At 41.1% G+C, this 144,179-nt stretch overlaps 1 protein-coding gene across 6 annotated transcripts; it reads right to left on the bottom strand.

Annotated features, from left to right (window-relative positions):
• Positions 1 to 8,386: 8,386 nt before the first annotated feature.
• Positions 8,387 to 75,735, bottom strand: AMOT (angiomotin). 6 transcript variants are annotated; one of them, XM_015128050.3, is made up of 14 exons: positions 75,356 to 75,735; positions 67,187 to 67,264; positions 59,900 to 60,048; positions 57,066 to 57,999; positions 50,108 to 50,624; positions 45,654 to 45,798; positions 44,281 to 44,373; positions 38,802 to 38,947; positions 25,623 to 25,772; positions 24,364 to 24,554; positions 16,310 to 16,432; positions 14,420 to 14,652; positions 12,548 to 13,288; positions 8,387 to 12,219 (listed from the first exon to the last, which is right to left on the bottom strand). In XM_015128050.3, exons 4-14 carry the CDS (start codon positions 57,935 to 57,937, stop codon positions 12,122 to 12,124), a joined length of 3,309 nt encoding a protein of 1,102 aa, XP_014983536.2. In that variant the 5' UTR covers positions 57,938 to 57,999; positions 59,900 to 60,048; positions 67,187 to 67,264; positions 75,356 to 75,735; the 3' UTR covers positions 8,387 to 12,121. The 6 variants fall into 6 exon arrangements, with proteins under 6 accessions (XP_014983536.2, XP_028698342.2, XP_014983537.2 ...); XM_028842509.2 differs by having other exon boundaries at positions 75,146 to 75,402; XM_015128051.3 differs by lacking the exons at positions 57,066 to 57,999; positions 59,900 to 60,048.
• Between the last annotated feature and the right edge of the window lie 68,444 nt (positions 75,736 to 144,179).

Raw genomic sequence — 144,179 nt, forward strand, 5'->3', positions numbered from 1 at the left:
AGGCTATTGATTTGGACTGAGCTCCTGCACTAGGCCCCAACAGACCAAACCAAAATGAAATCATCCATGCTAAAGATACACCAACAAGCTGAAACTAAGTTGTTTATCTGATCTTCCAAGAAATCAGGAGAGAAGGAAATAAAATAGCCAAATCCCCAAATAGGCCAGTTTTAGTCGGCGTGATAAGGAAGTCCCCTCTGCTTTAACCTTTCCAAGGAAGGTATGTTTCAAACGACCGAACTGCTTTTTGTTTCTTGTTCCTACTTTCTTCGGCCTTTTTCTGTCTATAAACATTCACTGACAAAGTTGCAGACTGGAGTCCTCTGAACCTCTTTGGGTTCTGTGTACCGCTCAATTTATGAATCATACTTTGCTCAAACAAACACCATTAAATTTATTTTGTCTAAATTTTTTCTTTTTTTCAGGTTCTGAAACATGGAGGACTACCTTAGTCCATTTGTCCATCATTGGAGCCACCTGTAAGTAGTTGGGCCAGGATAATCCAAATGATGCAAAGGTGGATAATTAAAAAGGGACTGGAACAATATTGATAAAACTACACTATTTTTTAAAAGGTGGAAAAGTGCAACAAAAACAAAACACCACAAAACTTTTGCTGCTCAGTAGATTAAAACATTCCTCCATAAAATTTAAAAAATAGTTAAGTAATTAACCATCTAAATGAAGAATACAAAGCAGAGATTAATGAACTGGGGAAGACATGTAGATATAACAGAAGAAGAGCTGGCAGAACTCAGTGGAAGTGGTCAGATTCTGGGTAAGTTGTGAAGGTAGAACTGATGAGATTTGCTGATGGATGGGATGTGTAGTATGAATTACATAGGACAATTTCAATATATATACCTATATACACATACACATATATGTATATATATAAACATAACCAAAGAAATTAACATATATATGTTATATTCCTGCCTGTATATGCTGTATTTCTTTGGTTATGTGTCTTGGTTATATTTCTTTGAAGATTCTTGACTAATACAAATATCATCTCTTTCTACTCTGATTTCCCTGTATTATACTTTCTCTCATGTTGGAGATCCACAAAGGCAAGGTTGAGTTGGAGACAGATTCAGTTTGTATTTAGTGAGATATGTTTATATGGTTTTCAGTCAGTCCTGCGTATAGATAAATCATTGCTTACCTATCCTGGTAAAGGAATGGCTTCCAGAAATATCCCTATGGTTTATTCTGCTAACTTATCCAGCATGGTAATTACAAAGGTGCAAAGCCAGAGGTCTTATCACTATATGAACGTGTCTTACGGTATTTGGCACTGAAAGTGTGTGGTATTGGAAAAGAAACAAGATTTGAAATGTATGGATTCAGATGCTAGTCCATGACTAATTCCTTCAATCACCTGATGTGCAAAATGGTATGCAGAGTATTCCGATCTCATTAATGCCTAAACACAGAGGAAGTTCTCTTCTGTTAGGAATATACTCAATAATACAATGTACGCAACTATGAATTGTATTTTATTTAATCTGTGATGGGAATTGCATAAAGCATAATTTATCAGAATTCTTATGTTTGTAGAGCACAAACATGAATTAGTTCTACAAGCACTGAGAACATCTGTGTGTAAAGTTGTGTGCTTTAGCTTCCCAAATATCAGTAATAATAATAAATTTTTATCAACCATGCTTGTGGAAAGACTGAATTATCTCAGTATTGCAAAACCATTACCATATAAAGAAGGAAATGAAGAATATGAAACCAAATATGCAAGAAAAAAGTACTATGGAGGTGTGTTTGCTAGTTAATTAATTAAAAATTACTGTTTAGGGTTTTATATTGTGATGTTTGTGGTATTTCTCAGCTTTAAAAAATTTGTACTTAGCTGTGATTTCTAGTTTTACATAATTAGTATCTGGTTGTGTATTCATAATTTTTAAAATTATTTTTCTTAAAGAGGACCTCCCAAATTGTGTGAGCTTCAGGACTCACAAAGTGTGGATCTGCCCCTTGGGTGTGAAAGAAAGAAGCGTATTGAAAGATATGCACCACCCCAAGCCCCACCCCAGCCTTTTTCTATTAGATTTTATAACTTTGGTTGTTTCAAAGAATACCTAAGTTATATATCTGTCACACAACCAGTTTTCGACACCTGGCAGTTCACAAAAAAGTAATTTTCTTTTCCCCTTTTCCTATCTCTAGTTATTCCCATGGATATCATGGTGGCTCAGCAACCGCCACACTTTTCTTGACCATCTACTGAGATGACGAATGCCTTGAATATTTCCCTTTTACCCTCCCTTGTTTGTGCCACTTAGTCCTTATAAAACTGGATAAATGCAAATTACCATAGACTCATGGCTAAAAATATATACAAACTCTCCTGGCTTTCCTCTGTTATGATCTCCTCAGATTTGGGGGGTAAATTCATTCTTGTGGACCTGTCTTCTTTGGAAAATGATATACAAAGTAGGAGAATGGAGTAGGTATAGCCAAAATGGGAGACTAAAGTATCAAATACAGATACAACTAGTGAGGAAAAAAAATTGAGGCTTCATGGATAAATTTGCAGGCCTGTAGAATATTTTCAGTATATTCAGATTTTAATTTTTTTTTTTTTATCTGTGCCACATAGCTAATTTGGGATCCGTGTGAAAGAACTTATGACCTCAAAGGCAGTATTTAGTCTCATGGAATCACGGAATGTAAGAGCCAGAAGGGACATTAGAGATCATAATCCAGTGACCTCATATTACAGAACGGTCACTGGAGGTAAATGAGCTGGCCAAGATTACAAATGTGGTTGTGGTTGCCTCAAGAACTATAAGCCATGTAAACCAACAACAAAAGTAGCCAATAACATGACCTGTTTGATCAGAGCAGTAAATCCAACTACTTAGAGTCATATCTGGGGAGCTGAATAGGCAGCCATTTCACCATAGGTACTATGGGTGAATTAAGAAAATAAGGTGACTGTCCACTGAAGTACCGGGGTGTGTGATAGCTAATACCCACATCAGACTTACCCATTTGACAACATGCAGTTGGGGTCTGTTATGTAGCAAGGGAACTGAAGAGATGAAGAGAAGTAGATAAATGCCAGGAAATCCTTGGTCAGTGTTTCTCAGAGTATGTGCTTTCAGAAGTAGTTACAAAGATCTAGCAATTCCACTACCGGGTACATATCCAAAGGAAATGAAATCAGCATGCTGAAGAGATAGCAACATTCTCGTGTTCATTGCAGCACTATTCACAATCGCAAAGATATGGAATCAATCTAAGTGTTCACCAATGGATGAATGGATAAAGAATATGTGGGGTGTGTGTGTGTGTGTGTGTGTGTGTGTGTGTGTATGCAGAATGGAATACTAGTCAGCTGTAAAAAAGAAGGAAATCCTGTCATTTGCAGCAACATAGATGAGCCTTGAGGATATCATGTCAAAGTGAAACAAGCCAGGCACAGAAAGAGAAATACCGCATGATCTCACTCATATGTGAAATCTAAAAGGTTGTCCTCATAGAAGTAGAGAATAGAATGGTGGCTAACAGAGGATGGGGAAGGTAAGGGGAAGAAGAGATAATGAAAGATTGGTCAACAGATATAAAGCTATATAGTTAGATAGAGGGAATAGGGTCTGGTGGTCTATTGCATAGTAGGAAGACTAGAGCTAACAATATATTGCATATCTCAAAATAGCTAGGAAGAGAGGTTTCTGGATCTTCTCATTACAAAGAAATTATAAGATGATGGATATACTAATATTCCTGATTTGATTATTATACAATTTGTACATGCATTGAAACATCACATTGTACTCCATAAATATGTACAATTATTTTATGTCTATCATAAATTTTTTTTAAAATTTCCTGGGAAGCTTGTTAAAATGCAAATTCCTTGGTCTTACTCTAGAAGTACAGGATAAGCATCTCTGGGAGCAAGGCCAGAGAAAAGGTGATTTCAAGACAGATGGTTTGGAGCACACTTCAAAAATAGTTGCTCTAGGTTAGTATCAGAGAAAATAATGATGTCATGTCAGTAGTATCCTTTGAGCATAAAGAAAAAAAGATATTCAATACATTGTGTGACAATGATTCTGATGGAATAATAGTTCAAGATATCTGCATCCTGGTTCCAAATTCACTAATTATAAAACTTTGGGTTAGTTGTTTTACCTCTTGTGGCACCATTTTACTCACACTGCAATTGGAAGCTTTTGATAGATTGTAAGCAGGGAAATGACATGATATTAATTATATTTGTTGCTGACTAGTGACTGGAATAAAAACAATGGGAAAAGATTGAGCATGGCAGGCTGGGTGCAGTGGCTCACACCTGTAATCCCAACACTTTGGGAGGCTGAGGTGAGTGGATCACTTGAGGTCAGGAGTTTGAGACCAGCCTGGCCAACATAGCGAAACCCCATCTCCACTAAAAATACAAAAATTAACTGGGCGTGGTGGCGGTTGCCTGTAACCTGCTACTCGGGAGGCTGAGGCAGGAGAATCACTTGAACCCAGGAGGCCAAGGTTGCAGTGAGCCAAGGTCGCGCCATTGCACTCCAGCCTGGCCAACAAGAGTGAAACTCCGTTTCAAAAAACAAAAACAACAACAAAAAGATTCGGCATGGCATATCAGTGAATAGGCTACTAAAATAGACTAGGTGAAGGATAATGGTGGCTTAGAATAGGCTGTAGGCAGTAGAGTTGGAACGAAGTGAATGAATTTTGAGATTTATTTCGATAGGATCAGTAATAGATTGGATGTTAGCTAACAGAGAGAGAGAGGTGTCAAGGATGACTCGTAAGTTTCTGATTTTGTGATGAATGGTTGAGGTTCTTGGAGGGTATGAATTGATTGCAGGTTCAAGTGATCGAGTTTGAGGCCAAGAATAGATGGGTAAGAGCTAAAAGTTTGGGAGGAAATGGAGGCATTGAGGGATTTGAGGTCTCGTTGTAGTGAAAAAGTAGATAGAGTCAGAGCAGGCAAACTGAGAGGGTGGGAGACTGGTCAGAGAGTAGGGTACTGGCGGACATATCCACAGTGGAGCAGTGCTGATTGATGATCAGCTCTGGGTTGGCCATGGGCACAGTGAGCTGAGGTGGAATGGACGTGGAGGTCAGTGAAGGTAGAGAGGCCAAGGAGCTGATGGGCCAAGATGCTGTCTGGGTTGTTTGGGGTAGAGAGACAACTGTGATCCAGGGCCCAAAACCATCAGTGCACTTGGGATAGTGACCAACTTAGTAGACGAGGGTAAACAAGGAACAACTGGATGACAGGGACATTAAGGGAGCCAGAGCTTTTTATATGAGTGAAGGAGAAATAATAGCTTGGAACCTATGCTGGGGAGCCTTTAAAAAACAATCCTGCCCTTTGATATGTGGGTTGTGAGAGAAGGAACCCCTCTGTTTTTGAGACCGTATGTTTCAATTTAAAGCAGAAGTTGTGGGATCAGATGAAGAAGCTTTGTAAGTGGCAAACATGCTGGCATTTTTTTCTATGTGTTTGATGTGTTATATATTTTGGTTCCAGATGTAACACTTGACTTTTTCATTATTAAAAATTTTATCGTTATGCATATTGAAATATTTATGGACGAAACGCTATGATGTCCGGGATATGCTCCAAAATAACATAGGGTGGGTAGGGGTGATAAATGAAGCAAGATCAGCCATGTATTGATAATTGCTGAAGCCTAGAAATGGGTAAATGGAGGTGCCTTAGCTATTCGGTTTTTGCATATGCTTGAATTTTTCCTTAATAAAAAGTTAAAGAAACCACTTCATCTTTATAGATTCAGCCCTTTGCTTTGACTGGCATCTTTTTTTTTTTTTTTTTTTTTTTTTGAGGCGAGGTTTTTGCTCTTATTCCCCAGGCTGGAGTGCAATGGTGTGCGACCTCGGCTTGTGGAAACCTCTGGCTCCCGGGTTCAGGCGATTCTCCTGCCTGCCTCAGCCTCCTGAGTAGCTGGGACTACAGGCATGCGCTACCATGCCCAGCTAATTTTGTATTTTTAGTAGAGACGGGGTTTCTCTATGTTGGTCAGGCTGGCCTCAAACTCCCTACCTCAGGTGATCTGCCCGCCTGGGCCTCCCAAAGTGCTGGGATTATAGGCGTGAGCTACTATGCCCAGCCTTGACTGGCATTTTCATATTCTTTGTTAGCCTCTCCTATCCCTTTCCACAAGGTTCACAGGGACAGGTGTTTATCCCCATTTTACTGATAAACTTCTCCGACACTGTTAAGGAACTTGCCCACAAGTAAATATCTGTTCAGTGGCAGATGTAGGACTGAAACTTTATGTTCTCTTGACTTCTAGACTAGTACATTCTACCACCTGATTGAGTGAGTTTATGTTTCCATTAGTAGGTTGTTAAAATTCAGAGCAGTTCTCTAGGGACTTTGATCTTGGAAACGGAGTCTTCATTTGATTGCAGGTCTGACAAAGTGAGATTGTCCTTGCACATGCTATTCCTTCACATGGAATATTGATCCCCATCCCCTGGTTCACCTAGTTAACATCTACATACCCTTCAAAGCTCAGTTTAGTTCCTCTCCCTTTCCCTCTCCCTGTGCCATCCCAACAATCATTCCCTCCTTTGCATTAGTTCTGTATTCTTGTTCAAATCTTTGCTATTTCATATATCACAATGAATTATAAATGTGTGTCTGTGTGTGGTTTTCTGTAATAAACTAGAATCATGGACTATTTTTAAATTTTGTATCCTAGGGCCATCTACATAATGGCACCATCTAGTAAGTAGTTATTCAACAACCCACATGTGCCTGAATCCATTGGTAGAGGTTACTAGCAAATAAAAAAACATGGAGACGAAAATACATACCATGGGCTTGGTTAGTTTGTGCATCTAAAGAGTGGGCATTTGTAATGTGTTATAAAATTTTGGTGCTGTGGGGAACATTTTTCTTCTTGGAAACTAAGTCCTGTAACACAGGGCTCTTCACTGAAATACCAGGGCAGTTGCCAGTCAATGTAAAAAGTGATCTAAGACCAAACCATTTACATTTTTTCTCCAATAAAAACTTTCCTGCAGAACAAGATGGAGGTGGGAAGCAGGACATTTTTTTTTTCTGCCACTGTGTAACTCATATAGGGTGTGCAGATCACTTATCTCAATAGGAAATGCACACAGAAAGGGAGAGATGAAGTACCATGCGGATGCCAGATCAGTTATATAACTGGATAATAATATCTAGAAATGCTCCTACAATGCAATCTAACACTTTTTTTTTTTTTTTTTTTTTTTGAGACAGTCTTACTCTGTCTTCTAGGCTGGAGTGCAGTGGCAAGATCTCGGCCCACTACAACCTCTGCTGCCTGGGTTCAAGCGATTCTCCTGCCTCCGTCTCCCAAGTAGCTGGGATTACAGGTGCCCGCCACCACACCTGGCTAATTTTTGTAGTTTTGGTAGAGATGGGGTTTCACCATCTTGGCCAGGCTAGTCTCGAACTCCTGACTTCATGATCCACCCGCCTCAGCCTCCCAAAGTGCTAGGATTACAGGTGTGAGCCACCGCACCTGGCCAATCTAACACATTTTTGAAGGAACATTGGCTTTTTCTTCCAACAAGTGACTGCCCCTTAAGAAATGGGCACAATACATTTCTGAAAAGAATGCTTTCCAAAGCTTTGTAAGAAGGTCTGGTGAACTTAATACCTTATCTTCTTTGTCCTGAAAAGGAGGGAAGGCTTTTATCCATACGGTTTTCAAAGCACTCATCATAAATATGGAGGGAATCAAGTCCAACTTTAAGAAAAATCAAATTTACAGTTGAATGAATTCTAGACCCCCTACCCTATCCCTTTTGCAACACCCATCAAGTCTATTTCACTGTGAAAACGTGTCATTTCAAAGTCCTTGGGGATCCTTGCCTCACCAGTCAGGTTTGGAACTCATTGGTAAACAGGAGGCACAGAAAGGGCAGTGTAAAGGCAGCCTTAACATTTTCAGTGAAGAGCCAACTCGTTTGTGGTTTTGATTTGTTTTTAATAACAAGCTCCCTCAACCAAAACTGATGAATTGGCATCAGAACAAGGGTACAAAAGGAATATCAAGGGGCCTTCCAAAATGCTAACCAAAGGATGAATTCTCTGCTTTGGGTGGCCATCATTTTATCCCTAGAAACCAGGAGATAAAAAGATGCAAAGCTTTTAATATATGCTGCCTGAGTATATAAAGAGACCGATTAGAGCATGTGGCCTGTGGTGTTGTCTTAATACTTTATAATCTATAATCACATTCCATACTTCAAGCAAATGCAAATTCTGCTGCACGCTGCCCTTGAAAGGCAATTTCACTGCATACTGAATTGAAAGTAATCACTGATACAGCACAAATAAAGCCTCTGTCGGGTAAACACCAAAGCATTTTCCACACGGTACTGCATTTTAAAATAGCTAACTTTATTGTCAGTGAAAAGATAGGCACAAAGTGGATTTAAACCTGCTTAACTTTATTGGAACTAGCTCAGTTGATTACAGAATGGGGTCACAATCATTAGGGGACCACATACATTTTAAACCAAAGGCGATTCTTCTCTAGCCATCTGCCAACCCCAGCTATCCATTTTACAAACACATGCCATTAATCACAAGGGAGGCCAGAAGGAGGTTTCATGGCTCCATGTAACCCATCGTTGCTACTGGAACAAAATAAACAAACTCCCGACACTTGTCCTACTGATGATGGATGGCACTTGGAAGATACATTTCCAAGAATCGTGGCAGGCTGAAATTGGTGGCAATTAGCCCACAGCTGATATCTTCCTTAGAAAACATTTTCAGTAAGAATGCACGTTTTAAGTAACATACTCCATATGCGCATAAGCAATTGAGATAATAGGAGATTGTGTGGCTAACAGATATGAGAATATAATTGATCAAAGTTAGTGCATATGTATACACTTTAAGCTGCCGCATTATCAGGGTTTAGGCTTGTCATAAAAAGTAGTTTGCACAATCAATCAGTTTGTTCATCTTCCAATTGTTATACCCACTCAACAGAGTAACAACAAAAAGAGAACATGACGGGTCTCTGGGTATCTTTCCTATGGCAGATGATGGCAGATATTTTAGGTTCCTGCTGTCCTATTACCTTGAAGCTCAAAAGCAGCATTAAAAGGAAATCCTTCATTAAATCAACAATCAAGATACATGATTTTAAAAGAAAGCTCAAGCTACTTTTATTTCAAAAAAGACTGTTAATAGGAGTTTCATATCAAGTAAAGTTTGTTCTAATGAAGTTTTTCTATACATGGAACATTGGGGTACAACTGACTTAGAAGGTCCTCAGAGACCACCAAGCAGTACAAGCTAAGACAACCTGGTCACCCTCCTTTCCTGAGGTGCCAGTAAAATGCACAGATAGGTAGGAGTCCAGAAAGAGCCCCCAAATGTTACATCCACACAACTGTGAAAAGGTGGCTAATTGAGATTTCTCCCATAAAGTTGAATTTTTGGATCAACAACTAGTGGAGATCTTCTGAAAAGGCTCTATCTATCTTCTGCATAATATACTGACATACTCTTCTTTCCTCTCTTAGATGTACAATGTTATTTTAGCGAATTATCCGGATTGGAAACTGAGCAGAGAGGAACTGTCTCTGGTATGAGAGGACAGATAGGTTCCGGAAAGTTCAAAATAGTACTTAACCAAGAACTTCTTCCTTTCCCCCAAACACATGAGTCTAAAGAGATGGCTACCACACAATGTGGAATGTATGACATTTGTCACCTTGCAGAATGTGATTAAAATCATGGTTCCCAGAGCCAGCAAAAAGTCTGCCAATGTGTTATAACCATGAAAGGAGTAGGTGAAAAGTGTTTTTAAATTATTTATTTGGATAGAAAGTAGCTCTCCTGAAGTTTGCTACTTGCTGCTTCTACTATTTGAGGTTATTTTTCTCCTTACGACTAAAGGGTAGTATGAAAGAGTCTTAACACAACTGCATTTTTAATTTCTATCTGAGATTCACTTTATAACTGAGGACTAATGTGTATGTAACATGATTACCTCATTATTGAAAATGTGAAAGGACTAGCTGAAAATCACATCACCCTTCCTTTATGTCTCTCTCTTTCTCTACACACACACACACACACACACACACACACACACACACACACACACAGAATAATTCCTTTGGAAGGTAATTAGGAAAGATATCATTCCTATACTCACAGAGGAACCCCAAAAGATTATCTAAGATACCCAATCTCCTAGTAAGAAGTGGGATTGGTTTCTTAGGGGGGACATTTATGTGACTCGATGTTGTAATGCAGATCAGAAAAGGGAAAACCTTTTAAAAGGCACTGAAGGAGAGGCAAGACAGAAATTCAGTAGTTTGTCAAGACTGGACAAGCTACTCCAGCCAGGGACATTTTACAAGATACATATTCCCTGGACCATGAAGATGTCTTTTCGTAAAATGGAATTAAAAAAAGATAAGAGCTTCCCAAAATAAGCATGGTGATTGGCATAATGGTTAGCTGTGTTGTGTGACTTTTAAAAAGTCACTGAACCTCTCCAGTTCTCAGATTCCTCATCACTAAAATGAGGGGGTAGGGCTCTATTGCTAAAGTTCTCTCCCACCGCTATGGCTCATGATGTAATATAACAGGCCTACTCTTCTATTAATCTGGTTTCTAACTAAGACATCCCAAAACCTCTACCCCCCCTACCCTTACCTAACACCCCCCCACCTTCCCTCACCCTCCCTATACCCCTTAAAACTGATCTTAATGATGCTATCTGCAGATTTGTCACCTTAATGAAGGGCAGACAGGTGACACAGGGCAGGGTCCTGTGGCAACTGGCATCCTTCTGTGTTCTTGGAGGCAGCCCTATGGCAAGGCTTGGAACCATTGCCTCCTTTGATCTCTACCCACATGCACATTTCCCGCTGCTTCCCAAAGGTATTCCAAGATGGAGTCACTGACAGTGAGAAGAGGTAGTTGAGGATACTGCTGCAATCCACCTCTCCCCCGACTGCAGCATAGTACTTTGGGTTTCTCATGTTATTCCCTTGGAGATGATAGTCAAAAATGCCTTTTAAGACATATGCTTAGAATTTGACACACAAAACAAGTTATTTCAAAGTAGTCACCAGAAATTCAAAGCATTCAACCTGTCAACAAAGATCCTTCCTCACTTTGCAAATGATTGGCAATTTGAGACTGGAGCCCCAGCCAGTGAATCTGTGCTGTAGAAGAAATAAACACTAAGCTGATTGGTCTTAATAAATGCAAGCAAGCTATGTTCATGGCTACACACAGACCATGAAAGTCTGCATATAGCACCTCACGCAAGTCTCCATCAAGGCCTCTGATGGTCTAACTCCCTAAGAGAGAGGAAGTTGTGCATCACTCAGTTAATGTACTCTCCCAGCATCTGAAAGCAATATATTAATTATCCAAATGCATAAATTATTCCACAGCATATATATGAATGTATGAACCTCCAGGAGGGAACCAAAAGAATCCGTTTCCAAAGCACCACTGAAATGAAGACAAACACAATTCCCTGGGGCAGGGTAGCTGGGAAATTGGAAGAAAAAATTAGCTCCAGCACCCTTCTGCATCCCAAAACTCCCTACCTTTTTTCCAGCTTACATAGCTCCTGAAACTATTCCCTTTTATAAGCCTGAGGTGAGAGCTTTCTCCGGCTGCTGCACAGGATAGTAACTATACAAGACAGCACACACTCAATTCTCTCCAGCTTCCCACTTCCAAACTACGTGTTACACACTGTCTTCCACACATACTGTGCTCTTCAATTAAAAATGATCTAGAATATGGAAATTTTAAACAAATTTAAGCACATTGAAAACACTGATGTATGCCCACCCGTTAACAGTCCCAGTATTTGTATAAATTCAAACAATAAGCTTTAGAGCACATTCGGATTAATCTGTCTTTAGAGGTACTCCCTAAGCATACCAGAATAGACTGGTGGTTCACATGGTATTACTCAAGTAGTACATTGTTCCAACAAAAAGTCCTGTTAAAAAACATCCCCTCCCCCCAACCCTTGTCCTCACCCCCAAAACAAGAACCAATAAAAGGGGGAAATGATTAAAAGCATTTTTGCTGAGAATCTGCAGCTCTTGATTTGGCCGTTTAGATGAGATATTCCACCATCTCTGCATCAGGCTCTTGTCCCAGGATCTGAATGGGAGTTTTTCTTTCCAGAGTATTGGAGTGGAACACAGGCCCATCTAAATGGAAATAAGGGTTAGAAAACACTTAGGGATGAAGAAAAAACCTGTATTTCTAGAACTAGACACCATCAGAGCCCTCATGAAGCCAATGGCAAAGTGAGACTTGTCACCTCCCTCATTTACTTCTGCTAAGATAATGGCCTCCACTCATGCCTGTTCCCATCTTGGTGGATGAGAAGTCATTTACAGACTCTCTTCTCTCTCCCTTAGAACATGAAAAATTCAGTCCAAAGGATAACTCTGCCCAGACATCAGGCAACAAGAAATAAATCTGTATTTGAGAGCAGAACTAAACCAAAAGTTACCTGCTAAAGGGAATAATTACCTGCTTTGTCTGGATTGCAGGTCAAACTTGGTATAGACAAACGATGTGGTCCAGGACCGGTAGCTGGACTTGCAGGAACCTCAGCCTGAGCCACAGCTGGAGTTGGAGTTGGAGCTGGAGTTGGAGCTGCAGCCGTAGCTGAAGTTGGTGCCTGAGTCTGAGCAGGAGCAGAAGCCTGAGCCGCTGCTGAAGCCGGAACTGGAACCAGAGCCGGAGCTGGAACCGGAGCCGGAGCAGCTGGAGCAACCTGAACAGCAGCAGCAGCAGCAGCAGCAGCAGCAGCAGCAGCAGCAGCAGCAGGAGGAGGAGGAGGAGGAGGAGGAGGAGGAGCAACGGCAGCAGCTGAGGCAACAGAGGCAGCAGCTGGAATCTGACCAGCAGCAGCTGGAGAAACAGCAGCAGCAATAGCAGCAGCGGTGGCTGGAGACGGGGCAGCAGCAACAGCAGCAGCAGCAGCTGGAGCAGCAGCAACAGCAACTGGAGTAGCAGCTACCATGGTGGTGGTGATAGTGGCAGCAGTGGCGGTGATGGCGGCAGCAGTGGCGGCGGCAGCAACTGGAGCAGCAACAGAGATGGGAGCAACAGTTGCAGTTTTGTTCGATTCCGTCCCACGTTCAGTTTGGGTACTGCAGTCTCGGCTGCCTGTCTTGGAGTGAGCCGAGGGCAGGGGAGTCGAGGGGGGCACAGGCGAGGGTGTGGAAGGGACATATTCAGCACGGTAGTCTCCACCCAAGAGAATGCCTACAAATGAAAGGGGAACAGACATTAGAAAAAAATAGGTGATTCAAATCCAGACATCTAATTACCTGTTCTCCCATTCAAATTTCAGAAGAAATTTGAATGTGTCTAAATTATTTATTTTTGCCTCCAGGGAACCCAGAAATCAGTGTGTGAGGCTCCTCCAACCATGGCTAAAAGTTTCTTACAGACTTCGAAGATCCCTCTGGTCCTCATCCATCACCTGGCACAACATATTAAGCCTGTAAGTGACCTGGGTATCTGTTTTGATTTATTTTTCCAATGGTGATTGGGTTCCACCAAGTTGTCAGAATGCTCCTACTCGGCTCCACTTATAAACCATTACCACACATTACCAGGGAGCAAGAAAGGATTTGGAGAATAAGTCTATTGACACAGATTAAGTGTGGTAATAATTGTGTGATCTAAGGTTCTCACCATGACCATAGTCTCCAAAATGCTTATTCTAACCAAAAGATATTATAAGTATCAGAGGACCAAGAAAGGAATTAAAAGCAACAAAAAGGGTTAAAATAAAAATACATATAAGCTTCCTTCCTCAGGCTCTAAAAATGTGCCCGTGGTATCCACAATATGTCTGGGGTTTTGATTAGAGGGGAGGGAATGGACAGGAATGGAATGAAAAAGTACATTCTGTTCTCATCTCAGAACACTGTGGGAACAAAACCTGCTACCCAAACGATTTAGCGTAACTAAAACTCTGGGTTCTCCTATTATACAGGAGGAAGGAGCACAGAAATGCTGGAATTTTGAAATTCTGAATGACAAAAAGGCCACATGGGTTCTGGAGAAAGATAAAGGTGCCACATGGCAAAGGTCAAATGTGAGAATATTTTAGAGGAAATTAGAGTTACCTTCCTTCACACCCAAATGAAACTCAAGATTCTTGTCCTCTAGGCTTTGGCCTCAATCAGTATTCTCACCAGGAGACTTCAAAGTGTGGAGGAGCTCCAGAATGTGGAACTAGGGTCTCAGGAGGAATATGAACCCAAAACCCTGGTACACCTTCCTCTCCAGAACCTGGACCATCATCCCTTTTCCTTAAGCATGGGTGCTTGTCTCATGGCTCTCTTTGAACACATGACTATAATCTTCCTTATTTACTGTCATTACCTAGGCTCCCCTTCCAGCTCTTGTCATCTCGCTTTTCTTCCATGATGGGGGTGCCAGTCAGGGTGGATGAGTGGGAGAGCAAGCCTGATCCAGCATTGGAAATGGACATCAGAGACTTCGCTGGCCGCATGCACGACAGCTGCTCTGTCTTGCTCGGCTCCTTCCGGGAACGCTGTTGGAGTACTTTGATCATGGCATCCTTCTCAATAATCTGGGCATGTAGGGTCTTAATCCTAGGAACCAAAGACAAAGAACATATAAAGACCTTGTTGCGGCCAGGTGCGGTAGCTCATACCTGTAATCCTAGCACTTTGGGAGGCCAAGGCGGGTGGATCACAAAGTCAGGAGTTCAAGACCAGCCTGACCAACATGGTGAAACCCTGTCTGTACTAAAAATACAAAATTTAGCTGGGCATGGTGGCGGGCACCTGTAGTCCCAGCTACTCAGGAGGCTGAGGCAGGAGAATCACTTTAACTTGGGAGGCAGAGGTTGCAGTGAGCCAAGATAGTGCCACTGCACTCCAGCCTGGGTGACAGAGCAAGACTGACTCCATCTCAAAAAAAAAAAAAAAAAAAAGATAAACCTGGAAAGGTATCAAATTCATTTCACAAGTCCTCCAAAATGTAAATCAAATTATGCTGTTCTTCATTATAAACAGAAAACTAGATTTTGCTGAATGAATATAAATAAAGCACTATGCCCTTTAAAAAAAAAAAAAAAAAAAAGATGTTCTTGCTACCTCTACATTTTGGTCTAATTGACTACATGACTACATAGAGTTCCCATCATCTTTTTGACTAAAGGTTGATCTAGTTAGTTCTGAGTTGGAAGACAAGGGATGGTGTGCTACAGTTTTTAAAACATGTTTTTCTTCAAGTATAATAATAAAAAATATATATAATATATATAAAAGATGACTTTTCATTCATAAAGGCAATAGTGTGAGAAAAAAACAACAACATGTTTTTCTGCACACCCAAATGGATACAGCAGAGCATCAGGAGCTGTTGCTTAAACCTTAGTAAGTCACAATAAAGTACCAGTGAAAAAAAAGGGCTGAATATGAGAGAATGAACTGATGTACTGGGTGCTGTAGTGAAGAATCTCAGTCAATGGAAACAATTTACTCAGTAAGATGAGATCTTCTATGAATGAGTGACAACCTTCAGGTAATAAGTCAATGATCATATGTTTATAAAAGGAATCAGGTATCCTACCTCCCACTTTGAGTAGATGTTCTTTTGTTGTTGTTGTTGAGATGGAGTCTCGCTCTGTTGCTCAGGCTAGAGTGCAATGGCACAATCTTGACTCATCGCAACCTCTGCCTTCCAGGCTCAAGCGATTCTCCTGCCTCATCCTCCTGAGTAGCTGGGACTACAGGTGCCCACCACCGCACCTGGTTAATTTTCATATTTTTAGTAGAGATGGGGTTTCACCATATTGGCCAGGCTGGTCTTGAACTCCTGACCTCAGGTGATCTGCCCGCCTTGGCCTTCCAAAGTGCTGGGATTACAGGCGTGAGTCATTGTGCCCGGCCAAGCAGATATTGTTTTACTCTTTTATTAAGCAATCTGCTGTACCACAGGGTTGCAGTGCAGTGCTAGAAAGAATACCCCAGAGTGCAAATGCCAACAATTTAAGCTCAGGCAGAGGGCAGAGGAAAAGCAATTAGGAAGGCCAAAGGGACAGAAACCCTACCTGGAACTCCATGTTTAGTGGAGAGTATCAAGGTAAAAGTCATTGCATCTCACACCTTTAAGTGATAGGCTGGCAGGGGTGATGGTGGAGCGGGGAGACTGCATGATCAGATTTCCTAGTTGTGAATAAAGATCCTATCTGGTCTCTATATCAACGTCTCAGATTCCTCAGCGTCCAGAACAACATTTTACCTGCCCTCCATGTCAAGGCAACGCTTATTGGCCATCAAGATTTCTTCCTCTTCTTTCTGGATGCGAGCTTCTAGAGCTGTGTCATAGCTGGTGTTAGGAGAGTGACTGATGACTGTTGTGTCCCTGGGGAGGAAAATGGAAGTGATGAGATGGGAGCATAGCAAAATCAATGAATGTTATCTTTCTTCTAAGTCAAGAAAGGCTTTTCTGGAAAGTCCTACGCTGAAATCAAGCTCATTTGGAACAGATGGTTTCTGGGGAACTAACCCGTAAGAACCTCCAAAATAGGACAGTTCAGCGTTCAGGATAGAAGACAACGTTGTTAGTATAGAAGTGGCTGCAAAAGTCAGTGAGGGATGAGATAGGCACAGGCTTGCCTTCAGAACTGAACAGGTATCATCCCATGTTCAGTTCTGGCAGAGAGCCCCTTCAAGTTTTTAGATCATGGCCAAGCAATAGGAATATGTAGATATTGGGCCAGGCATGGTGGCTCATGCCTGTAGCCCCAACACTTTGGAAGGCTGAGGCGGGTGGATCACCTGAGGTCAGGAGTTTGAGACCAGCCGGGCCAACATGGAGAAACCCTGTCTCTACTAAAAATACAAAAATTAGCTGGGCATGGTGGTGCACGCCTGTAATCCCCGCTATCTGGGAGGTTGAGGCAGGAGAATCACTTGAACCCAGGAGGCGGAGGTTGTCGTGAGCTGAGATCGAGCCACTACACTCTAGCCTAGGCAACAGAGGGATACTCTGTCTCAAAAAAAAAAAAAAAAAAAAGGAATAAGTATATATTATTTCCATTTTATTCTTATGGAAGTCATAAAGGGAGAAAGGTCAGACTTTCAAGAAAGTCAGAGGGTATACTAAGTAACTTATTGCTACAGATGAACATTGGTAAATACACCTGAGTACTAGAAGCAAACAATAGACATATCGGCTAAGATCAGGTGGGGCATGTGAGCTAATAAATAGAGCCTTTGAGCCAGTCCCACTCGATTCCTAGCTAATCTACATCTGAAACATTCTAGCACCAAATCAATGGGTCTATCCCAACAAAGTGACTGTTCTCTTGCCAGAGTTCTAACTGCATAAAGGACCATGATGTTCCATCTGAAAGTGTCTCAGGCCATTAACTCAAAGACCAATTAATAAGGAAAAAAGGCGTGCATGTGTGTGTGTGTGTGGTGGGGGGCTGGGGGGGCGGTATTAGGATTAGGGAGAATACTGATGCAATTATATTGGTCTTAAAGGAAATCAGACAATAGACCGAGAAAACAATGAACTGGCACTGCTTCATTATACTTCCTAAGAGAATGGGGATCTGCAGGAGAACTCCAGGCATGTTTTCTGTTGGCAGCTAACTATGTTCTCTTAGCTTCAAGATTATGTCCAGTGCCGATGAGGATGAAGTGGCAAGAGAAAGAGGCAGAAAGTTGCTATTAAGGTTGGGGATTTGGGTGAGCCTCTATAAAATTACTGTTCCCCAAAATATACGTGTACCTTATATGCAAGGTTGAAACCATGTATGGAATGATGAAAGAATTGGAGAGCAAGAAGGGGAAAGAATACAATGGCTTTCATCATTTGCTAAACTCAAAGTATTTTACCATCTCAGCATTCTATACTTTCTCTAGTGCAATTCACTGGCTTGTAGTCCTACTGGGTACCCAAGAGGAAGCAGCATTTGCATAGTGCTTGACAGCACAGGCTCTGAATACAGACAACTCAGCAGGTCCCAGCTTCTCCAAGTATTCTCTGCCCCTAACAAGCTTTATGACCTCTGAAAGTCAAGTTACCTGCTCTAAGCAAGCCACTTCATATGCCAAGTGGGAACAATATTTATAACTTCATCTCATAGAGGATAAAATTATGCAGTAAGACAGTGTCGGTCATGGTAAAAACACTCAACAAAGCTATTATTAAGAGAGAACCACATAACTCAGGAGGCTGAGGCAAAAGGATTGCTTAAGCCCAAGAGTTCAAGGCTGCAGTCAGTTACGACTGTGCCACTGCATTCCAGCTTGGGTGACACAGCAAGACCACTGTCTCTAAAAGGAAGAGAGAAGGAGGGAAAGAGAGAGGTGGAGGAGAGCGAGAGTGAGAGCGAGAGCGAGAGACAGAGAGAGAGAGAGAGAGAATGAATCACATAGATGGATAGATGGAAGGAGACTAACATACAGAGATTACAAGAGATTCTGACTTGAAAGAATTCCAGCTCTTGGTAAAATCCTGGAAGCAATTCCTGTACTGCAGAATTCCAATGTGAAGGTTGGGGCTTTAGAGCCAGGACTGTTGAAAAGTGCATGGTGTCTACGGACACTGGGGAATTGAGCATACGGTTTGTCACTGGGGGAACTAGTGCTGGCCTGCTGCCACTTTCATCGCATAAAAGACCATTTTGGGGACTCAGAGCCCTGCCAGCTAATTGATATGGACACTGTGAACTCCTCAGGAATGGAGCCTGAAAATGTGGGGCACTTAGTGAATTCCGACAGGGCTGCCAGGGCAGCCCTCAGCATCAATCTTCCTTCTAGAAGACTAGGGCTACTAGGCTAATGGCTTAGGCAAAAGCAAGCAAGCACAATATTTGAATGAGCAACTTGACCTGCTACCTTCCAACACTCCATGACGTTCTCTAAGAACACCAGGAGAGAGATGCTGGGCTACAATCTGAAAATAAAACCTGCAAACCCCAAGCTGCATATTCTTGATTTTGACATCCTCCACCTGAAATTCTTAAGTAAATAGTTTGTCATCTTCTTTCTACTTCTTTTCTCCAACAAAGTTATCCCATCACATTGCTCAAACTGCTTTCTAGCATGTCACCAATAACCTCCTAATTAAAACACCTAATGGCCTTTCAAACTTCAAGCCTATCTTTTCCTATCAGCATCATCCTTTTGTTTATTTAATGTGTGAACTCTACACGAGTGGAGCACTGTGTTTGAAGTTCCTGGGAGGCTGGAGAGGGGAGAGGCATGGATAAGACTAGTCCGTAACTGTAGGAAACTTACAAGGGAAGACAAAAAAGTAAATAATTAACTAGTACAGAAGTGAGTTTGGACTTTATTCCAAAAGGCAGTGAAAATTATTAGAGCTTTCCAAGGGAATAAAATGATCTAAGCCATGCCTTAGGAAGACGGCCTTATCTCTCTTAGAAATGTGACAGAGAGATAAGAGAAGTGAAACCCTGGAATCAGGCAGACCAGTCAGCAAGGTGATTGTAATAATCCCAGCAACAGATCATGAAACTATGCACCAGCGAAGTGGCAAGAGAAATGGAAACAGGCTGTAGGAAGTAGAACTGATACAATTTAGAGACAATATCAATGTGGGAGTTAGGGAGATGGAAGAATGAATGACAACTTTGTTATTTTGAACTCAAATGCCTAGAAAAAATGAAATACTGTTTGCTGTGAAAGGAAACTGAGGAATGGCTCTTTTGGAAAGCACTGCAATGGGTTTTGATTTTAGGTACACTGGAGTGAAAGTGACTTAAGAATTGCCATATGCCAATATCTAACAAGTTGGTCAAAATTCTAACTTTAATTTTAGAGATATCAGAGTTACTATTACAGTTATTATCATTGCTATTATTACTGAGAAGCTAGAGCAGAAGATATAACTAAGACAGAAGGTAGAATGAGAAGAAAGCAGAGGAAGGAAATTGAGGAATGCCTACAAAGAGGGAATAGGTAGACATGCATTATGTGTGTGAACAGCTTCTACCTTCTGCTTCCCCCTTCTTTACTTCCTTCTTTCCAGAATTTACTTTTGCTCAAAATAAACATGAAACATTACACATTCTCAGAAAGGCAGTAACCTAATTCAGTAAATGCAAGCTGATAAAAATTACATGGTTGATTGGGTGCATTATCTTGTCATCCTTTTGCTGCTCTTCAGGAATAAATTCATTGTTTATGAGCTGAAACTAAAAATCTGCATTGCCAAATCGGTTCTTCTGCAAATGAACAGGGACTCCTACTCAGTAGGAATTTCCCCTCATCTATATTAAACATCTAGAGAGGACTCCCTAGGGACAAAATAATATGGAGCCTTAATTCAGGCCATATTATTGTGATTATTTATAATATTTCCAGGTAACTAAACAATTAGCTTCAATTAGTATCTTACTGAACAGCTAATAATCCCTATTATTACCATCTTTGAGCTACACCATTTCTAAGAAGCAGCAGAGTTATAGCAGCTAAGGTGACAAAAATATAGATTTAAATCCTAGTTCTTCTGTCATTTAGTAGCTGTGTGTGATCTTGGGCAAATTATCTAACTAAAATGAAAGAAATAAATGTCCTGTTATCACTTTCAACAAAACAAATATTTTAAGTAACAAATACTCATTTTAGATATGCCAAAATATCTTAATTTACTATCTATCTATCTATCTATCTATCTATCTATCTATCTATCTATCTATCTATCTTTATCTCTCGGCCCTCTTAACCTTTCATCAAGTAAAATTCACCTAAACATACAACTGACCAATCTCACAGAGTTGCTGTATCTGATGTTTAAGATGGATCTCAGGATAAAGGACAACGCCAGCACTTTCCATATGCATCAAAATGCCTCCTCCTGGACTCTTTAAGGCTAAAAACCAATATCTAAGTGTTGGAAGGGATATAAATAGACCACCTAATATGACTTATCACCTGAGAAAAGACACTTGCCTATTCTTATATTATATTTTATTATTCACAATGGTCAAAAACTGGAAACAATCCAAATATGCATATATCCAAATATGCATACATAAACTGTGATACATCCATACCATGGAACACTATTCAGCATCAACTTGGATGGGTCTCAAAATCATTGTGTTGAGTGCAATATGTCAAAGAAGAAGAGTAAATGCAATATGATTCCTTTTATATGACATTCTAGAAAAGAAAAGTATAATTTTGTGACAAAATAACAGATTAGTCATTGCCTGGGGTCAGGCATGGGAGGAGGCGATCAAATTCAAGGGCACAAGAACACTTTACAACAGGTCCTCTATGTTAATTGTAGTGGTGGTTACACTGTTGTATACAATTACCAACATTCATCAAACCGTACACTTACAACAGGTGATTTTTTAATATGTAACCAATATCACAATTGAAAAAAAAAATTGTTTTCTCCAACTATCGTTGATACCACCAAAGCAAGATGTCCTAATTGTGAAATCTGTCATTTACCAATGAGCCATTAGGTTTGGAATATATTAAGCTTGAGATCCTGGTAGAATACACAGAAACCAAGCAGATCATTAAAATGTGGCACCAGATTTAGGGATATAATTTATACATTTAGAAATTGTTTCCTTCCTGCTTTCACATCTTCCTTTCTCCTTCCTTCCATTTCTCTTCTTTCTTTTCTTCTTTCCTTCCTTCCTTCCTTACTCAAATACACTTGAGCACTTTCCAACTGTAGCCAATATCCTAGACACTTAAAAATTATTTTGAGGCTGGGCGCGGTGGCTCACACCTGTAATCCCAGCACTTTGGGAGGCCGAGACGGGTGGATCACAAGGTCAGTAGATCGAGACCATCCTGGCTAACACAGTGAAACCCTGTCTCTACTAAAAATACAAAAAACTAGCCGGGCGAGGTGGCGGGCGCCTGTAGTCCCAGCTACTTGGGAGGCTGAAGCAGGAGAATGGCGTGAACCCGGGAGACGGAGGTTGCAGTAAACTGAGATAGCGCCACTGCACTCCAGCCTGGGCAACAGAGCGAGACTCCTTCTCAAAAAAAAAGAAAAAAAAATTTTTTTTGAAAGAAAAGAAAATATTAAACTTTTACCATGGAAAGGGGCAAAGGGCAGAACCTTGGTCAATAGGTACATTTAAGACTGAGAGAAAGAAGAGGAAAACAGGTAGACAAAAGGAATAAAAAGAAATGTTGGAAAGAAAGGCAGAAGAGCCCACAGGTTTTGAAATAAAGTTTTCTGAATGTTACCACCCAAATATAAAATCTCATTTGAAAGGAAAGAGGAAAAGAAAACCAATCTCCATGGTAGAACATAAGAGGCACTATCGTTGGAAGAGTAATATAATCCTAGAAATAGGAAGGTCTGAAGGAATCACCTAATCCAATTCGCTTATTTTACAGAAATTTCAATACAGTCTGTCTGCCAGTGTCTCCTGTGGATTAGATTAGTAGCATGCCAGAAAGACACACAGTCCTGATCTGGAATGTTCGCCTGTGGGACTATCAGAAAGTGTTCTTTCTAGGTGGGAACAGGCTGTGCTTTATCCTATTGAGTGATAGGCATGCACATTTTGCCAAAAACAGTGATTACATGAAAAGTTTCTACCTGATGATTAAAGGGAATTCAGTTTAAATTAAATCTATCTTGTGGGAGCCAATAGATTCTGAAAATCCATCTGAAAGGGGTTTCCCCGAATACACAAAGCTTTCAAAGGAGGAAGGAAGGAAGGTAGTTTCTTTATACAAAGCCCCAGTGACAACCCCCTAAGCTCTCCTGCATTTTGACCTGGAGTCTATTCTGAAGCAGGAACCATGAACCCTAGCTTTCTAGTGTTTTCTCACACTGCACACTCTCGTGACCTGAACATTTCTAAGCTTCTCCCTAAAGGTGACAAAATTACCCTGTATCTTTCCACCTCTCAATAATAACAACGTTTTTTTAACGTCAGCGTTTCTTATATAACCTCTGAACAAGTGCTAGACACAGGTGTTTCCTTGGGAGCCAGCAGGTAAAATTACATTTAATTCTGCTTCTAACCTGCCTACAAACTTCGAGACCATCTTCTGGCATAGCTGGGCCTTCTGTGCACTCTATTGCCACACTGCCATGTATTGAGTATACCTTGCTTAGGAAACAAGGCCAGCAAGCTTAAGCCCATGAGGACTTCAAAATCAAGCCACACACAGCTTCCATCCATTTGAGGCATAGATGGTATCTAATGAAGACAAGCAGATCACATTAGAGAGACATGTCTTCCTAAAGAATCGAAGTGGGCTTACAAAGCACCGGTTCAGCTCTTAGCACTGAACCTCCCCACCTCTGATTTGGCATGAGGCGGACTCAAAAATAAATGTATCCACCACCCCCTCCACACACATATACCAACCCAAAGTCTGGCAAGCACTTCCAGACTCTGCTGGCTTACCATGTTTAGGAGAATGTTAAAAACAACACTGTGGTTTTTAATAACTTTCTGGGTAGAGACCTATCTGGGTGCAATATGCTGTAGCCTGCCTTTCATACCCAATTCCAGACCAAGGCTCTGTTATCGCCACAACTCAAGTCATCACCTGACTTGAATTCAGTTTTTATTGTTTCTCTCTCTCTCTTTCTTCTTGTCTTTTTACCCCAACTGATGATTATGAGCAGTAGCAAGATAGACACATGGAGTAACAGCAACTATTTCCTCCAAAGGCCAATAATGAACTTTTATAATTTGAAAAGGGGAACAAATAAGAAGCAAAAAACAAAAATCCTTCGGCCACTTTCTCTCCCTTACCAGATGAAATGTGACTGCTCACACGTGATGAGGTGGTGCACATAGAGAATGCGGCCTTCAAATATTGACCTTCCCAAAGGGCAGGGATGGGTTCAAGTTCAGCACAGCCTTTGACATACCTTGGACAAGCCAGAGCTATCAAATGACAGCAGCAACTCCTCAGTGACATTTAGTTTCTGAGTGGTAGTTTCTCTGGAGGGGCTTTCACTCCAGTCCTGGGGCTAAACAACCTGCATATGTGGCTGAAAGAATCTTGTGGCGCTGGGGAAGGAGGGGTGCAAATTTACAGCTGATCCCATCTGCAATTATTCTGGCTTCTGGGGAAAGCTGAACTATGATTCTAATAAGTTTATAAGACAACTTTTATGTTCAAATCGCTGACTCTCTGTCTCTACAGCCGTTCAGTCCCTGCATAATCATATGAAAGAAAACACACTTAGGCAGAAACGGTGGGGGGGGGGGGGGGAACCCAGAATATTAAAGAAAATAAAACACTGGAAAAATCTATGAATCAGTGACCTTTCTGTTCTTCCCACTCATGCCCTACCAGCTAACTACTTACCTCTGAGCAGCCACGGTTGCAGCAGCATCCAGAGCGAAATGTCTCATCACATTCTCCTCCAAATATTTCTGCTCCCACTTTGTCATATCAGCTTCCAGAGCCAGAATCCTCTCCTCTTTCTCCCGAAGGAGCTCCATCAGCGCAGTGGCATTGTATTCTGAAACACTGGTGGGCTGACAGTTGCCCTGACGCTGTTGGGCCAGATGCAGAGAATCCTCAAGTGAGTGAGAGAAGAACCATGGTGTCTGAGCCCCTATTCTTGGAAAGGATTACTGCCCAGCCTACTTCTGTTTCGACTCTGATTCAGAAAGAAGCAGGGGGAATTCAGATCTCCTCCTAAGGCCACAGGACTTCCTATCATGGGCTTGAATGTGAGATTCCCTTGGCCAGGAAAGGGGCCTGTCATATCAAATTGTCATGCTACTCAGAAAGTGAATTAATGGGCTAAAAACTGCCATCCCTGCCTGCCAGCATAACACACAACAGAAACGAGAATTTTTAAATCTGGCCAGGCACGGCGTCTCGCACCTGTAATCCCAGCACTTTGGGAGTCTGAGGCAGGCGGATCACCTGAGTTCGGGAGTTTAAGACCAGCCTGGTCAACATAGTGAATCCCTGTCTCTACTAAAACTACAAAAAAAAATTAGCCGGGGGTGATGGTGCATGCCTGTAATCCCAGCTACTCGGGAGGCTGATGCAGGAGAATCGCTTGAACCTGGAAGGTGGAGGTTGCAGTGAGCTGGGATCATGCCACCGCACTCCAGCCTGGACAATAGAGTGAGACTCAGTCTCAAGAAAAAAAAAAATCTAGGATTTAGTTCCTATCTTGCCCGTAACTTGTAGTTATCATTAGCGATTTATGCCAACTTTTCCTAGTCTTGATTTTCATTCATCTAAAACTGAAGAGTGGTACGGCCAGATGATTTCTGAAGACCATTTCTAGTTCTACAGTATCAAGGCGTGTATTTGTGTAGCAGCTCTAATTCTTACAGCATCTACTGTTCCTGGAGTTCATGTGAAAATAAAAGGTGCAAGATCATAGGCTTAAAGGATATTTCTGGGATAGGAAGCTAAGGAAACAGACTTTGTATTCACAATTGGGAGGCACTCTGGAGTAAGATTAGGTGGGAGAAAAATGTAAAGATGAGCAAGTGTGTGCTTTCAGTGTTCACGTCAAATGCCAACTGAAAAATAAGCAACCAGGAATAATGTCATTTTCTTGACTTTTTTTCCCCTTTCTTCCTTTAAGTTCTCCATACCTGCTGGATTCTCAGGGATTCCAGTTCCCTCTCCAGTCGTGTCCGGAGACGGTGCTCTAGCTGCTCACGTTTTTCACATGCTGCCTGGAGCTGTACAAGGGCCTGCTGCATCTTCTCCACCTTGTCAACGTACACTTGCTTCTTTTTCAGCTGGAAATCCACGTTGGGTAATTTGCAAGGTGAAAGGAAAAACAGCAAGCAACAGGGTCAATTATGTATCCCCCAAATCCAGCCTTGTGTTTACATCTCTTCTTGTTTTAGAGTCCAGCTGCAAAAAGGAATGGATGGCGAGAAGGTCCTTCACGGTGAGTAGCAGGCTGCCTTGTATTGCTCATACAGAGAATGTGAAGGAATCGAGAGTCCCTTTTAAACCTCTTCCTTCTTCCCCATCTCTATACCTTTCCAAAGTCTACTCCCATCAGTACCATCTATGTTAGAAGGCCAAGTTTTTCAGATTCCCGATTACGCACATCCTTATCTCTGGTCTTTTTCACTCTCATATGGAATATTCTTGGGGAAGGCATATCTTATTTTGGTTACTGCATTAGGCAAATGCTTTAAAAGGGGGGATCTCCAGGAAGAAAGGTTTGCTTTGGTATGGAAAGGAAGCCCACCCCCTTTTATGTAGCTGTCTCTTCTCCAAGTGAGAGAAAAAGAGTGATTAACTGCTGAAGGTACAAGGTCAGAATTGTCTTTTTGAAGTCTTTGGTCCTGGTAATCACCCCATATAATCCATCACTGCTCTCCTGGGAAGTTTCTGCTTCTCAAAAGTAAAGGTGTCATGTGATGGTTCAAAAGCCTTTACCCTCCACCTTGCCTAGCACTGCCTTGCTAGTTCTTTAGGTTATGTGTGATTGCTACTTCATGAGCCTGAATTGGAAACCCTGGGTTATAGTCTCATAACTTTTATTCTGGAACCATAAAAGATCCCGAAAGCCTCAAACTAATGACTCAAAAGTGAAACTAAATGAGTCAAACATTATTATTTCTCTTTGCAAGCCTATAAGCCATATCCAAAAGCAAATGAAGAAGCAAGCAGGGAATAAGAGTGTGAGTTCTTTGTAACCTTGTAGCTTAGAAGCAAAAGTTTGGCTCTATGCAGATAAAATAATGAGAAAGATCTCAGAGTCTTTAAAGAAGATATGTATCTTCTTTAAAGATATATATAATCTATATCTTCTTTAAAGATATAGATATAGATACATCTATATCTTCTTTAAAGATATATATATCTATATCTTTTTAAAAGATATCTTTAAAGAAGATACATACACACACACACACACACACACACACACACACACACACACACACACATACACCTATGGTGCATCTATCTATCTGTCTGTCTATATCTTTAAAGAAGAGATGGGGAAACTACAGGCTTTCCAACTTGTTAACAAATAAGCAGATGACGCTTCTTGTAACACTTGTGGGGCCCCCTCAATGCTAATAAATCAACTCATAGCTGTTTCCAAAGCAGAAACTCTTCCAAGTGGGGCACGTCTGTCATTATCCTTCTGATGGAAGTTGATGTTATAGGGACACTTTCACTCTTCAGATAAAAATATGAAAATATTATTGATAACCTAGTCAAAAAGAAATTCAGGCATCTGATTCTGACTTTTCAACAAATTCCCAAGCTCTTGAGTTACCTAGGTAGATAACTGCAACATAAGAAGTTATCCACCCTACCAGCATTGCCTAACAGCCACTTAGCTGAGGCCCAGCTGGCAGAACCAACCTGACTCCCTCATTGCAGAAACCTTCATGGTAATGAGTCCAAATCACTACTTGGTAGAATTTCCAGTCAGACAGCACTAGCATGTACTGGTGGAAAAACCTTCTTGTCTTATAATGGCCCCCTCCTCAAATTAGAATTGCTGAACTTTCTCTAAGTCGAAGGAATCCTATCTTGTATTTTCCTACCAGACCTGTAGTATGCCTTGCCTAGGTGACTGGAAAACAAAAAACTTTTTCTACTTTTGTTGTACTTCCTTGACATTTCCTTTCATTCCAAGTCTAGTTCAATCTAGCCTTATAAACCAGTGGAGGTGAGTTCGAAGCCTAGATGTTTTTATCCATTAGAACATTTCCTAGGAAATAAAACAAACAAAACACCATCACTCTCTTTATCTCAATAAGTTTAAACCTTTCTTCCCCGGGGTTTGTGGCTGTTTATAACAACATTGACTAGGGCAACCAAAACTTTTGCCTCTGTCTTCCTATTTGCTAAGCTTGGAATAATTGGAGAGAAGGAAACATCCTCTATCCTTCACCTTTTGGGTCTTATAATCCTTATGAGCAATTTAAAGCTGAATGCATTTATTTGTGAATCGCTCTGAAAGCCCTAAGGGAGCAGGGCAATGTTAATACAGAGAAAGTTAACTATAATTACTAAGGCTTACAGCAGTTATACTTAAAGGCAATTAAACTTAGATAGCATGCAGTTCTTGCCTTGGTGGTAAACTACTGCAATGCAAGCTCAGAAAACTGAAAAATAAGCAATCCAGGGCCATGTGGATTTCTTGAGAAAGGAAACCAAAGTATCCTAGCAAAAGCACCCCCGCAATATAAGTCACTGAGCCAACTCTCTGGAAGGGAAATGCAATAAAGGCCCGGGGAATTGTCTGAGTTGGCTGAAGATAGGCATGCAGGTCAGATAAATACCACAAAGCAAGCCAAAAAATATCCCATTTTGATTTGCCACTGGGATGATTTTCCACAAGGTAGCAGGACCATTGTGGCTGGCATAGTTCTCCCACCTCATTTAAAATGAGAAAAAGTGCAACTCACCCATTAACATCATAATCACCTAGTAAATGCCTACTCTCTAGATAAGTTAGGGTAGAAAAAGACAACTCTTGCATGTGACCAGTGCAAGATCCTAGAGATGCAATCAACAAAGCCAACCATCTTCTAAGTTACACTCTCTACATTTTCTAGATCTTATCTACATGTAAAAAGGAACAAAGACCTACATGCTTTATTGACTCCACTACTATCTTGGACGTTATGTGCTTCACTTTTACCTTAGTCATGACAAATCACCATGTATCTTTATATGAATCAAATGAGATGATGCATTAAGTGCTTAGTAGAGTATATGGTACAGAAAGTACTCCAGGTTGTTTGTTCCTTTTTAGAGAAAAATTAATACCAAGTCATACACATTCCAGTCCTCTGAACTTTGAACACTCACTCCAGATATCCTTGACATGGCTATCATTCTCTTAGTAACTCTAATGATCACCTCATTGTCTAATTAGACAACACAAATATAGCGATTTCCCCACAGGAAGACATATAACATTAGGCCTCAAACACTTTATGCTGTAGATATCTTTGGATAGCAAGTTGTTCACTGGAAATACAATTAGAAGCAACCACTGAGTAGCTGCAAAGATACCATATTTCTCTCCAAATGACATGATTTGCAAGGTACCTCTACTTTAGGAGAAAGAAATATTTTACCTAAGATCAAAAGTACTATTTAAATAAAGACCCTTAGGCAAAACTAATTCTCTTTCTCTCTTTTTCATTCTCTCTCTCTTCCCTCTTTCTCGCTGTGTTTGTATGTGTGGGTGTGGGTGTGTGTGTGTATGTGACACACACACAGATATACATATCAGAAATTTCTATCTGACAGCACAATGAAAGGTAAAGGAACAAGCTGACAATCAGGAGACTTGGGTTCTAGTCCTATCTGTGCTATTAATAGCAACTTGCTTCTCTATTCTCAGCTACAGAGATCTCATTTGCTTAAAAAAAAATGAAGGGGGTTTCAGGAGTCAGCAAACCAAAATGGTCAGCAGCCGCCCAAATCCAGCCGTGTCCATTGATTTTGTCCATAGCTGCCTTATAGCTACAATGGCAGTCGAGCAGCTGGAGTTGCAACTGAAACTGCATGGCCCACAGACCCCAAAGTATTTACAATATGGTCCTTTAGAGAAAAGTTGGCAAACCCCTGGAGAGGTCTTCAGATGGTGATGCAGAGTCCTAGTGTTTGGTGGAAGTGCTTTAGGGGCCACTATAGTGGGTGGGTTACATCAGACAGTTCCTCTTTTATGTGCTTTACGTATTAGGGTTCTATTTAAAATTTCACTTGAAAAAACAATTGCCAGAGCTTTGTATGTGTTATATTCATGTTCACTTTTGTTGTCTTGTATCTGTCTTCCCTAGAGAATGGGCCTCCCACCTTATTTTGCTCCATCATCTTTTCATACTTGATGCTTCAGTACAGTTACATAGCTTAAGGTTACTGAATAGCCCATAATATTTCACCCCTCACTGCCTCTGGAGGTGATATTCTCTCTCTTAGGAATGTCCTGCCCCACCAGGATTTAAGAAGTTAAAAAAAAAAAAAAAGAAAAAGCAGGGCTAGATACGTGATCTCAGAAGATCTATAAGAGTCTTTAACTCCCAAAATAGGTTATGAATCAGAATCCCCTTCTCACCTTCAACACTGACCAATATCCGAGAGGGCTCAGCCAAATGGGGTCCTAGAATTCTGTACTGACACATTCTTAGAGGTAAAAACAAAAGTTTTGCTTTAGTTTGTGTGTAAGTACATGCAAGAAACATACCACATAATGTGTGGTTTTGTCATAAGACCCTAGATGATTTATTTTTCTGTTTTCAGTGTTCAAGGAACCGAAGGTTCACTTAAAAAGTTTCCAAAGCCAAGATAGTGGTTCGAGTGTTTGTGCATAATATGAGTTGTGAGGACCACAGATTAGTGACTCTAGTTTCTAATCTAGAGACCAGTACCCATGAGCCCTAAAGATTCTAAGTAAATCTATCATTTAAGCCAAATCCCTCCTGAACATTCAGTGAATGGAAGGAATCCTTTATGTATTAAAGTTTTCTTACAAAATGCCAACTTTCAAGAAGTTGTCAAATCCTTTCCTTGCTTTCTCTAATTCTGTGTTTTCTTAATGTAGACCCCTACACCACTTTTACTCCCTGGCTTGATCTTTAGATCCACTTTCTCCCTAACCCTAACCTGACTCCCACCTCCTACTGTACTCCAAGGTCCAATCTATGGTAGTTTCCTTTTTTGGCTTTATATGAACGGTTTTCAACTGGGGACAATCGCTCCCCCACCCCCTACCATGCCCAACTCTCCAGGGGACATTTTAGCAATGTGTGGAGACATCTTTGGTTGTCACAACTGGAGGTGGGGTGCTACTGGCATTTAGTGACTAGAAGCCAGGAATGCTGCTAAACAGCCCACAATACACAGGACAGCATCCTACCACTACCACTAAAGAGTTGTCCAGCTCCAAATGTCAGTAATGCTGAGGTTCAGAAACCTTGCTCAACACTGCAGCACTACTGGAGATCTCCTTTGTGCCACACTAATATTTTAATGTTATCATGTTATCCTCAGTCACAGACCTCTAGGTGACTGTAAGATTTCTAACTCTGAAACTTAGCATGCCCCACAGTTTTCATCTTTCCTCAAAATGTCATCCTTTTGATACTTCAGTCATCATCATCACTTACCTAATTTTTCCAGTCTCAGAATCTTGGAATTATCATTCTTCCCTCTTTCCTTTGTCTACCATATCCAATCTACCACTATGTCTTAATTCTAACATCTCTCATATTATTTCATTTCTTTATATGTTCATAGCCAACACAGTTTAAGCTATAATAACACCTAACAGATCTTACTTTCATTTGCTCTCCTGATCTATACACACATGCATACGCATACACACAGACACACACATACACCCATGAGTCCATCCTATATAGAGCTGCTGTAACAGACTTCCTGAAATAGTCATTTAAGAAAAAAAGCAACCGGCTGGATGCAGTGGCTCACGCCTGTAATCCCAGCACTTTGGGAGGTTGAGGCAGGTGGATCACTTGAGGTCAGGCATTCGGGAAAAGCCTGCCCAACATGGTGGAACACTGTCTCTACTAAAAATACAAAAATTAGCTGGGTGTGGTGATGAATACCTATAATCCCAGCTACTTGGGTGGTGGAGGCAAGAGAATTGCTTGAACCCAGGAGGCGGAGGTTACAGTGAGCCGAGATTGCACCACTACACTCCAGCCTGGGTGACAGAGACTCTGTCAAAAAAAGAAAGAAAGAATGACAAGAAAGAGAGAGAGAGAAGAAAAGAGAGAGAGAGAAGAAAGAAAAAGAAAGAAAGAGCAACCTACTAACCTACTGCACACCCATTCAATTAGTGTTTATTAGGTACCTATTATATCCAAGGTACTTTTAAACCTACCTCCTCTCTTCTTTAGACCAGAGCTGCTCTCTTTCATCCATACCTCAAACTACTTGATGCTTTTATGTTTACCACTCAGTCTACTGTCACACTCTCCTCTGTTCAGCCTAGATATGGCTCTTTAAAATGCCCTTATCAATCTAGGGTCCTGCTGCCTTAAAATTCTACCACGTCTACTATGCAAATACTCAAATTTCACATTGGTCTGATCACTTCTTATCCCTCCTTACTAAATCACTAAACTCTCCAAGAGTTCTTCCTTGAATAATCTTACCTGATCCTGATTGCTGCTTTTCTCGATAGCTTCTCATCATGTGTACTGTATTAGCAGTCATTTTTTAAAGATTTCATTCATGTGTGGATTTATTCATTCATTCAACAGATATTTACTGAATGCTTATTATGCATCAGGCCCTATTCTGCAAATGAGAGGAGAAGGGATGTAGCGGGAAACAAGACAAAATTTCTGCCTCAATTGGAAGGCAATATCCATAGGCAACTTAAGGGTAGAGCCCTTCTATTTTCCTTGGTATCTCTCTTAAGTTCTAGTTCTAGTTTGTTGGTCACTATATTCTTGGTGAACAGTTTATATTAAATAACTATTACATTCAAGAACAAAAATGAGCATAGTATAGCTTATCTGCAACACTGTAAATATACAAACAACACACACACACCTCATAAATGTATTCGCTTTGGCCCAGTCAAGATAAGAGTTTCATATCATTCCTATTCAGAGGTAAGTTTTTAAAGGAAAATCATAAAAGTGGGAGGAAGAACAGTGGGAAGGCAATCTATTGAAGCATAAGGCAAATACTCTTGAGCTCAATCAATCATATGATTTTCCATTACACTTCTGTAATATTTTGAACCAGTTCCCAAATATTTGGCAGATCTCTTAACCCCCTTCTGACTCAGGAAAATCTGATCCCTGCAAATGAATACCACGTGATGGCATCTCTTCCCTCCTTCCAACAACTGTGGGTGTCTTTCAAACTTAGTTTTTAAAGGATGGCTATACACAAAATTGCTTCTAGAGCCCCATTTGTTTTAGCCATTTGCATGGAAGTGACTTAATCATTTAGCTTCCCATTTATTCACTAGTGGACAAAGAACAGGGGTAAAATGCTTTAGATTTAAGAGATCTGGGATTTTTCCTAAATGTATCATTGACTGTATCACCTAATCTGTCTGTACTTTAATGTCTTAATCTGTCAAATGAGGATAACACTTGCAAGGTTCTTTGGGGATATACTGATATATCTGTAAATATTTTTAATGTTTAAAAAATACAAACAAGAAAATACAGATCAGTAGGCAGAAAGGACAGACTATTAATACTAGCTGGATGACCACCAACATACACAAACACTCCATTGGCTAAAGGACGTTAAGGCTAAAAATATAAAACTAAGTCCAGTGCCTTCATTGTCTAATTTTCCTCTTCCCTTGTATTGTCCACAACTCCAAACACTATTATACAAATGTCACAACTGAAGTGTATTTTTACTGCTATTCTCCTTCATACCACGGGTTATATGTTGCTCCATGAGCCTGATTTTAGTTTGAGCTGATTTAGTCTTACCCAGGAGCCACTGGATCCAAGTAAGGGTTCATGCTGAAGCAATTTGGTAACACTACCCTGGTATTAGCAAGCTGCCTCCATCCATTGCCAGTAGGCTGTGGTCCACTGGTAGATATTAAAAGAATTGAAGAGTAAAAAAACCACCTCTAAAAACTTTCTACCTCAGGAATAGGGCTCATGTTGTAAAGGCGACTAAAGAGAAACCCACAAAGCTTCCAATTTAGGAATTTCAAAAGCCAAAATCATAGGAAAGACTGAAAGAATTGAGCTCAGAGAGATCACTCCATCTCTATTTGGGGGTAGACATAATTTCTTTCTTGTAACACATTGGGTGGAAAAACACCTACTTAAAAGTAAATGCGGCCAGGCACGGTGGCTCACTCCTGTAATTCCAGCACTTTGGGAGGCTGAGGTGGGTGGATCACTTGAAGTCAGGAGTTCGAGACCAGCCGGGCCAACATGGTGAAACTCCGTCTCTACTAAATACAAAAAATTAGCTAGACGTGGTGGCACAGGCCTATAGTCCCAGCTACTTGGGAAGCTGAGGCAGGAGAATCGCTTGAACCCAGGAGGCACAGGTTGCAGTGAACCAAGATCATGCCACTGCTGTCCAGCCTGGGCAACAAAGCGAGACTCCATCTCAAAAATAAATAAATAAATAAATAAATAGATAAATAAATAGATGGAGGAAGGAAGGAAGGAAGGAAGGAAAGAAGGAAATACACTGAGATAAATATGGAGAATGCCATCCTTAGATGAAATGATCTTCAAATAAATCAATAATGCACCAGCAGAATACCTTGGAATATTCCTGGGTGGATATGTATTTTATCTGTATCCTATCAATACTCTAAATGCACACATAATTCACATCCTTGGATCTTCCATCCAAATCTATAATCCATCAAAACACTGGATAAGATTTACCTTCCCCAATGAAATCCTATTGTTGTTGGAAAATTATTTTGGAGTATTAGACATATAAATATCTATGCCTATGACATCTTCCTCTAATATCAGGGAAGGAGGAAATTGGTTATGATGCTTTGTGGATAGGTGTGGCAGCAGAAAATTATGTATCTTTAAAACCAAAAAGACAAATCAAATAAGTAGTAAGAGATCTAGAAAGAAGGGAAAATATTAGCCCTTAAGAACAATGGTGGAAATGGAGTAAAACAGTATGAATTTAGCTTTAGAGAACTGAGTAGAATTGCAATGGGACTCTAGAAAATGCACTGGCTACTCTAATACGAGCTATCAATGTGACATCTAAATCATCACTAGCCACTGCAGTTCAGAAAAGGTTAACATTTGGGCCCCTTCTTGTTGAATCTCCATGGCTTTCATTCTAGCCTAAAGCCAAAGAACAAGGCTCGCTGGCTCTCTCTGCCAGCCCTCTCACATTCCACACTCTCCCTTCCTGTGCACTCAGTTCAGTAAGCAGCCCACCCGCAGCATCTTCCCTCTTTGATCTTGCCAAGGCCTTTTTCCCACCATCCCTGAAACAATTACCCAAGCCGCTTCCACTCCAGATCATCATAAGACAGCAGCCAGCCAGAAGCCTGGGCTGCCTTGAGCCTTGTGAGAGGATATGCCAGGCATCCATCGAAAATCTCCAGTGAGGTCAAACTGGTAGGGGGTGGGGAGGCTGTCTTTGAATGGGAGAATACCGTGGTTGCTGTAGGACACAGAGCTCTTTTGACTTGGAGTTTAATGAGCCTCCACTTCAATAGGACCTACGTGTCCCGAAAGATAAGGGCAAGGACGGAAAGGCACCATTTACCTCGTTCAGCTGCTGCTGCAATAGGGGCACAGGGTACACCCTGGTTCAAGACCTGGATCAGAGTGACTCACCAAGAAAACAGGTCTGATTTATAATTACAGTGCTATCCCCTCCCCAGCAAGATACCTCCTTCCTGGATGCCAGCAGAGCCAGGTCCATGAAAGAATGCACTGAACTTGGGAGCAAATGGAAGCTGTGATTGCAGGAGAAAGTTCTTTGTAAGCCTGAGGCAACATTTCTATGTAGAGTTTAGAGCACAGTGATTGCAGAGAACTTCAGGTAAGAGAGTTAATGAGATTAGCAAGAAGGAATGAATTTCAGGAAAAGAATCTAAATGAGGTCTTTGTAAAGAGAAAGACATAAATAAATGCAAGGGTCCTCTGGCCATTAAAGTAGTCATAACCTTTCCCTGACCACCTTAATGCAATGAGTAGTAGTTACCTGAGTGACCTTGTACTTAGAAAGCTGAGAAAAATAGTATCCTAACAAAAGGTCTAATCTGAGAAAGTTTCCCTAATTTTGATTTGCTAAGTAGGCCAGAGAGGTTTTCCTTGGAAGAACTTCTAAGGCTCGAGAAAAAAGGAAAGTTCATGATGCCATTTGTAAGCTATCACTAAATTATCTGTTTATATGGGACACAGGCAGGTTATCTAACATATCCATCTGCCTTCAAACACAGCCTTACTTGAGCCATTTCCAACAGACAGAAGGATAACTCTTCTATTCATGAATACCTTTCTTGGTTTAGAAATGTTCGATGATTTTGTGAAGCAATCACAATGAAGGCTCCTTCTTAGATCTGTTCCAGAACTACCTGCTTACCCCAAATACCTCCCTGATGATGTTCCAAACTTTGAAATTTCAGCCCTGAAAGAGCAAAACCTAATGAAGACTGAGTCACAGCAGAAAAGCAAAACTTTAATTAGCAATTTCCTATATCTGAGGATAAGCAAAAGGGATGTTTTCCTTTGAACAACATAGAGGAGACACGACAAACAGCACCCAGGAGCAAATCCAGCTCTGAGAGACTGGTAAAACAAAAAGGGAAGTAAGAACCAGTTGATTTTCTCTGAGATGTGGTCTTCCAAGGCTTTATATGTGCTAGAAGTGAGCCGGCTTGAAAGTCGGGAAGACATCACATGGCCTCTGAGATTCCGCTGGGTAGAGGGTGGTAAGCCTGCTCTCCCAGTCCAAGGTTTCACCTTCTTTAGCAAGAGCAACTCAGAATTTCCTAACAATTAGACTCCATGTGAAAGCACAAATTGGATGAGGACTAAAAACTTAACAATAATTGATGACCTCATTTGAAATAAATGCCATCATTCAATCCCAGCTCAATACTTAGAACTTCTTTATATTGTAAAGCTACATACATATTTTGGGGAGGGCCCCTGGAAAACTACTAAAAATCTCTAGGACTAATGCCCAGAAAAGCCTCAGAAGTCTGAAGCCAGAAATATATTTCAGGCAACCTTTTCAGCAAGGGCTGCCCAGTGGGAACTAGAAATGAACATTTTCTCCCAAAACATATATTATTTTCATTATTTTCAAACAACCAGTTACCACTGTGCCCTCAGATGTTGCAAAGAAAAATGGTTGCAGACACTCTGTCCCCATTTATCTCCAACTGGCTGAGCACCCTTCCCGGAGGGGCAGCAGGACTCTCTGTACACCCCAATCTCAAAGCAGTCTGGACAAGTTTCTCATAGTCTTTTGAAAAAAGAAAGGCCCAACGAGTGAAGCAATTTTTTAAAAACTTAAAAGATGCAGAGGTTACTAAATCTGAACAAGCACCCACATTTTCTTTTTGGGAGGTGAACCAAAGGATGATTCAGACAGGGAGAAAGGCAGCAGGGTTTAGGGAATGAAGAGTCATGAGATACCAGTTTTATTTCTGGCTCTACCCAACACTGGCCATGTGACCACCAGCAAGCTACTTCTTTCTCAGCAGGTCTCTTAGCTTGCCCTTCTCTAAAAGAATTCAGTCTTACCCTATCCTGTAATTTTCTCTGGAATGTCCTCACAAAAATGTGAGGGAAGGGAATATATGGGGTGTAGCAAAAGGATGCGATAAGCTAGACATCAGGTAAATACAAGTCTTCTCATTTTCTGTTAAGCAACTTAGCATAGTTCTGACATAGACAACTGATGAAGCAAGACATTAACCTGATTTTATACTACCTGAAGTTGGTATTTTACCAAGTCAGGCTAAGGGATATCATGAATTAGATGGCACTACCCACTGGTAAAGTGTGTATTTATAGCCCAACTCCAACAAGCATTTTAATATCCAAAAAAGAAAGCAGAGGAAATTGATAAGTTGGGAAATCTCCAGGAACTAGACCTATTCTTATTGAGGGAAAGGAAGCAAGCAATGAATGAAGGCAGTATAGATACCTCATATACAATAGTCAGAATGCTTTTTTAATGCTATTAAATTTCTTTTGTTTCAAATCTATTTCTCAACTTTGTATGATGAAGGCTACTTTTTCCCTTTAAACAATTCAAATTTCAGAGCAGAATTCTGTGAGATATGAAATTTTCTTTACCAAGTTACACTTTAGCATCAATTTTTGCTGGAACACACCCATCCCCTGAAGGGCAAAACATCTAAGAGTTAGTAGTCCAGTGCAATAACAACTGACATCCAAGATAAATTAATGACAAGCCAGCAGCAAATTTCCCTCTATTTCACATGAGTACAGTTTGGTGTTGCAATCAAATAGCATCTATGTCAAGTCTAATCAGATACATATTAATCATATGCTTAAGAGTTTTGGGGCCCTTGCATTTGTCAAGGGAAGGCTTCATCTCTGCACACAAATAAATGACAAGCATTCCTCCACGTAACTATTTTCTAGAGCTAGCCACTGAGAACCACAGCACAGCTCTTGGACAGTGCATTTTTTCTGACATAAACTGTAAACTGTCCCTGGGTCCCATCCTGTCTCAGACCTCCCAAGATTGCTTCTATTCAAAAACCAATCTGCCAAGTAAGTCCAAGTAAGTAAAGATATGGCCAGCAAGAATCATTTCTGACCTGAGAGGGGACTGACTTCCCACTAAGCCCGGGTAGACAAGGGCTGTTCAGATTTCAAAATCCTTAGAGTACTTTAAGCTACCTCGAATTATTTTCTAGTTTTATAAAGTTTTAAAATACCTGTACGTGCAGAAATTTTAAAATATACATCTATACATATACATATCTATACATCTATATCTATATATATATTTATATATCTGTCATAGTCTTAAGATAGGGCTAAGTATATAGTAAAAGCTTGGAATATGGGGGCAGTGAGCTTATACAAATGAACAAATGGAAATTGTTTCTTGACCCTGGTGATTTCCTATTTTGGAGCAAAAGAAAAGAATTTACCAAGAAGAGAAAAGAAAGCAAAGCAAAGTCCACTCACATCAGCACAGTGGAAACTAGGAGCAGCAGATGGCACCTCCCTATTGGGGATTATGCAGCTGCCAATTCACCACAATGTGGACCCCAGTGTCCCTGATTTCCCAGCCCTCCTACCCCCAGGCTCATATGCTACCTGAGGAAACCATACCTCTTCTTCCAGCTTTACCACCTTGGCCTGGGCGTTACTCAGGGCCTGATCTCGGATTTCGATGTGTCGTCTTTGGTCCTCATTGGTAGAACGGGCAGTGGCCAGCTCCGCTTCCAGCTTCTCCTTCTCACGCTGGCTTTCTTTATCTGTCAGGACATTAAACGTCAACACTGCCAGCCTGGAGCTGGCTCAAAGCCTTACCTGAGCAAAACTGACACATCATACCCTTTACTAGATAGCCTACTGTCCTAGTGCACAGCTGAAGAACCAGTATACCCAAGATCTGGACTCTATCACTGGCTCTACCACTAACTTGCTGTAGAAATTCAGAAAAGTCACTTAACACCTTAATGGTTGTTGAGCAGAAGCAATGAGAAAATAGGTGCAATGTGTCCCAAAAAGTATTAGGCATTACACAAAGAATACACACACACACATACACACACACACACACACACACCCCTCAGAAGAAAAGGTAGACTCGTCCCCTCAATTTTATTTCTTCCAAATTGTCTTACACTGGCAAAAGAGCAATTGAGCTCAAAACATTTTCCCCATTGTTTCCTCATGACAGTACATTAAATAGAACTAAAAATGATATTTCATAAACTGGATAACAGTTCAAGCCCACCCTTCATGCACTAACATTACTTTGTAACTGAGATAAAGTCTACTTGACAACATGTCCTCTCCACGGAAAACGTAACCCAACATCACCCCCTAACCCAACTCACTTTATCTCAGCATCTGCTTCTCTTGGGAATCCAATGTCTTTTTCTTTTAATTTTTTTTATTATACTTTAAGTTCTAGGGTACATGTGCACAACATGCAGGTTTGTTACATATGTATACATGGGCCATGTTTGTGTGTTGCACCCATTAACTCGTCATTTACATTAGGTATATCACCTAATGCTATCCCTCCCTCCTCCCCCCACCCCACGACAGGCCCCAGTGTGTGATGTTCCCCTTCCTGTGTCCAAGGGTTCTCATTGTTCAATTCCCACCTATGACTGAGAACATGCGGTGTTTGGATTTTGTCCTTGTGATAGTTTGCTGAGAATGATGGTTTTCAGCTTCATCCATGTCCCTACAAAGGACATGAACTCATCCTTTTTTATGGCTGCATAGTATTCCATGGTGTATATGTGCCACATTTTCTTAATCCAGTCTATCATTGATGGACATTTGGGTTGGTTCCAAGTCTTTGCTATTGTGAATAGTGCTGCAATAAACACATGTGTGCATGTGTCTTTATAGCAGCATGATTTATAATCCTTTGGGTATATACACAGTCAAAGATAATACAGTAAAACTGAAAGCCATGTTATGCTTTTATCCTACTCCTTCTCTGGTAGGATAGGCTAGGTGTGGAGGGAACACTGTAAAGAACAGGGCAAAGTTAGATGGAAAACATCAGGATCAGAGGAAGAAAGGCAGCCATTTCACCTGAAAAAAACATCCTCTATTTGCGAATCTCCTTTTCTCCCTTTAAGTCTATTAGCATTTGAAAGTTCAGTTTTTTAAAATAAAGTAATCCAATATGGCTGGGCAGGGTGGCTCATGCCTGTAATCCCAGCACCTTGGGAGGCTGCAGTGGGCGGATCATGAGGTCAAGAGATAAAGACCACCCTGGCCAACATGGTGAAACCCTGTCTCTACTAAAAATACAAAAATTAGCTGGGCATGGTGGCGCACGACTGTAATCCCAGCTACTAGGGAGGCTGAGGCAGGAGGCTGAGGCTGAACCCGGGGGCTGAACCCGGGAGGTGGAGGTTGCTGTGAGCCGAGATCACGCCACTGCACTTCAGCCTGGTGACAGAGCAAGACTCCGTCTCAAAAAAAAAAAAAAAAAAAGTAATCCAATATGCTTGGGTGCTTACACACACACATATATATGTATATATACATATATAAAAAAAGTGTGTATATATACATATATAAAAAATGTGTGTGTGTATATATATACTTGCATATATACAAAAACATGTGTGTGTACATATACTTGCATGTGTGTGCCCATGTGTATACAAATATACTCTCTGACCTTAGAATGGAAGAGCTTAGTGGGCACATAATGGTCTTTCGGGCTTGGGTTTTAAAGAGAGCCCAGATGAGCAGCATCTATATGAGGGTTTAATAAATATCTGTGGATGGATATAAGAAAAATAGAGGAAGAAAGCACCAGTATGAGACAGTAGCCAAAACTATAATTTTTAGGAGAATGAAAGAACATGATCACAAGCTAGCATTTGTATAATTAATAGAGATTTATAAGTAATCTCTAAACAGATTTTACACTTTGTTCCATATACTATTCTTATCTCAATCTGCCCTCTTCTAGTGGCTGGCTGTACCTTGTTCCAGTACCCACAGCTAATGAGAATATGAGAATATTATACCTGAAGTGATATCACTGAATTCCAACAAAGTAATTCTCACTCTTCCCAAATGATCACTTAAAGATTTCATTGCTTATTCCTAGTTGTAGATGTCTGTTAGTGAAATGGACCCCTTGTGATTCCAGCAGGGGGAGGGAAAAATGAACCATCATGAAACACGCCAGGGCATTCTGTTCTTAACAAGGCCTGCCCTCAAGAGAAACTATTTAACCAGAACCTAATCTATGAGTTTTTGGGATTTTGTTTGCTTGTTTGTTTGTTTCCAGAGCCTAACTGACCCAGGGGAAAGGAAACATCCAACTCCAGTATCCTCTGGCCTTCTACACGAGAGAAAGAAATATCCAGCTGAAGCCCTTTCTAGTGATCCTGCACCACCTAAAGGGGTGAAAAAAAACCGAGATGCACTTGTGAAGTTCAGTCCAGAGGTACAGGCTCAGTAAAAGACATTTCCCTTTCCCCCAGATTTTACCATCACATCCCGAAAGGCCTATTTACCGCAGTGCCTTTTACCCCGTACATCAGGTCTGCCATTTCACACACGCAAAAAAAAAAAAAAAAAAAAAAACAAAACCTGCAAGCCATACTAAAAGGTGAAATATACAGTTTGAAAAGACAGGGCAAGCATCAGAACCAGACCCCGAGATCAGGCAGGGATACTGGAATTAACAGACTGTGAATTTAAAACAAATATGATTCATATGCTAAGGGCTCTAATGAAAAAAGTAGACAGCATGCAAAATCAGATCAATAATATAAGCAGAAAGATAGACATGTTAAGAAAGAATCAACAATGCTAGATGGTAAAACAGAGGTAATTTTACTATCTTGTTTAACCTCACAATATTTGTAAGGATCAAATGAGATAGAATATTTATTTAAGTGAAAGAAATGTTAGAAAGCACAACCAAACGCCAAAAGAACTTACTACACAAAGCAGATGATGATCATCATCACCACGATTAATAATGAGAATCTGTAGATTCAAAACCTTTCATTGTGATACAACAGATTGTGTATACTAATTTTTAGTATGAGAAGGTTGAGAGTCACCTGACCTATAAAATTAGCAATTCCATGTTTCTGAATCAATTCATTATAACTACAGGGGACCATGACACAAGTAGTTATGTCCCATGTCTTTCCTCTCCTCTTAACTAAGACAGACCTCACACCAGAAACTCAAACAAAGTAGTTTTGATTTTTTGGAGGTTAAGTGCTCTTCATCTTGAGACTCAAACCTTAAGTTATAGGAGAAACTTCAATAGGGCAGCCTCACCTTCCTTCGCATTCTGACTTTGCATTTGGAAAGAAAGGAATATTTGTTGAATACGTATTGCATACCAGGTATTGTACTAGCTTAATCCTCAGAACAACCATACAAGGAAGGTACTATTCTCTTCTCCCATTTGCATATGAGAAAACAGAGACCCAGACAGCTTGACCAACTTGCACAAGGTCCCACAGTGGGTAAACAAGTAGTGGAGCCCCTATTCACACCCAGATTGGTTCTACTGTACTAGGCTGCCTTCTTCTAGGGTTGAGTTGGTTTGGTTTCTCTAGGATTCCTGCAGTACCTTCTCCAGAGAGGCTTTTCAAGAGGGCTTTCCTTTCTCCTGCCACAGTTCCAACCATGCAGGGCCCTGTCAATGTCCCAAGCCAAAAGAAATTAGGAGGGACAAGAGTCATGCCCTCTTCCCTGGCTAGTTGGTGAACTTCACTTTTCCCTCCTAGAGCCATTTGACAGTCTTTTGCTCTGCTGGTAATACCGTCTGATTTACTAAGTTAGCACATTGTATAAACCTGTAGAAGAGCTCCTAGGACACCTGAAATACCATCTCCATACAGAGAGGAGTATGATCTAGCTGATCCAGAACAAAGAATCTATACGTTTTGTTTGTTTTGATCTGAAAGTCTGCCACCCTCTTTCTGCCAGTGAACTAGCTCTGAGAGCAACTGTGATACCACAAAAGCAATTTCACAAAAATTTATACTAGGCACTGATGACACCAGAAAAACTACATTCCTTACTCTAAGATATGTTGACAAAGGAACAGGAGGTACACGGAAAAGAAAAAGAAAAAACCTGTTCTGAAGCCAGAGCACAACAGAATAACTCAGGAAGGGAGGGCGGTATTGTAAGTGAAGATCAAACGAACTTGTAAAAGCTCGCTAGAAGCTGCATGGAATGAGTTGAAAGGGTCATTTGGAGACCCAGCAAAGATGGAAGAGACTGACAAATCCCTACTGAGCACAACTACAGCCAGAGCTACACTGAGGGAGGCTGGGGGGAGAGGAAACCAGCTACAGGCATCTGCAGAAACCAGAGCAGTTCATCTGTTTCTCCCCGAGTAATTCTCCCTGTGGACTCAATCCACTACGAAGTTTTTATTGCTGGTTTTATTAAGGCAATTGGAAATAATTAGACATTGTCTAGCTGGGTGGGGTCCATTAGAGACCGATAAAGAAGAAGATTAATTCATTGTCATGGTCCTAGGAGTATTTCCAGACAAAGGAAACACTATTATGAGGAAGACACAGCTCTGCCCTCCCCCACATCCTCCAACTGTGCAGCCAGAGTCACTAGTTCAGGCCATAGGATTAGCTCCCCTTGCAATCTGCCACTGTGTAACAATAAATACTAGATGCCTAACAAAGGGAGCCCCAGATACAGGTGAAGTATTCCAAACACTATCATCAATCCTGCACATTAATCCTATCTCTACCAGAGCCAGCACACGGGATCTTCTAAGAAAATCCCTTCAACATGAAGGGACCTCATGTTCAGTAAGGCTCTTTATTTAGGTAGCAATGACACTAGCAGGGATTTCAACAGGCTTCTCTAGTTTAATGCTGAAGGAGCAATGTGATGTGACAAGATGTTGTGGCAAGCAGCCTTCTTGGCTTAGGAGGAAAAGAACAGAATCTTCCAACTTCATGCCTGAATAGGAAAAACAATCCTTAGGTGATATTGACTCTGCCCTGGCTGTTCTAAAAGGCTAAAGAGAACAGTGTAATCTTTTCACGCACCTTGCTCCCATCCACACATTAATACCTGTTTCCGCAGCTTGCAGACTTACTTTTTGCAAAGAGCTGCGAGATGGTTTTTCTGGTGTCCTCTGACCCTTCATATTCCTTCTCCGCAAGCTGCTTGTTGGCAGTCTCTAGACGCTCTGTGGAATTTGGAGACAATCAACAGGGTCTCAAATATAAACTATCATGCACATACTATTGGCCCTCTAAATACTGACCTTTGGTAAAACAAGCCTGTTTCTTCTTGTTAAACAGGAATGGGTGACTAACATGAGTTTGCAAATGTGAATCCCAAAATAATACTAGACCATGGCCGGGGAGGAGGAGGTAAGTATTTAATGCTTTCACTCCTCACTGCCAAAACCTAAGTTAACTGCAGAATTCTAAATTTCAATGAAATTATCCTTCCCCAAATATATAAAGATATCTTTCATTAACCAGAGAAAAAGAGCATCACAGTTACTATAAAGTCTTCAAACTCATGTAATGTCAAAGCTAGAAAGGGACAACTAGCAGCACGTAGTTGGGCTGCCTGACTTTAGAGATAAAATAACCAAAATTCAAAGATAGATAGTAATATCCCTGACCGGGCACGGTGACTCATGCCTGTAATCCCAGCACTTTGGGAGGCCGAGGCGGGTGGATCACCTGAGGTCAGGAGTTTAAGACCATCATGGCCAACATGGCAAAACCCCTTCTCTACAAATACAAAAATCAGCCAGGCATGGTGGCACACACTTGTAATCCCAGCCAGCTACTGGGGAGGCTGAGGCAGGATAATTACTTGAACCTGGGAGGTAGAGGTTGCAGTGAGCCAAGATTGTGCCAGTGCTCTCCAGCCTGGGTGACAGAGCAAGATTCGAACTCAAAAAAAAAAAAAAAAAAAAAAAGAGAGAGAGAGAGAAAAAGCAATAAAGAAAGTACCATCCCCAAGTCAGTAGTTTTGAACGTGCTGAAGGCACTTTAAAGTAGAAATATTTCCCAAAGTCTTCAATATTATCAGGTGAAAGTCAAAAATAAAAGGAGTCAGTGAGTCCTGGAAATAAGAGAGGACATTATACTTCAAGCTTGCACGGTCCAAGGGCATGCCTCTGCAAAACCTGTTAAAAAGAAGAGGCAGCACCTATTGTGGGGGTGGGCCAGGTGGGTCCAGGGGTCCCAGCAGGGATCCTGCCTGATAAACACATCAGCTCATCGCTCAGAAGACCAGTGAGGTGCATCCACACTTTGATCAATCAAGCTTGGGACTGAGCACTATTGCAGTCATAAAAAATTAGCCTGGCACATGCCCAGCCATTTACTGCCCATACCGGTGGGTTGGACAGCCCCAAAGAGCCTAGTTGAATCTTGCTCAGCCCTTCCCTTCACCACCCTGCAGTTGCTTCAGAAGTACAAAGACAAGTCCTTTTGGTTCCCTCACCTCTCAGATCCCTGTTGAAATCATGCATCCTCCGAATCTCGCCCTCTAGCTTGTTTCTCATGGCTTTCTCTAGGGCCTCTCTTTTGGAGGATGACTTCACGAGGTTCTCATATGCCTCTGAGACGCGCTGGATTTCTGTCTCCACCTTAACAACAACAGAAAAGAAGATGGTGGTGATGGTAGGAGGTTGATGGGGAAAATGGTCTGAAAACAAACATGCAAATCCTCGGTGACAGCTTCTTCCAGGGCTCACAGATGGCCAGGAGGCAAGCATAACACAGTCAGACGAGAAAAGTTTCAAGGAAGGATCTCCACCTTCAACCATAAGCTTAGTAATTCACTCATGGTGCCATGGTCTTTCCTCGGGTTAAAAAAATAGACACTTTCTACCTTCAGAGGAGATGGTAAGACAGAATAAATTTTATAAATGGTTATAAAGAATTTTAATTTCTGAAGAAAACTCTTAATTTTGAAAATATTAGTAATAATATATATAGTATATAGATACTTTATTCCAAAGCATTCAAAGGGCTTTCACACGTTGGTTCCAGTCTGTACTGATTATCTGACTAATAAGCAGGATACCTCTTCTCATTTTAGCAGAGAGAAAAGTTAAATTGCCTCTGAAGAGCAACTGTCAGCAGCAGAGACCAACCCTAAAAACCCCAAGCTTCATGAAGCAGTTCAGTTCAATTTAACAAACATTTACCAAGGACCAAATATTTATACCAACTCTTTAAAGTACTATTGGGGGTGTGTAAATATGAATGAGAACATTTCCACTGCCCTCAAGGAGGTTTCAATCCAATCGAATGAAAGAATACAGGGCAAGATACATCTTTAAGAAAAGTAGAAGTAGTGCCATAAAGTACAGACAAGGAAGAAGTTATTCCTGTTTGGGGGAAGTGGGGAGGAGAACAGTATCTGGGAAGAGATGGCATTTAGAGTCAGATCCTGAAAGCTGGGTCAGATTTCAATGAGCAGAGGTGAGGGGAAGGGTATTCTATTCTGAGTAAGCAAATGCATTCCCAGAATGACCAGTCGTCTAATTTGGCTGGACACTGTGGGGTACACAGAGGGAACCTGGCGAGATATGGCTGCTAAGATAGACTGGAGTCAGATCATAAAATGCTTTTAATGCCAGGCATTTGGGCTTTATCCCATAGTCAGTGGGAAACCAGTATAGATTTTTGAACAGAAATTCACAATCAGAGTTGTGTTTTATGACACCCCTGCAAATCTCATAAAATGGGGGAAATTGGCCGGGCGCGGTGGCTCAAGCCTGTAATCCCAGCACTTTGGGAGGCCGAGACGGGCGGATCACGAGGTCAGGAGATCGAGACCATCCTGGCTAACACGGTGAAACCCCGTCTCTACTAAAAAAAAAAATACAAAAAACTAGCCGGGCGAGGTGGCGGGCGCCTGTAGTCCCAGCTACTCGGGAGGCTGAGGCAGGAGAATGGTCTAAACCCGGGAGGCGGAGCTTGCAGTGAGCTGAGATCCGGCCACTGCACCCCAGCCTGGGCGACAGAGCAAGACTCTGTCTCAAAAAAATAAAAATAAAAAAATAAAAAAATAAAATGGGGAAAATAAACTCAAAGAGAAAGAGTCTTGCTCTGAATCAGCCACAATCAGGCAGAAAATGAGAAATTAGACTCCACAGTCTTTCTGTAACTAGTATAGCTCCATTGCACATATAATAACCACACAGATATTTGCATATAATTTGTATAAGACAAATAAACCTATGGCCTATTAAGCAATTTTCAGATTAAATTGGACTCTGCAACCATTCTGCATTCCTTCTGTGTTTTCCACTATCCTGTTTAACAAAGCTCAGGGTACTTTCTGGGGAGAAATATCAGGCCCCTAGTGGGACACTAGAGGAAAGGTAAGGTTGCCAAACCAGTCAGATTCAACACGCCTCCGTGTCCAAAATTCTGCCAGAGACAGGACTGCCTGCAAACAAATAAGGCTTACACCACGGAAAAGAGCAGACTCAAAAGTGTTTTTCTCTTCACAGATGGCACCAAGATAGCAGCACAGAAGGTGAAAACTGGTGAATGGCATTTAGAGACAAGATCTGCAAGGCCTGCGCCTGATGAAGCTTTTGCATGAAACTCAAGCGCTGGGGACAGAAAATAAACATTTCTATCTGAAAGAGCAGGCTTGGTGTTGGTCTGCTCTGGGCAGCGCTTATAGTTCAAGGCTGTCCAGTTGTGCACAGAATGCAACACCTGGAAGGCAGTGTCTTTCCTCAAGGTGTGCAGACTGCTATTTCAAGATCTTATACTAATCCTTCCCCTACCCACTGTATAGATACTCTATCCTTCAAAAGGGCAAGTCCCACAGCTCTCAGTAGGGCCTTCCAGGAAAAGCCATCACAGAAGGATAGATCCACTGGTTTGGGCTGGGTGATGGTGGGGGCAGAGAGGAGGGTGGCAGCGGGTTTTCCAGACTTACTCTGTCTACTTATTCCCCTCATGAGCCTCGGGCCTTTTCATTTCCTCCAGCACTACCTGGGATCTACCTTAATTTTCCCCACTTTTCTTTTCCTCTCCTGCTCCACCTTCCCCTCTACTCTACCTGACACTGGGTCAGCCTCTACTTTCCCAACACTCAAGCTGTTCCAGTTACACTCATTTGAGGCATCTTTTCCCATCTTGGGGAACAAACAACAGCAATCCTATTCTGTTCCTCTTCCCTGTCACTGGCTGAACCCACACACACACACACACACACACACACACACACACACACATATACAATCACCCTGGATCCTTTGGCAAAAAGGGTCTGTAGAAGAGCTGGGTTCATCCTTCAGTGATTGCATCAAAGATGGGCTGGGATCACTCTGAAGAGAGAGTTTGGAGAGGGGGTGTCAACTGCTAACCTCATCAGCCAGGTTGGGTTTCCAGTGTATGGATATAATTAATTTATTCCACCAAAGTGATGGGGGCAGGGATATAGTTAAAATGAGGGGGTGAAAATACAAAATCAGGGAATAGCCGGGAAGAAACAATTCTCAGAGCACTCCAACAACCCTCATCCAGATTTAGGAAAACTAAGGGACAGGGAAGCCATTTTCCTATATAAAAATCCTGTTTGCCAGGCGTAGTGGCTCACGCCCGTAATCCCAGCACTTTGGGAGACCGAGGCGGGCGGATCACCTGAGGTTGGGAGTTCAAGACTAGCCTGGCCAACATGGAGAAACCCCGTCTCTACTAAAAATACGAAATTAGCCAGGTGTGGTGGCACATGCCTGTAATCCCAGCTACTCAGGGGGCTGAGGCAGGAGAATTGCTTGAACCCAGGAGGCGGAAGTTGCAGTGAGCCAAGGTTGCGCCATTGTATTCTAGGCTAGATGACAAGAACGGGGCTCTGTCTCCAAAAAAAAAGAAAAAATCCTCTGCTGATAATAAGCCCCCATCTCCTTTAGGCCCCCAGATTTGATGTCTGTTTACAAATACTCAGCTTCATTCAGGCCTCTGAAATTTCTACTCCTGGTGTTTCCTAAGGACAGAGTTTCTGGACAATACAAGGCATCCCCCTGTCCCTTCCCCACCTTCACCCTCACCTCTCTGAACAATTCACATTGTAGGGAGACCAAACCACATGAGCTCCACGATGACAAAAGCTGCAAAGAAGCTGCCAAAGGCATAACGCTATTCACCAGCAGCCCCTGGAAGCCAAGAGCTAAGGTTCCTCGCTTGGAGTACTCCAGAGCTAAAGTCCCAGCTGCAGGAGCGGGGCGGGCAGAGAAGAATGTGAACTGGAGATACAATCCTTTTTCTATTTCCTCAGCCTAGGGCTGTCACCTGTCACCCAGCTGTGGTGTTAAGCCCCTCCTGCCCCCAACACACACCAGAGAAAGAGAGCAGATGTTGAATTTGAGCTGCAGAGAGGGACCAAATCAAAGGGTGGGGAGGAGGGATTGTTGAAAGAGAGTTACTATGAGAACTCCCACTAGGAAAAGTATTCTGAGCCTTTTCCAGAACAAGGCAGGACCGCTCTAACTTTAGCTGGTGAGATTTTTCTAAGAACTACATTTATTTTTACATTTAAGATTCAAATTCATATTTGGGAAAATGTGACCAAGACAATGAGCCTTAAGGTGCTGTCAGATCCTTTACCTATACAGGCATCACCAGTATTCTTATCAAAAAGTATCACTGCCTTTTGGAATTCTAAAAGAATCAATCACGTTTTCTTTAGGACTATGGCATCTGGAAATTATTTTTCTCCTTGTGTAAATGTAAGACATTACTTCTCCTAGGTAGACAGGTAGAAGGCTTTTTCCGAAGTTTGACCCATATCTAACCTCCAGATATAAAAGTCCTGAAGATCTGCCACAAGTAATGCTGGGATTCACAAGTGGACACTTTAATGTGGATATTAAACAAGTCCCACAAATAAGACTTAGAGGCCCTAATATCCCAAAACGGAAGCCTCACCTTCTGCAGTCTTGCCACCTTCTCATAACATCCTTCCAACTCCTGCCGCAAGTTCCGATTCTCATCTGAGAGGATCTCAACCATCTGCTGGGCTCTGGAAACAATGGCAAAAGGGTCTGCTGGCACTGGCTGATAAGAAGCAGAGGATGGCTGAGCCCGAGGCATAGCTGAATAGGCCTCTCCTGGCTGCTGCTGTGGCTGCTGCTGCTGCTGTTGGTGGTGATGATGATGATGGTGCTGCTGCTGCTGTTGCTGCTGCTGCTGACTCAGGCCAGGTTGGGAGAGACGATAGTGATCCCCCTGGTGAGCCTGATTAGGAAGGAAATGCTGCTGCGGCCTAGGCAGGTGAGCTGAATGGTCTCCCTGGTTTGGGACCAAGGGGTGTCGGGCAGGAGACAATCTAGTGGATGCTGGAGATTGTAGCAAGGGCAAGGACCCCCCAGAGGTCAGAGAAGAAGTAGGGCTGTGAGGCTGAGAGCTCCTGGTTGACAATGGCAATGAGATGTCCTGCGCTTGCCTGTAAAACATGAAGGGCAGGTGCGGGTTAATTTCTCTCCCAAGGCACTGGGGGAGAAGGGCTCACAAAAGTGAGATGAGGAGGCTTCTGATGCCCCCAGGACACCTGCAAAACGAAGAGCAGGCAGGGTCTGACTATGGGGAAGTCTAACCCTGCCTGCTCTATCTCTGCAAAGACTACAGCCCTTTTCCAGCCTGACCTTCTGTGACTCTGCCTGACAAACAGAGGTGTGATCCCATGAGGGTCAGAGCCAGACAACCTCCATGGTCACTTTGTGAAAATCATAGTGATACACACTTGTATACCCATTTGCTCAAGTCTAAACATTTCAAACCATTCTTCTACAAGGTAATTTTCATCTCATTATTTTAAGTTAAACCTTTTCTGACATTATACATGTGGTACAGCACACATAAAGATCCTAGTTAAGAAACTATGTTCCATTTGCCAGGAAGGAAACAACGAACAGCCATAGAAACCACCCCTCATCTTGCTATCTGCACCTCCCTTTAGTAATTCATACATTCACCAAAAAAAAAAAAAAAAAAAAAAAAAGGCAAAACAAAACAAAAAAAAATATTCAAGGATTGGTAGATACTTATATTACAGACACTAAATAATTATTGTTGCTTCCAGTTGTTAATGATTTAATGATTCCCATTAGCAGTAACCATAAAAAGACTTGAAGAGGGTTACAAGCAATGCTAACATACTATTTTTGGTGTAATGAATCACAAAATGTAAGAACTGGAAAGGCCTTATAAGAAAATTATTTAGTTCAACCCCATCACTGGACAGATGGGGAATGAGGTCCAGAAAGGGGAAATGATCTGCCAAATATTAGAGTGGTAGTGCCAGGGTAGAATCCTTCTTTCCCAATTCCCATTTTCTGGCTTTTTCTACTACCATAATATATTGATTTCTGTGTACTGATATTCAGATTTCCAGCCTATTGGTCATAGAAAGTTCCAGAAAGAGACCTTTGGCACATTATTTAATGTGGCTCTCCCATTTTTGTACCCAATTACCAGGTACAAAATGCTAACATCTAGGTATAAACAATTCCTACCTAATGACTATTAGCCATTAAGGGAAACAATTAAGAGTATGTGGATGGATCACTTCCACTGTCACCACTACCAGGAATAATATCTGTCAGTGTGCACTGAAGACAAAAAGCTTGTTCATCCCCTAGCTCATGCCCAATTAACCTCATATGCTCCCATGTCCTGTGGACGCTTGTTCTACCGTTGGTATTTCTCAATCCAGGGAAGACAGATGGCTAAGTGCATGGGATCTGGATCCCAACAGAGGGAGTCTGGAGACCTCTTCTGCTGCTCACGAGCTGTGTAACTTTGCGCAAGTTACTTAATCTGCATGAGCCCGTTTTATTCTTGAGATCACAAATAAATTGCAAAAATACTGAGGTCTTCTCATTTTTGGCGCAATAGGAATTACAAAGAGTCACTTCTCTACCTCCCAGTGAGATAAGCTGATCTTGTTAGCTTGTTACTTAAAGGATATCCATTTAATCTTTGCAATAAATTGCATAAAATTCATGGTGGAACTGGGACAAATAACCAGGAGCAATTAACTTTTAACTGGCATTCCAGATGCTAAAGCACATTCCTCACACACACACACTCCATTTACCATTACTGTTCATTTATCCATGTTTACAAGGGATCTTCACTATAAGGGCTTTGTATAGCTATAAAATCATTCCAAACACTTTCTCATGGATACCCAATAACCTAGATCTTCCCAAGAGTCCTCAAACCTGTTCAAACCCTGGATTCTGTCGCTCAGCCCCATCTATGCCTCTGGTGTACCCACATTCTTCCAATCACATACATCTGTCATTATAAATAATTGCTGAATATTGAACAGGGCATGCGAACTCTTTGGGCAAAGAAGAATTGGCATGGTACTCATGAGTACAATTGGAAAGTTGCTGCCATACATAATATTTTTCCCCAGAGCTCAAAGCACTCATTCAATCAAAAGCCTGGGAGTTATTTATACATTTACGTGGTGAAGAGTTCCTATTTTCCAGTCTATGGATCTTCAGTTTCCTCACAGGTAAAAGACTATGTGCTCTTTTCTCTCTTTGAATGAGAGCTATTATAATTTCTACATGTCTACAGAGTTAAAATATAATGTCCTGAGATTTGTTGGGGCTTGTGTGCCTCTTTTCTGCTTTGTGGGCAGAAAAGAGGGGCTTACGTTTCATGTTCTCCAATGCAGCTCTCAAATTTTAAGGGAAAAAAAAATCACTATATTAACCTTCGTTTTTGTTCCCAGAATTTGCAAGTCCAAGGCCTGGAAGGTATTCTCTTTTAAAGACTGAACGCCCAGTTCTGAATTGGGCTTTCTCTCCACAGCTCCCCTGGGCCTCATCAAGCAACCCAGACCTCTCTCTCAAACAAACTCGGCCACTGGCCTCCCTCCTGCCTGGAGACTGAAAGGCCCCTCCACTCCCTGGACGACAGCACATGGCCTTCCAGGGACCTTGGGAAGGAGGAGACCATGAGGTCTGCAGAAGGAGGTCTCTGGGGTCAGATAAGCTGAGGATGAAGATAAACAGAGACAAGGCAGCTGCCCCTCAGTTCCCCAGACTGGAAAAGGAAGCAGATCTCAGTGCATTGTGATGTTGGGAAAACCAAGGCAGGCCGTCACTGGCTGGTTTGCAAACAAGCAACGGCTTGGGCAGTGGCAAAGGGAGAGAAAGCCCTTCAGTGAAGAACTCAATCTGGGCTTCAGCATCCACTCACCAGGGAAAAGCAGGATGGAATGAACACTGGGGTGAAGCTCCCCCTGAGAAAAAAGGATTAAGGAATGACAGGGGGTAAGGCAGAGTGTGTGTGTGTGTTGGGCGGAGAGGTGGGGGAGGGATGTCAGAGGAAGCCAAAATATACCCCAAATTAAATAATAACAGTAAGATTAATGACAGTAATAATAAAGGTGGCAGCCACATGAGCAGCACACTCTCCAGGTCCTTCAGCACACAGCAGCCTGAATCACTCCCCACTGACACGTTAACCAGGAACAACAAGCCGCCTGCAGACAACAGAATCACATGATTCCATGCAAGCCCTGACCTGCCTCCCGCCACTTCCCTCCCTTCATCCTGCTCCTTCCTAAGGCTACCTGGGCAACTGGGGCTCTGCAGAAAAGGGGACATAGCATACATGCAGGACAAAGGCCAGTGACTAAAATCAGGATCCTCCCCAAAGTTGGGGGAATGGGGTGGGGTAGGGGGTACACTCCTCCCAGAGACAGTAGTAAGGACACAAAGGGAAAGTAAAAGCCACTCCACCCAGCTGACATAGCACCTTCCACCCTGCCACATCGATGACTGGGAGTCGTCACCCTCTGCAGCCACACACACATGCACACATGTGCATGCACACACACTCCACACTCCTGGCACACACATGTGCAATCCTGCACACACACTCTCACCAGAGCAGGTGCCACCCAATAGCCTGGAACTCGACTGATCCTCACCACAGAAACTGCCTTTCCCAGGCTCTGCAATGGTGAATCGGTGAATCTGTGAATCCTGGAGCAGGCTGCAAATTCCTGATGGTTTCTCTTGCACAACCAGCTCTGCTCTGAACTACAGAGTTAGGTCACCCTTAGATTCCACTAAACAAGGATTTCAAGAAACCTCGGATCTGGGCATGATTTCAACAATTGAAAGGAGGTGGCTGCTTTATAAACAGAAATGATTTAATTTTTAAAAGCAGTTGATAAATATATAAACCCAGGATGCAGAAAAGGTTCGGCACTTAGAAAGACAAAGACTCTGAAATTTTAAAATTCTTCAGATGGCTTGGCCTTGTTTCTCATCTGGAGTTCTGGGCATTCAAGGTATTTATTTTTTAAGTGGGGAGAGGAAGACATAAGAAAGATGAAGTAATAAAAGGATTGTTTATAATTTTGTTCATTTTAACAGCAAATCTCCAGCAGTTCACTGCATCTCTAAAAGCAAACAAATGTTTTCTTAACAGCAATTTGTTCAAAAAGCTTGCTTTGCATCCTGATCTGTAATTTGTGGATTAAGGGCTCAGAATGTAGTCTTCTAATTGGCTGCTGCTAGCAGCAGTTACTTGGAAAGGTACTCAAAAACTGTATAGCTAGTTGGTTAAAGGAAATGGAGGAGGGAAAATGTGTCACCACCTTAAAGCAGTACACTTCTGGAAAGCAGTTCAACTACCTCCTTTTGCCAGTAATATGTCAATAGGTGCCACTCCCTCACGCAGGGCCCTGCAACAATTTTACAGCCAGAATTTGCCTGATGCAGACCCAAATTTCATATAGAGCATCCTCCCACTAGGGCCATTTTAGGTTTGCTTATTCATCAAGCATTATCAAGCACTCTGCTGCTCTCCCATAGAGAAAAACTTGTTACAGCAAAACTGTGTATTAAAATGTTGCTCAACAAGGGTAGATCAGCATGGGCTCTGTTGCTTTTGAGGACAGAAAGAAAGAGAAATCCACAGATAACTTAGGTGGGAGGATAAAAAAATATGTATCTTCCTGTAAAATACATGCAGCTAAATTTCTCCGGTGGTTTAATCAGGATGGGAAAAAAGAAAAAAAAGAAAAAAAAAAACCCTCTTTGGGCTCCCTATTATTTATTTAGGGAGATCAAAGGGCTTTTCCATCTAGCTTCAAACACTGTGGGAGTCATTTCAGATCACAAACAATACTGGTGAATGAGTTCTGAAAATAGCTTTCCTAGGAAGGCGGGCTGTGTGCTGAGTGGGGCTGTGGCTTCTGCTCCACACCCCAGCCAACACACTCCCCTCCCACAAGGCAACAGACGTCAGCCCATCAACAGACTCTTCCATACTGACGGGAAAAGTAAAACAGAAACCCCCAGCTTCATTGATATTTTGCTGGCTTGAATGGGTTTCCACTAAGTGAAGCAGTCTTGAACAGATCAACCTTTCCCCGGGTCTTCCGTTTCATTGGTCAGATGGGAATCTGGTTCCTGATCTCTTTTAAACCTGAGTGGCCCTGTCGGTTACCCCATTTCCTGTTCCAAGACACTTATCAGAACATAGGCTCCTGCGCTTTGAAAGCTGCACAGAGGAGGTTGAAGGGTTAGGAAATCAACCTGGGTTAAGAGGGAAAAAAAAATCCTAAACTGGCAATGTTAGGGGTGGAGCCCAAAGCGAACTGCCTCTGGCTAAAAAAAACAGGACCTGGAGGGCAAAACAAAGAAATACCAGGAAATGCTAGGTGCCTTCTCTTACTTTCACCCTACTCCACCCCATGACTGCCTTCTCTCCTGAGTCACTCAATGAACTTCAAGCCAGAAGGTTTTTTCCAAAATAAGCAAGTAGGGTACAGGAGACAAAGAGGTAGACATCAAAGGACATCACAGACCTAGTCTGTGAGCTGCATATAGATGAAGGCCAGCCTAGGACCAAGCACTTCACACCTGATGGCCACCCATCATTACTCACGGTCATGGGGCAGGATGCCACACTTAAATGCCACCATTGGTGCCCACAGTTTAAACCTTTTCTCCTGCCCTATATGTTGAAATACTACTGATCAGAGACATGGCCCAAATACTAACAACAGGAACAATGAACAGAATCATAGAATCATAAGATCTAGTGAATATAGCAGTGGGACAAAGGACCTCTGAATAATTAAGAAGTATATATAGGAACAACTAAGTATATAAGACAGAAATGGTACTATTTTTCCTTCTGTATTTTAGCATCTGACTACAATTTCTATATGATGTGATGGGAATTTAACTCAAAGGTTTAAAAATGTGACAGGCAACTAATAAATTTTCTACCAAAAAAAGATACAACAGTCCAGATTTCATAAACTGCAAGCATAAGGCAAGTAACATTCTGAACCTACATACATACATAGCTCCCCCACCATAACATCTGGGTATTTGTTTAGTGTCCAAAAGAATAATGGTAATTCTATGGAAAAATGCTAACTGACAAGAAATACACAGATTTGTTTGCAAAAATAAATGATGAGAACTTCATGGAGGGGAATATGTGCAAGTGATAGGATGTTCCAGACTAATTAAAGTGCAAGGTAATTTGCTTCTACTTCTCAAGGAGGGTTTATGAGAAACACAGACCCCTTCTTCAACATCCTAGGAGACAGGACAGCGAATAGCCGCTGAAATCAAGACTTTTGCTCCTGTTCATCCACTAGGCCATTGAGGCCACGCTCAACCTACAAAGCTAAGGGATTGTTAATACAGTGCTAATCATGGCTACAGAGGCTACAAATTCAGGTTGGCAGGCAATTCTCTAAGCCAGAAGCCTGTCATGCATTGCAGAGTTTGTTATACCAAACAGCTGCCCATTCCCTCCCTAAGATTCCCAACACACAGCAGAAGCTGGTTGGGGATGAGGTCAGGAAATGACAGAAAGAGAACTCTCTTACCTGGCTGCTCCATACTCAGGGGGATGCTGATACCTCATCAGTTGCCCCTCTGTTCTCCCTGGCTGGTTCAGGCGATGCTCACTATAGAAGTGCCCTGGCTCTTGGGGCTTGCACACTACAGATTGGGGTGGCATGCCCTTGAAGGGATACTCTGGTGGGGGGCCTCGGTGTTCCATGCCCTTCAGGCTATGCTGGTTAGGAAGTGGCCCTTGGGCCTTGTAGAATTCACTGGAACTTGTGGGATTCTTGTACAGGTCATTGGGTTGTGGTGGGGAGAGGGGAGCACTGGTAACAGGTGGATGGGCCTTAACTCCACTGGTGGCCAGTGACATCTGCATTAGTCGTTCACTCAAGGAACGGACATGCCCTTGCTTAAGGTCTCTGAGTCCTTCATCTTGGTGCATCTTTCCAGGATTGAGCCGCTGAACTGATGGGCGTCCCTCGGTCCTCATCTTCTGGTTGGTGACTCCAGTGACATAGAAGGCAGCTCCAACACTGGCATGCTGTTGGCCCCGAAAGTACTGGGACTGAACCTTCGCTTCTTCGTAAGTCGGGAGTTCTTCATTATTCTGCATTCTAGGAGACAGTTGCTTCTCCATGATGATGTTTTCTGACTGGATTTCCTGCCCCTGGGGTTCTTGTCGAGCAGCATGAGCCACAAGCTGTTGGTGGTGGTCTTGGGGACTCAACACATCACTCTGAGGGCCCAGGTTCCCACTGCCAGTGGGGAAAGGAGGGCCATTCCCTGTGGCTTGCTGGTGTATGGCAAGTAGGCTGCGATTCTCACTAGGATTGCCATAGCGAAGCTGCTCTTGTAGCAAACGCTGCAATACTGTGGTCCCTCCACTTGGCTGTTCTTCAGAATTTCTCATCTCTATTGCTGGTGGTGCCTTGTGAAGAGAGAGAGAAATTGGGCACCTGGGCTGCCCTTGACCTGGGAAGGGGAAACAGGAAGCTTAACACCCAGTTGATGGATAAATTAGTCCTCTAAAGGGAATGAAAATGGATATTGGAGGGTGAGGATTCTATTGCAGAAACAAAGTAGAGAATTTAACCTAAAATTAATAGATTTTTGGGGATTCCAGGCCCTAGCACTGATATGATGAGGAAAGTGGAGGCATAAGAGCTCTAGGCTTCCTCTTTCACTTTTAGCATGAGCTAAATATTCAATCTGGACTTAACTCCTAAGAATGCTTGAGAAACCTGGAACAGTCAAGTAGGGTAATTAAAGCGGGTAACTTTTCAAGGTCCATATTCACAGGCTTCATCTCTCTGTATTCTATTTAAGGTAAAAACCCAAATCTTATTACTGTGGAGGTGGGGGCAGGACAGTGGGGAAAATTACCCCATAACAGGATTTGTAAAGCAGCTCAGCATATGAAGCGAGCTACAAAATGCAAAATAAAGACTCAAATAAATAAAAGGTGAAGAGAGCTTGGCTTGCACCAGATAGTAATGATCCCTGCCTCGATGCAAATCTTTTTCTCTGATCTCATAAGGCTCTGAAACATCTTTTTAAAAAATCATTTTTGTAGTGTCCATTTTGGATGCTGCTTGGCTTAATAAGAGAAGGACTTGGAATACTTATTACTGACAAAGTTGCCTTTCAGCCCTCCCGAAATAGTCATCGAGATTTGTTGTTGTTGTTATTGGGTAGGAGAAGCTTAAAGGGGAAGCCTCTTTTATTTGAAGTGTGCCTCTGACAAAATTTAGAAATTGAAAAATATAAAGACCATCCTTCTGGAAAGGGTGTATGATTAGCATATCCCCTCCCTCACCACCAATTCTTCTAAACAGGTAATATGGGTTGACTGAAACTGATAACTTTAGTAACACAATTTAATATTCAAATTCTAATCATACTATTGGTTTACAGGGTATACAACTGATTCCTCTTTTCTTGACGTCTGTTTTCTCAACTGAAAAATGACTGGTAGATGACTTCTCTCTCTCAGCACTGTACAGTATCCACTAATTCATTAGAGATTCAAAAATTCTTTGGACAGAATCTGTCATGTTAAGTATTGGAATTAAATAATAACGTTCAATAATGAAACTCTCACTTTAAGGATCTTTAGTAATTGGTGGAGAATGAAGATAATGTCACACAAAAAGTCACAATAAAGGTCAATTTAACCCGCATCAGGTTTCTAGATGGCAACTCTGGATCCCTGGCTCCCAGGCTCTTATTTCTATGATATTAAGTGGCCTGCAATCTCTCTGGAAACATGAACCCCCTTCCTTTGGTCATGCAGAGACAGAGTGACCCAGAATGTATATATAGTATATGAAGAAAGTTCATCTTCTCTCTTCACTTCTTGTTGGTTACTGCTACCTGGCTTCCAACTGTTGTGCTGGGCAGTCTGACAACACGAAGGGACCCTCGAAAGTCCCCTTCATCATATTCTCTTGGGAAGTGCACACCAGTGGGGTAAGCAACCAGTCCCTTTTCCATTCCTCCCAATGTGCCTCCAGGACTCCTGTACTTGAACTGTCAAATTGGGATATTCTGATAGGTTGACAAGCATAATATATAAATCTTTTTTGGTGCCCAAAACTAGAGAGATGACTACCAAATTACTTTTCCTTGCTCAAAAAATGGAAACAGGAACATGTATGGTGTTAAAGCAAAAATGACTTACATACGCTCCCTGCAAGGCAGGGAAATGCAGACACTGAGCTGCCCTGGACCCTGAAAAGTATACCACCCCCTCCCACGTCACATCCACCCCACCCTGCATGCACACAGTCACACATGCATACACACATGCACACGCGCACGCGCGCGCGCACACACACACACACACACACACACACACAGAAATATTCCATACCTATTTCTGCTTTCTTTTAGGCTTAAAGCCTTGATCAGGATAGGGAATTCTTGCTTATGAGCAGCTCCAGAAACCGCAACGGCAGATTCCCTCTCCCCTAACACTCAGGTTCAGGGTAAGCGCCGCCAAGAGTCCAACCACTGGTCACTCTGAAATGTTCAGGAGGGGAAGGGAGGGAGAAATAAAAACGTCGTTTCTATTTTGCCACCAATGGCCAGCAGTTAACCAAACCAGTTCTTCCAAGAGAATGACTTGTCCTCCTATGGTGCTTGGCTTTTAAATGAGTAGCAGAGTCCATCTCCACTAGGGCAGAAAAGAAACCTCAGTGTCCAGCAGCTGTGTCCGGAAAGCCAGGCCGGTCTCCAGTGATGGAAATGTTCAGGTCTGAGACTAGAAAGGCTTGCTCTGTTCTGACCTCACAGCCCTAGAAAGCTACCACTTCCATTCCAAGTTGGAAGGGTGGATGATGACAAAAGCCAAAACCACTGTCGCCTTTAGGGTGCAACCTTTAAACTGCTATTAGTAGCAGGGGAGGTTAGTGAGGCTCACTGTCCCACATCCCAGAAGGGAGTGCAGTCATCATAAGGTAGGTTTTTGGTCAAAAAAAGAACACTCAGTGAGGCTCCCAATTTGAGTGCCTCAAGCTCAGATAGGTGGGGCGGGAGGTGGGCAACTTCTTTTCAACCAAGTCATTAAGTATTTATTAAGTATTTATCGACTATTCCACACATGTGTCAGCCTCATGCTAGACACAATAAGGGCTACAAAGACACATAAAATATAATCCCTGCCCTCATGGAGCTTACACTCTGATCATCTAATCAACGGTCCATCCATTCTTGGAGTAGGAAAGTAGACTGCCCTTCCCAACACAGAGTGCAACCCTTCTCCAAGCAGAAGATGCCTCCACTTGCTTTCTTGGCACTTCCATTGCCCCGGTGTCTCAGCAAAAAAAAAAAAAAAACTCACAGACTTACATTATATAGACTAGATGCAAATGCATAATAGACCTGGATTTGAGATAGTCCTTACGTCTAATTTCTGCTTGGACTCTCTGCAAAGCCTTGTCAGCCTAATCAAAATGATTCTAAGACTCAGGAGTTTAAGTGAGATGCACATGAACCACATTCCTATCTTCTGTCCTGGCCTATCTATGATTCATTCATATCACTTAAAGGAAAGGCTTAATCCACTCCATGAGAGGAGGAAAGCAATACAAAAGAAGTACACAAACATCTCTGTATTTTGAGAGCATGTTCAAAACATTCAAGTTTTTAAAAAATCCACAAAACCACAAAGTGATTAATTTAACATTATTTCCTTGCAATGTTGCCAAAAATAAAGTGAACAGACATACAGTGAACAAACACAGAAATGTGTCTTTCCATCTTGTTTTGGCACAACATATAATCATGATCAAAAGCAAAATCATCTCAAATCTGCAAGGTAATTATTTTAGGGTGTCTCCCCTAATTTTGAAGCAGAGGAACAACTTCTAATTGGAATCAAAGCTGGACTTTTAACAGAGCTATGGTACATAACCACTGGCTTCTATTGTCCAATTCTGAACAAAACATTCATCCGTTTTTTTTTTTTTCTTTTTCAACTGAAACACCAGAAAACCGCCCAAGGCTTTTAAACTTGAGTCCCTGGAGAGAAACTACCATATGATTATTTTCCAGTACGATTTAGATTCTTCAGGCTGATATTACTGATTTTCTCCTGATACTCAGCTCTTCACTGAGAAAACTTTACTCGTGCAAGGTCTTTCTTCTCTCAATTTTGTCCTCTGTATCCTTTTCTTATTTATTTATTTATTTATTTATTTATTTAATCTATTTTTGAGATGGAGTCTTGCTATGTCACCCAGGCTGGAGTACAATGGCAGGATCTAGGCTCCTTGTAACCTCTGCCTCCCGGGTTCAAGTTATTCTCCTGCCTCAGCCTCCCATGTAGCCAGGATTACAGCTATGTGTCACCATGCCTGGCTGATTTTCATATTTTTAGTAGAGTCGGGGTTTCGCCATGATGGCCAGGCTGGTCTTGAACTCCTGACCTCAGGTGATCTGCCTGCCTCGGTCTCTCAAAGTGTTGGGATTACAGGCATGAGTCATCACACTCGGCCCCTCCATATCCTTTTCAAAACCCAAATCACTTTATGTTAACTGGACACAGATCGTTCCCCTACCCTCACCCCCCTCGTGCCATCTTTGTCTCTGTTTAAAACAGAAAAAGAAATCAGCCTAAGGAAAAAGCTTTGCAGAGTCCTCTCCATTTTACTATTTTCTTCTTGAAGAACTTATGTTCATCTACATGTCAAGAGTCACATAATGAGGAAAACACTACTCCATGTATTTGAGAAAGGAAAGGAAAAGGCTCCTTGTTTCATGCACAAGAACTAAAATAGTATGAACTCTGTAACCTTTAATCTCCCTGTAGCTTTAATCATGCCACTGCCAGGGGTCTGACATCATCTTCAATCAATAAAATAACTTTGTTTCTCCTGGGCACACAGACTGTCTCTGAGAATATTTGATAGGAAAAAAAAGAATAATTGTGGTTCTGTCTTTAAAAATGCAATTTGAATCTACATAATCAACTGTTCTATAACAACAACAGGGAAGCAAGGCCAAGCTAAATTCTTACTCCATTTGCAGTCATTGGCCTCTCTCAATACACCTGTGAGGTTGAGCCAAAACATATTAATGAAGGCCTAGATGTTTCCCAAGACAAGTCCCAGAAAATCCACATTACAAGGTGGTCAGGACAGACCAAATTCCCACCCTTCAAATAAATTTTGCAATATGCCTATAAGATCTTCTTTCTATCTCCTCTTCTATACCCTCCCGCATTCTGCCCCTACCTCTCATTCTACCCAACCAGGATAAAGAATCTAAGTCTAAGAAAGCTGTTTCTCTGCTAAATCTTGGTCAACTTGTTTCATCCAATTTGACTCCCTTATCTGGGCCAGTTCAAAGTTTTCCCTGTACCTATGTGTATGTATTTGTGCAAACACACACACATACACACAACCTCTCACAAAAAGCGAGAGGCCCCAGTAAATTCTTACGTTCTCTCAGGTTGGTCCATATTGTAGCCAAAGTACCCTAGAGAATACCTGTCCCAACACTCTTGCAACCTAAGATACCAATTCACTTCATTTGGGATGTGAAAAACAATGGTCCTTTTGCAGGTTATCTCTAAACTTTCAACAGGTAACGGGTAGGCATCATAAACACCGTGGCACAGAGTCTGGGCCTAGAGTCACACTGCCCAAGTTTAAATCCTGGATGTATGGTTTACTAACAGACCTTGTACATGTCTCCTGATCTCCCAAGTCTCAATTGCATCATCTGCAAAATAGGGATAATGGTGCTCATACTTCACAGGGTTGTTATAAAGATTACGGGAATTAATCCATGTAGAGTGCTAAGCATGGAGACTGGCACATAATAAGGCCTCAATAAAAGTAAGCTATCACTGTCACTGTTATTTCAAAGTAGCCTCTTTTTTTTAGAAATGTACAGCAATTTTATGAAGGTTTTTTTTTTTTTTTAAAGAAACTTAAAAAAAAAAAAAAGAACCTTTATTTGCAACTCAGTCTACTATACTACACAGGGGTCCTTAGATCATTGAAACTCAGAACTGGAAAGGCTCTTGGGAGACCACCCAGTGGTCCCACCCTCTTCTTGCATAGATGAAGACGCCAGGGCCTCAAAGGGTAAGAGAGAGCCAGGACCAAAATGAAAGTTTTTATAATGCCTAGGGCAAGAACCCTTCCACTACAACATATTATCTAGCATTATTTGCCTGTACAAAGAAGATGCTTAATAACTACTTATTACATAGAATTGACCCTGGTTTTAAAAGACTATAAACCTGCGTTAATGCTACCACTGATTTTCCAGTTCCATTGGAAGTAAAATGTTAATGGAAGGAAGGAAAATTCAAGGAGGTAAGGGGGAAGTGTTCAGCTAGAAGTACTACTATAGAAAGGCTTTGCAAATTCACTTTTTAGGCTAAGATGTGAGGTGGATTGAACAGCAACATGAACCTCCACGGATTGATGTCTCCAGGCCCCCTATTTCAGGTCTGTTCAATATCATACCAGCTTGGCATTGGCTCTTAATTCTAGCATTAGTTCAAGAAAAGGCTTAAGAGAAGAGTCAGCCCTGACTCTTCTTTGTTCTTATCTCTACCTCTACGATATAGTTTGGAGGTATGTCCTTGCCCAAATCTCATGTTGAATTGTGAGGTTTGGTGGGAGGTGATTGGATCATGGGGGCAGATCTTCTTGGTGCTGTTCTGACAGTGAGTTCTCATGAGATTTGGTTGTTTAAAACTGTGTGGCATCTTCCCCCGTTGTCTCTCGCTTTTGCCATGTGATGTGCCTGCTCCCCCATCGCCTTCTGGCATGATTGCAAGCTTCCTGAGGCCCCCATCCCAAAGCGAAGTAGATGTTCGCACCATGCTTCCCATAAAGCCTGCCGAACTGTGAGACAATTAAAACTCTTTTCTTTATAAATTACCCTGTCTCAGGTATTTATAGCAATGCAAGGACGACTTAATACACTCTATTGCAAATACCGCAATTATTTTTGCACCACCCTATTAGATTAGGTTGAAAAATTATTTTAAGAACCACAGCAAGGCCTTGGCATTTCCAAATCTTACTGAGGATCAGTGTGAGAGATCCGTTTCTGGGACGGTAACTCAAGGTCTTGGTCGTTTTTGGTCCCAGTTTGACTTTGCCTTGTTCTGAAGCAATTACCTTGAACATGTTTATAGGCAACAAAAGTGATCAACCCTGAAGTGGATGTGAGCAGTGACATACTGTGTAGCAAGGAGAATCCTGTTGCCATCTCCCTCTATCCCCCAGCAAACACATCCATTCCCAAAGAGGAGTAGACTATGTCTTCACATCCCCTTCTTTATTATCTCAGGAAAAGTATAAAGGGTCCCTGTAATTAGATGGAGCCTAAAATGAGAAAAGTTTAAGAATATACCTAGAAGCTGCCTGCTTCACCAATCTCTAACCTCCAATGCCAGACCGCCCATTTTTCATGTCTACTTATATTTTATTTTACAAGTAACATAAGCACAGCATGCACATATTTTTAATAAAGAAAAAATCACTTATAATCCCAGCACCTCAACTTAAGCATTGTTAACATTATATTTCCTTTAGCGTTCCTATGTGTATTTGTGTTTTTACAAAGCAATGAATTATTAATAAGATGTAATTTTGGATCCTGCATTTTACCTCATCATAAATACTTTTTCCATGTTGTGGCATAACTTCATAACATCGTAATGGCTGCATAATAGTGCATTAAACAAGTGTATCAGCATTCACTTACCCATTCTTCAATTATTAAGACATGTAAGTTGCTTCCAATTTTATGCTAGTCTAAATAATGTTACAAAAACACTTTGTGATTGAACCTTTTTCAATACTGTAGGTTGTTTCTTCATGATAGAATCCTAGAAGTGAAACTGATGGGTCAAGAAGCATAAATGTTTTTAGACAACCCACTAAAAAATAAAATTAGCAAAACACCAGAGTCCCATGAAATCCCTCCCTCATTTAATGAAAAATTATCCTGCTCTCATTTTTCCACCAGGGCAGAGCAGGGCTCCTGGGAGGGAAAGAAGCCAAGAGAAGCAGTGTAGTATCCCAGTGGCTTGCGAAATGGCAGAGTGGAACGTGGGCTCCCCTGTGAATCCAGCTTGCATGCACTTGCCCCAAATTGCCACCCAGCCAAGAAGCTAATTAGTAAAAGCATCAGGTGGGTGAGAACAGGTTCATGGCCTGTAATAGCTTATATCATCTTTCATTTTTGCCCTTGGAAAGATCTGACAGTCAGCTTGAAGACATTCAGTTCTTGTGACCCAACCTGCTTACATTCTGAGAATTGAATTTGTCAGTTTTTAAATCCCAATCTTCAATATATCTTAAGGGACATTTTGCTTTATAGAACTAAGCAGGCATGATCAATGAGCCTGTGAGTGTAGCTCTATTTTCAGCCTCAGTTAAGGTGGCACATTTAAGGTCAGCCCTGTTTAGTATTATATGACTAAGTGACACCTGTCTTAAATGGTCAATGTATTATAGACAGAGGTTTATTTTGCAGACCTGACCATAAAAGCCATCCAGTCCTAAAGCAGGGGAGGCAATAGGTCAGAGATGCCCCTGGCTTAGCAAGAGTGGACACAACAGGCATTCTTTCCGTGACTTCTTAGCCAGAACTCTCAAAATAAGGCAGTTCTGCTTTCTACCTTCTCTTTGAAGATTTTTCCCTAATCCCTCTCCATCTATTCCTGACCTCAACTCTGCTCAATATGGAAAATTAATTCTCTATGATGACACTTATCACAGCAAATTTTCCATAAACTTTTATTGAGCACTTAACTGTAGCCAGACATTGTGCTAGGTAAGCCCTAGGGTGGCAATAAATAAATAATAAATAAATAAATAAATAAATAAATAAAACAGAGCCCAGTCCTTGAGGAGCTCCCAGTCAGGCAGAGGAGGCCCAACTCAACAGGAGAACAGAGGTATGAGCCGATAGCTCCAGCAACACATAGCGCTCTGCAAAAAACCCTGGGCTACCTCAAAAAGCTTCCAAGAGGAGGAAAACACCAAAAACCTATGAGCTGAGTAGAAGACATGGAATGTGATAACCAACTTGACATCAAAGATAGGTTGAGATATATCTTTGGGAGTCATTAGCATATGGATGACAGCTAAGGTCGTAAGAGAGGACTAGACCATATTGACTAGGAACAGAACAGAACCCAGGATGAAACTAAACATGGACTTCTGGGAAAAAAAAAAAAAGGTCATTTAAGGGTTAGGTACTTTGCAAATGTGGGAGGGAAAGAAATTCCTTTATTTGTCCCCATGGCCTTTCCTCCCATATATCTCCAATCTAGACCTTGGAATACTCAGCTCCAGGGACAGAAATCCCCAGCTGTAGTGCGGAGAGAAAAAAAAGTTAACTCTCACCTTTTAAGCTTCTGAGTGCCCCGGTAGCAATCACCATTACGGGTTGAGCCAGAAATGGAAATGGAAGTTGCTAGACTGTAAGATCTTAGAGGGCATGGGCTGGGTGTGTGATTTTTCACTGTATCCATCCCAATACCTAAAACATTAACTGGTACATAAAATGTGCTTAATAGTTGCATTCTGAGTAAATAACTTTCCCAAAACTTTGCTAGAGGCCACAGCAGGAGAAGAAAACAAAGAAAGACATGGAATAACAACAATAATAATGTTATTGTTACCTTTAGTTTCTCAGCCTTCCTTCTAAGGAAACAAAAGCTCTTTCACTTCTGCTATTTTATTTGTCCTTCTCGGCAGCTCTGTGGGGAAATAAAGGCAGATGTGATTAATTCCATTTTAGAACTGGAGAGGGAAGCTCAAGTCCAGAACAGATAGCTAATCATAACTAATTGGAACAGAATTTCACTGCTGCCCATTGGTAGGGCCAACATTGGAACCCAGGTCTTGTGACTTCCTTGGTTCTAAGACATAACCCTCCACAGAACTGCCTCTCCAGTTTTTAAGAGGACAGTTCACAAGAGAAATTCATTAGGAAAGCAAACTCCTGAAGCACTCCAACAGTATCTTGAGCAAGTGAGTGAGCTGCATCTAAAAGAAAGTAATCTGTTCCCCCACATCAACACTGGGATGACTAAACCCAATTCCCAATGGGGCTCTACTAACATAATTGAGAGCTCCCTGTTTTGCTGTGCCCCTTTTCAAGGGAGCCCCATCTGCCTTCAGTCTGGTTTTTGTGTCTGAGTGGGGCTCAGGTGCTGACTGCAGGTGTGGCATCCAGCAGGTGCATGGACAGGAGCCAGCATTTCATATCTTCATACCGAAGGGTCTGAGTCACTCTCTGAAGGCAGAAGGCAGCCCCTCCTCCTCCTGCTGTTGCCTTGCAAGCACAGGGAACCTGCCTTGCCTGTGGTGCCATTGCAGAACTGAATCTAAACCCTGCCTTCCCAAGAAGGACTAGAGTGAGATTAAACCACAAATCATATAACCCAGCTAACTTTCTCACTTGCACAAACTACTGCAGGCATACACCTACGCCGTAGGCACAGCGTCAGAGAACGTAGGTACAGAATGACCGTCACCTAAAGTGATGGGGGAAAGGAGGGCCACAACAGGCCCATATTTTGGATTTAGCTACACAGCATGGACTCTACTGCAAACGACCCTAAAATCTCAGAAGCAAATACTCACCCCCTTAAAAAAAAAAAAAAAAAAGGTGGAGTACAGTAAAAAGAACCTGCTAGAAATCTTGCACTCCTGTTCTCACCATAACCTCTCTCCTTCAGGCTTCCAGGGGAGAACCGCTTAGCCTGGTCACAGAAAGCACCAGGTCAGAAAATTCATCATATTTCCCTAACAAAAGCCCAACTGGCAGCCTGAGGCAGATAGAATGTTCCTGGGAGTAAAGGGGGTCATCAAAATTTTCTTAGCTTCAAAAATTGTTTGCTTTTAAAAAAAAATCTGCCTCCCCCACTCTCTCTCTCTCAGGCACACACACATAGACCAAAGAGAAACTAATTGTACAAGAAAAAAAAAATGGAATCTTACCTTAATAAAATGGTTTATTGTCATTTGTTCTATTTCTCTAATTCATACGGGAAATTCAAATAAGCTTTGGTTTACAGTCCATGATCCAGAAAGCAAAACTGGCTACCACACTAAAATGTGATCATTGTATATAAACATAGTAAAACGAAAATCTGAACTGAAAATCTAAATGTAATAAAGAGGAAATTAGGTTTCTTCAAAACAGGCAATCTAAATAATTTTCCCCATCTGTGATTTTTATCTTAGTTTGCTATCACATGGAACAAATGTCACTAATTCAATGCAAATACATGCCCCTTGAAAACAACCAAAATGAATAAGGGATGTACTAATTAGCTTCTAATGGGGAAGGTTTTAATTGAGCTATTCTTTAACAATCTTCATCAAAGTTTCCAGGGCAACTTCATAAAAGGATGTCAAACCTGGCCCATATTTTTATTCCCTTAAAAATAATTTTCAAAACACAGAAACACAGAAAGCTGATTTCTCTTCCATGCTGTTAACACTCAGGCCACTACATTTTCTGATGTCAGCAATCCCCTTCCCACAAATATTCCAAGTATGCACCACCGTCATTCTCCTTTCAATTATGTGGTTTCTCTGCTCCTTTACTGATTGAGTCCAGGCCTCTCGGATAATGAGAAGCATGTGCAGGGAAAATATGCTCTTAAAAAACACATACATCAGTTTTATCTGCATTATAAAGGGGAGAGCAGATCATTTGTCCACATCAAAAAGACTGAAATGTGAAGTTTGCTATGGGGTATATATAAGGGGAAAAAAAGATCTGTATCAATGCCTAAGGTTGGTAGAGGGCCGGCACAGTTATTGTGATCTGATGTGACACCAATAAGAATAAGGGAGACTCTCCACCAAATCCACCCTTTCTAGCTTGGCCACATTTATATTTCATGTTATCTTAATGTTTCTTTTGGGGGTATTTAAGTTCTGACATACACATGGAAATGAGCCACGAATTGTACAGCAAGCATAAATATTCCATCATTAATAAAAACCAGCTGTGTATAAAACGCTACAATGGCTGGGTTTCAGTTACTGGCTATCATCAGTATGTGTCACAAGCAAATATTACTGAAAACTTTCTCCCTTAAAACGCGCATGCGCACACACACAGAAGTGTGCTTTATTCTTTTTCACCTTTTGGAGGAGCTTTGAAGAAGTCACTGATCTCTATAGTCCTTTTCAACTAACGTTTCTTTTTGAAGCTATTTTTCACCACCCTGTAAGATACTAGAGTTCTCTTATTTGTACCTCAACTTACCACACAGTACAAAACTGTTGAATTTTTTTTTGTTCAAAAAGCCGAGAGGGCCAATAATACAAATGTTGGGTTAATGGTAATTACAGTTAGTAAGGCAATGGGGCACCAAAGGGCACTGTATGTTATGAGAGAGCAAAGCTCATTAAAAAGGAACACCTGCTCAAGACCCTATAATAAGCCTGCTTTGCCATCATGCAAACACCTTTCATCCAATGACCTCAAAGCATGTGCCCAATATGAAGCATGCCGAAACACCTCTGTGAGGTATTAATATCCTTGCTTCCCAGAAGGGTAACTGAAGCTTAGAGCAGCTAATTCATTTACCCTTGGTCACATGGTAAGCCAGAGAAGGGCCGGGCAGAGAAAACCAGATCCCGGCTTCAAGTCACACAGGCTAATGATATTTCATAGAGTTAGGGCAAGAGTGAAAGTGCCTTTACAAACGTCAAGGCAAGCCCACAGACTTAAAAGAGTAGATTTTCAACAGCTGCCTTAGGAAACATTGGCAAATACATCCATTTGCATTTTCTCCAGGATCATATATTACCAAAAAAAAAAAAAAAAAAAAAAGTTCCTGTTCCTCATTTGGTACTTTCTAAATACTAAAAACCCGTACCGCACTTTCTACTCCAGTTAGAGAAACTTAATGTAATTTATGATGAGCCACTGGTTTCCAGGAATGAATCCATCTTTTTTTTTTTTTTTTTTTTGCTCTTGTTGCCCAGGGTAGAGTGCAATGGCGTGATCTTGGCTTACTGCAACCTCCGCCTCCCGGGTTCAAGCAATTTGTCCCTCAGTTTCCCGAGTAGCTGGGATTACAGGCATGCGCCACCACACCCAGGTAATTCTGTATTTTTAGCAGAGTCGGGGGTTTCACCATGTTGGACAGGCTGGTCTCAAACTCCTGACCTTAGGTGATCTGCCCGCCACTGCCTCCCAAAGTGCTGGGATTACAGGCGTGAGCCACCACGTCCGGTGAATCCATCAAATCTTAGCGATCACATGTATACCATACCTTTGTTATCAAAGGAAAATCAAAGAACTATGAAACTGAACTTTCACTACATGGTGAAGACCTCAGATGAAGAACCCATTACGCGTGGGCCATTCTGCTGCTGCACGTATTGTCTTTTATTTAACTGTCTAAAATCCTTAGTTTCTTTGCTATCTTTTAGTCTAATTTAAACGTATTATTTTCCATGCTATAAAACAAGTATATCTGTGCTGTCCTGCTTCTCCTTTCTCATTCTGAAGATTTCATAGTCCACCCAAATTTGTACTCACTTGATGGCATATCACTATACAGTGATTTAAAAATCATTGCCAATGATTTAGACAAGGTAAACAGTGGACCCTAGTTTTTGTTGCCGTTGTTGCTGTTGTTAACAAGAATGGGGGAGAGATAACAGGAGGTCAAAGGAATTAAATTAACAGCCTTGCTAGATACATGAACAATTCCCGAATCACAGAGTGTTTAGGGATTACTTATTATATCCATCAGCTTCTCCTGGCATTTGAGAAACAAAATATATGGGAGTCTTCATGTGTCCTCCATCAGATTCTGACTTCTTTCCTCCACATGGGTTTACAAAGCTAAGTCTTAGGTGGGCTCTTATTGAAAAGCAACATTGTATATATCTGTGGCTCCAATTTTCTAAAATTCATGTTAGTACAGGAACCAGGACTTGAAAGGAACTAGAAAAAATGAAAGCAGGTGATCTGTTAGGATGATGGAATTCTTGAAGTTTTGGATAGAGTCTTAGCTTCTTAATGTTGGGTTGTTAAAATATAAAACATGATGCATCTATATTCATATATCCTTACAGGATCTTTTTTTTTTTTTAACATGATGACTAGATGATTGAATTTCTAACAACGGTTGCACTTCATTCTAGTAGCAATCATTCACATTCATACTCGATATTGAGGCTTAGAAAGAAAACCATAAACTTATGAGAACTGGCTCTCAAAATCACCCTGTCCAAATCCACAATTTACAGTGGAAAAAAAAAAAAAACTTAACAGAGGTAGTAAACCGAGTTACGGTTGGGCCTAGAGCCCAGGTCCTTCTCACCAGTAGGCTCACTAGGAAATCTTATTGCAGATTCTTAGGTTAAAAGTGGCATCAGTAGCCATTATTTACTAGAAATAACTTTCTAGATCCCTGGGTTAGTAAAACACAGTAACTGGAAATAAAATATTTTACCTATATGGGGTGGATAGTCTCATCCTTAGAATTGTTCAAAATCTATAAAGTCTGATTTATTTTCAAAAAGTAATACTAGCTTTCTTCTGCAAGCAGTTGTAGGCCGGAGCTAACGTGGCCAGCATTATTACAAGCCAGGATGATTTAGACAATTAACTAACTCCATTCCATATAACAAAAAGATTTCAAAGGCCAAATAATGGCCTCACTTAATTTAAGTGATAATCATTACAAATTCTTATGTATTCCTTTATGCAATAAATATACTTCCGAGAAGGCCCAGTTAGAGTGAATTTTTATATATCAAGTCATAGTTTAAAGGCACTAACTAGGAAAGCTAGTACTTACAAAGAAACCTGTTGTGGATTCTTTTATAAAGCAAATGACTTCTTTTTCTTTTTCTTTTTCTTTTTTTTTTTTTGTTCAGATTGTGTGTGTTGTGTGTGGAAGGGGCGACTTCCCTCCTTTCTCTGGGTTAAAAGGGGTCAGAAGCCCACCATGGAGGAGAGTAATGTAGTATGGCTAGCCTGTTTAATACCCCCTTAGTTCCTGGGACAAAATTCTAACCTTTGACTTGGGGGTGGAACCCTAGATTTTGGACCAAAGTCCACAAAAGGCGGCAAGGAGGGAAAAGTAAGTAAGACTAAAGACAACACATCATAGTAAAACACCAACAAAAATTCCTGGGGACAGGAAATCAATGGATCACAATTCTAAACAAATTGGTTTAGTCCCCAGCTAATTAACTTGTCAAGCAGATCACTAAACCTACTGAATCCATGGGAGAAAGAGATGATGTAATAGGAGATTTGGAAACATTTACCCATTTACCATCCTAAAAGGCTCCACTACGACCACACACACCTCTCCCTACCCCTTTCAGTGTGTTTAAGCTGGGCTTAATGGGTGCAAAGGACAATTTCTACCAGACAGTCCCCAAGAATAGACTGTTCTCATGCATTCCAAATGCTCAGTCTCCATGGAGGAGGCTACCTGGTCGCAAGCATTTCCCAAGAGGGAATATATCCTCTATTTCTCCTCATTGGTAACAACTCCCCCACTCCACCCCCACGCCCCAAACAAAACAAAACAACTTCTAACCATCCTGAGAACTTCAGGCGACTTTTCTGGGGTAAAGGAAAAGAAGCGTTAAGAGGGGAACAGGAAAGTGTGAGAAACCCCTCTTGTCTCCAAATGGAAAAAAAGGCCTTAAAAAGCTGGATCAAAAGAAGAAAGGGGGATGGGGAAGAAGGGCCGCTTAATTACAAAGACACCCTTTTAAAGAAGGCGCAGGCCCTGGGAGAGGGCTCTTGGGAGAGGCACAGAAGCAGATGTACCCACTTAGAATTCTGGCACTCAATGGGACCTCAAGGTCATAGTATCCATCCCCCTGCCTTCTGATTAGGTTATTCTTAAAGCATTCTAGAGTCTGATGCGGTCTTTACAAAACCTCAGAAAGAAAAAGCAACTCTACAAATGTCCTAGTTGGGAATTAGTCTAATAAATCCAAATTCATAAACCAGAAATGAGATTTTAATTTCCAAATCCAAAACTGCATCGACTATGAATTATTAAAATTCCCTTTCTAAAATCTTTTAAATAGGTAAACAGATCTGCAAATTTCATGTAAAAGCGACTCCACATCCAATCGTGGTCAGAGGCTTACTTCACATCTAGACCATGAAGGTAGAAAAAGCACTTTCAATTTTACAAAGTCACAAACTTTTCCAAGGAAAGAAGTAATTTAAAATGAAGTATGATGTAGTGCCAGAAAGTGTCTGTCAATGACGCCGGATAAACCCATACAGAATAGTTGGAACCTGAGTTATCATCTGTAAATAGAGGCAACTACTCTACAACCACCTGGCTGTTAAAATGTCCCAGGCTAGTTATAAAATGTAGTTTGGTCAGGCCAGCTTTTCCCTCCCAGCTGATCTGAAACAGGATAGCCTTTAAAATTGTCACCCTGTAACGTTCCTTCTTTACCTTCCTACTTTCCTTTCCCTCATTAAAATCAACCAAAGTTAGTTTTAAATGTATGTAAATAATGTGTTCCCAAATAAGCAATAGGTTAAGGACATCTCAGTAATAAGTCTTTGAACACCATCACTTACAACCTTGACGCACTTGTCCAATTGAAGATAGGTGGGAGATGGATGAAAATGTATACCACATTCAAAATGGCATTTCAAACTATTCTTAGCTACTAAATGAGGGTGCTGAAAGGTCTAACTGAGAAGGCTTCACAAAGGCTGGCCTGAGAAAGAACTTTTCACAAAGCGTAGCTCAAGGAGACTTAAATACCCTTAGCCCTTCATCATTGAAGATTATGGTGACTAATTATCTTCCTCTCTCAATGGGAGAAGAGGGTTATATTCATAAAAGTTTTAAACTGCCTCCCAACTTCCACTCTTCATGGCGGGGAGGGAGGATAACTGAACTAAACATCCCAGGTTGTTGAAAAATTCGTTCTAAAACATACACTAGAGATTGAAAATGCTGTTTCTCACCAACTTTCTCTTTCCTTGCTCATTTAATTCTATTTAGTCCCTTTATGCAAATTATTATATTATTATTAGTGGCAATTTACCAGGAACTGCTCACAGTCTATTGAAGACTGTTATTTTCCCTCCCACTTTTCTTTCTCTTCATTTTCACATACCCATGAAGCCCATCTTACTGTCGAAGCACCAACGTGCAGTGGCCCAGGCTTGGACCCTCAAGACACCTGCCTGATCCCCCAAAACTATTTACTAACATCTTTGGATCTTCTAAGCAGATAGGGGCAACTCTCTCCTCACCATTACTATCACCACCACAGGCACCACAAACACCACCACACATCTCAAAGAGTAGCCTTGTGTTTTAGATTACACAGACTTTAAAACTTCAAGAATTCACGGTCCTACCCCTCCTGCTCCCGCCTCAGGGAGTGTGAGTCCCCACCCCAAGCCTAAGCACTTAGGAGAAACCTATCTAGTTATCTGAGATAAGCACTGACATGCATGCTGGGCTAAATGTAGATTTCAGCTTCCCTCGGGTCTTTAGCTCCTCCATGTGATTAATTACCTAGAGACCCACAAGAACCCCAGGAGGTAAGGAAGTAAAAGTACCAACTAGTAGTGGTACCCACTAGCATCTCCTCACCTAAGTAGGACGGGAAAGCAGCGCACACTCTAACCGATTTAACTTGCTGCACATCCAAAAAAACTAATGGCGAGCTGCAAAGAAAGTAGAACACACGGACGTTCCCACACGCGCCTAGATCGATTCACTCACGCCGAGGGCACGACCAAGTTCATGCCACCATGGATTCCTGCCCCAGTTCCCCGCGAAAAGTAACCACGCGTCTCCTACCCCTGAAGGCAACGAAGACAAGGTGACGACTCTCTGCTCGCTCAAGTGGCTTCGGTCCCGGGCCAGCGGCCAGGGATGGGCAGGGGGGAAGCCCCAACTCCCGGCTGCTCCCCTCCTCGCTGCTCCGTCCGGGCTCTCCTTGGTGGCAGTGGACAGGCAGGATACCGGGCCAGAGGGTGGAGCAGCGGATGGTCGGAGGCGAGACTGACTGGAGGTGGTGGTAGTTGGGGGGGAGGCGGAGAGAACTAAGAGAAGAGGAGGCGAAAGAGAGAGGAGACGGAGGAGTAATTCAGAGGGTCTACCAGTTTAGGCAGCCAGAAAGCTCCTCGGAAGGAAGGGGCGTGACTGCCAAGGCAGCTCCTGGGCAAAGGATGGGAGGTAGGGGAGGGGGACGCACGGGTGGCTTTTCTTCTTGCGGTGAGCGGCTAGGACCGCCCCGGAGCAGGGCGGGGGGGGGTGGACTAGGGAGGAAGGCGGAGTAGAGGGCGGGGAAAGAAGGGCGGGAGCCTGCCTGGACCCTGGAAGTGAGGAGTGGGGGGAGCGCGGAAGAGAGGCGGGGCCGGGGGGCGGGGAAGTTTCAAACAATTGAACCGCGGGGTCCGGGAGCTCCGGCGAAAGCAGGGGACCCTCGCTCTCGCCTTCCCACTAGAGGGGCACGACTCGGTTGCCGTAGCCGTGAGAGTCTGCGCCGTGACTGGCTGGGAAGAAGGAAAGGGTTTTGCAAAAGACTACAATAATAATCTGCGGCAACTGCGCGGCATAGTCGCGTGGGAGAGGCAGTGCAGCTCCCCGCCCCACTGCTGGAGGAAGAAAAACAAGTAATAGAAATGCTGAAAAGCACCTTCCACCAAAGCCTGCTTAAAATAATGCAGGAAAGTGCAGTGCTCCTTCGTTTTCCTTCCCCTCTTGCTTCCTATTACCAGCAGGCTCCCACCCAGGTCACAGCTCTGCGAGACACCCTCCTTTCTTCCTCCGCTCCCCCACCCCGGGCGCTTGCCCGGCTCCCGTTGGCGGGCCGCAGAAGCTGAGGGGCGAGGGAGGAGGGGTCGTGGGCGGGGCTCTGCAGAGGCTCCGCCCCTGGGCGGGCTGGGAGCGCCGGCCTGGGCGGAGTGGGCCCCTGAAGCGTAAGTCCCGCCCACCATTCTTTTGCAGCTACCCGTTGGCCCGGCCTGGCCTAGTATACGCTTGCGATTGGGCCCTGGAGTCGCCAGTCTGATCCCTTTGTCCCACCCGTCCTCAAAATTAATAAAACTAAACAAGAGGCTATTGTGTAGTTCTGTGTTCTACCCCAGCTACTGCTGGGAAGAGAAAGATGAGACGCTTTATTTCTCAGTCTCATAAAAGAATGCAACAGTGTGTCGGTCGACTCTGGTACGCCTTTATGTTTATGGTAGTGTCCAGCTCTCTGCGAATAGGTAACTTTTCTTCCCCCTTAATTCATTAAATCAGGAGGGGGGAAAGTACATGAAGTGTCGTTGTGGTGTTCTGCTGGCTGCGAAAAAAACTGACATTGGTTAAAAACAAGAGAGGGCTGAGAACAGCATCCTGGGACACGGAAAATCTACCATTTTACATCTGGGAAAACGAAGGCACAAAGAAACAGTGTCCGGGTAGCAAAATAACACGGAATTTGGAACCAAAGGAAGAATTCATTTGGGGCCCTGGCACTTGCTAGCTAATTGTGTGACTTCTGTTAAGTGGCTTAACTTCTCAGCCTTAATTTTTCTACCTGTAAATAAATGCTATGAGACATGCCCTATTAAAGACACTGGTGTGAAAATGTGTGTGAAAACTATAAAGCACTCCACATATGTATGTGTTCCTACTTGTGTATGACACATAATGGAGAGTCTTAGATGTGTTAGGGGACCAATATTCTGCTCATCTGTTTTAAGCATTTACATCCAAGGTCGTGTAGGTTTTGTGGCTTTATTTTAAAAAGTCAACTCTTTTCCTACAATTTTGGGGTGGATATGAAGTTGACTCCCTGCAGTTAGAATAATAAATTACCCCTTTTCTAAGCAGGGTGGGTGAGATTTCTTTTTTAACGTTCAACAGTTTCATGACAACTTAAAGCTATTGTGGTTCTGGTACTGAAAGAGGAAATCATGCTGTGTATCTCCGAAGTGAACTTGAGAAAACAAATATGAAGGAACATTTACCATGGAAACCACCATTCTCTACAGATCCATATTTCCTAGAAAACATTTCAAGTAGGAAACAAGCCTAAATGTAAAGGCCTTGACAGCGCAAGGCTATTATAATGACTCATGCCAATGAAAGAGTGACATCCAATTCAAGCCTGCCTAATGGGAGCCATCTGGGGGGCCATGGATCAAGGCATGCAAGAGGAAGTGTGCTTAAAGGAAACACTATCACACAGTAAATAGGGGCTCAGAATCCAACTCTGACTGCAGGAAAAGTAGTGGACGATTGCATGTCATGGAGTGTGCAGGAGCTGTGGAAAGATTCAGAAGCAGGAGTGTGCACAAAATGATTATCGTTATGGTTCGGTTTATGTATGAAGTGAGGTTATTTGGGTGATTTTTCATGGAGAAAGGGAGTTTTTGAATGTTCAAGATATGGAGACACCTGGTTTGTGAAGCAAGGAAAGATTATTTCAGCCTTGTTATTTGGAGTAGACAGGAGAGCTAGATGGGGGGCCAGGTATATGCTGCAGGACTACTACCCTACCTATCACAGTGGCAACAGGATATTTGTTAAAATCAATGCTGTCCAAGTGAAAAAAGTTAAACATGCACATGGAAAAATTCAGATAAAACAGTACTGGTCTGGGCATGGTGGCTCATGCCTGTAATCCCAGCACTTTGGGAGGCTGAGGCGAGTGGATCACTTGAGGTCAGGCGTTGGAGACCAGCCTGAACAATATGGTGAAACCCCGTCTCTACTAAAAATACAAAAATTAGCCGCAGGTGGTGGCACGCGCCTGTAGTCCCAGCTACTTGGGAGGCTGAGACGGGATAATTACTTCAACCTGGGAGGCGGAAGTTGCCGTGAGCTGAGATCGCGCCACTGCACTGCAGCCTGGGTCAGAGAGCGAGACTCGTCTCAAAAAAACAAAACAAAACAAAACAAAAACACCAAACAAAAAAGTACTGAAAGACTACAATGAAAAAGTTCTTCTCCACCACTCTGCTCCCATAGTCCCATTCTCTTTATGACTGTATGTCATCTTACAAATAGATTATTTGCATATTCAAGCGTGAGTGCATATTCCCTTTTTGTTCCTTACAAGTGGAATCATTAATCATGGCACACCTTGCATTTCTATACTCAATAATGTATTTGAAATATTCTTCCATCTCAGGATAACTATGTTTACCTTATTTATTTTATTATAACTTAGTATTCTATTGCATAGCTGTGCCAAAATTCCTTTACTCATGACTCATCCCCTTATTAAATGGGGATTTGGGAGCCAGACACGGTGGTGGCACATGCCTATAGTTCAAACTACTAGGGAGGTTGAGGGAGGGGAATCCTTTGAGGCCAGGAGTTCAAGGTCAGCCTGGGCAACATAGCAAGACTCTATCTCTAAAAAAAAAATGGAGGCAAATTTGGGCTATTTCCCATATTTTGCTACTATGGAAGATGCTATTTAAAAAAAAATCCTGGTAACAAAGGCCTGGTGGCTACATTTGTAGTATGCCTGACCCTAGTCTTGAAGTTACCTTCAAAACACTTTTCTAACATGCTTTCCTTTCCCCACAGTGACTGGTGCTGTAGAGCAATGGACTGGAGCAATGGAAACCTCTAAAACACTTAATTCCTTTAACATCCACTCCTCAAACCCTGCTTGGTTATTACTCTTCTCCAAATTTTGATGGAGTAGAGTTAGCAGAACTCTGAACTTAATGGTGAGTCACGCTGTGTGCAAGTCACTTCTTAACCTGTGGCAAACAGTTTTTTGGCACTTCTGTTTAACCCAGGTCTTCCAAGCCTTCTATCCTGCCACGCAAGACTTCTTTGTTTTCATCCTGAAAACCTTTCAGTTTGTTTAAACCGAGTTGAGTTTGGATTTAAAGCTATGCATTGCCTGCGCTACTTAAAAGAGAGGGGGAGGGGGAGGCCAACATCAACAAACATTGATTGAGCTGTTATTATAGACAAGACTGAAAAAACAGGCATGAGACTTAGCTCCTGCCTTCAAGGATATAAAAAGACAACTAACAAGCATGTGCTAAGTGCCAAATGAATGGTATTGACAGTAAAAGCTGTGGAAGTTAAGAGCAGAGAGTGAAAACTAGTTCCAGAGAGTTCGTTTTTACAACAAACTGTGCCACACACATTTGACTAATCCCCACAGCATCCCTGTGTCTTCATATCCTGACTATAAAGTATAGAAAGCCCTCTGGGGAAGACCAGGAAAATTAACCACTAGCTGTAAAACACCTGTGTAAAGACACTGGGTTGCCTAGATACTATACATTAAAAACCTCCATATAACGATATGGAAAAAAGGAGGATCATTTTAAGCTCAGAAGTCAAGATTCCTCATCCCAAACTACCTGTCTTGTTTGACTTTTATTTTTTATTTATTTTTTATTTTTTGGGGACAGAGTCTTGCTCTGTTGCCCAGGCTGAAGTGCAGTGGCGTGATCTCCTCTCACTGCAAGCTCCGCCTCCCGGGTTCACACTATTCTCCTGCCTCAGCCTCCTGAGTAGCTGGGACTACAGGCGCCCACCGCCACGCCCGGCTAATTTTTTGTATTTTGTTTAGTAGAGAAGGAGTTTCACCGTGTTAGCCAGGATGGTCTCAATCTCCTGACCTCATGATCTGCCCACCTCGGCCTCCCAAAGTGCTGGGATTACAGGCGTGAGCCACCGCACCCGGCCGACCTTTATTTTTTTTCTTAAAATATGCCTTTATTGCACAATAAAAATCAACATCTGTGCTGTACAAAATAAAGTCCATTGAAAAAAATCAAATGTCTACCTTGAAAACATTACACAAAATGAAATAAGCCAGATACAAAAGGACAAATATTGTATGATTCCACTTACATGAGGGATCTGGAATGGGTAAATTCATAGAGATAGAAAGTAGAGTAGTGGTGATCAGGGACTGGAGAAAGAGGGAGTGGGAAGTTAGTGTTTAATAGTACAATTTCTGTTTGAGATGATGAAAAGGTTTGGAACTAGATAATTGTGATAGTTGTGTAATATTTTGAATGTACTTAAAGCCACTGAATTGTACACTTAAAAATTGTTAAAATGGTAAATTTTGTTATGTATCTCTTACCATACACACACACGCACACATACACATGCACACACACACACAAGGTAATAACCCTTAGGCTTAGTGTCAGGAGACAACGCCAATGATAGGGGTTGCAAGAAGGCAGAACCCATGTGAAAGGGGCAGCCTGATTGCCACTACAGGGAAGGGCAGTCCAATGTGACCAGCTTCTGAGTTTTCAAGAGAAACCAGAAGTCAAATGTTTTTAATATACAATCTCCAGTTTTTCATGTTGCCAACTAATAAATGTCTTAATTAAAAAGTCTTCCCTTTGTGTGCAATATTTTTGTCCAATGTACAGGAAAAATGGGAAGGAATGTATACCTTATGGTCTATTTCCCAATCCCTGGCTAGATTCTTCTTGAAGGAAAGATGATGAAACCATAGTGCTTTGCACTGAATGGCATTCTCTCCCACTTACCAAGTGAACTAGGAGTATGGAATGTGCACATCTTCCTCTAGTTGCCTAGTGAACAACTAAATGATTTAAATGCATTTATGAACAAAAGCAGAGGCAAGCACGTATACTAGAAAAAATAAATCTTAACGATTTATGTCTCTACGCATAACTGTCCCTCTTAATCCCTCCAAAGACAAACGTTGAGAAGCAGCCTTCTCCAGAACACCTCCAAAAGTCAGCCTCCTATTTATTCATAAGGACACTAGCCCTGTACATGCAAAAACCAGCTTATCAGAAAATAGCAGGTTTATCTGAACAGGAATGGAACAAAGGGACACATATGCAATACAAGACTTCAGTTAAATGATCTTCCTTCTGGATTCCCTCCCTCCCCCCTTCCACCCTTCGCAACCACACACACACACACACACACACGCATGCACGCACACACACACACACACACACACGCGCATGCACACACAGTCCAGACACAGGAAGTTTGAAGCCCGATCCATGTGTGGAAAACAGCAATGTGGGAATTCAGGAAACAACACTAGAACTGTGCTCCAAGGCCAAGACCTGCTCCAGCGTTTGGGGGCCAAGTTACTCCTGGGGTATTTGTGGGCCCCAGCATTTTGGAAGTAAATCGGCTGTAGAAAAATAAAGCTGCCTACAAGTCTATTCCCCAAACACCTCCTAAGGTCTTGTTTGAGTAACCTGGGCTCGCCTCTTTATGATTTATGCAGGGATTCACTTCAGCTTAACTAAGTACCATATCTCCTTCAGCAGCTTGAGTTTCTGGAAAGGCCCAGACTGTCCATACTTCTCAGTAGGGTTTATTTGCAAATTCCTGGGTTAGCCGGAGCAAGAGGGAAGTAGGGAGGCTGAGGAACGTACATCAGTCTGTACCCTGGAAGGTGGTGGGCTGAGAGGGAAAATATAATGTAGTCAATGGTAAAAAAAAAAAAAATCTCTGAAAGCAAGTCAGAGGAAAATCAAATTCCTGAACCAGTAAAGCACGTTAAATGTACAGAGTTAGCAGGATTTAGAGGAAGTTCATCCTCTGACATTACCCTTTGCAAATAAACTCTTGATTGATTCAGAGCTCTCTCTGTTTCTGTAGTTGCCAGAGTGTCTGAGAGTTGTTATCCCAGTTGGGGGAGAAGAAGGCTGTGACTGCAGTAGAGATTTATCTTCTCTGGCTTGCTGCCCCACTTTAGGAACTCCAGGGAGAAGGCAGGTCAATGCCATTCCAGTGTGATTTAAGGCAGACCCACCTTGTAGGCCCCACTCAACCTTCTCTTCAGATCTGCCACTGTCCTGTGAAATTCACACAGGAAAGACCCTTGTTAAAGTGCAAATATTAACCTGGGAAGGATTAAATAGTAAGCCATCCTTGGTGTGCTCTGCGGAAGGGGTATAGACTTTTGGGGTTACCCAAGCCAAGATTCAAGTCACAGCTCCACTGCTTACCAATGAGGCAGATTCCTTAACCACCCTGGACTGCAATTCCCTCATCTGTAAAATAAGGATAATAATGTTTCCACCATAAGGATTTCTTTGACGATTAAATGAAATAACACATTTAGAGGTCCTATCATGATGCCTGGCATATAGTAGTCCCTTAACACAGTTTATTTCTTCATGCCTCTCCATTCATTCTTCTTAGGGCATTCCAGGGTGTAGGACGATGGGTTTGCTTGGTAGCTTATAGAAATTAAAAGCACTTAGCTATAAGGCCCTCACAATCACTCTTCTCTACTAAATCTGCTCCACAGGGCAGTGTTAGGCTAAGCTATGGGCTTCGGCACCAAAAGGACTTAATTTCATAGTCTTCGTTCTACTGCTCACTAGCGATGTGACTTCAGGCAAATTTTGAGTGTCAGTTTCCTCATTTGTAAAATGACAGCATCTATCTCAGAGGATGGTTGTAAAGGTAAAATGACAGTTGCATACAAATATTAGCTGATATTATTACTTATAATATTTTGTACAATGGACTGACTAGAGTTTACTTTTTCTACCAGCAGTTTCTAATTTAAACCAGTGAATTTTTTTTTTGAACAGAGTTTCGCTCTTGTTGCCCAAGCTGGAATGCAATCATGCAATCTTGGCTCACTGCAACCTCCGCTTCCCGGGTTTAAGTGATTCTCCTACCTCAGCCTCCCGAGTACCTGGGGTTACAGGCGCGTGCCACCACGCCTGGCTAATTTTTTGTATTTTTAGTAGAAACGGGGTTTCACCATGTTAGCCGGGCTGGTCTCGAACTCCTGACCTCAGGTGATCTGCCCCCTCGGCCTCCCAAAGTGCTGGGATTGCAGGCGTGGGCCACTGCACCAGGCCAGTGAATGGTTTTTAGTAAGAGTGTTGAAAACCCTTAAGCAAACGACAGTTATATGTCCCTGGCTTCCTGATCTTGGCTAGGGAACTTGGGATGGTATGGGGCAGTCGTAGGCATCTCAGTTCTAGGTGTTGGACCTCCTGCCTCCAAGATTCTCACAGGGGTTTGGCAGGATGTGAGTGGAAAGACAGACTCCTAGGAGGTGCTGCTGCAGGAGATTGCAAGATAATAGAACATGTGCTCTGTGAGCACGGGCCAGGGACACTCAGGCCTACCGCTGTTTTAATTCCACACTTTTCCCCTGCCTTAGAACCCTTGTGCACACCACTCCTTCTGCATACCCCATCTTCAGCCCCACTCTCTTCCCACTCCTCACCTCACTAATTCAATTCATTTCTCAGGCTTCAACTTAAATGTCATCTTTTCAGGGAAATATTCCCTGAGTGGTAACTTACTCTCCCTTCTCTTGTTTATCTTTAAACATTTATGTGAATTGTGCATTCTACATGATAAACTATATTGGAAGTGGTTTAAATATAAAATAATATTTAAAATATTGAATATGTAAATTATTTAACTTTGTTTCCCAGTCTAGAAAATATCAGGTCCAGGAGGAGGCTTCATGCGTACCCTGCAGCTCTGTACACCCCCTGGCACCTCTTTCCTACCCCCTAAGGAATTCGTAATTTTTAAAACTATTCCTACACTAGGTGAGGGCATTGAACTGGATCATCTCCAGGGTTCCTTGCAACTGTTAACTGCTAACCGTTGTCAGAATGCTGACAAGTTTTCTGAATGCTGGAGTGGGAAGCTGTAGCTGAAGTGGCATCCTCCTGCCCGCCCCGTGCCCCCCCCCGCAGTTATTTGATCTTGGTGTAAAATGGGGAGTTTTGAAATATATCTAGGAAATGTGGGTGTGAATGCTTTAAGCAAAAGGTGGAGTGTTTATTTGCTACTAGCAAATGAGAAAGACGAGTGCAGGCATGAGTGCTAGGGAGTAAAGTGTGACTGGCTGACTCAATGCCTGTGATGGCAAGAAGATGGTTCCAGATGACTTAACAGATGTTGTCACTTCCTGTTCCCCCATCAAAGCTGTGAAGTAGTACTAGATTTACCAAAAGTGAGCCAAGTATAGTGGAAGAAACAAAGATTTTGGATCAAATAGAACTGGACTAAATTCCCCAGATACAGCTGGTTGTGGGACCCTGTATAAATCACTTCTCAAGTCTCAATTTTCTAATTGATTGGTTGAACAAATGTGTATTGTGCATCCACTATGTGTTAAACACTTTCTAAGCACTTGGGGACACATTGGTGAATAAAATAGGCAAAATTCCTGCCTTTGTGGAGTGGGACTTATATTTTGGAGGGATATGGGAATAGTGGGGAGATATTTAAGATCTGTGATAATTCATGATATCCTTACAGTCCTGGAATTGGGTAGGTACTCAATAAATACTGGCTGTTACTATTACTATATTTTAATAAAGCAATTACCATCTGTTAAAACTCAGGTGAAACTGGATAATTTCTATGCAAGGGACAATAATAGGTGGCTTGAAAAAAGTACTTGAGATTCTTGCAATATAGTAATAGCAGGTGGCTTGCACGGGTTTTTCCATTCTAAGTACCAGTACTTTTTTCTACTACGGTTTCCTCAGTAGTAATCCCTCCTGAGGTAAAATGTAGCCCAGGGTGGCCCTGAACAGTAGTAGGCTTAATGTTTATTTGGATAAACTTTCCTGCTTCATTATCTCCAGGAGATCAAAGAGCATGCATCTGGGTTAATGACATTCCCCTACAACCACTCCCATCATACTCTTATGTGGATGACATTAACCAGTTGAACTTTCAACATAAATTCTATGTCCCACTCCTCTAGTTCCATAGCCCCCTTTCTAGAAGCATAGTGTGTCAGAATGGGGGAAGGAGAAGATGCTGCTCATATTTTTTCATGGTTCATAGCATCTAGTTTGATTTTTTTCAATTGCAGTTTTTACCTTATTGCAGAACAACAGAACTATGACTATGTTTCACACTTTATGTGGTTAATTTCACCAAGTGCCATGTTTCATATACTATCACATTTCCAGCATTTTAATTACTATTTCCCTTCTCCCCCAGGGATGGAGCAGGCATTAACTCAAGGTGTTCAAGGAGAGATAGTATGCCTTGGGCTAGCTGTGCATGTCCCCCTAGCTTCCTTCCTTTCCCTACGTTTCAGTTCTCATCCTAGTTCCTATCTCTATCAGATTACTTATCACATTGTTTTGTAACAATTTATTCTCTGTATTGCCAACTAAGCCGTAGGTGCCTCCTATCTCACAGACACTATCTCAATTCACTGCTGTATCCCCAACACCTAGCACAAACTATCTGGCATGTAGTGGGTACCCCATAGTTGTTTGTTGGATGAAGGAAACATGTATTTTATGATGCAGGTTTTTGTGTAAATGAATTGTTTATCATCCTTTTAGATACCCCATCCTACTTTCTGTTTAAGTCCAAAATCAAAGCTATTTTTTTTTTGTATTTTTTTTTTTTTAGTAGAGATGGGGTTTCACCATGTTGGTCAGGCTGGTCTCGAACTCCTGACCTCATGATCCGCCTCCCAAAGTGCTGGGATTACAGGCATGAGCCACCACGCCCGGCCAAAGCTATTTTTTTCTAACATTTGTAGTCAAGTCAGCAGGCAAAGTCATTGCTCTTCTAGAGTATTCCTCTGCCTTAGATGAAAACCCCTACAAGCCATCCTAATTGCATCTCAGTAGCTTTCCCAGGTAGCCCTCAATTTTTTATTTTTTTTGTAGACTCAACTCTGTTTCCTTGGAACACAAACTCTGGAATCAGAACTGTTTTAATTTAAAAGCCTTTTAAACTTCCAGGCCTCTGAAAGCCTTGTTTTTCCTGACTCTACCATCCTTATCTTTCCATTGTTCATCTGCATTCCACCCACTCTAACTCCCAAGAGGGTCACCTATCCTAAAAATTTTGTTCTTTGCCAGTCACTTCCCACCTTGGTGTAAAAGTAGCATTGGATTTGGAGGATATTTGACTGTAGTGTTGCAATTTACAAGCTGTGCACACTTGGGCAAGCATCTTAACCCTTCTGAGTCTCAACGTCCTTGTCTGTTAAAAATGAGAGAATAACTGCTGTCATGTCTTGGTACCTCACTGGCTTGCGAGCTTTAGATCAAACAATGATTGTGAAAACAACTTGGAAACTGAAATAGATGGTTATTTTCAGGACACCTGTGGTTAACATGGTTACCACCCATACTAACTCTTCCTCCCCCATTAGGCACCAAGCATTGATTCCTTCTTAAACACTCTAGCCCTGGGCTATCGGTGGGTGGGGAAAGCATTGTTCTTCCTATCTTCTTGACATGTTGATCTTGGCTTAAGACTAGTTGCCCTTAGGTCTTTTCAATCAGTATCTAGGGGTAGCCACTCCCTTGGCTTCTCAAAAGCTTCTTGTCAGGTGCTCTTTAGATACTAGGTAGCTTCTACCTTCAGGCCAGCTTTGTCCTCTCTAGTGAAAAGTGGTTATTGTGGGGGAAGGGGAAAAGGGAACATTTCCAACCTTTTCCTCCCTTGCACCAGAACTCCCAGGGTCCCCAGACTCCAATTTTTCAGGCATAGTTTCTTTACATCCATCAGAGTCTACCCTACAAGATATTTTAGACTGATCCCAGGCAGGTAAGTTACATTTTGCAGATATTTCACTCATTCCCAAAGTGGTGTCAGCTGGTTGGTAATTACAAAACCCAGGACTTCCCCTGCCTTTGTGGTCAAAAAACACCCTCAGCATTTGCCTCTCTCCTTGACCCCAGCTTCCAGACTGCTTTCGAGTCTGCACTGAAATCTCCTGAGGGAGTTCCCCAGCTTTAATTTGGCCAGATGCTCAGTGTCCTGCTCAAATTGCACTCAGCATTTATTTTTTTTTCACTTTGAATAGCTTTTGCACAGACTGTTAGATTCACTCAAACCTGCCCCTCTCTCCAGCTAGTTCTTCCTGCTCCAAGGAGTTGTCTTATTGCAAGCTGAGGAACCCTGATTAGTTTATTGCCAGGTTTAGTCTTTTCCTCATTCAGAATCCTCTTTATATTTATCATAGAGGGCTTCCACCACTGGCTTTGCATAGTTGATCTTTTCGCAGTAGGTGCTCAGTGAGTATTCCTCAAGTTGAAATGGAATTGGAATTTACACAAAAAACCACCATCTTCTAGAGCAAGACCAGGGAAACTACTGTCCACCAGTGGCTGGTTTTTGTGAAACCTCAGCTCTCTCTCTCTCTCTCTCTGTGTGTATGTATCTGTATAAAAATGTATATATACATATACATTTTTAAGGAGTCGTTAAAAGAAACAAAGATTATACAACAGAGACGATAGGTATGTAGCTCACAAAGCCTAAAATATTTACTGTTTGGTTCATTACAGAAAAAGTGTGCTGACTTCTAGAGTTTTCCTTAGTATCCAAAAACAGAGTTTGAAGCAGTTTTAACCCTATCACCTTCTCTTCCAAGGTTACAGGAAATTTCTGACTTTATTCGCCCCATTTTGCCATCTCTATCTATCCCTTGCATTCAGTTCCCAGTCTAGTTATGGAGAGTTTAAAAGTTTTCTGTTCTAACTCCTGAACTCACATTTCATTTCTTTCCCAGCGAGTAACTTCCTTCGGTAAAACCAGCTCCCTGCTCCCTCCCCTCCTGCCCCTAATTAATATCCCTTTGGCTTTTGTGGACACTTCGGAAAGTGAGAGCTCCTTGCTCATTTTCACAGTCTCAGAAAAATGCTCAGGGTAATTTGAAGACAGAGCAGATGTTAAATATGGGGAGATTTTTGTGGACAACTAAACCATGGAGACACTTAAAATCCCCCTGCAAATGGAGACTAACTCTGTTTCGCCCACAAGGTGATTTATTTCCATAGGTCTTTGGAAGAAGGCAGGATCAGTTTACTAGAGCTCAGCTTACTCAGCAGAAGGGCTAATCTTCTCTGTTAAAATGTATTTTCTGCTGAATTTAATCTTACTCTCATTGGTTTTCCTTGTGCGCTGCCTTCCTAGTTACCAGGGTAGGCCACACCTAAAGAATGTTGCCAGAGTCAAACAAAGAACATTAGCTATTAGTCCAAACACAGATACTTACTGAATAACTGTTAGATACCTAGCATATGATTGGTGCCATGTAGGGTGCAAAGAAGTCTAAAATTGGACTCTAAACCTCCAAAAACTCCAGTGTAGCTGGAGAGACAAATTGTTTAAATAACTACTCAAGGGGTTCTATGATACAATCATGATGAGTGAATGGCTTTAATTTTTAATATATGTAAATATTTACGTATATTAAAAAATATAAAACTCTTACTTTATTCTGAATAAACGGTCACTGTAACCATGCCTTCTGTAATAGAGAAGAGAGAGATTATGAGCTTTGAGTATCAAAGAAAGTACATAGTAGGTGTTCAATGCAGATTCTTTGAATGAGTTTATGAAGAGAGGTTGGGAAAAGCTTTCCAACCTCATAGAATAATAGCATTACCAAAGGTTTATAATCAGAAAAAGTTTGGATTGTTTGCAATACAAGTGAGCAGCCTGGCCTGGTTGGAGCAGATAATTTGTTAGAGGTTAGGAAAAGTTAAATTTAGCTCTGTAAAGTAGGACCAAATTTTTGAGGAACTTGAATGCCAACTACAGCAATTGGAACTTGTTCTTTTAGAGGTTTTGGAGACTGATGGGAGTGGTATTTTACACGGAGCACCCTGGTGGTGTTTCAGAATGGTTTAGAGGGTGTGTATAAACAAGAGGCTAGGAAGACTTTATAGACCATTAAGAACCAAGAAGATTAACGACAGGAGTATACAATATCTTATTTATTCTGTTCAGTTCTCCTTGGTGCATACATGCTGTTTAGCTAGGGAGAAAGACTGACAAATACAAAGTTTGACTTCCTTGAGTCTTTTACCATCCTCTGAAAAATACCTTAGCCGCTGCATACCTCAGATTTTGCAGCCAAATCGACACACCCATGCTGGGTTAAGAGCAGCTAGACTGGGCTGGCAGTGCATATTCAGCAGGTGGCAGGACCATGAAAGTGTTTTAAAGATACCTGGAAGTTTCTCTCCCTTAAAAATGCCTCCGGTAGCTGCTCTTGAAGATTCAGAAGCCAAAGATGTATTATGGCCTCAAAGAATGACAAGTGAACATGGTGGCTAATAATTCCAAAGTCAATACCACCTGCTAGATCTCTTATAAGATCCATGTATCAAGCTGCCTGCTGGAACCCTCTGAATGTTTGATAGGCACCTCAAATTAGAATATATAAAACCCGCCAGGTGCTAGTTTCAACACTTCAACATTTCTGAACATCTGAAGTCCCAGCTACTTAGGAGGCTGGGGTGGGAGTATTGCTTGAGTCCAGGAGTTCAGGGCCATAGTATGCTATGCTGATTGGGTGTCCACACCAAGTTTGGCATCAATATGGTGACTTCCCAGGAGTTGGGGACTACCAGGTTGCCTAAGGAGGGGTGGATCAGCCCAGGTTGGAAATGAAGCAGATCAAAAACTACTGTGCTGGTCACTAGTGGGATCATGCCTGTGAGTAGTGGGCAATATAGAGACCTGGGCAACGTAGAGAGACCCTGTATGAAAAAAAAAAAAGAATATATAAAAACCAAACATATAATCTGCCTCCATCTCTACTCATCAATCTCTTCTGCCTCTACCTGTATGCCTCATCTCCATGAATGGTACCACTAATTGCCTAATTACCCAGAGAGATCACAAAACACAGATTTACAAAAATCCTCTTCCTCACCATGCATAATCAATCACTAAAATATCTCAGAGCTTTGAGATATTTTACTGATTTGAAATATTTTACTGATTGATTAAATATGAGTGGTGAGGAAGAGATATTGATTGAATATTTTAGTGATTGATTAAATCCTGCCACTCCTCCATGTATAGGGCTTAAGTAGTGCCCCATATTCCTCTCAAGATAAAACCCAGACTCCTTAGTTTGGCTCACAAGTATTCTAGCGTATCTCACTCTTCTTTCCAACTCATGCCTTGTGTTTCATTCACACAGAACGGCTTTTCCTTCCTTAAGTGCCTGCTCATGCCCCAGTGCCTTAGCACATACTGTGTGCACACTCTCTCTCTGGAAATTCTTACCTCTTCTTTGCTTCTTTATTTACTACTTGTCATTCAAGATAGCTTAACCATCACTTCCTTGAGAAACCCTTCCTGAACCCTCCTAGTGTGGGTCAAATGTTCCTCTGTGGCCCCCATGGTACTTTAGTCATACTTCCAATAGAAAAGGAATCACATTCCATTATATTATAATGGTCTGTTTGTCTCTTCCAAAGGAAAATTAGTTATTTGAAGGAAAGGGCCCATGTCTTTTTTTTTCTATCAACAATATCTACATCCTTTAAAGTATTTGTAATTGGAATAGATAGATGAATGAATTTAAACATGTTCAAAGTGACATGTAAAGGGCCGATACCTGACCCTTTCTGGAGAACAGCAGGTTTGATAGGTACAGAGCAAAGAAAGCATGAAGGTGGCAGAGGACTTAAAATATGAGGAAGATGTTGTTATGTGGAACATTAGGGGATGCCATGAACAGAGAAAAAGTCACACTGAAGGTCCCACAGAAACTGCCCATCATTGGAGAGGGCAAGCCCTGGCAAGATAGGAATCTCTGTTCCAACAGAGAAACAGTCCAGCCTAACCAGGAGAAATAGCTGACTTCCTGGGAGGGTAGAGCACAACAGGATGCTGGAGGTGAACAGAAGGCTACTGCTCACCCAGGGGAAAATAGACATTGCGTATAGAAGGTAAAAGATTTTCAGACTTTCGGTCACAAGAAAGCATCTGAATGAAAGCATCGTTAACTACCTTCCCCTTTCCCCTAACCTGAGTGACTTGGAATGAGAGTCCTTTAGACTTGGGCAAGATAAGGTATGAGATAGTCTGGTTCTGAGGCACTGCCTGCATGATACGATTTGATGGAAAATGGGTTCTAAGTTGCTAGAGGGCATGGACGTGCTGTACCCTTTTCTGCATCATCCCATAAGGCTCAAGGCAGAATCCTGCACATAGAAGGCATTCCTTCCATCTGTGACATGTCAAATGAGGCAGTGTGGTATAGAAGAAAGAGTACCGACTGGAAATCAGAGAGGCATGAAGAACTTGTTCTAACTTTGACGCATTCCTGCTTTCTGCCCGTGGGCAAGTCACTTCAGTGGTCTGGTCCTCAGTTTCCTTCTCTTTAAAATGAACATGTGAATATCCACTTCACAAGGTTGATGTGCAGAATACAGTAAGCTAGATTCGAGAGTTTTTTTCATCTCGAAGATATCCCACTTTAAAGATAAATGACTTTTCTGAAGGATCGTATCTCAAGACGTCACCATGTTATAAGTTACCGTAGCCAGCCAAAGGAAGAATATGAGAAGGACCCAACGTAAGAAGCACCTTACTAGGGTAAACAGAGGGGAGAAGGTAGAGCATGATAGAAAATGGGATCTCTAATCATGAATATGGGAATCACATCAAGGTCAATACAGCCTATTTCATCAATTTGCCAAGGACTTCCCATAATAGCAGCACAATATCGCCAAGTGATGAGGCGTAGGCTCCATTACTGAAGTAGACTTTTAATTGGTCTTAAATGTGTACCCTACAGACACTCACACCATAAACCATGAGGTGAAGGCCTCATCTTGTGATATAAAATGAACTGTGTATTTTATTAAATTTTGGGAATGAAACAGTGCCACAGTGTGGTCCATGTACAGAGTTTGATAAAGTGTGTGAGGAGCTCCTCATTTTAGAGCAGGGGAGATGTCATTGGTAATACGGCTTTACCAGGAAAGCTATGGGCAGGAAATAAAATGAAAACTATCCTGCAACATTCTCCCTTTCCTCTTCCCCATTCCCCTTTCCTTGGAACCTTAAAAAGAAGAAGGAGCTGTCTGAATGACTGCATTCCTGGATAAATATTAAGCAGAGTAGTCAGAAATGCCAGGAGACATCTTGTCTTTAAAGCACTTACATACTCTGCATACATGAGCAAATAAGACAAAAACTAGATATGGTTGCAGGTCACAGGACAGAGAAAGGCATCTGTGGGGCCCTAGAAATTACCTACTCCATCATAGAAAACTGAAGTCAGCTTTAAAGCAAGAAAATGGCCCGTCTTATCTTTGTATTTTCCCAGGGCTTAGCATAGTGCCTGACACGTGCTAGTTATTCAGTAAATGTCTTTTGGATTCCCAAGTAAGGGCTGGTATTAGTTTTCTAGTGCTGCCATATGAAAGTGAGAAAAACTGGATGGTTTAAAGCAACAGAAATTTATTTTGTCACAGTTCTAGAGGCCCTAAGCCCCCAAATCAAGGAGCTGGCAGGGCCAGGCTCCCTTTGAAGCTCCTAGGGGAGGATCCTTCCTTGGCTCTTCTAGCTACGAGGAACCCCAGGTATTCCTTGGCTTGTAGCAGGATCACTCCAATATCTGCCTCCATCTTTACATGGCTGTCTTCTTTCTGTGTGTCTCTGTGTCTCTGCATGGCATTCTCCTCTTTGTGTGTCTCTCTGTTTCTTCTCCTCTTCTTAAAAGGACATTAGTCATATTTGGATTAGGGCTTACCCCAGTGACCTCATCTTAACTTGATTACATCGGCAAAGACCCTATTTTCAAAATAGGTCATGTTCACAGGTACTGGGATTAGGATTTCAACACATCTTTTTAGTGACACAATTTGACTCACAGGGCCCAGATGAACCCAGGCTCCTAACAGCATTTTTTGGTTATTAAGTTTAGGGAACATAATCTTTTTCCAGACCTAGCTTTGGGCTTGATCTCTATTATGGTCAAGCTCTCACTTTTTCTGTCTAACTTTCTTTGTACAATCTTTTTTTGAATGGTCATGTTTTCAATATCTTAATTTACTTGGACAAATGGCATAACCTCCCCATTGTTTAAGATTTGTTTACTTTCTTTGTTCAAGTGTTCTTTGTTCAAATTCTTTCGGTGTAACTATGTTTATTTTCTCTAGTTTGCAAATATTGATGGTGGTGGAAAAGACGGCTCTTGAGGAAGCAAGAAGGACTGAGACGCTATGAAGTGCAGAGATAATGTTCCAGCCCTGACCCTTGATTTGCTAGGCCTGGCTAGTTAGGTTGTGTTTCCTGAGATCAGCCATATCTCATCCCATATCTGGGCCTTGGGGTTGCCACCATCAGCCCTCCCTCCTTCTAGTTCAATACCTAGCTGTGGATCTATCTGAATCTGGTTCCTGATTAGTAAATTATAAAGTAGGATAAGAGTAGGGTTTCTCAACCCGGCATCCACAGACTAGCTGAAGTCTACTAAATTGTGAGTGAATATGTGTATTTGTATTAATTTACTGAGGCTACTATAACAAATTATCACAGAAATTTATTTTCTCACCGTTCTGGATACCAGAAGTCAGAAATCAAAGGGTCAGGAGGGTCAAGCTTCCTCCAGACGCTCTAGGAGAGAGTCTGTTTCTTGCCTCTTCCAGCTCCTGGTAACTGCCAGAATGTCTTGACTTGTGGCTATATGACTCCAGTCTCTACCTCCATTTTCACATTGCTTCCTTCTCTTCTGTCCTGCCTCTGTGTTTCCTAGAAGGACACTTGCCATTTGATTTAGGGCCCTACTGGATAATCCAAGATGATCGCCTCATCTCAAGATCCTTAATTTAATTACATCTGCAAAGTCTCTTTTTCTAAATAAGGTCACATTCACATGTTCTGGAGATTAGGATGTGAACATATCTTTCTGGGAACAACCATTCCCACTACCGTGTGTGTGTGTGTGTGTGTTGGGGGCAGGCAGGGAAGTCTGTTTATAGATTTTTACCAGATTCTCTGGGGGCTGTGATAAAAATAAAAATTAAGAACCCATAATCGTTAAGCTCTTTTTAAGTCCAACATTCTATGACTTTGTAGTTGGTGTGGTACATATGACTTGGTCTTAGTAAAATACTTTGCATGTAAGAGGTACTCAGTAAATTTGGGTATGTTTGATTTGGCGTTGGAATAATAATAATATTAATATGTAACATTATTGAGCACTTACCATGTGGTAAGCACTTTCCAAATGTCTGGTGTGTATTAATTTATTTGATCTTCACAACAACCTCATGAAGTAGCATTATCAGCCCCATTTTTTTATGAAAAAGCTGACACACAGAGACATTAAGTAACTTGCTTAAGGTCACAGAGATAGTTGGTGGCAGGGGTAGGATTCTAATTCAGCCAGCCTGGCCTCAGAGCCTATGCTCCTAACTGCTATACTTTGTGAAAGTACTCAGTTTCAATTTTAAGTTATGGAACCTCCATTGTCATAAAAGACAAAGAACTGCTGTGGAAATGTTCCAGATAAAATGGGGTTAAAGAGACATGACAATTCAATGAAATACCTTATCCTAGACTGAATCTTGTATAGGAGGGGAGCAATATCCTTTAGAGGACATTATTGGGCCAACTGACAAAACTGGAAAAGAGTTAGTAGACTAGATAAAATATTGGACTGATGTTGATATTGCTGAAATTATTAACTGCACTGTGGTATATAAGACAATATGCTCATAGCTAGGAAATATTCATCAAAGCAGTTAGAGGCAACAGGCCATGATGTATGCGATTTACTCCCAAATGATTTGGAAATTTAGATAGATAAAAATGATAAAGCAAATGAGGTAAAATGTTTATAATAGTGTTATTATCATGGGTAAAATATAGGTGAGTATTCTTTGTGCCGTTTTATTCTTGTAATTTTTCTAAGTTTGAAATTATTTCCAAACAAGACGCTCATTTTTAAAAATGTATGGAACAGTTTTGGGAAGCCAGATGGCTCCCTTTTGTTAAAATATTTGCATTTGATGCTGAACGTACAAATAACATATTTTAGCCTTATTTTTATTTTTATTTTTATTTTTTGAGACAGAGTCTCACTGTGTCACCCAGGCTGGAGTGCAGTGGCGTGATCTCGACTCACTGCAACCTCTGCCTCCAGGGATCAAGGAATTCTCCTGCCTCAGCCTCCCAAGTAGCTAGGATTACAGGCACCCGCCACCATGCCCAGCTAATTTTTTTTTGTATTTTTAGTAGAGATGGCGTTTCACCATGTTGGCCAGGCTGGTTTTGAACTCCTGACCTCAAGTGATCTGCCTGCCTTGGCCTCACAAAGTGCTAGGATTACAGGCGTGAGCCACCGTGCCCAGCCTGATTATTTTAGCCTTCTTATTCAAATCTGCTAATGTTTATTGAGTACCTACTATGTGCTAGGGACAGTCACATATATTGTATTATTTAATACTCTCCCAAACACTATGCTATTTATTACCCATTCCATTTTTCTGATGACAAAACTGAGTTTCAGAGAGGCTCGGTGACTTGCAGAAAGTCACAGGACTATTTAGTGACAGAGCTGGGATTTGAACCCAGCTCCTCTGACTCCAGGCCTCCTGCTTTTTATGTGACCCATAGCTACTTCCAGTTACAAATAGCCCATTTAAACATTTCTGAACATAAAAATCTTTATTGTTAGCCTAACTTTCTGGTCCGAAGGTCAGTGGGAGGGTTTTTGCTGTTTTCTTGGCTCCACTAGTGAAGATAGTCTTGGGCCATGAGGAGCCAAAAAGGGAGGATCAGACTAAAAGAATAATGTTTCTATCTTTATTTGATAAATGGAATTAGCATTCCCACGTGAACAGGAAATGTTGACTTGTTAATATCCTCCCTTGGGTTTATTACATGCAGTCTATTTACATACTTTGAATATACTCAGGAGGTATTCAAGAAAAGCAGCCCCATCTCAAAGTGATATCCTCTTTTCTATTCCTCTGTCTACTGACAAAAAGTAGAGAATATTGGCCAGGTGCGGTGGCTCACGCCTGTAATCCCAGCACTTTGGGAGGCCAAGGCGGGCAGATCACGAGGTCAGGAGATTGAGACCATCCTGGCGAACACTGTGAAACCCCGTCTCTACTAAAAATACAAAAACATTAGCTGAGCTTGGTGGCGGGCGCCTGTAGTCCCAGCTACTTGGGAGGCTGAGGCAAGAAAATGGCCTGAACCCAGGGAGTGGAGCTTGCAGTGAGCCGAGATCACACCACTGCACTCCAGCCTGGGTGACAGAGTGAGACTCTGTCTCAAAAAAAAAAAAAAAAAAAAAAGTAGAGAATATTAAGCATACTGACTAATTTTATTATATTACAACATGGCACAAACATATAATGTTAGTTACATGTGGATTGAAATATTCTTTATGATTGGATGGACATAAACCAGTGTATATATTTATTGAATATCTATAATTTTCATAGTGCTGCAGCACTGCACAGTAGGTATAGTAGGGGTCATATGGTAGATGTAGACTATGTCTTCAAAACCATATAAACTAGTTAGAAAATGAGACTTAAGAGCAGAAAGTATTACTACAAGGTGATACTCAGGAAAGGACTATATAGGCAAAAAGTGCTATCAGTGTCCAGAGGGGAGATAATCACTGTGGTTTGGATTCCTTAGGGACTGCTTTTGTTTGTTTGTTTGTTTGCTTTTGTTTTGAGACGGAGTCTTCCTCTGTTGCCCAGGCTGGAGTGCAGTGGTGCAATTTCGGCTTACCACAACCTCCACCTCCCAGGTTCAAGCAATTCTCCTGCCTCAGCCTCCTGAGTAGCTGGGATTACAGGCGTATGCCACCACGCCCAGCTAATTTTTTTTTTTTTTTGTATTTTTAGTAGAGACTGGATTTCACCATATTGGTCAGGCTGGTCTCGAACTCCTGACCTTGTGATCCGCCCACCTCGGCCTCCCAAAGTGGGGAACGCTTTTTTGTTTTTTAAATAAACTGAACCTTAAAGGGCAAGTAAGATTTGGATAAGCAGAGGAAAGGCATTCCAGTGGATGGTCATTGAGGTGGGAAGGCATAGGTTTCATGAGCTAGTATTGAATCAGAATGTAAAGAGCCTTGAAATTGGTAAATGGGGGGTTATTAAAGTTTTCTGAACCGGTAAGTTACATGATGAAGCAGTGTTTGTAAATGTCCTGACAATAGTGTGTAGAGAGGATAATCATGGGTTCTCAAACCTGACTGCACATTAAAATCAACTGGGGAGATTTACAAAATACTGATGTCTGGCTCCTAACCTCAGAGATTCTAATGTAATAGTATAGGATATAGCCTTGGCCTTAAGATTTTAAAAAGATCCCCAGATATTCTTAATATTCAGCAAAGTTTGAGAACCACTGCAATCAAGAAAAGAGAGATACTAGCATAGAAACTAGCCAAAAAGCTGTAATAACATAGGCATAGTAAGAACACGAGTCCTGGGACTGCTGAGGTTAGTGGCAAGGGGAATAGAGAGAAAGGTTTGGATACAGGTGATATTTCAAAGGAAGAACATACTGAGCTTCAGGTTAGACTGAATCATATAGAAAATGAGAGGAAAGATTTAAATATGCTAGCAAGGGCCGGGCACGGTGGCTCACGCCTGTAATCCCAGCACTTTGGGAGGCTGAGGAAGGCAGATCACGAGGTCTGGAGATTGAGACCATCCTGACTAACATGGTGAAACCCCATCTGTACTAAAAACACAAAAAATTAGCCAGGTGTGGTGGCAGGCACCTGTAGAGCCAGCTACTTGGGAGGCTGAGGCAGGAGAATGGCGTGAACCTGGGAGACAGAGCTTGCGGTGAGCCAAGATTGCGCCACTACACTCCAGCCTGGGTGACAGAGCGAGACTCCGTCTCAAAATAATAATAATAATAATAATAATAATAATAATAATAATAATAAATAAATAAATATGCTAGCAAGATTTCGGGACTCAATGTCTCAAGCACCCAATTAATATTTGCTGAAACAAACTGAACTTAATGTGATAATATGGAGACTCATGCTCCATTAGTAGAAATCAGAATGTCAGGGGAGAAAAATGAGTTTGGACGTTGGAGGGGGATTTTATTCCTAGGCCAAGTATGAGATGACAGAAAATTACGCAAGTCATCGGGCAGTTTTGCGAGGTAGTACTGGAATTCTAAGAAAATCAGGGCTGGAGATTGCCGTTTGCAAACCATCTTCATAGTTGATTGTTGAAATCCTGAGAGTGGATAATATCATCTAGGGAAAGGAATACAGTAAGAAAAGAAGAAGATTGATGACGAAACATTGGGGAAGGCAGAGTCATGTTTTTATTGTTGTTGTCTTTTTAATCAGTGAGAAGGTCCTGTGCATGTTAGCAAGCAAAGAGAGAGTCAAAACATCCAGCAGAAGCAGGAAGAGAAGAGTTACCCAGCATTGCACAGCTATCCTGAGAAGTAGAGGACAAGGCCCCTCTCTTCAGGTAGGTTATGATCCAGCTGTGTAGACAAGCCATGGTACTAGCTATATTAGTCAGTAGAGTTGTCCTTGCTGAATGTGACAATAAGCGTTAGAAGTGTTCATAGGAAAGTCAGGAAGGTTGAACTTGGAGAATGACTAGGTGTACATCATGTTTTGGGATTGGAGAGAAAGATGCTTGCATGAATTCAGAGGTAGAGAGAAGCAGAGTTTGAGAGGACAGGTGTCATCTGTTTTAAAAAGCAGGCCCCAAGGCCCATGTTTTCTTTGTTACCTTCCCTGAATACTTCAGGCCATTTCCCACTCCTGCTCTCACTAGGACCCACACTTAATATATCCTTTTCTTTTAATCCAGCCATGCCCTGAGTCACCAGACAGACAGAGCAATTCTCTTAATTTGCCATAGCCTAAGATTTCCCTGGGGGAACATTTAAGAAAATATTGCCGCTGTTTGAGTAGTTCATTCCTTGAAATGTGCGTGAATCGGTTGGTTAAAATAAGAAAAAATCTAGGTGAGTTTAGTCCATCTCAGAAAGATCTGAAAGTCTTTCCTCAGGGTTCATTCCAGTATTTAGTGAATGAATGTGTTTATCATGTTCAGTACTGTGTACCCAGACAAGATGTGGGACAATGGCCCAGACAATCGCTCAATATCACAGTATTATCATGGGGTAGGCCTCACTGTGCCTCTCAGAATAATCTCAAGTTGCCAACCTACTGTGCAGCATAACCTGAGACACTCCACAAGTTACTAAATCAGCTCATTATTTGTTTAGTGCCCTACCATTTGTTTGACATTATGTAGACACAAGGCTCTATTGAATAAGGAGAGCATACTAGCTGGTAGGTCATAACTGGGACCTTGGAATTACAATCCAAACAACCTGTCACACATTTCAGTCACACATAGCAGCAATATAATTCTGTTGCTTTGGAAACAGTTAAAAGCTAGTTTTACAATAAGAAGACAAGCTCTTGAAAACAGGGAGGGGTGGGGTTGGGTGTGATTGACAGACTGTCATTAGTATTTGACAGATATCCACGATTGTTTTTTGTAACAGGAAAATGGGTGGTTCTTAAAAGCAGTTTTAGATTCTTCTATTTTTTTTTTTTTTTTAAAGAAAGCCTCTTTCTTCAACTTTTCTGTGTAGTGTCAGCAAATGAACTGTTTCCTCTCAAATCATGCATATTGCCTTGCAGCCTTCAACTGCATAGTAATATATCACAAACATTTGGATGTGGGAAGGGGAATGACCAGAAATAACCATATAGGTCATATGGGTTTCAGATGCATCTGTTTACATACAGAGGGTTCCTACAGGAGACTGTTTCATTTCAGGGAATATTTTACCCTGATGACAAACTGTAAGTTGGTGAGTCATTTTCATGGCCTGACATTTTGCTGTGAAAGTGCTTGAGAGAGGGTGCACTGCTTTTACAGGCTGCTTGTGTCCTAAAGCAAGTTGCAGACATCATGTATGACACAACACAGGTTGTATTGGATGTTGGACCTTTATGAGACTGGGTTTAAAATGGAAACTTGCATTTTAAAACTTTATTTCAATTACCTTGTTATAGAGTTTAAGACTAGTTGTAATAATGGGTAATTTGAGAACTACAGAATAGGATTGGTATAAATTAGTCATAATGCCTACAGTGTTACAGCTAAATATTGCCATGATCACTTTTCCCCTAATTAAAACTCTTCATTTTTGTAAATCTCTAGATTCCTATTGACACACTTATTGTATTTTCAAAAAGAATTCAGGACGTCCTCATGTCGAGTTCCAAAAGTTTTTTTTTTTTTGAACTCAGAAACAAATTTCCTGTACAAACAATGTTATAAATTATGGTTATATTCCCAAACCAGTCCACCCAAGGCTACTTAACCTATAATGTGCTTGAAGTAAAGCTTTATGTACATCATATATAATAACATTTCTATGAAAAACAGTTCTGCAATGAGAGCACATGGACATAGGGAGGGGAATATCACACGCCAGGGCCTGTGGGGGTTGGGGGAGGCTAAGGGAGGGAGTGCATTAGGACAAATACCTAATGCGTGTGGGGCTTAAAACCTAGATCATGGGTTGATAGGTGCAGCAAACCACCATGGCACATATATACCTATGTAACAAACCTGCACGTTCTGCACATGTATCCCAGAACTTAAAGTAAAAAACCAAACCAAACCAAAACAAACAAACAAAAAAACAAAAAAAACAAAAGAAAAGAAAAACAGTTCTGATCCAACATAGGAAGACCAGAATAAATTCCCCTTTCCTGGGGTGACTCCCCTCCAGTGCTGTTCCCTACCCTTACTCAATCCTTTATCAGGCAGGCAGTGTGAAAGAGAACAAACCCTGACTCCAAGATAGTGGTGATCTCTTTGGGAGCAGGAAAGGAGAAGGAAGGCAGACACTTTTAGGCATTTGAGGCTGCTCCCACCCCTTTTCTTTTCTATCACCAGGTGTTGGTCTGCCTGCTACCCTGAGAACACACAGTTTCTTTAAGGATTTTTTTTTTGGGGGGGGGGGATTTTTATTGATACTAGCAGTGAAAACAGGGATAAAAGTTCTCAGATATGTGCTTCCACTTCTATACATTCATTTACTTCCTCAACAACAATGTATTAATCAATTCCTATGTAGGAGGCACCGCGCTCTAAACCCTGGGGATACAAACATGAATGAGCCCTTGAGGTCCTCTCAGTCTACTGAGAGATGCAGACACATAAACAAACCATTGCACTACTGCATACTACCTGCAGTGATAGAGTGCTCTACCAGGTAGAGTGGTGATACAAAAGAGGCAGTGTTCTCCTTGGTCAAAGAAAGCTCCACAGGGCAGACACTAAGCCTAGTCTTGAAACATGAGGTGTTCAGCAGGCATACAAAGGATTCTGAGAAGGCATTTTAGGCAGAGACAAGAAGTCATGAAATACCACATTTTGAAAAGAGCAGTGTGGTATGGCTTGATCAGAGGCACAAAATGGGGCAGTGTTAGGAGACGGAGCTAGGTGGGGGCTTTAGTTAAAGAGCCTTGCATGTCAGGCTGAAAACTTTGCATTTTATCCTATAGTGATTAATGGGGAGTACTATGGTCAGATTTACCACTGCAGTGGCAATATGGAAAATAGGTTAAGTGGGAGACAAAGGGTAAACAGAGACTTTTAAGCAGGACAAGAGGAAGGGAGAGACATGTTTTCATTTATTTATTTTAATTTTAATTTTTAAAATTATTAATTGGGATAAAATACATATAATGCAAAATTCACCATCTCAACCATTTTTAAATGTACAATTTAGAGGTGTTAAGTACATTCACAGTTTTGTGCAACCAATCTCCAGAACTCTTTTCATCTTGCAAGCCTAGAAGTCTTTACCCATTAAACACTAACTCAATACTTCCTCCTCCCCGTGTCTCCTGATAACCACCATGGTATGTTCTGTCTCTGGGAATGCTCCAGGTATGTCACATAAGTGGAATCACATAGTGCTTTTTTTCTTTGTGATTGGCTTATTTAGTTATTATAATTTTTTAAATGAGGGTAATTTAAGTTTGTGGCTTTAAAAATTCCAAATAACACCGAAGTGTATAAAATGAAAAGTAAAAGTCTGGGATGGATGTCGGCTTTGTTAAAGAAATCTTTGACATCTATTTAGAAACTAACATTTACTGAGTATATGCCAAATGACACTGTGTTGAGTGTTTTACATTGTAATTTACCTTTTAAAACATAGGCCATGTCATTTACTCATCATACTTTATCACTTAACCATCAACAGTCCCCAAGGAGAGGAATCTGACAAAAATTAAGCAAGAGGTCAGAGTTAATGCCATAAAGACTGGAATGCAGAGAAGAGTTTCTGTGCCAGTGGGAGAACAGGAGTGTGCTCTGGAAACAGGAAGCCCAGCCTCTATCAGTGAACTCAGCACAGCAAGGCCTGGGGAGGGTGTGTAACCTAAGTGGGCCCAGAGTTCACAGGACCTTCCTCAGACACATTGGTTCCTGGGCTTAAAAGACGTTTTTCAGACATGCTGTGTGGTGAGGAAAGCACTCTTATCAAGCTTTCTCTGGGTTAATGCAAGAATTTTGGGGTTGGCTGCCAGAAATATCTAGTTCTTGATCTTCCAGTATGGATACCAATTGGTTTGTGTCATACCTATTCTTATGCTAGCCTAGACCAGCATCCTCTAAACAGTATTTCATGGAAACATACTGGTTTTCTATAGTATGCTAGCACATAGTCATCAAAAACAAACAAGGAAACAAATTCCTGGTCAAATACATTTGAAAACAGTTCATAGTAGATGCTTCTAAAGATTTATAGTACATAAGCTTATTAAAATCTCTGAGAATTTAATACATAATAAACCTGTTGAACACTTATTTTTTTTTTTTTAATTTTTGAGACAGGCCCTCGCTTTGTTGCCCAGGCTGGAGTGCAGTGGCACAATATTGGCTCACTGCAGCCTTGACCTCCTGGGCTCAAGCTATCGCCCACCTCAGCCTCTTAAGTAGTTGAGACTATAGGCATGCATCACCATGCCCAGCTAAGTTTTATATTATTTTGCAGAAATGGAGTCTCACTATATTGCCCAAGCTGGTCTTGACAATAGACCTGGGTTCAAGCAATCCTCCTGCCTCGGCCTCTCAAAGGCTAGGGATTATAGGCATGAGCCACTGCACCTGGCCCTATTGAACATTTAAACCACTGTTTCCCAGATATTCTGACCACCACATATATTTTCTTTTCCCTCTAGCAATATCTATCTGTCTATCTATCTATCTATCTATCTATCTATCTATCTATCTATCAATATATATGTGGTGGGACTCTAGTGTTACATGAAACACAGAAGCACAGTGTGTAGGTAGCGTCTTGGCTTGGTTATATCAACCACATGCCACAGGCCTCCCATGCAATGTTGGTAACATCCCATGAAACCTAGAAAGACTAGGTACTATATGGTATATTTTTGGTGCTTAGAGTATGGTATGGTATTTTGGAGTTGACGTCTGAATTCCCTACAAGATTAGAAACCTGACATTAGAAGGTTAAATTGGCATTTCTGGAGTTCTTTATAAAATTGATGCTGCTACTTGATCTGTCCAGAATGTTTTGTTCTATTCACTCAAGCAAGAACATTGAAGTACATACCATTATTGCTAAAGTAGACTGATAACCCCACACTCTTCTAGTACATAATGAAATACAACTTTCATGAATTTCTGTAAGACTTCAAGGCTGTTATGGGGAGTACAGTGTCTGAATTGGTGCACGTTGTATTCAGTCTGGAAGATAGTTTTCTTCTAATCTTCCTTCCAAGTTTATTTCAATTTGAATGTCCTTCAGAGACCGAGCTGAGAGGAAATGTAGTCTAAGAAGTCATGGTTAAGAAGTATCAGTTATCTATCCTGGACAGTGATGACATTAAAGCCTCAATAATACTTATGAAACTGCAGTGGGAAGTAGGAAGTGGTAGACTGTTGTACCTAGTCTTTCTAGGTTTCATAGGCTGTTACCAACATTTCACGGGAGCCCTGTGGCATAATGGTAAGAACACAAGCTTTGGAGTCAAATAGACCTAGGCTAAATTTCAACTCTGCAAATAAAAATTTATGTTATCTTAGCAAATTATTTAAAATATTGTAACAATATTGATCTAAATAGGATTATTGTCACATAATATATCTAAAATACCTGGCATGATGCCACGTACACAGTAATAATAATGAGAGAACCATTGGCTCTCATAATTATGAGAGCATTTAATATGTGCTGATTGTGTGACCGGGCGCAGTGGCTCATGACTGTAATCCCAACACTTTGGGAGGCTGAGGCAGGCAGATCACGAGGTCAGGAGATCAAGACCACCCTGGCTAATACGGTGAAACCCCATCTCTACTAAAAATACAAAAAACTAGCTGGGCGTGGTGGCGGGCACCTGTAGTCCCAGCTACTGGGGAGGCTGAGGCAGGAGAATGGCGTGAACCCAGGAGGCGGAGTTTGCAGTGAGCCGAGATCACGCCACTGCACTTCAGCCTGGGTGACAGAGCAAGACTCCGTCTCAAAAAAAAAAAAAAAAGTGTTGATTTTGTTAAGCACTTAGTGTGTATTATATAATTTAATATATCCAAAACTGTTTAGAACATGGGCCTTCATAATTCTGGTTTTGATCATGGATGACTCATGACTTTGGGGCTATGATGCCATCCATTACCTTGAAACTAGATTCTCTTAAAAATAGGTTGCACAAATATGCATCCCTAGGTAAATGTTCTGCTTTCTATCTAAATTCAACTCTTGGATCTAGAAAGACTCTCTTTGACATCTTACCGATTACAAACTTATCTTCTGTACATCAGTCCCAGATTTTTGAGCAATGACTCAATTTCTATACCTGCTATAGCAAAATATGCAGGTAGCCTTACCACCCTCACTGGATGTCTCTTACACTGACCACATTACATATCTATCAAGAATACTTCACTCTACACCAAATGTGGTTTTCATCTTTGTATCTTCCAATTCCAACCGTGTCCAATGCTGTTTTCATCGTAGATGACTACCTGACAAATATTCTAACAGCACAAATATCCTTCAGCAAGCAATACCTTAGAATAAACTTAGTTCCAATCCATGACAAACCCCCGGATGACATCTCAATAGAGGTCTGGACCTGTCTGCTCAAAACAATTAGATTACAAGTGCTTGGATGCTGTAGTGGATATATCTTGGTTTTTCTGTACAGCACCCTTACCTCATTTGGTGGAACTGCTCCTCGTGCTGTACAATCATGTAATTTTGTTGAGGCAGCTGCTAGTCATAGTGCTCTATCTCATTGGTCACAGGGATTGGGTGCTGACCCAAGCCCATTCAAAGGTAAAACTCCATGTCTGTAACTACATTAATTATTCTGGGTTGAGTATGTGACCAAGCTTAGCCCATCAGATTCCTTCCTTGAAATTTTCAATTTCGATCTAGAGAAAATTGGCCTTACTTTTGAAGTCATAAATCTAGAAGAAGAAAGGTAGCCACAAACAGGCACCATTCCTGCCATATGGAAAAATCTATCTTAGGAGTAGAGAATGGGGCCAACAAACAAAGGAAAGCAAAATATGGACAGAAATATTCTTGATGGTATCATTTCAGCATCTGGCTCAAATATGCCATATCTACCTTGGACTTCCCAGTAGGATAACCCAATCATTTTTTTTTTTTCCCCAAGTGACTTTAATTTGGGTTTCTGTCATTTGAAAATGTACCTTCCCATAATGGCCATATTCAAACTGGTTGTCTGGCTCCCTCCGTATCCCAGATGGAGTCTGTGCTCCAGCAACCACTCCTCCTTTTGTGTAAACAGGGCAACACTTCATACCTGGCTCTCTGTGGCCCACCACCACTGAGCACCAATCTAGCAGTATTACACTCCAGCTAGTAATGGAGCAGATGTTTTGGACGTAGCCATCCAGTAAAGGAATTGGTCTTCAACATCAGTAGAAGCAGATAGGGTTTACAATGAAACAATGGGGTGTCCTAATAGGGGACATATTACAACAATGAGGAAATAGAGAGGTGGACAATGATCAGAAAGTGGGAATAAGAAATTAAATTGGAGAGAAATGTGTTTTTCAGGTTTTTTTTTCAGTTTTTTGGGGCTGCCTCTAGTTATTCTTGTTATCTCTAGTTAATTATTTACCTATTTACCACTACTTATATCTAGTTACTCACAGTTATTTAAATAAGAAATAGGATGTTATAATTGATTGGAATGTGTGTTTCTGATCTTCTAAACTTACTTCAGTGATTCGTGTTGTCTATAATATTTAGCTATTAGTTCGCTTGTCACTAGTTAACTAATTGTATCACTTCTCTATTTTTTGTTTTCTATACTTCTTACTCGCTCTTCTAACAAGAAATGAAAAGTTAGATTTAAGAGGAATACTTTAAATCTAACTTGGTTTACTCTAGTTATCTCTAATTAATTATTTATCTAATCAACACTAGTTACATCTAGTTATCCCTAGTTATTCAAACAAGAGATGAGAAGTTAGAGTTGAGATGAAAATATCATCCTGAGTTTCTTGGCTTATTCCAGTTATTCTGATTATCTAGTTAGCTAGTTACTAGTTAAGATGATCCTCTAGTTTTTTTAGTTTTCTATAGTCATCACCATAATTTTAAGATGAAATAAGTTAGATTCAAGAGGATTTTGGTTTTGTTTGTTTTTTGCATCTTGGCCTCTTCTAGTTATCTTTAGTTACCTTTAGTTAACAAGTTAGTCACTACCAGTTACATCTAGTTATCAATAGTTGTCCACCAAACTTCTTTCCTTTTCTTAGGAACAGAGCTGAAATCTCTCTCCCAGTCTCCCTTTGTCTAAGTGGGGCACTGTGACTGGTTCTCCCCGATAGAATGTGAGCAGAAGTGATGTGTCCCTTCTGGGCTGAGGCAGGTAGGAGTGGATGTGTTTTCTTCACACTCTCTCTTTCCTCTTCACAATGACCTTGGAGACCATGCACTGAAGATGGTAGCATTATAAAACTGAAGGAGTCTCAGTCCTTAAATGACTAGCTGGATTAGACACTCGTCTGCTCCTACTGACCACATTGGGCTTTGACTTGAATGAGCAAAAAAATCTTTGCTGTCTTAAGCCACTGAAATTGTGAGGTTTGTTATAGCATTTAGCCTATCCTGACAAAACCACTGTATCATAGTACTTATCATCCTCTCTTGTATGTTATGTTTCTGTACTTTGTCTCTTCCATTAGATTGGGAATTCCTCGGGGGACAGGACCAGTATATCTTTAGTCATTGTACCCCTAGTTGTTAGCACAGTGTTCAGTACACAGTAATTACAATAATAAAACTTATTGAATGAATATTATAAATGGATACAAGTGCCCTGACAGGATCCCCCTTACTATCTTACCAATAAGGACCACTCTTTTATTTAAGATGTCCGAATTTTTTTTTTTTTTTGAGACGGAGTCTCGCTCTGTCACCCAGGCTGAAGTACAGTGACACGATCTCGGCTCACTGCAAGCTCTACCTTCTGGGTTCCCGCCTTTCTCCTGCCTCAGCCTCCTGAGTAGCTGAGACTACAGGTGCCCACCACCATGCCCGGCTAATTTTGTGTGTGTGTGTGTGTGTGTGTGTGTGTGTGTGTGTGTGTGTGTTTAGTAGAGACAAGGTTTCACCATGTTAGCCGGGGTGGTCTCGGTCTCCTGACCTCGTGATCTGCCTTCCTCAGCCTCCCAAAGTGCTGGGATTACAGACGTGAGCCACCGCGCCCAGCCAAGATGCCCTAATTCTTTACTAAGGGAGATTCACTCATTCCCTCTCCCTTAAGTTTTGATTGTAGGTAGGGAGAAGAACTCTGTAATGATTTTGAAAAAAGTGATAAGGTTCAAAGATCAAGTAGTTACTCACACACAATAGATTAAGACCCTTAGTTTACCTGGTTGAGCCACATTTTAAATTGCTCATAAGCAGCTAACAAGATTTTTCTAAAAAGCTGAATTTCTCTTACGGGGTCCATAGATGTCAGTATAACCTAGAACAAATATATTAAAAATGGTTGCATGGGATATCAAGTGTGCATAGCAAGGATATTTTGAAATTCATGTATGTGTGGTCTATGAAATGGCAGTTTGATTAGTCATTCTGGATTAAAATCCAACCAAACAAGCACAATTAGCCAAACTACTATTTGTCAATACACAGTCCAAAAGAAATCTGTTTTTTTTCAAGAGAGTTTTTCACTTTAACAGCTTGAGCAATCATATATATAAATGAGCCCAGGGTTTTTAAAATGAGTGTTTATCATCCTTAAGCAAATTTAACCAAAATCTCATTGATCTCTAGCACATATTTTGAAATGTGACAGGCATTTTCTGAGCTGGTAGAAAGAAGAAACTTGCAGTGTTGGGTGGAAACATTTTTTTGTCGAGTCTTAGGAAAGGTCACTGAAGAAATCTCTGAGAAACTTCTAGAACATTTTTAGGCTATGTCACTTCCTGAATGGGTTCCTCCAGTTCAAAAGGAAACTGAATTTAAAAGAAAAACCTGGGGGCTATCTCAGGGTCTACTTGATGCCAAATAACCATTTTGTTTTTGTTTTCATTTTTCAACTATCCTTGTGGCTTTGTTTGATGCAACTTGAGTATATGCAGTATTACGCAGTGCTACAAGGCACTGATCAACTTTGCTATAATTTAATGCACTGGTTTTACTACTCTACACATACTCCTATAAACATCTTCTAAGGAAAGTACAGAGTGACAGGCAGCACACAAGACATTGCTACTAAAAGACAATGAGATAAGGTTGCAATTTTCAAAATGAAAGTTTTTAGTCCTAATTGCATATGTGGCACACTTCTTAACCCGCTTATGTAGACTATATACCAAATTACTTCTTAGAGTTAAAAAGGGACAATTAGGTCCATATTCATACGCTAATAAGCATTACATTATTTAAACCTGCTTTTCTTTTTAAACTATGAAAATGAGAATTGAGCAGCGGCAATGGAAACATACAAAGTGGTAATTACCATCTTCAAAGTGCAACTTTTTCACATAAACACATTTCAGCTAGCAGGTTTAGTAACTATTTTTCAACATTAAAATTTGGTGAGTAAACCTTATTTTTCCCTACAGAAGTAGCCTTTAAAACACAGAATATCAAATTACCTTAAAAATATATCCAAGGAAAGCAAAGTTTTGCTATAAATGCTGCAAAACTCCCACTTTTTTATGTTTGAAAGACTGCCTTCATGGAATATGCTATAACTTCCATTTCATTTTTTTTTCCTTTAAAAAAATTAGTAGGAAGGGGATTAGGAAGTATCCTGGTGTTCTCACTAATTGGTATTTGTTGCTACACTCCAGAGGCATTGGGGAACATGACCATTTTAGATCTTGAAAATTAATCCTAATAGATATCACAGAATATCTCAGCTTTGAGACGTGCCTCTCACAGTCTGGGAGACACATCAACAACAGGTTAGTTTTCAACATTTGTTAAGTGGGTTGGCTGATGCTGAGTAAAAATCAAGCCAAGAGAATGATTACTCCATGACTTGCTTGAGGGGCAGATGTTAATTTACCAAATTTATCAGTAAATAAGCGATCATAAAATCCATGAGAATTAATGCTATAAATCTGGATGTTTTGTGGTGCCTAGGCCACACTGCACATTGATTAAGTGGCAGATAATGTTGAGCATTAGTTCCTTATTGAACATTACCCATCACATTTGCATCATGCCAGTTTCACTGAGCAACCTGCAAGTGTGCTGCTTCTGCACAACGTTTTACATACTGAAAACATTAGTTGAAATAAAGATGAGCATGCAACGCACTGCTGTGGGATTTTCTTCTCAATCAGGACTCATAAAAAACAGAATTGAGAGTTCTTCAGATGCCTCCATTCCTTATCTATCTAGCACAAAAAGCAACATATGTATACCAACTTACAGTGCAACCTTGGGTAAGTCACTTAGCCTTTTTGTGCCCGATTTCTTCATCTGTCAAATGCCTACATTAATGAACATCTGTTCCACAGGGTGGGTGTATCAAATGAGATAATGGCTGTAAAAGGTCATTGTAAACTGTAAAGTGTGATACTAGTGCAATGTGTTAATAATAACAATAGTACTCGGTTAAAATGTGTGTGACTTTTGTGTCTGCTGCTACCTTTTTGCCTTAGAACCTAGACATTTGCTCTCTTGCCCTTTAAAAAAAAATCAGAAATTCTGAATCAGTCTATCTGCCTATTCCATGTTTATGAGTTTGTTCCAAGACGAATTGCTGTCTAGCAAATTGCACAAGCTGCGGCGTCTAGCTCAAACCAGAAATAAGCTGGAAGATATGCTCTGCTCTTTGGCATTTGAAGTCTGATGAAAGTTATCTCTCTATATATGCAAGACAGGGTAACATAGTCAGAGGAGAACTACATGTGCAGATTCTGCTTATTAGTGCCATACAAGCAGTAAAAGCAAACAAACAAACAATCACATTTTGAACCTAGCAAGTAGTGCATGTGAATGAAAAAGGGCTACTTTTCATCTGTGCTTTTCTCCGTGAAATAATCTTAGATATTTATGAATTCTGTAGTGAAACCCAGAGTTAGCATGGAAATTGTTTTAATTAACAGGAGAGTGAACAACAAGCATAAAAGGCTTTGTAAGCTGTGAAATCTCAATGAGAAATACATTGTTAGGTCTGCTTGAGAATATTGCTTTGGAAAACCAAGCTCATTGCTATCTAAACTCTATGATTTCACAAGTACCAGGTGAACCGACTAGTAGTCCTCAGGATTGTGTCTCTCAGTTGACTCCATTCTGGATGTTCACTTTTTGTTGGAGCTTCGTTGCAGGAGCTTAGGAATTTTACACTTCTCATTATTTTTCTTATTAATATATTGCAAGTACTTAGGTGTTATTTAAAATTATAGCAAAACAGACCAGTTGTCATTTACAAGTGAAAGTTAAAAACATTGAGATGATTTCTTGACAGACTAAGAAGTGATTCTCTAGGATGTTAAGGGGTTCAAATTCTTTTGTGAGAGCAGGATTTGAAAATGAAATGCATATGGGGAAATAGCCTGAGGTTAATACGAGCCCCATGTAAGGGGTAAAAGTTGGAACCCAGAGAGGCCTCACCTGCTTCAGCATTTTCCCCTTATAGATACATTCAGGAGACATTTTATGACTGCAGTGACCTTGGAAAGACAGGATTGCACCATAGACACACACCTGTTACAGTGGCAGCCTTTAGAAGTTTGCTTCTATCAGGCATCTGGCCAGCTTAAAAGAATTTTAATCAGGAAGAGGTTTATGAGGTAACATTGCTTGGACACTCTGCTCTCTGAAGCCCTTTTGATACCAAGCAAAAGGTTGTTCAGTCAATCAGTTGCTTATCAGGCCTATCTTAATTATACCTTGGAAATCAGTATGCAAGTTAAATTGTCGTTAGGCTGTTACTATACTTTTAGAAAGTGTTCACTCTGTCTCTTCATTTCTGAAAGATTTTCTTCATCCTGAGAGTCACAGCTGGAGTAGAACTAAAACCTAACACCAGCAAGGAAACCTCCTGCTGGGTGCAGTTTCCTAGCTTTCAGCATAATTATGCAAATTCATCTTTGACATTAGAGAAAGGCCAATGACAATGTCAAGCAAATGTTACCCACTTTTCACTTAGCCCCATTTTAGGTATTCACAGAGCTGATGTTCAAGCACTAAAACATGTGAGTCATTTAAATGTCTAAGGGAGTTTCAGTTTGGTTCCTGCTACTGGAGTGGTTCAATTAAAAGGAGAAAATCATCTGCACAAAATCCTCTCCACTTCTGTCTCCTCAACCAGCAATGGGGCTTTCAGTTTACATGCAAATCTTGTAACATTCATAGGCAGTTTCCATGACACTCATCTGCTTTTCTGGAATTAGGCTGTGTCTAAGTGTAAAACAGAAGCACCTGCAGCCAACCTTTTATTCTGATTGCTTTGTTTTGCTTATTTGTTTGTTTTCATATCGCTCTATCCAGCACAGCCACAAAGGTCCAGGGAACCATAACATTATGGGGCTTTTCAAATAGAATAGAAAGGGTACCGAAATCTGTCTTATTGGTTACAGAGGCACAGAAATAGAATCGTGAACATTATAATCTGGAAACAACCATGTTTCCAGCTAGACTGGCCTCCACATTATGCATATGAATTACCTGAATCCTGTTGCAAATGATTCAAAGTCTCTAAATAAATCAGTGACATAGCAAGAAGAAGGATCCAGATTTTCTGACATCCAATCCATTGTTTGTTCTACTACATTACATTTTCTAGAGGATGTTTCATGACTGGGTGGCAGCCTTCCACAAAGGCAATATGGACATCTTTTTATGCCATGAAATTAGAGGGATTTTCAAAACCTCTTGGTGAGGATCAGAAACCAAAGACTTACCCTTACCAAAGCAAGACTCTTTGATGTTTGCCTAATAACAGTGACCATGAGGAACAAATGACCCAGATGATGATGTTTTTTAGAAGACTGACTATTGAAGAAGATTCCCACATTCCAGAGAAGATCAGTTAGCTTTGAGGGACTCTGATGGCTTCACTGACACAGGTTTCTCTGGTTGGTCAAGCTGGACTCCATGATAGCTGTGGCAACCCTGGGATCCAGGAAGTCTGGAAAATATGCATACTCCATTAAGAAATGTATTATGGGTTTTCAGGTCTTATCATAGAGTGACTTGGGATATTACCAGGGTTGATCACTGGGCTTTAAAAGGGTGCTGGTTAGAGGACAAAGAGCGTAAACCAAGAGGAATGGAAGGGGAGAATTAGATCAATATGGAATAGAGGATAATAGGACAAATAAGAGATGTAAGGGCAGGAATTCAAATAAAGGAGGCAGGGATCCTATCATAGTTTTCATAATGGAGCTACGGACAGTTGAGCTCTTATTGCTGAGGTAGAAATAGCAAAGCCAAATGGGTAGACTCTATTATAGACAGGATACAGGATACCAAAGACTAGATGTAGTATAAAAGCAGAATTGCTGATAACCAATTCAAGAAAATATATCTCCAAGTCTGAGCAAGAGCAAACAAAACGAGAGTTGGATGGACAAGTCCAATATAAGAACCAATAAAGCAGAGCCAGGACAATTATCTCCTGACCAATTTGTGTCGATGGCTATTATGGACTGAATGTGTCTCTCCAAAAGTTGCATGTTGGAATCCTAATCCTCATTGTGATGTATTAGGAGGTGAAGACTTCGGGGGATAATTAGGTCATGAGGGTGGAGCCCTCCTGATGGAATTAATGCCCTTATAATATGCTTGCTTGCCCTCTCTCTCTCTTCACCTTGTGAGAATACAGCGAAAAGATGGCCAGGAAGAGAGCTTTCACTAGAACCCTAGCATGCTGGCACCCCAATCTTGGACTTCCAGCCTCTGGAACTGAGAACTAAATGTTCATTATTGAAGCTACCCAGTGTATGATATTTCGTTATAGCAGCCCAAACTGACTAAGATAATGGTGGAGTAGGCCCCATTGAAGACTGCACTATGTGCTTTTGCAAACATTTTTTTTTTTTTTTTTTTTTTTTTTTTTTTTTTTGAGACGGAGTCTCGCTGTGTCTCCCAGGCTGGAGTGCAGTGGCGTGATCTCGGCTCACTGCAAGCTCCGCCTCCCGGGTTCACGCCATTCTCCGGCCTCAGCCTCCCAAGTAGCTGAGACTACAGGCGCCCGCCACCACGCCCGGCTAGTTTTTTGTATTTTTAGTAGAGACGGGGTTTCACCATGTTAGCCAGGATAGTCTCGATCTCCTGACCTCGTGATCCACTTGCCTCGGCCTCCCAAAGTGCTGGGATTACAGGCTTGAGCCACCGCGCCCGGCCGCAAACATTTTTATTTCTAGCACCCAGCACAGTGCTTGGGACGTAGTGGTTACTTGATAAATGTTTGTTCAGTGAATGAATGATTGAAGCATGTTTTCTCTTAAAGACCTACTGTTTTGTATTGGATAATTGGCCTGAGGGACAGAAAAAGCAAATCCAGAGGATGTGTAGAATGAGAAGAAAATGGCAGAAGGATGTCTGGGTGGTGTCTGAGGGTGTAACTTACGGGACCTGGTTGGATGGATGCCTAAATGATAGACTTAGTGTAGTTTATTATTTTGCTGAAGGCAAGCTTCATGCTGCCTTTTCTGTGAAATGAGATAATGTCTCTTTGTGAGCATCCTTTGAAGTTTGGAGTGTCAATGTAAATATCAATTATCGTCATTGTGCACCTTGAGTCAAGATATGTTTGTTCTTCCTTATCCGTTCCCTTGGGGATTTTGTGGGTACATAATGTGTGTGGGATATCCACAGATTGGATAAATATGAATGTATTTCTTCTCTTTCCCCATTTGAAAAGGGCTAATGTCTTCACATTTCTTGTTAGGCTCATATGTCACTACTTGTATTGACATAAAAAGGGAGGCTTTAATGCCCTTAAGATCAAAGAGTACAAATAGAGTCACCGAATTATCATGCCACAGTATTTATTGGCCATGAAAATTCAAAAGCGCCCACGGAGTGTTCATAAAAGAGTCCCCCACCTCCTCAATTGTTAGTTTCTCTGTGTTTTCATGGCAAATTGCAGATTGACCTCAAATTTAGGCTCATAGGAGCTACTTAAACGAATGAATGGATGAACTCAGAGATAATTATGTTGTACAGTAAAGGAGATGATTAGATTTCTCACTGGCACCCATTAAAGAAAGAAAACAAGTATCATAACTTTCCTCCAGTCAACTTCTTATAACCCTAGCTATTGGGTCATAATGTCCTTGACATTTGACAGGATAGACTGTTTGAAAATGAATCATTATAAAGCATTAATATTTGAAAAACCAAAATTTCTGCTGCTTGGATTACTGGTCCTTAACAGTTTAACCTGCCGTGTCTGGGTTTGAAGCTTGCCTTCCTCACTTATTTGCTGTTAACTTTGTGGAAGTTAATTTTTAAGGTCTCCGTTTCCTGTTCTGTAGAATTATGATGATAATAGTGTCTATTCTGTACAGTTATTTATTATGAGGTACAAATGTTATTAAATGTACTTTTTTTTTTTTTTTTTCTGAGATGGTGTCTTGCTCTGTTCCCCAGGCTGGAGTGCACTGGCGTGATCTTGGCTCAGTGCAGCCTCCACCTCCTGGGTTCAAGTGATTCTCCCGCCTCAGCCTCCTGAGTAGCTGGGACTACAGATGCACGCCACCACACCTGGCTAATTTTTGTATTTTTAGGAGAGACAGCGTTTTGCCTCGTTGGCCAGGCTGGTCTCAAACCCCTGACCTCAAGTGATCCACCGGCCTCGGCCTCCCAAAGTGCTGGGATTACAGGCATGAGCCATCATGCCTGGCCTAAATGTAAATCATTTTATCATAGTGCTTGGCACATAGAAAACACCCAATAAGTGTTTTTCATTATTATTATTAAAAAAATTTTTTTCAGCAGATAGATGGAAGTCTGGAAAAAGAACTTCTAATTTTTTAGGAAAGATAATGAGTGTGTTTTTGGCAGATTGAGTTTAATGTGCAGATAAAATATTCTGTGATGCTCTTCAGCAATTTGTTTTAAATGTACAATGGTTCCTTTCCTTCCCTTCCTTTCCTTCCCTTCCTTTCCTTCCCTTCCTTTCCTTCTCTTTCTCTCTTTCTCTCTTTCTTTTTCTTTCTTGAGTTTTGCTCTTGTTGCCCAGGCTGGAGTGCAATGGCATGATCTCCACTCACTGCAACCTCTGCCTCCCAGGATTAAGCAATTCTTCTGCCTCAGGCTCCTGAGTAGCTGGGATTATAGGCGTGCACCACCAAGCCTGGCTCATTTGGTATTTTTAGTAGAGACGGGGTTTCACCATGTTGGCCAGGCTGATCTCAAACTCCTGACTTCAGGTGATCCGCCCACCTCGGCCTCCCAAAGTGCTGGGATTATAGGTGAGCCACCGCGCCTGGCCTAGAATGGTTTCTTAAGATAGTAATTGAATTGTAGAGAAAGAGATTGAGGAGAAAACTGTACAGAGGTGAAAGATGAAGCTAAAAGATAAATGAGAGCACCTTGGGAGAGACTATAGAAAGAGAAAAGGACAGCAGGCCTGAACCTTAAGAGACAATCCACATTTCTGGAGTCAAAGGAGAAGCTAGCAAAGCCAGTAGAGGAGAGTGCAGGAAAATAGAACTAGAATACGTCCACAAATGATAGGGAGAAGATGGCACTTTTTAATTCAATTTAAATTTTTTTGAGACGGAGTCTTGCTTTGTTCCCCAGGCTGGAATGCAGTGGTGCAATCTTGGCTCACTGCAGCCTCAACCTCCTGGACTCGAGCAATCCTCCCACCTTGGCCTAAAGAGTACCTGGGACTACAGATGTGCACCGCCAAGCCTGTCTAATTTAATTTTTTTTTTTTTTTTGGTAGAGATAGGGTATTGTAAGTGGGAGCTAAATAATGAGAATACATGGACACATAGAGGGGAACAACACACACTGGGGCCTACCAGAAGGTGGAGGGTGGGAGGAGGGAGAGGATCAGGAAAAATAACTAATGGGTACTAGGCTTAATACCTGGGAGATGAAATAATCTGTACAACAAACCCCCATGACACCAGTTTACCTTTGTAACAAACCTGCACTTGTATTCCTGAACTTAAAAGTTAAAAGAAAAGAAAACAAAAACTAAAAAAAAAAAATTCTGATTTAGGATAGCAGGGTGTGGCTAAAGTGATGTTTGGAGATAGAAAGGAGGGGACATGGGACAGCACACTTCAGGTCGTCCAAGTCTTTTCTGTGTCTGGAAAGGATGAGAGTGCTGCTGTGGTTGGGGCTGGGGAATTGAACAGGAACGACTGGGAACAACTCTACAGAATGTTCTTTCTTTGATCTGTGGGGAGGAGGTGTTGGCCAATTGAAGCTACTTGCATTCTGAAATTATTTCTTAAGAATATTTTGTTTTCTTTCTTTTCTTTTCCTTTTCTTTTCTTTCTTTTCCTTTTTTTTCCTTTGTTTCCTTTTTTTTTTTCTTTTGTTTCCTTTTTTTTTGAGACAGGATCTCTCATTCTGTCACCCAGGCTGGAGTGCAGTGGCACGATTTCAGCTCACCGCAACCTCCACCTCCTGGGTTCAAGCGATTCTCATGTTTCAGCCTCAGGAGTAGCTGGGATTATAGGCGTGCACCACCACGCCTGGCTAATTTTTGTAGTTTTAGTAGAGAGTGGGTTTCACCATGTTGGCCAGGTTTGTCTCGAACTCCTGGCCTCAAGTGACCCACCACCTCTGCCTCCCAAAGAGCTGGGATTACAGGTGTGAGCCACTGCACCTGGCCTAATTTGTATACTTTTAATAAGTTTCAGTCATTAGTACTTAAAGCTGGAGGAAGCGTAGATAAGTCTTTTAAGAACCAAGCAGCACTTTTTAAAAAAAAGTGGTGTAAAATGTTGAATTCTAAGAATGTTCCTTATCAGTAGTCATTTTGGAAGAGCTTAGTTAATTTTATTTCATTATACTTTCTCAACTCTAAGACAATAAAATTTGAAATCTAGGAAAAGAGATGAATTGGTGTTTTCATGACAATAATTCAAATGCCTAAATTACTGTTTCATAGACACACAACGTGCAAATGTCAGTATCACATTTGTAGCCCTGTGGATTCCAGGTTTTGAATTTAATCAGACTTTGTTAAACAGTTAACATTTGTTAGGGTTTTCATTTTTGGTGGTTTTTTTATTTTCTCATTATTTTTTTCTTTGGAAGAGAAGAACTCATTATATATCTACATGAGAACAACTGGACTGAATCTGAGCCAAAAGTTTTAGCTTGATTTGGCCAAGTTTCCTTAGAGTTTTGAGATTCTTTTAAGAAGAAGCTAAGCTGATTTCAGCAATAGAACACTACTATAGCTAAGAACTGCACAACCATGAGTGTCCATTTTTTTTCTAGCATACAAATAAATGGCTCCTAAAAACATATATACTCATCCCACCCGACTTATACAATCTTGTAACCAGGAAGGGTGTATTTGTCAGGGGCCAGGGTTGTGGGGAGGTGGGGTGGTGCATCACTGGGGGAGTACCCTAAGTACTCTAGCATGAGGATGTTTCTGCTAGAAGAGGTTGCTTAGAATTTCCATGTTATCCTACTTCAGCAGTTGTAGTAGTCACATGAGAAATACTACTTTTTTTTTTCTTTGGGGCATTGAAGTTTCCTCAGGAAGTATAATAGGAAGTTAAATGACTTTAACACCTAGAATTCATCCACAGGATCCCTTTCCATTGCTTCAGAGGAGCAATTACTGTGAGTCCTGCCATTTTAGGTCCGAATCAAAATTAATATTTGGTGCTTTCTTCAATTCTGGGATAGCTTGTAGCTTTTGTCTTGGCCAATTTATAGAAAAGCTGATTTTTTTTCCTGCAGTTTCTTGTGACTTTTCTCCTTGCATTCTGCTCTTGGGCAATAAAAGTATTCTTTAAAAACTTCAATGCGTGATTTAAAATCTGAATTTCAATTGCTGAGAGTTTCAGGGTTTTTGCTTCTTGTTTTTGTGAGGCAGATATTTTGATTTTTTTTTTCTCTCTCTCTTTTTTGAGACGGAGTCTCGCTCTGTTGCCTAGGCTGGAGTGCAGTGGCGTGATCTCTGCTCACTGCAACCTCTGCCTCCCGGGTTCAAGTGATTCTCTTGCCTCAGCCTCCTGAGTAGGTGGGAATACAAGTGTGTGCCACCACGCCTGGCTAATTTTTGTATTTTGTGTTTTTTATTTTTTTGAGATGGAGTCTTGCTCTGTCACCCAGGCTGGAGTGCAGTGGCGTGATCTCGGCTCACTGCGAGCTCCACTCCTAGGTTCACGCCATTCTCCTGCCTCAGCCTCCTGAGTAGCTGGGACTACAGGAGCCCACCAGCACCCCCGGCTACCTTTTTTTTTTTTTAATTTTTCGTAGAGATGGGGTTTCACCGTGTTTGCCAGGATGGTCTCAATCTCCTGACCTCATGATGTGCCCACCTTGGCCTCCCAAAGTGCTGGGATTACAGGTATGAGCCACTGCACCTGGCCTAATTTTTGTATTGTTAGTGGAGACGGGGTTTCACCATGTTGGCCAGGCTGGTCTTGAACTCCTGACCTTGTGATCCACCCGCCTCAGCCTCCCAAAGTGCTAGGATTACAGGTGTGAGCCACCGCGCCCGGCGCGATTTTTCTTTTTTTTTTCTATTGCAGATTTAAGTGCAAGAATGTTTTGAATGTTTTGGTTGTTAAGAATTCATTCATCAGCTGATCAAGCTTATTTTGAATTTGAGATTACTTTTTAAGATCTTTGTCTTTTGTGTTCAGTGCTTTTAGCATGGACACTATTATTATGACCTTTTGGGTATAAGTACCTGAGGCTCAGATACTACCACATTTTATGTCTTAATGTAAAAATACAACTTTTAACTTTCAGGCACGTAAGTACAAAGGCTGTATTCCAATAATTATTTCCTGCCCTCAGTAAATTTTATAACTGATCAAGTTTTCTTCTTCATTTTGGCCAGTAGATAGCTTCAAATCAAATTAGAAGCCCACTTTCAGTAACTTAATACAATCATAGCTATGCATTTCTAGACACTAATCTTCCACCAATTTTATTATTTTTCATTTACCTTGTTTCTTTAAACTATTTATCTTTTCTTCTTTTATACATGCTTATAACCTCAAGGACTTTGTTGGAGGAGGTAGCAGACAAATAAATATATATAAGTGATTCCTATGGTATGGCTTTCCTGTAACCTTCTGTTTTCTGAAGGACACTTTAGGAAATTTGTTATCACCTCGAACGACCAGTACTACTAAGGATACAAATGTTTTCCTAGTCACTTTCTAAGAGGTTTCTGTACCACCCTCTTACCTTTACAAGTGCAAACATCTCTGTGGAGTAGTCGTGCTGCATCTACCTAAGGAAGCTTTCCAGCCACCTCAACTCTGTTATTTTACTCCTGAGGGTCAATAAGCTTGGAGAGTGGTCCTTTGAAACAAAGTTGTGGAAAATGTCTTAACAAGTTAGGGCCATGCCATCTTACACTCATGGACACTGTTTCCTACTGCTGCAAGTATTGCAGTGTTCAGAGCTAACTTGCTGTTAACTCTCTGACTATGCTACAAGTTCTGTCTTTTGTTTTCTTGAAGCATAAATGCTTACTTTAACTAAGATAATGAGAGATTATGTGATCCTGGTATGACATTTTAAGAATAAACTTTGAATGGCAAACTAAGAATGGTAACCCCTCTTTGAGAGGATTACCACTCCATGAACTTGAGTCAGCAAAAACAGCATTAATATCATCCTCCGGAGCCAGAATGGGGGTTGGCGTGTCTGAAGTGACCTGTAGAATTTTGGGGCCAGGTGCCACATGTGTTCTGTTGACTCATTTGGTCATAGTTTGGGCAGGATTAATATTGGTAACTGCTCTTTTGATTTAGAAGACATTCAGCAATGCTGTTTTGCCATCTAGGACCTTTCTCTGTTTTAACATCTGGGACCATTTTTTTGACACTAAAAATATAAAATAGAATCCAGTCAAGAGCTTTATCATGCCTTCCATATGCAAGGTGATTCTGCAGCATATTATCTGAGAAGTCATCAACCAAGATTGAGCCTGATGGTGCAACTTGGAGTTGTAAGCAGAGAGCTGTTGGTTAGTATTTTGATACTTAAATCTCTGAACTTAAGGCAGAAATGTGCTTTTTAAGTTTTTGATAATTTTACCCAATGTATTGATCTCAGGTGAACTTAGTAAGGTGAGAGATGTTCAAGTGGCATATATTTGGTACCCATAAATGGTCAGGAACATTGTATGAGTCTGCCCAGCATTAAAAAAATCAATTTCAAGGTCAAATGGAATCCCCTGGTACACTTGACCTTATTGAGCATGCAAAGAAACAACACTAACATAGCAGCAGAGTGCCTTCCCCACACCTGCTCCCCACATTATTCAAAACATTGCCTTGCTTATTGGGAGAGTAAAATTCAGTAGGCCCTGAAGGGCACAAGCTGAAACTTTTAATTAAGCTAGCAGTCTGCATTTCAGAGTTATTAAGGCCCAAGTGGAGGAGTAGGCTGATGGGGCAACAAGTGATTGACCTGGCCTATGTTGATTAAGAGTGGGTGCTGGGGGCTGGCACAGTGGCTCACGCCTGTAATCCCAGCACTTTGGGCGGCCGAGGCGAGCGGATCACGAGATCAGGAGTTCGAGACCAGCCTGGCCAATATGGTGAAATCCCATCTCTACTAAAAATACAGAAATTAGCCAGGTGTAGTGGCATGCGCCTGTAATCCCAGCTACTTGGGAGGCTGAGGCAGGAGAATTGCTTGAACCTAGGAGGCAGAGGTTGGAGTGAGCCGAGATCGAGCCACTGACTCCAGCCTGGGCTACAGAGTTAGACTCCGTCTCAAAACAAAACAAAACACAAAACAAAACAAACAAAAAAGAGTGGGTGCTGGGGGTGGGGGTCAGCAAAGCCTGAACTTTCTGCTGGGAACAGGGTGGGCCTCAGAGTAGTCTATCCTGTTTTAGGCTATGTTTCTATGTTTAGACTATGCTTCTGACCTCTCTTGTTCTCTCACTCTCTCTCTCTCTCTCTCTCTCTCTCTCTCTCTCTCTCTCTGTGTGTGTGTGTGTGTGTGTGTGTGTGTGTGTGTGTGTGAGACAGAGTCTCACTCTCCGCCCAGGCTGGAGTGTGGTGGTGTGATCTTGGCTCACTGCAACCTCTGCCTCCTGGGCTCAAGCCATCCTCTTGCCCCAGCCTTCTGTAGTTGGAACTACAGGTGCATTTCACCACACCTGGCTGGTTTCTGTATTTTTGACAGAGAGGGGGTTTTGCCACGTTGCCCAGGCTTGTCTTGAACTCCTGAGCTCAGGTGACCCGCCTGCCTCGGTCTCCCAAAGTTCTGGGATTACAGGTATGAGCCACTGTGCCAGGCCTCTTGTTCTTGAACTTTAAATAACAATTTTACTCTGATGTCCTGTGTGCCTAACACTTTCGTCTCTGGAAAACCACAACTCTATACCCTAATATCCATTTTAAAACCCAGGCATTATCCAACATGTCATACAGACACTCCCACCTGCACTTTTTTTCCCTGAATGTTTCACTTCTCTGCTTTATCCTTGACCACTGCTAAACTCAGATATACCTATTCACTGTTACTCAGAAGGAAGGGTCTGGGTCCTAAACACTCTATGAACACATGTTTAAAGTTTAAAAGAGTACATAATTCTCTGTGCAATGGCATTCTATTGCTAAGAGAGATCTCCAAAATATTTAACAACCAGAATGCAACCAGCACCAACAGTCAAAGGTGACTTTGCAAGCCTTAAAACTTGTAAGGCTATAACTGCATATCAGCTGAATCTCAGCACTAGATGTAACATTCCTGCCAGATGAATACTAAAGCATTTTATTAATACAAATATAAGGTCAGTCTTTTATTCTTTCATTTGTTCAACAAATCTTTATTGCAAACCTACTATGTCCCATACTCTGTATAAAGTACTGTTTATATAAGGCCTATGACCTAAAGAAATTCAAAATCTAGTCCTAGAATTATAAAATATTTGGAAACTACCTTCAATATTCTTTTAAATCTGGAAAGATAAATACTCTGGGCTGATGGAAAACTCTCATCTTAATAGTTTTGACAATCTAAAAATGATAAGTACTGGGTTTTCCTTTGTACAAGATAATTACAAGATATATTTGAATTTTTTTTTTTTTTTTTTTTTTTTTTTTTTTTTGCAATTCGGGAGCTCCAAAGAGCTGGACTAGAAGAACTGAGTTAAGTCAACCCTTAAGAGTAATGCCTAGGAAGGAAAGAGAATATCATCTGCATCACCACAAGGAAAAGAAATTTTCCTATCACCTTTGGATTTTTTTACATTTCTTAAAGAGCATTTATTTCAAAGAGGATTATTCTAAAATTATTTGGTAGTTGGTGAGCAGCTGAAACTATGAACAATAGATGAGAAAGAAAGGAGAACAGATCTTCAAGGTGAGCACTGAGGAGGTTTGCATTCTTAATGATTGGGAATTATCCAGAAATCTTGTTTGTGTGTGTTGGGGAGGGTGGCTCCCACCAGGCTGCAGCCAATTACCCAGATGTTGTGGCTGGACTGAATGATGTGGGAGGGTTTGCTCTGCAGGAAACGAGCTTGATGAATGTTCCTTTTCTTCAACATGTGGCAACTGAGCACATAATTTGTCTTAGGATTTTATTTTTACAGCAAAGCCAAAAAGAGATATGAGTCTAATTTTTTCCTTTAAATTATCATTTACTTGGATGCTTTCTGATTAAGCGAGACATGAACAAAAATATCAGGCACTAGGAAACTCCTGGGAAAGAAATATCTCTAAGAACTTTCTGGTTGTCATAGGGCTTGAATCTCTTAGAAAACCTAAAATTTTCTGGATACTGATTTGTCTTTAAAACATCTCAAAATCCGAATTAAAAATGGCAGGTAAATAGTAAGCTGCTCAATAGATAATGCTGGCTGCACGAATGGATATACTGATGCGTTGAGGAGATTCATAAATACGTGACAGTAGGTAAGGATGGTGCAACCTGATTTTTTTTTCTTGAAGACTGAGAACACTTGAGAACTATCTTTAATAGAATGTTCTCCATAGACATCAGTATCTGTGAAGTTTTCATACATTTAACGAAGAGTGATCAATTGTTTATTGAAGGCAGGAACAATTTTGATCATTTCCTTTTATCAGAAAATTTTCCTTTTCCATAAGTTCTCTTCCCCTGTGATGAAGGAAAGTATATGAATTATGTTGTCTGATTTTCCTCCTGGGAAGACACTACATATACCAGCAGTAACCCCACTGAAGGCTTGGTTTGGGCAGTAGAGAAGAAATAAACAACTCCACGAATGCAAAAGGAAGATAACTTAATCATTGTTTAGGCTTCTTTAGCTGTCTTGACCATGCCTTTAAAAGCTTATCCATGGAGGAAATTAGACTTCTAGGTGTGGCAGTGGTCCTAGAAGCCAGCTACCAAAGTACTTTGCTTTAATAGTCTCCTCCATAATGGATAAAATGCCTCCACAAAGAAGGAAAGTTTTAAGCAAATATGGTAATCATGAGTCTCTGTACTAAGTGTGCTGATGGAAAATCTTTTCAGATATTTCACCAAGAATAATAAAATAAATTCAAACATATTTCATTAAAAAATGCATTAATACATTTGTTGCACTTTGGGAATGATAATAAATAATTTACTTTAATCATAGTACATCTAAATACCATATATTTCTAAAGACGTGACTGTTCTGAAAAAGAAAGGAAGTTATAAATTTTAGGATCTTTCCAACTGAGATCATATCTGTACGATGTTAATCTTAATTAAGAGAGTATATGTTTTTGTCCCAGACAAATCTATCTAAGGAAACTAAAGGGTATTGTGATCTATATACCCAAACTGTCATGTTCTTCAGAAATCACTGATTCCATCCGTATAGGTTGTGGCATCCACAAAATCCTCACAATGACTTCATCTCAGGAAAGAGCCTAGCTACCAAATTCTGTTTTCTCTGTTGAACAGGCACCCAGTGGTAACTGCTTTGGAACTTTTTCTTTTTTTCTTTTCTTTTCTTTTTTTTTTTTTTTTTGAGACGGAGTCTCATGTTTCCCAGGCTGGCGTGCAGTGGCACAATCTCGGCTCACTGCAACCTCCACCTCCCAGGCTCAAGTGATTCTCCTGCCTCAGCCTCCCAAGTAGCTGGGATTACAGGCGTGTGCCACCATGCCCGGCTAATTTTTGTATTTTTAGTAGAGACAGGGCTTCATCATGTTGACCAGGCTGGTCTTGAACTCCTGACCTCAGGTGATCCACCCGCCTCAGCAGCCCGAAGTTCTGGGATTACAGGCGTGAGCCAGCACGCCCAGCTGGAACTTATTTTTAGTACTTGAGATATCCAAGTGTATAAACTTTCTTGATTGTGAATCTTCATGGAGGAGGTTCAAATACATTTAATCATTTTTTGACCACCAACTAAATGCTCAGCACTATGCTAGGTACTGCATCTGGGAGGAAAGATAAATGGAATCGAATGCTACCCTGTTTATTTAGATCACACATATTTGGCACCTGCAAGTGTCTAGAATATTTGCCAACTGAAGTAAATAAGGAAGCCTCCAAGTGCAACCATTCTTTCCCAAAATAGCTGAGAAGATGCAATGTATTTGGCTAATTTTCCAAGCAGAATAAAGGAGTGTTCTGTTTGACTGGTGATGTCTATACACTTCAAACCCTGATAGTAACTATGTATTCCAATTTTCATAAAATGGAAACAAAAATTATGACAATAAAGTTTATTTTCTTTTTTCTTTTTTTTTTTTTTTTGAGACGGAGTCTGGCTCTGTCGTCCAGGCTGGAGTGCAGTGGCCGGATCTCAGCTCACTGCAAGCTCCGCCTCCCGGGTTTACGCCATTCTCCTGCCTCAGCCTCCTGAGTAGCTGGGACTACAGGCGCCCGCCACCTCGCCCGGCTAGTTTTTGTATTTTTTAGTAGAGACGGGGTTTTACCGTGTTAGCCAGGATGGTCTCGATCTCCTGACCTCGTGATTCGCCCGTCTCGGCCTCCCAAAGTGCTGGGATTACAGGCTTGAGCCACCGCGCCCGGCCAATAAAGTTTATTTTCACCAAAATGTACCCAAACTCAGGCAAAACTTATAGTTTTGTACTATTTTTAGAATAAGATGTTTAAAAGGCTCAAAAAGTCGAGAACTTTATTATAATTTTCCCAAGGACTTCTCTTAATCCTTTGACATCCAAATCATTTTCCTTTGACGTATCCTTCTTGTTAATTTTATTTTCTGGTATCATTCTTGTTAATTTTATTTTCTTCATTTGTTTTTTTTTTTTTTTTTTTTTTGAGACGGAGTCTCGCTCTGTCACCCAGGCTGGAGTGCAGTGCAGTGGCCGGATCTCAGCTCACTGCAAGCTCCGCCTCCCGGGTTCACGCCATTCTCCTGCCTCAGCCTCCCGAGTAGCTGGGACTACAGGCGCCTGCCACCTCGCCCGGCTAAGTTTTTGTATTTTTAGTAGAGACGGGGTTTCACTGTGTTACCCAGGATGGTCTCGATCTCCTGACCTCGTGATCCGCCCGTCTCGGCCTCCCAAAGTGCTGGGATTACAGGCTTGAGCCACCGCGCCCGGCCTTTCTTCATTTGTTAACTGGTCTTACTCTACTAGATCATCCACTTGTCATAGTGTTGCATGTGATAGGAGAAGTTCTTCCGCATCACTTTTACCAACTTCGTGCAATCCTGAATGTTTTTGCAAGATTTGCAATTTGTTTCCTTTTTTTGTCTGGCAGTATCAGAAAATCATTCGGAGACTGATCAACATAGGCTCATATTAAGCAGGAAGAGGTGCTTTAGTAGAGGCTAATTTTAAAGGGGGTCGGTTCGTTAGTGAATAATTTGTGTTTTGATAAGTTGTGCTTCCCTTCACATCCCCTTAATTTCTCAGACATAGATCGTGAATACTTGGATAATGAGGACTGCCTGTCCTTGTATTTTCTACAAGCCATAGCAAATCTAGAACCTTTAAATGAGATCAGTATTACTAAAGTGTCCTAAATGCAAACATTTTCTGTATTATTTTATTATTTTAAAAAATGTACTTATCTCTTAATTTTAAGCCTTGGGTAAGTATTTCTATTGTTCTAATTGTTAAATGTGAATAAGTTCTGTCCTGTAAAGGATTGTGGGCTTCCTGAAGGCAGGATGTCTAGTAGCAAAACACAGAAAATATCCAGCAAGATAGGGGAATATGTTTTGAGGTAGCACTCAGCCTAGAAGTTGTTCTTTTCCTTGTCAAAATCCAAGGCACCCTGTAACAATGTCTCCCAAACTATATCCTTTCCTCAACAGTATTCTGGTTTTCCATGAAAAGTTAATATATGTTCCAAGAGAAAAAGCTTCCATGTTCAAAATTAATTTAGGAAAAGGATCTAATATGGCTCAGCCCCTGTGGGAAACAGTACGAAGTTTCTGCCAAAAAAAATTAAAAATATAATTACCACATGAACCAGAAGTCCCACTTCTAGATAACTATCCAAAAGAATTGAAATCAGAATCTCAGAGAGATTTTAACATGCTCATGTTCATTACAGTGTAATTCACAATAGCCAAGAGGTAGAAGAAACGTAAATGTTCATCTATGGATGAACGGATAAAGAAAATGTGATATATATCTATATCTACATCTATATATATACACACACATACAATGGAATATTATTCAGTCTTAAAAAAAGAAGAAAATCAGGTCACATGTCACAACATAGATAAACCTTGAGGACATTATATTAAGTGAAATAATGCAGTCACAAAAAGACAAATACTGCATGATTCCACTTATATAAGGCATCTAGAGTAGTCAAAGTCTTAGAAACAGAAAGTAGAATGATGGTTGCCAGGGGCTATAGAGAGGGGGAAATAAGGAGTTGTTCAATGGGTATAGATTTTCTGTCATGGAAGATGAACAGGTTCTAGAGCTCTGTTAAACAACAATGTGCATATAGTTAACACTGATATACTTTACTCTTAAAAATAGTTAATATGGTACATTTTATGTTGTATGTTTTTAAAATTTATTTATTATTTTTAACCAGAATAAAAATGTTTATTTAGGAAACATTGTACCTTGAATCTTTTGGGGGGCATTCATCCAGAATATTGGCATAATATTAGTGCTAAGAATCATTCCAATTAAGAATTTTGTTCACCTTTCTTTAGCCCACCATTTCTCAAACTCATTTGACTGCAGAACAATTTTTTTAGTAGTTAATGAATAACTCTTAACATTCTGGAGGATATCAATGTTATGGGGACTACAGTTTGGAAAATACTGTCCCCAGAGTTCTTCCCCCACCATAGCATAGAGAGAAGGAAATATTTCTAGGCAGCTGTAATAGATTCAGTTTTGGAGATCACATATTAAACAAAGCACATGCTGGAAGAGTCACACCACTTTTACTTATTTGAACATTTATAAAAATTATTGCAGTACTTTGGGAGGCCGAGGCGTCAGATTACCTGAGGTCAGGACTTTGAGACCAACCTGGCCAACATGGTGAAACCCCGTCTCTACTAAAAACACAAAAAAAATTAGCCGGGCATGGTGGTGAGTGCCTGTAATCCCAGCTACTCGGGAGACTGAGGCAGGAGAATCGCTTGAACTCGGGAGGCAGAGGTTGCAATGAGCCGAGATCATGAACTGCACTCCAACCTGGACAACAAGAGCAAAACTCCATCTCAAAAAATAATAATAATAATAATTGCAGTAGTAAATACAAAGCAAAAGCTATGGAAATATATTTGATAAAATCTGTTCTTAGATCAGTGGTTCTCAAACCTGGCTGAGTCTCCTGGGTTGCTTTAAAAAACATAGCTCAGGTCTCGCTATGCAGAGTTTCTGATTTAATACATTTGAAGATCAGCCAAATTTGGGAGCCATTGCTTTAGAAGATGGAATTTTGAATAATTGCATACAAATAGATTCAAAAGTGTTTGAAATTTGCATATTAGCCCTAATATAATGAAATGAGGGCACAGATCATGTATGAAAACAGGATAATAAAGATAAAAACAACCTGTAGTGGAACCAGGACAAGAGTTTCCTGGCTAAGGGTTTCATAAAGGGATGGGAAGTAAGTCAAACCCAAATCCTGTTAATGATGCTTGAACTTATTTGTATATTGGTGTATATATATTCATGTTAAAGTTAACTGTTTAAGAAATTACACACATAGTTCATTCCATAGTATTGGCATTATTACTCTCAATCTGTAGGTCTTTATTTAATAATCTTTCCCATTATTACTGATGTGTTTAAACTAGATGTTCTCCTTTGAGAATTGTAATAATAATTCTTGTCCACAGAGTCGGCAGACAAGCTAAAGAGTATTCCTTGCACAGTGGTAGTGTAGCAAAACCTATTTCTGTCTGGGTTATATTGTCTACATGTGAGAACAAATTTTAAGAAAGAAAGTCAAGGAATCAAGTTAGAAAAAGAAACTCAAGAAGAATATAAACATAAAAATATAAGAATATGATGTAAAAATAACATAAGACTGCAAACTCTCTTGTTAAATCAACATGAACTTATACCCAGTCAACACATAAACCATTTAATAGGTCATATGAGAAGATGGATCACAGCAACACCAATCAAATTAACATGATTGATTTCAAGAGCCAAATGATCTTTTTGAAAAAAATAACTCAACAATAACTGAAATGGTGGTCTTAATCTGGAGATTTTGAGTTAATACATACTCAGTCTGGACGGAAAGGTGCTAGAATACCAAGCCGATTATATCCCCTATCTGATACTTGAAATTCAACCTAAAGGATTTCATTTCTGTATTCTAAGGTTTTATCTCTGACATTAAAAGCAAGCAAAACAAATGTATGAAGGGGTAGCACAGGACAGTGGGTAAGCTAAGAGGAGCTCCAGATGGAATGCTTGGGTTCATATGTAAGCCCTGCCACTTACTGAATGACATTGGATAAGTTGCTTTGCTCTCGCAGCCTTTCTTTCCTTAACTGTAATAATGCGAGATAATAATTACACCTATCTCATAGGCTTTTTGAGTATTAAATAAGATAATGTAAGTAAAGCACTCAGAATAATACCTGGCATATGAAAAGCAGTCAAGAAATGGTATGTGTTATTATTATCAGACATTGATATCTCATTGTGGATATGTTTCAGACTCTGTCTTGAGCCAGAATTACTAAGGAAAGAGTAGGGCAGTGTGGGTAGAGAGTGGAGTCTGGGATTAGAGAATGGCAGGTCACAAATGTACTTGCTGAGGCTGAGATGTCTCTCATGGCATTCCAATTTAATCCAAACTTTTCCTTTTCCAGAGTTTGGATAAGTCTCATTCCAGATGATGTTTATTTTTTTTTTAATATCTATATGTTATTTCATGTTTAAAAATTAACTTTCTTGACTACATTGGGGGAAAAATGACCTTGATATGCAAATTCTAATTTTTATGCAAGTAATGACTCCTGATAAGTTTTTCTGTCTTTTAGACCAGAGCACTCAATGTGGCAACTGTAAATGAACACTTTTAAGGTGTGAGAGCTCATTTTCCAAGAAATTGTTATCAGAAGAGAAGCAATCGCTTAACACAGAGAAAGCCTTTCTTAAGGCAGACATATTTCTTGTCTTTGGGAAAAGTCATTAGGGTGGGGGTTTGGGGCTGAAAGGCAGAATTAGTCACTTTCCAAGTGCTGAGTTATTTGTTTAATGTTGTCTGTGATATTTGGCCTTCTGAGGCCACCCAGCAATGCTTCTGACCCATGGCTTTCTTAATTTATTTTGTCACCTGAGTGTACACTTGAAATACTATAGGCCACCATGCCAAATCCCCTGTTCGATTTTATTATGATGGTAAGGTTGAGAAAGTAAGCAAGGGTTGAGGTGAAATGCAAATTTCTCAAGGGACAGGCTCAATCCTCTATCCTCTGCCCGTGACCAACATTAGCTCCTACCACTCCCCATCGTATGTACTCTTTTCCATGTTGCTTATCTGTCCAAAATGTTCCATACTTTTTTTGTCTCTGTGTATTTGCTCATTTATTAAGTCATTTCATAAAAATGCATTGAGTGGCAGCTATGTGTTGTCAACTGTGCTAGGAACTGGAATTACAGCAGTGAATATGACAAACACGGCCCTGGCTTCAAATACTCTTCCTCTTCATTTCTAATACTATGCAGCCATAAAAAAGGATGAGTTTGAGTCCTTTGTAGGGACTTGGATGCAGCTGGAATCCATCATTCTTAGCAAACTATCACAAGAACAGAAAACCAAACACCGCATGTTCTCACTCATAGGTGGGAACTGAACAATGAGATCACTCGGACTCAGGAAGGGGAACATCACACACCGGGGCCTATCATGGGGAGGGGGGAGGGGGGAGGGATTGCATTGGGAGTTATACCTGATGTAAATGACGAGTTGATGGGTGCAGCACAGCAACATGGCACAAGTATACATATGTAACAAACCTGCACGTTATGCACATGTACCCTACAACTTAAAGTATAATAATAATAAATAAATTAAAAAAAAAAAAAAAAAAGAAATGCCCATCATTCTTTAAGACCTAGCTTCAAGTAGTCTTATTTTATGTCACTCTCTTTGACAAACTCAACCAACAGAACCTCTTCTTGCTCTCAGGCAGCACTTAATTTGTACACCATTCATTTGACTCATATGGTATATTTTATTTTGTTGTAGTTGTTACAAATTCTTCTGACTGCAAATATTAGAATACCTAACTAACAGCAGCTGAATCACAGAACAATGAAGAAGGAAGGGCCCAGGGTTGATCTGGTATTTCAACAATGTCCTTAAGGAGGTAGGTTGCTGTGATGCCTTCCACCCTCCCCTCTTCAGTGAGTCCATGATGTCTTTCCTCATGGTTTGATAATGGCTGCTGTAGCTCCACATATCACATCATCATACTACTGTGTCCAAAGCAGGACCCAAGAGGGCATCAGTGGCACCAAAAGAGCCTTTTATTCCTATGCCTTTCTCAGATGCCCCAGCTGATTTTCAGTCCCTGGCAAAGGGGTACAGCATTGCCATTGCTGGCTTAAATAATTTATGATACATCCTCTAGGCCTGAACAGATTGCTGCTAGAATAACACTGGGATCTGTTAGGAGAGAAAGAGTGAGAAATGACTTTTGGCTCAGATGCCAACCATGCATGCCAGAGTATACGTGATTTAATGTGCATATTTATCAGCTATGCTACTTTGGACAAATTATCTAACCTTTCAAATTCTCAGTTAATGCATCTACAAAATTAGGTATAATAATGTCTATCTCACAGTGTGGCTGTGAGCATTAAGGGAAATGCTGCATGTAAAAATGCCTCAGATATAGAAGATGCTCAAGAAATGCTTTCTATATAAACACACTAAGCATGGCTCTAGAATAACAGACTTCTGTGTTTCCAGATTTTGATCTGTAGGATTTGTCCCAGCTTATACAAATAATTACAGAGAAACTTTTTCAGTGTTGGTTCTGTGCATAGGCTGAGTGATTGCCTATGAATGTAATACAAAGAGTGTTAAAGGAAACTCGTAAGTCTAAAAAATGCCTTCTTCACAATTCCTATGGTTCATGCCTCCTCTTGTAATTCAATGACCCTAAGAAGGAAAACATCGTAAACTGTTTATCAGGAAGTAATATCTTAGGGTGGATTTTATGATCAGATATTCCAGTGACAGTTAGCTTAGAGTAGGTTAAGGGAGGGGAGAATATGTCTAGAATACCAAGCAGAATATGATTAACTCATTTTTCCATCAGGTTTCGGAGCTCAGGATATAATAAATGATTAGTTCATACTAAGATGTTAATATCTAGCTCCAATATAATGTGCTAAATAGTCTAGCCATATATATAGTTTCACATCTGGGTTGGGCTCTGAAATCAGAAAGTTCCAATTTTGAATTTCATCCCTCACTTAAATGTGTGATCTTGAGCTAGTCACCTATCCTTTCTGAATTAGGTTATCTACCTGTAAATAGAAAATAGTAGCAATAATCTCATACAGCTGAAAACATTAGATGAGTCTATAAAAGGGCTTAGCACACATCTAGTACATGGTGTGTCCAAATGTTCGCTATAATTATTGTCATTTATTAGTTTACATCTTATTATCAAAATCATCTTGTGGTGGCTGGGCGCGGTGACTCAGGCCTGTAATCCCACCACTTTGGGAGGCCGAGGTGGGCAGATCACGAGGTCAGGAGATCGAGACCATCCTGGCTAACACGGTGGAACCCTGTCTCTACTAAAAAATGCAAAAATTTAGCCAGGCGTAGTGGCGGGCGCCTGTATTCCCAGCTATTGGGGAGGCTGAGGCAGGAGAATGGCATGAACCCGGGAGGCGGAGGTTGCAGTGAGCTGATTTCGCGCCACTGCACTCCAACCTGGGCAACAGAGTGAGACTCTGTCTCAAAAAAAAAAAAAATCATCTCATGGTATAGAAATAGCAGAGAAGATAATTCTCATGTTGCCTTTCAAGAAATGGGTACATAGGCCAGGTGCGGTGGCTCACGCCTGTAATCCCAGTACTTTGGGAGGTCAAGGCAGGTGGATCACCTGGGGTCAGAAGTTCAAGATTAGCCTGGGCAACATGGTGAAACCCTGTTTCTACTAAAAATCCAAAAAAAAAAAAAAAAATTAGCTGGGCACGGTGATGTGTGTCTGTAATCCCAGCTACTAGGGAGGCTGAGGCAGGAGAACTGCTTGAGCCTGGGAGGCAGAGGTTGCAGCGAGCTGAGATTGCTCCTTTGCACTCCAGCCTGGGGACAGAGCAAGACTCTGTCAAAAAGAAAAAAAAAGAAGAAAGAAAAGAAAAGAAGGAAGGAAGGAAGGAAGGAAGGAAGGAAGGAAGGAAGGAAGGAAGGAAAGAAAAAAAAAGAAATAGAAATGAGTACATAGAGTTTAACTGATTTATTTTACATTTCACAGGAAGTTATAGCCTGGACTAGAATCTAGACCCCCAGCACATAGCCAGAGGTTCTTCTGCCTAGAGTAAAGAGTTTCTCAAGGACCTCCATGCTCTCCCTCATCAAGGCTAATTCCTACTGACATAGCCAATTGGTGGCATCTATATTGATAAAACAACTAGGTTAAAAAAACATGGCTTTTATTAACAAATGATGTATGCCACAGACATTCCTGGCATCCTCCCTCTCATCCTTCTGAACCAGGCTCAGGAAGTGTCAAGTTTACACATGGATTGGAAATGATAGATGGGGCAAAATGGTCTGTGGTGGGACACAACCTTGTTGGTCATCTTCACTATTAAATGCCCAGCACTTAGCTCAGAGTCTATCACATAGTAGGTAGTTAATCGATACTTGCAAAATGAATAAATTATTTGGTAGGTTTTTTTTTTTTTTTTTTAAGACAGAGCCTTGCTCTGTCCCCAGGCTGGAGTGCAGTGGCGCGATCTCGGCTCACTGCAACCTCTGCCTCCCAGGTTCAAGCGATTCTCCTGCCTCAGCCTCCCGAGTAGCTGAGACTACAGGCGGGCGCCACCACGCCCAGCTAATTCTTGTATTTTTAGTAGAGACGGAGTTTCATCATGTTGGCCAGGATGGTCTTGATCTCTTTGACCTCGTGATCCGTCTGCCTCAGCCTCCCAAAGTGCTGAGATTACAGACGTGAACCACCACGCCTGGCCTGGTAGTTTTTAAAAGCTGAAAATTTATTACTTTATTTTATTTTTACTTTAATTTTTTTTTTTTTTTTTTTTTTTTTTTGAGACGGAGCCTCACTCTGTCGCCCAAGTGCAGTGATGCGATCTTGGCTCACTGCAACCTCTGCCTCCCGAGTTCAAGTGATTCTCCTGACTCAGCCTCCCAAGTAGCTGGGATTACAGGCACTGGCCACTGTGCCCAACTGTTATTTTATTTTTTGAGATGGAGTCTTGCTCTGTCATCCAGGCTGGAGTGCAATGGCACGATCTTGGTTCACCACAACCTCTGCTTCCCAGGTTCAAGTGATTCTCCTGCCTCAGTCTCCCAAGTAGCTGGGATTACAGGTGTGCACCACCATGCCTGGAGAATTTTTGTATTTTTAGTAGAGATGGGGTTTCACTATGTTGGCCAGGCTGGTCTCGAACTCCTGACTTCAGGTGATACACCAGCCTCAGCCTTCTAAAGTGCTGGGATTACAGGCATGAGCCACTGTGCCCAGCCCTACCCCATCAATATTCTTCTTCAGATGAATGTTGGACAACAGAAATCACTTGAATAGAAAAAGAGCTTGGTTTGGCATTGGGAATGAAGAAGGGCTTCCTTTGAAAGACTCCATTTCTACTAGGAGCTTCTACGAAGACTGAACAGAAATATACTATTAACCATTCTTAGGTTCTCATTGTTCAGTCTAGGATTACAATAGTTTTTGTTTGTTTGTTTGTTTTTGTTTTTTGACAGAGTCTCGTCCTGTTGCCCAGGCTGGAGTACAGTGGTGTGATCTCGGCTCACTCCCACCTCTGCTCCCGGGCTCAAGCAATTCTCCTGCCTCACCCTCCCGAGTAGATGGGATTACAGACTTGCGCCACCACGTCCAGCAAATTTTTTGTATCTTTAGTAAAGACGAGGTTTCGCCAGGTTGGCCAGGCTGGTCTTGAACTCCTGACCTCGTGATCCGCCCTCCTCGGCTTCCCAAAGTGCCGGGATTACAGGCATGAGCCACTGCACCCGGCCTACAATAGTTTGTTTGTTTGTTTGTTTGTTTTTAAGTGACAACTCTCTGAGGCCACCTATTCCATCTTAATTGGGGGACCTAATAAGTTGAAAGTAAGAAGACTTGGGGAAAAGAAAAGTTGTATTTTCAATCCGGTAAATAGAGATAAGTGCTACAACATTTCTTACTGCAGTTTGGTTTTAACAGATAGAAATTAAAGAACATTCTATATGCAAGTTCTAGTTTTGGCTTACTTTTTTGAATTTTGGTGAATTCTGTTCTGTGACTTTTGTTTGTCTTAAGTCAAACACATTGGGAAGTGAATGAAGAGGTTGTTATTTCCTGAGACAGTTATTCTCAAAGTGTGGTCCTGGGAGCAGGTGGAGCTGCATCACTTGGGAACTTGCTAGAAATGCAAATTCTCAGGCTAGAGCCTGAGAATTTTACAGGTATCAAAAGAAATAGTCAAATAGTGCTCGGATTACAGCCTAATCTTTTTTATTTTTAGCAGAAACAGGTTTTCACCATGTTGGCCAGGCTGGTCTTGAACTCTTGACCTCAGGTGATCCGCCTGCCTCGGCCTCCCAAAGTGCTAGGATTAGAGGCATGAGCCACCACACCGAGCCTTAAGAGCTGAAAAATTAATGGATTAGATTTTTTTTGTTTGTGTAAAAATATCATGCACCTATCTATTGTAATTGGATCATTTGCACAGCACACATCTTGTTCTAAAGACAGAACATAAGAATGAATCAGCCAGGCTGGGTTTTTAATTTCCCCAATACAGACCAGGACTTTGGACAAGTTTTCATTTTATAAAAGGTTGGACTTTAATGTGAGACTGCTCACAAATCACTTCCTACAGTGAGGGCTAATTTCCTAAAGGGGTAAAAAAGCCTAATCCGTGGAGGCAAACTGAGCTAGCTCTTTCTGCCTTCTTTAGAAATGAAACATTTTGACAGTGGTTTTGCTTTTTTCTTAAACCAAATACGACAGATGTATCTTGTAAAGTAAATAGATGAAGCAGCCCTGAATCAGGAATAGATGACAATCTCTTTAACAGTGGGCTTTCTATAGTTAGGACTATCATTATTCTCTCCTTATACCTCTTCTGGGGCTCTGATAGCACTTTTGTTTCCCTTTTCATCCCTATTCCAAAGAAAAAGTTTCTTCTCAGTCCTTTAGATCTCATGGTAGATATAAATTTTCTCATTCACTAATTTGTTCCTTTGTCATTTTGTTTACTGAGTATTTGTTTTCTGCCAGGCACTTGTAAAAGTCTTAGGAGTCAGAAATGAGTGTGGCATGGTCACTGCCCTCAAGGAATTCACAGCCTTGTGGGGGCAGACAGACAAGCAAACAGATAAATTATAAAGCAACATAGTTAAGTGCTATTACTGAGATATGAGACAAATGCTGTGGGAGTCCTATTCTCTCTCTCAAGAGTATCTGATTTATCATCTTTATCTCTAATTCTGAAAGAGAATGCAAAGTCCTCATTAAATGATTTTAAGCCTCAGAGAACAGGCTGGAGCGATATTTTTGGCAAAGGGCGCCTTCCCATTGTCACTGAAATAACACTAAGAGGCTGCCTACCCCATCTTTGTGTAAGGCCAGTCTTGCTAATAATAGTATATCTTCCAACAAATTAATAATACATCATCTGGCTCAGAAGGAAGTGCTCCCATCAGTTAGCTGAAAGAAAGACATGTAACATGTCTGCTGGGAGTGGTCTGAAGCAGTTCTGGAGAGGAAGATAGCTTGACATAGAGGGTGACCTATTTTCTGAGACTGCCTCTAAAGCAATCATCTCGCCTGGTGTGGCAAGTTTAATTGAAACTAAGCAACTAAAACAATAGAAAGCAAAACAGTTTCTATAAGCACTCAGACCTAAGAAGTTATTGGGTCGTCTACCAGTCCCAATGAGTCCATTCAGAAATCGCATTTTTCATTTTGCAAAGGGGAGATAGTTTTGAACAAAAGCAAAACCTAACTGAAGCTCTGTCATCCCACTGTTCAACAGTGGGGAAAGGCCCCTGAGATTAGGCCCTCTGCCTCTAGGTCTGGGAGGTTTCACACATGACTTGCCTGGCAGTGGAAAAACTTTAGCAATCTTGTCTACAAAAAAGTATCAATAGGTATCCTTGCTTTAGGGAAAATGTATTGGGGAACCATATACAAATCCATACATAATGGATGCTGAATTTGTCATGGAATTGTAGAATGTTTTACATACTGTTTCATTTTTTCCTTTCTGAATGCTGAAATTAGTGATGACATTGTTTTCTTGTGAATGTTGATATCATGTGTGGGTACAGCCTTTTCAAACCCATCATTCTCTGAAAGAAGAGTATGAAAATACGGTAGTATACTTGATATGGTTTGAATGTGCCCCCCAAAAGTTTATGTGTTGGAAAATTAATTCCTTTGCCCCCATGAGAGGACTAATGAGGTCTCTGCTTCATGAATGGATTAATGTTGCCATCACAGGAGTGGAGTGTTATTTTGTGAGTGGCTTTGTTATAAAAGTGAGTTCTCTCTGGCTCTCTTGCTCTTACTCTCTTGCCATATGTTGCCCTCTGCCATGTATATAACACAGCAAAGAGGCTCTCATCAGATACCAGCACCATGCTCTTGGAGTTCCCAGCCGCCATAACTGTGAGCTAAATAAACGTATTTTCTTTATGAGTCACTTAATCTGTAGTATTCTTGTTATAGAGACAGAAAACAGTGCTCTATAGATTTGAACATCATTTATATTAAGGTCTATTTATAAGTGTGATGAAAAATTCAGGACTTTCGGTTTCTAGTTCAGCATATAAGGAACTTGTACGCCTCCACTTCATCCTAACAGAAAGTAAAAAGTGAACAAACCGAAAAATCAACAACTCTTCTTAGATCTATCAGAGAAGTGAGGTCACAAGGTAAAGTGCTGCTTCCAAAATTCTAGAGACAGACAGGAGAATACAGAGAATCACAGTTACCAGAGCAGAAATCCATAAAATTACCAGAAGTACAAGTCATGAGGTTGGGGGATTAGGGTTAGGGTTACACTTTTGTGAATTTTTCCTCCAGGAATACAATTGCATTCTCACAGTGAAGACGAAAGAGAAATCCCTTTGTGCTTCCACCAGGGAAAGGGAAAAAGGTAATCATTTTGAGATACAACAGATGATTCTGTTCTTCTTAACAAGGCCTGTCTTCAAGAGAAATCATTTTACCAGACCCTAAAGTATTGGGCTTTTTTCAGAACCTGACTGACCTGGGGTAAGGAAATACTCAATTCCTGCCCCATCTAGGCTTCCATATAGAAGAAAAGAAATACACAACTCCAGCCCAGTCTAGCCATTGTGTTCCACCTAAGGCATGAAAAAATTTGAAAAGCATTTATGATGTTCACAGTCCAGAGGTACGAGCTCATTAAATGCCCGAGACCATATTATAGGAGTATAGACGGTTTCCTCTCTTTCCCTGCTACACTTTACCACCACATCACTAAAGGCCTAATTACAGAAGTTCCTTTTAGCATGTACAGCATATCTACCCTTCAACAAAAAATCACAAGGTACATGTAAAGGCAAAAAAACACAGTTTTTTTTTTTTTTTTTTTTTTTGAGACGGAGTCTCGCTCTGTCGCCCAGGCTGGAGTGCAGTGGCGCGATCTCGGCTCACTGCAAGCTCCGCCTCCCGGGTTCACGCCATTCTCCTGCCTCAGCCTCCCGAGTAGCTGGGACTACAGGCGCCCACAACCGCGCCCGGCTAATTTTTTGTATTTTTAGTAGAGACGGGGTTTCACCGTGGTCTCGATCTCCTGACCTCGTGATCCGCCCGCCTCGGCCTCCCAAAGTGCTGGGATTACAGGCGTGAGCCACCGCGCCCGGCAAAAAAACACAGTTTGAAGAGACAGAGTGAGCATGAGAATCAGACTCAGATGTGGCAAGGATTTTGGAATTATTAGACCATGAATTTAAAACAACTGTGATTAATATACTAATGGATAAAGTGGAAAACATGCAAGAACAGATAGGCAATGTAAGCAGAGAGATGGAAATTGTAAGAAAGAACAGAAAAAAAGTGCTAGAGATAAAACAACACTGTAAAAAAAGAAATGAAAATTGTCTTCGATGGGCTTACTAGTAGAATGAACACATCTGAGGAAAGAATTGCTAAGCTTAGGAATATTATAAAAGTAACTTCCAAACTGAAAAACAAAGATTAAAAAGATTTAAAAAAAAAAAAGAATAGAATATTCTGGAACCATGGGAAAACTATAAAAGGTGTAACATACACATAATGAGAATACTAGAAAGGGAAGGAAGAGAAAAGAACAGAGGAAATATTTGAATCAGTAATGACTGAGCACGTCTCCAGATTAACCAGTATCTGATCCAGTAATCTCGGAGAACAGCAAGCAGGATAAATTCCCAAAATAGTACACTTAGGTATAGTATATTTTAATTGCAGAAAATCAAAGATAAAAATTATAAAAGATGCTAGAGTAGAAAAAATACCTTGCCTATAGAGGAACAAAGATAAGAATTATATCTGACTTCTCAGAAACTTTGCATGCAAGCAGGAAGAGATTAGAGTTAAATACTGAAAGTGCTGAGAGAAAAAAGCCTTTGTCAGACAAACAAAAATGGAGGGAGTTTGGTGCCAGTAGATTTGCCTTGCAAGAAATGTTAAAAGAAATTATTTAGAGTGAAGAAAAATGAAATAGGTCAGAAACTTGGATCTACATAAAGAAAGGAAGAGTATTGGAGAAGGAATAAATGAAGGTAAAATAAGGTATTTTTCTTATTCGTAACTGGTCCAGATGATAGTTTGTTCAAAATAGTAATAGCAACAATATGTTCAGTTATGTATGTATTTGCTTATGTACAAGTGATATGAATGACAGCAATGACACAAGGGATAGGAGACAGGAATTAGGATTATTTTGTTATTATAAGGTATTTAAACTACCCATGAAACTATATAGTATTATTTCAAAGCTGACTTGGATTAGTGGTAAATTTATATTACAAACCCCATGGCAAATTAGAAACAAACACCACACCAAAAATTAGAAAAAAATATTAATAGAAGGATAACTGATATGCTAAGAAAAGAGACAATGGAATTTTAAAATGCTCAAAGCCACAAAAGGCAGAAAAAAGGTGGGAGACAAAGATAGGAAAAAAGAACAAAGACAACAAATAGAAAACAGCAACAAATATGGTAGATATTTATACAACTATATCAATAATCATAAGACAAGCCACAGAGTGGGAGAAATTACTTGTAAAAGACATGTCACGGAAAGAACTGTTATCTGGCTGGGCGCGGTGGCTCATGCCTGTAATCCCAGCACTTTGGGAGGCCGAGGCAGGCAGATCACTCGAGGTCACGAGTTTGAGACCAGCCTGGCCAATATAGTGAAACCCCGTCTCTACTAAAAATACAAAAATTAGCTGGGTGTGGTGGCGCATGCTTGTAATCTCAGCTACTCAGGAGGCCGAGGCAGGAGAATCACTTGAACCCTGGAGGTGGAGGTTGTAGTGAGCTGAGATTGCACCACTGCACTCCACCCTGGGTGACAGAGTGAGACTCTGTCTTTAAAAAAAAAAAAAGAAAGAAAGAAAGAAAAACTGTTATTGAAAATAGATAAAGGACTCTTAGAACAGTAAAAAACAAAAAACAAAAAACAAAACAAAGCAGAAAAACGTGATTAAAAATTGGCCAAAGGCAGGGCGCTGGGGCTCATGCATGTAATCCCAGCACTTTGGGAGGCCGAGGCAGGTGGATCACTCGAGGCCATGAGTTTGAGACCAGACTGGCCAACATGGCAAAACCCAGTCTCTACAAAAAAAAAAAAAAAAAAAAAAAAAAAAAAAAAAATTAGCCAGGTGTGTTGACATATCCCTGTAATCCCAGCTACTGGGGAGACTGAGGTGGGACAATTGCTTGAACCGGTGATGTGGAGGTTGCAGTGAGCTGAGATTGCACCATTGCACTCCAGCCTGAGTGACAGAGCAAGACGCTGTCTCAAAAAAAAAAAAAAAAAAAAAAAAAAAAAAAAAAAAAAAATTGGCCAAAGATCTTAACTGCCATCTTACGAAAGATACACAGACTGCAAATAAGAATCTGACATATATCATTAGAGAATTACAAATGAAAGCCATAATGAGCTATCACTATACAGCTACTAGAATTCCAAAATTGAGAATATTGACAACAGCAAATGCTGGTGAAGATAATAAAGCAAAAGCAATTCTCATTCATTGCTGTGGGAATGCAAAATGGTACAGCAATTTTGGAAGACATCCTCTGACCGTATAATCCAGCAATTGTGCTTCTTAGTATTTACCTAAAGGAGCTGAAAACTTATGTCCACACAAAAGCTTGCACACGAATGTCTGTAGAGCCTTTATTCAGAATTGCCAAAAGTTGGAAGGAACCAGACCTAGACCGTGAATGGATTAAATAAATAGGTCCCGAAGAGAGGTATTATGAATTCACAGAGAATCACAGTGCTATGATTCTACTTGGTATGTATTTAGAAGAATTCCTGAGATGTAGATAATAGTGGAAGTTAATAGTATGTTCTGATATAGAAACTTTGGAAAAAGAGTAGTGCTGTTGTTAATTTTTGTGTTTGTACTTAAAAAATATCTGAATTGATCTAATCAGCCAAATTGTGTTGTGATATAAATATATGATTAAGAAATTCAAAAACCGTCTGTCCAACCTTGTGACATGCACAGTGGGGAATCCAGAGAAGTAGGAATCATGGTTCTTGTCCTTAGAGAGCTTCCAATCTAGTTGTGGAACTAAGACTCATAATATGGCTGGAGAACAATGTAAGACAGCATACTATCAAGTGTTAGGTTGTGTGGTGCAACAGTTGATGCCGAGGCCTTCCTGCTCCCTCTTCTATGACAGCTACAAGTATTACTTTTAAAACTTTTGCTGTTAAGCTGACGACACTTTCCAATCAGATCTTGTTTAGACTCAGAATAACTTTTTAAAAAAATAAAATAAAAAGTGCCACCATGCCTGGCAAGACCTAGAATAATTTTTTAAAAATTGAGACAATAGGGAAATTTGAATACATATTAGATGATATTAATAACGTAGTTTTTATTTTGTTAGGTATGATAACAGTATTACGCTTTGTTTTAAAAGTCCTTATCTATTAGAGAAATTTGCTGAAATATTTCCAGTTGAAATAATGTTATGTGCCTGGCACCGTAGCTCACACCTGTAATCCCAGCAATTTGGGAGGCCGAGGCGGGCAAATCACTTGAGGCCAGGAGTTTGAGACCAGCTTGGCCAAAATGGCGAAACCCTATCTCTACCAAAAAATACAAAAATTAGCTGGGGATGGTGGTGTGCACATGTAATCCCAGCTACTCAGGAGGCTGAAGCACGAGAATTGCTTGAACCTGGGAGGCAGACGTTGCAGAGAGCTGAGATCATGCTACTGCACTCAGCGTGGGTGACAAAGCAAGACTCTGTCAATAAAGAAAGAAAGAAAGAAAGGAAAGAAAGAAAGAGAAAGAAAGAAAGAAAGAGAGAGAAAGAAAGAAAGAGAGAAAGAAAGAGAACGAGAAAGAGAGAAAGGTAGGTAACGTTACATATGGAATTTTATTTAAGATGTACTGCCCCCTCAAAAAATAGAAAAAACATTACTGAGGATAGAAAATATATGAAGTAAGATTGGCAAAATATTTATAATTGTTGAAGCCCAGTTATGAGAACATGAGGATTTATATTATTTTCTCTAGTTCTATGAATGTTTGAAAATTTTCACAGCATTTCTTAAAAATATGCATTTTAGGTGCTAACTGAAGCATTTAGGTGCTAACATCTACCTGAGTGCACAAACACAAATGTTGGATCATGTTTACTACTAGCAATTTAGCTATTGGTCAATCAGTTAGAGTTTTTGAATCTACTGTGTACAGATCTCTGTACTGAGTACTACGGAGACGTATCAGGAAAAACAAAAGTTTTCCCTCACGAAGATTTTTATCCAGAGAGGATGACAGAATGCGAACTCATATATTCACTCAACAAACATTTATTCTCTACTGGGCACTGTAAGGAGTTACAGAGGAAGATTTTTAGAAAGCGCCACTTAGACAAACTGAATGGGGTGAAGCAGAAGTCAAATCCAGTGAAGCTGATCATCACAAGCTTCCTAGAGTTAGCTGGAATGTTTGAAGTCATCCAGCGAGCCAAATAGACTTTACCTGGTAGCTATTACCTATAGAGTCTAGTGATAGAAACTGCAGGCGGTAAAAAAGTGTGTGCTGGAGGCCTTATTTTCAAGGCGGTTATCCCCGTGAGAATAAGGGACCAACTGTGTAATAATGACAAACAGTGTAGTCAGAATTAGGGAAGGGAAAACTTGGTGTGGATGGAAGTAATTGAGGAAGAGTTAATAGAGATGGAGACAGAGTTGGGCCTTAAAGGATATATATATAGTAGTTGCTGATTCAAGGAGCAGAAGAAAACAAAAAAACAAAGATATGGTAGAAACTAAATAAAGATGAGAAGGGTGTTTTCTCTAGATAAATGATATGGAGGGAGAAAATAAGTAGAGTTTTTCTCTGACTTGGAAAAGGAGGAAATCTATCTTTC

Source organism: Macaca mulatta, chromosome X, assembly GCF_049350105.2.
Source record: "Macaca mulatta isolate MMU2019108-1 chromosome X, T2T-MMU8v2.0, whole genome shotgun sequence".
Lineage (NCBI taxonomy): Eukaryota > Metazoa > Chordata > Mammalia > Primates > Cercopithecidae > Macaca > Macaca mulatta.

Bases quoted from the DNA above. Each gene is read 5' to 3' on its own strand.
- AMOT (XM_015128050.3), bottom strand. From the start codon at position 57,937: ATGAGAAATTCTGAAGAACAGCCAAGTGGAGGGACCACAGTATTGCAG. The intron at 50,625-57,065 runs GTAAGAGAGTTC...CATGTTTTACAG, and splicing joins CCTGAGTATGGAGCAGCCAG to GCAAGCGCAGGACATCTCAT. The intron at 14,653-16,309 runs GTAAAATGTTGT...TTTGGTTCCTAG, and splicing joins TGCCTTGACATGGAGGGCAG to GATTAAGACCCTACATGCCC.